Here is a 112,904-nt window from a genome sequence, read left to right on the forward strand (position 1 = left end):
TAGGATTGAAAATAATAATGTCGTTTAAACTTTTTAACTGTCATATGTTTTATTATAGATAAGGAACGTCGCTTTAATGACATATTTTGATTGTTATTGTGATGTTACGAAGAGTGATTTTTGGTCACAAAAAACTTTTTGGTTACAAAAATCACTGATGTCCTCCACGTTCAGAAAAAACTATTAAATACAAGTTTTTTTTTAAGACGTTTTGTCTTAAATTGAAAACAAGCGAAATACTGAGTCGTAAAATCAATTATTAACTTAACACAAATTGTTTATTAGTTGCGTAATTTCTATATTCAATTAAAATAAACTGAACCATTCACGAAGAACTAATAAGTCATATATTTACCTACGTAGTCTATTTTCTAAATCCGCTCCAGTGGGGTCGGTTAACTTGAACCCCGGCTGCTGCGGGATTATTGGGAGAAAGCCCGGCTTTCCTATATGGGATCGACTCGCCATTGTCGATAGAGATCGCATATGGCGCGAAAAATATTAAATATTCAGTGGAAACCGAATGGATTCGCAGCATAACGACTTTCCGATGCTTCTTACATTGTTTTTGTTTGGCTGTATACGGCAATGCTGACACCTGATGTCTTGTGAGATTAAATAAGGTATTTTCTATTTAAAAAAAGAACATCTGTTCGGAAACCCCGCAAAAAGTTTAATTGCAAAGAAACAATTGTCATATGTAATTTTATAAGTTTTTCTTTGTTTTATCTCTGGTCATAATAAACTGTCAGCTACGAGATGTGCATCTTGTTTTTTTTGTTGTAAAATGTTCCTCATCAAAACCCAAAATATAAACAAAAAACCGTCCGCTACAACATCAACAACAATAAACGATACTTCTGAAATTTAAATTAAGATTTTTAAAATTTTTAAAAGAATATGGCCGGTTCTCTTTAGAGTTTGTTCAGTTATTGACATGTTGACTGCAACACGAAGGCATATTGACCTATGCATACATTTTATGGAGTACCTTGAGATAAATATTACAGTTTTATTTCAGTAAGCGCGAGCTAATTGGTTTTTCATTGTTCGTTTTCAGAGAACATATTAAATAAATAAAAGTGGCAGTACTGATCGTCAATGAGTCGACTACTTTTCTACGACTTCAAGGCGGTAAATTGACATTATTTAGTAGTTGGTTAACTAGAGGCAGCGAAATAAATTTGTTTTTAGGTGCAGATGATCGCTTAATATTTTTATTTATTTATTGCTAGATGTATGGACGAGCTCACAGCCCACCTGGTGTTAAGTGGTTACTGGAGCCCATAGACATCTACGACGTAAATGCGCCACCCACCTTGAGATATAAGCTCTAAGGTCTCAAGTATAGTTACAACGGCTGCCCCACCCTTCAAACCGAAACGCATTACTGCTTCACGGCAGAAATAGGCAGGGTGGTGGTACCTACCCGCGCGGACTCAGAAGAGGTCCTACCACCAGTAAAAATACGTATATGCTGCGCCATGTTGATCTTGAACCAGTGCCAGTGGCTGTTGTCTCTCGAACCTGGACCGTAATCTTAGACACGCCCTATATATGCTTACATGTTTAGCACGTTCGATAATTAACCTTGTTCTATAACGGTAGACAGCGGCTTGGCTCTGCCCTGGCATTGCTGAAGTCCATGGGCGACGGTTACCATTCACCATCAGGTGGGTCGTATGCTCGTCTGCCTACAAGGGTATTAAAAAAACAAGTTACGCCTCCTCTTAATCTTTCTCTAATTGTAGTAATTTTGATCTCTGTGGTACAATAAAGGGCGTCGCTCATTCTCATCTGCAGGCGCTCTGATACTAATTACTCCATGTTTTCGGATTCAGAATCCTAGATCGGTTTCCTAGATGCGGCAGAGATGCGAATGTTGAGATGGATGTGAGAATGGACAAGATAAAGAATGAGTATATCAGAGGAAGTGTGAAAGTGGCCCCGGTAAGCAACAAATTAAGGAGCGGTCGGTTAGCGTGGTATGGGCATGTGATGCATAGAGAGAAGATGTATGTGACTAGGAGATGTATGGAAATAGTAGTGCAAGGTAGAAGGGGAAGAGGTCGACCGAAGAAGACATGGATGGAGTGTGTGAATGACGATATGAGAGAGAGAGGAGTGAGTGTTGAGATGACGACTGATATAGAGAATGGAAGAGAAAAATTATCTGTGCCGACCACACCTAGTGGGATAAGGTGGAGAAAAAGAAGAAGAAGAAGAATCCTAGATCGGTTTCCATCCAATTTATCATATTTACACATTTATGACCGTAATACTGGTCAACTTTTAGCTCGTCAAGGATGTAAATGTTCGTCCGGAAGGTCGACCAAGTGACCCGCAACATTACTAGGAAACTTGGCAATTATTTTTCAGCTTAGTCGCGTTGACGATCCAATTAATCTATTAGTACCACAACGTGACGTATTGCGTGTCCTATTTATGGTATAAGGTGGAAATATTAATTGCATTTTGAGAATGGCTACCCTTTAAATCAGTAATGCACAGATGTGACATAAAACTGCTTTGAATAAAAATCATTTGAGGAACTGTTAGGGTTTGCTCAAAATCTCCCTACATATTTGAGGAAACTTATACCGATATTGAAAACCATCTTTACGTTTCACACAAAGCCGTTTATTAAAGACCACACACTCATCCCGCATATCATCCGCGGAGTTCAATAGCGCTTTTTTTTTATTTAAAATAAGTCCTTAAAAAACTCTGCCACCCTAGAAGCCAAATGGCCCAGAATTTGTTTAAATTGTCACGTACAGACACCGCGTGGTTACACAATCCCCGACCGGCGGTACTCAAAGTTTTAAAGAGATAAAATTTTAGTATGACATTTTTTGTTGGTTGCTAAACAAAAAAAAGTAATAATTAATTGAGCAATTATTTGTACTTGATTTTAATTAATCTTTGGTATGCAAAGAAGTATAGTTCAAGATTAATATCTAAATTATAATCTAAGGGGATGGGTGAGCCATCTCACGGCTCCGATGATGTTAAGTGTTAATAGTAATCTATAAACACCATGACCTGAATGTTATCACCCCCCTTGAAATGTGACTTTAAGCCTCATTTATGTATTAGTTATAATATTTTTTTCTCCTATATAATAGCTACCAGCTGGTAGCCAGGGCTATTCCAGATTCACGTGGACTGACAGGTAAGCTTACGGGCTCAACTGAGAGAATTTGCTAACACTAGCCCTAGCAAGAGCAGTGCTTCGTAAAATCTACCACCGCATCGGAATCGCGACCCCCTGAGAAGATCGTTTTAATATCGGTCCCATCCTACGAACCGAACCGATAGCATGACGGTTTCGAGGCCAAACCTACATTTAAGAACCGCTGACCTAGACACATGCTGTAAGGGTTAAAAATGCATCGTAGTCACACAAAAAAAACTTCACCATACAGATATCGGATTTTAAATTTTAAAATGTGCTTTGTATTGAACGGGGTTCGGAAATCGATTGGTAGCGTAGCGACAAAGGGTTAACCATTAATAATAATAAAATGAATGCGCTGAGCTGTTGCACAGTAAAATGTTTTAGCTAAGAATAATGCTGTCGCTATGTGAATTAGCTATTTTTTAGCGCGGATTAGCTACGCGAATCAGCTGTTTTCAAACGTGAATTATTTGAATTACCTCTTTTATTGAATTCAATTAACGTTCTAAATTATTTATATAAATTTTAAAACTTGAGCAGTTTTGCGATTCGCATAGCTATTATTAAAATTGAGAATAAAACCAATATTTGTTTGATTTTAATTCATTGCGCTACGTATTTGTTTACGAATTCCCAAAAATTCGAATTGGTAATCCAAATTGTTCAACAACCACCAATCCAAAAAAAAAAAAACAATTAATTTTCATTTAATATTTTGCACGGTTGGAGCACTGCGATTTTTGTGGACAATAATTTTACAATTAAAATATTTATGTTCATCATGCATTTAAAGCTTTAGTGTGCAGAATGAAAACATGTTATAAATAGATAAAATAAGATTTAAAATAGCTATCAGGGATCCTCCAACATAGAAACAGTTAGGAGCGGAACTCCAAGGCAGAAACAGCTACCAGTTACCAGTGAATCAGCTACCAGTGAACTAGTTACCAGTTACTAGTAAAACAGTTACCGGTGAACCCTCCCTACAGTAGCCGAAATCCATCGAAACAGCCGTCTTCTACCGGCGCAAAAACAGACTACAGAAGTTTTACCCGACTCGGAAACAGACATACAGACCGGGTCGTATTATACATTTAGTGTAAATTTTGTGCAAATAATAGTTTAAGTACAACATGCCCAACCGCGTACCTAAATGCACTCCATACCGCCCACTGTGAGATAATTTTAGCACTGCGGGTAGTTGATGAACTCCAGCCGTGTTAAAAGAAAATGAAAGCCCGAACAAATCGTTAATTTGTGGTCAAAATAACTAGTGCTTCTTAATAAGAAAATGATAATTGTAATTCCCATTTTGTCTAGCACATTCATAAAGAAAGATTCCAAACTATAAACCTATATTTTATCTTATACATTTTTCGTGATCCTTACACATCACGCAAGAAATCCGAGTCACTGCTCTGGCGACAACCCTGCATTCGATCCTTTCAATACTTTCCTTTCTATTCCACGTTACTATTTTACGTCGCAAATACATTGCGGCATTGCAAAAAACAATCTCTCAACACAGAATACTAAAGCATCAATGTATGCAGTACCATATGATAGAGTAATCGTGGTTTCTATTCGTGAGGATTAGGGTCGCAAGTTCCTATTGTATCGAGGATTCTGAGACCATTAATCAGTCTGTGCCAGAATCATCAATATAACATTATAGAGGATACGTCCGAGTATTGGATTCGATATTCTATATATCGATTATTATGTATCGATAATTCGGTTAGACGATCGCTTATTGTAGTAAGGCTGTTTATCATACGAAAAAAGTGTTATGTCACTGTATTGATGATATGCGTACTAGTTCATTGAAGGCTAACAATGAGTATATTAGAAATATTGAAATGAACTTGATATTATTTCTCTTGGCACTTTGGCTTACTGCCTGTCTCACATCGAAAATATTTAGAGAAAATAACTTTCATCATTAAACAATAATATATGGAATTAACATAATAGGCAATGCTGCAAAATTAATACACCGTGTTTTATTTATTTCAGATAAATTATATCTCGGAAGCAGAAACTGTGGAAGATTGACATAGATTTTAACGAACAGTTCATTTTCCACATGGTATCATCAGATTATCTGAGTTGTCATGACCCGTCCGGTGCGCACAATCTTTGCGGTGTAACGTCCTATGGGAAATCACGTGGGAGGCTGATACTAGCGGCAGTCAACGGGTTACAAATATTTAGACTTTACGCTTTTTTTTCTGTAGTTGGTTGTACAATCTCAATTGGTATTAATGCTTACACACAATCGGTGGCGAATGGCGACAAATAGCACACAACGTGAATGCATAGAGGATGGAAATCGAACCAGGAGTTGGAGTCCGAAAAGATAGAATAGAAACATAGAATAAAGTATCAAAACGCTTAGGTGCGATACTGCGCGACCCCCTTCACTGTACTACTGACCGACATTGCTACAATTAGAGAAGGAATAAGATGAGGAGTATACCAGTTATGTTGTCTGTCTAACGCACACTCTTCAAGCTATAGCTTGTCTACAGATAGAACTTGTGGGTGTTCATGTACCCGGAGGCTGACTTATTATTATTTATTATTATTATTTTTATTTAAAATCTTATGAATTACACAATATTTAAAGATACAATTAAAAAAAAACACTTTTTTTTTTATTGCTTAGATGGGTGGACGAGCTCACAGCCCACCTGGTGTTAAGTGCTTACTGGAGCCCATAGACATCTACAACGTAGACGCGCCACCCACCTTGAGATACAAGTTCTAAAGTCTCAGTATAGTTACAACGGCTGCCCCACCCTTCAAACCGAAACGCATTACTGCTTCACGGCAGAAATAGGCAGGGCGGTGGTGCCTATCCGCGCGGACTCACAATATATAAAAATAGATTGCCGCTGATGGCGGTGTCTACGACATAAGCGACCAGTAGGACTCTCACTCTGGAGGTTTCTTATATTATTAATAATAATTATTAAACCACGAGAGGTCACCAAGGACAATATCTATTGTATAATTAGAAAGCATCCATGTAAAAGACATTCTACAGCCTAATCATCATCATCCGTCCACGGGCGTCCACCCAGAGCACTCAAAGGTCCACCTCGTGGGATAGTCACCCATCTTGCGTCTTATATATTTCATAATAATGTCATTTTGAAATTAATAGAGATTTTATAGAATAGAAACTTCGAGTTCTCATCATATTTATTGAGTTTTACATAATTTTGATTAGTAATTTACCAATGTGCTAATTAGATAATCGCTAAATTTTCGGTGACCAATTCAAAGGCCTTTAAACTTGACCTATTGACTTCTAAAATTTTATTGTTTGAATCATAACTAAAAGTTAGCATATTTTTAAGAATTATATGATGTTGCAATAAAATTTGTAGGCAGCGGCTTGGCTCTGCCCCTGGCATTGCTGAAGTCCTTGGGCGACGGTAACCACTCACCATCCGGTGGGCCGTATGCTCGTCTGCCTAAAAGGGCAATAAAAAAAAAACACACACACACACACATAATACTTTCTGTTAAATTTGTGTTCCGTTAAAAAACAGTTATGGTTGCGCAAGCAGATGTCGCATCAGGTGCTAAGCCACCTTGTTAACCTAATCCGATCCCGTAGTTTTTCCCACACGTATCGCAAAAGGGTTAAAAGGCCCATTGTAAGGAGATATCTAATTTCCTTGAAAGCAAAATTGGCGTAACATTGCCTTGCGTACTTTTTTATTTTATTTTTTTCCATACCGCTAACCCTATACCGTTCGTATTGTTGTTTTTTTTTCTTTCATTTCGAAGCGCAAAGAAAAGGCGGTTAGTTTATATCCGGTCTCTTTTGACATTTGAAGGGTCGATATGTTCTCAATGAGAATTAATTATTTGAAGTGGGATTTTGTACTTGAGTTCTGACGTGAATAGTGGGCGGTGGATAGTTTTAATCGAATGGAACTATGCAGTGATTTATTTTTTTAAGTTTACTGTATTTTTTTTTGGGGTTTTAATCTTAATGAATATAACAAGCAAGAAAATTGAGTTAGAAATTTGCAAAAACTTACTCGTTTCCCAATTTTGTATGCAACGACTCCGAAAAATGTTAGCAAGCCTCTATTCATCTCGACGCGACTTTGTTTGATATTAAACTATCGTAACATAAAAACTGATCATAAAACATTTTCGCTATTAAAATTAATAATTTCAATTTCTAAGGATAATAATCATTAATTTTTACACTTCATCGGTCGACGTGGGATCGGATGACGTTACAAAAGCCGTATTAAAAAAAAATTATGAAAAGAAATAATTTCACGCGAATCAAGAAGCATCTGCCGTCTTCTGTCATTTGTCTTACATTGATTACCCTTTTGATTTTCGGGGCTCTATCGACCCGCGGCGGATGTGAAAGGGTTCGTCTTTGTCTGGATACAGTTATTACGGCGTCCCACCAGGTGGATAGGGTTAAGTTAAGACGTTCTCACGAGATAGCGGAATGCAACTTTTGCGCGAGGGTTAATGCGACTCTTTTGTAATGAAGTACTGTTAGGTGAATCGTTATTGAAGTATTACGATGTCATGATTTAGGGAGGATGTTTTAGGAACGATATACTTTAATCTACATTACGGCTTCTGTAATTATTACAAGTTGGTGATCTAGTCCCTATACGTCAACTTATAGTACCTATACGTCAACTTATAGTACATATACGTCAACTTATAGTACCTATACCTCAAAGTACCTATACGTCAACTTGTCTAGTAACCTGTATTTCTTATTTGTTTTCATTACAACTGTTGGCAGACGGTAAGTGGTCGCCATTAGCCAAGTCGCTGTCTACCATATTCCACAGAAATTCGACTTCCATTATCAACAACTGGATGGTTAGATGGCGTAGAGCACGACCTCGGAGTTATCGGTGTCAGGAACTGGAAGGAGAAAGCTCTGAACAGAACAGTCTGGAGAGACATCAGTATGTCCATCAGTAGGCCTTAGCCTGGCCACTGGGCCAGTATGGGCTGTAAGGCCTCAGATGATGATGATTATCAACAACTATCTTCGTGTAATGAAACTTAAGCGTACAGGATTGTACTTAATGAATATTACTAAATTGATGGGACATATTTTAACGAGTATGTTGGCTGCGATGTAGTCATGTCTTTCGGCTTAAATAACGGCACAGCCGCACTGTTATTCATGTTTTAATGTGTATTATAATAATAAATTTATTTATTTCTCTCTTACAGGATTAAAGCACAAAACAATTCATCGGTATTTAGTGGCTTGGCTCTGCCCCTGGCATTGCTGAAGTCCATGGGCGACGGTAACCACTCACCCTCATGTAGACGGTACGCTGAGCTGCCTACTAGCGCAATAGAAAAAAACAATTCTTCGATAAAATTTACAAAAAAAAATATGTGTTCGTTTTAGAATAAACCTCTGAAAGAGCATTTATTGTATAGTGACAATACGGTTTCATGTTTAAAAGTGAGTGGATATATTAAATTAAACGTAAGTACATAATTGTTTTCAATTTCACATACAAAAACACAAATATTGAAGAACTTTTTTGACGCGGATTCCCGAGCAATTTGAACATAGAATTGGAGTTCGCTTTTTTTTCTGTATCGTTCGATATTACTGGCCAATAATAACAAACAAACGAGTATCATAAATCGAACTGTACATTCGATATTCAAAAGATATCCATAAAACGGTGTCTGTGTTCAGGTCATGCGGGGCTTTTATTCCGGTAGACGGAGCGAGGAAAAGTCGCGTCGGGCGTGCGTGAACAAATAAATGTAGAACGGACCAGTACGGTTTTAATGTTCGTGCCATAACTTAATAGTCTCTGAGAGACTTTTGTTATCAGAATGGATGTTCGAAACAACATGAAAACTTTAAAATCTTTAAATAATTTGGAGCTCAATCAGCATTATCTGATTTGTAGTAAAATTATTTTAGATAATATTATGTAAATAAATTATATTATGATCATAAAACATCTTAATAATTAAAAAAGTATTTGATTTTTAATATCGAAACAAATTAATATTGAACATTAATTTTTTACACATGTAACATAGCATTGTCATTACATTACTATTTTGAGTGCAAAGTGTCTGGTCTGGTTAGTACTTGATCTGTGACGTAGTTCGGTATATTCGAGGACGAACAAACATGAGCATATTTTTTCTTTCACTACGTTATAACAATTTATGATAACTTATTTGTGAAGGTTCAGCAAACTGGATTGTACAAATAATATTGATACACCGATCGTTTCGTAAATTGTTTACTAAACAGTTATTGTAGGCATGTTCACGTATAACTAAACTTACACGTGTACGTATACACATTGTAGTCAACGTTCTAATTTACACATGCATTTTTGTCAACTGTTTTTTTTTCGCTTCCCTTTCCATAGGCGGGTAGCCTACGAGGATATTTCAACTACGCCCGGATCGGTATGTCAGCTCACGGGCTCAGCTTCAGAGAATTGGCTAACAGTAGTCCTAGCAAGAGCAGTACTTCGAAGAATCTACCACCGGATCGGAATCGCGACCCACTGAGAAGATCCGGCCAGAAACTCAGTGGGCTATTTTAACTGTATTACTTATTTTCTATTATGGAAATGAAGAGACACAATGAAAGGACACGTATATACGTGTGTAATATGATTATTATTTTTGAAAAGTCGAAATTTAGATTTCTATCACATGCGCGTAATTTTATGAAAACAGTTTGAATTTAGTAGATTATTTCAGTAAGGTTACGATTAATAGCTCGATGAAATAATTTTTGATTAGGATCTTAGATCTTTTTTTTATGATTGAAGGATTACTAGTGGCCCTGAGGCCTTTCCAGTTTCACCAGGACAGGTGGGCGAGCAAAGGCTCAGCCAGGAGGGGTGGGATTTGCTAACAGCTGCCCGAGCGCCTCCGAAGGAGACCTAACAACTCAAGAGCAACTGCTTCACGAATGAATCTACTACCGGATTGGAATCGCGACCCGCTGAGAAGGTCCGGCGAGAAACTCAGCGGGCTGATGCATGGGTTAGGTTGCACGTTGACCTTTTTGTCGAGTTCGACGAGTACGGTTACCGGGGTCCCTAAGCCTGCTCCTATTGTTAGAGCTGATGGCATCTATCTTGGATCTCTAGGCTGATCACCTCTTTGAATTAGAATGCACGCTTTGCGGCAACAACGGACAGGATGGTGGTAGCTACGAACGCAAGCTAAGCTCCACCTGTAAATAATTTCCAGATTGGTCGCGCGGTCTGGTAGTGAAAATACTTCATGTGCGTAGTATGTGGATTGCTGCTTTTTTCGTTAAGTCAGACGAAAGTAATGCGATAGTTATGGCAAGTTGTTTGCAAACCGACAAATGCTATTTACTGTGCCGAATTCGTCGGCCACTGGCGGTGTCACGTTGCGATCGTTAACCAAATATACCTAAATGCTTGTTTGCAGAGCGAGATTTCTGGCGATGACGTCACGACAGTAGAATTCGCTCGAAGTATACGCTCGATAGAAATAGGTCGTAGGTTTATATATCATTTCGTTTATTGATTGTTAATGCCCTGATTACTAGTGAGGGGCTGAGCTAATTTTAAGTGAGTCGGTTGTAATTTGAACTCACCTTTGACCCAAAGAAAAGTAAGCAATGAGTCTTGCCCTATTTTTTTGCTTAATTTTTTGTATAAAGAATACAAAAAATAAATAAATTAATTTTACAATCCGCTTAGAGAAAAATAAAATAATATTACGTCGCAGCGTTAGAATTGAAGTGGCTTAATCCAAAATTCTTGTTTTTTTGTTGGGGAATGCTAAAAATGTAATCGAAGAACGTGTAGTTTTAAGGTATCCGCTTGATATAAAAGAGACGGAAAGAGTAAGTTTGTCCTTTTCTAGACTAAGCTTCTAGACTTTTCTAGGCTTATTTTTTTTTAAATATAGTATAAAACAATAGATGTTATGATAAATCAAAATTATAATTTGCGTAATTACTGGTGGTAGGACCTCTTGTGAGTCCGCGCGGGTATGTACCACCACCGTGCCTATTTCTGCCGTGTAGCAGTAATACGTTTCGGTTTGAAGGGTAGGGCAGCCGTTGTAACTATACTTGAGACTTTATAACTTATATCTCAAGGTGGGTGGCGCATTTACCTTGTAGATGTCTATGGGCTCCAGTAACCAGTAATTTTTTAGTTAAGCCACTTTAATTCTAAAGGTCCGACGTATAAACTATACTTTTGTAGGTATGCCCTTTAAATTAGTCGATTCTAAGAACGACTTCATAAAATATCTTTACTTTTAATATTTGCAGGATTTACATGTGAAACGTCCAGATAGTTTGAGTTTCCCTTAGCTTCGCAATGTATACGAATAGGAAGCCATATTTCTCGCCGATATCCACCCTAGTTTCCGAAAAGAAGAGTAGATAATCTAACTTTTTCATACGCCCCTGGTCTAGTCGTAGTCCAATTTAAGTTGACCTTTCGTAGTTGCGAACTAAAACAAATTTCGGAAACATGTGTATATGATTTGGGGTCGACATTGAATTGGCTGGTTGGACGGGGGCGTAGAGCTGGGAAACGACTGCAAATCATTACTGACAGTTGACCAAAACGGGGTGTGCGCCCCCTAAAATATGTATGAGGCTAGGAAAGGCCTGTTATGGTGTCCGAATGTTGATAAGCCAAGTATTGGGGCGAGAGATTGGATGCCAATAATAGGGGAGCCCGATTGGAATAAGGATTTGTCGCACGATTTTATGCCAGACGTAGGTAATCTTCTCGTAAATTTTCATTATCATAAATTTACTAGGGTCAGAAATGTATTTCTGATTTTATAACGTTAAGCATAAGGACTAATGAAAACTGCATAGTTGTATACCTACTAGAGGCCATGAAAACAATTGAGTTTTTTTTTTAACTTTAATTGCAGTAGGTACTATAGAGAAATCTTAATAGAAATCTTTGTAGCGTTGTGACCCGCCGATAATTTAAAGTTCTAGGTGCATCAATTCAAAGTTAGGATTTTTCTTACGTTGTGATCCTATCTGAAACAGAGAAATGAACAATACAGTAAACTTTAGATAGAGTCAGTCAGAAGATGTGACTGACTAGTGATTTGACTATTGCCGGAGTAAAATCAATTCAATCAGTCACAGACACTTGTGTTCGCCCAGCGGTGGTCAAAATACGACGATTAATCGTTCACCGCAAGATTTCTAGACTCATTTATGTACTCGTATTAAATTTACTCAAATGTTTTGTGATTGATAGATTCCCTTGTAAAATGTAGAAAAATAACTGCTTCTAAATTTTATCTATTTATAAAATTCAATATCGTTAACCGGCGGCCAAATTTCAAATCGTCGTGGCCTAAAGGTTAAGAGGCCCGGTGCACTCAGATCGAGCGAAGCCACTATGCCGATGTTCAAATCCCGCAGATAGAACCATTTTTTGTAATGAAATCCATATACTCGACGCATCTTCACTAATTACTTTTACGAATAATTAATTATGGTTTTAATTACATTAACATCGCTGTCGTTATGTTTGGTTTATGATAATAATGTAATAGTATTTTTTACTACACAATTAACTGATTGTTTTTTAACGAAATACAATAAGTCAATATACTAAATGGCTGCTGGTAATCAAAACAATGTTATTGTCGTAATGCCCACCATCAGAATACCAGACGTGCTAAGGGCTCAGATTATACTAATGTCGTGGTATAAAAATGAAACCCGCAATAAAAAATAATTTGCGTAATTACTGTCGATAGGGTATCTTGTGAGTAAGTGTCACTACCCTGCCTCTTTCGGGCGCGAAAGTCGTATTCAAGTTCTGTTCCTGTGAGGTCCTTTAATCACTTATCATCAGGTAGCTTGCTCGCCGGTCCGAGCAATATTTTTTTATTGAGACTTCGATTTCTGTGCCTTAATGTAGGTGGTGGCCTTAAATTTTTCTATGGGCTATAGTAATCCATTTATCAGTTATACTTATGTATATATACACATTATATACTCACTTATCGACTAGAATTTATCTCATTTTATACAGTTGATGTTAGTAGTACACGCAACGTGGGAAATCCTGGAGAATCCGGACACTAAATCAAAACAAACATCTATCTCCAGAGTCGTCATTGTTGCCACAATAAAGTGTCGTAATCCCCTTAAATCCGAGAAATGGGATTTAAAAAAAAAAAAAATGGGACCCAAAAAAAATACGCTCATTGACTCCTGCAGAAATGTACAATAGGGTAACAAAAAATGGATTCGAACGACAGTAGCTGTGTAAACTGCCAAAAACACTAAATACACTTCAGAATTTTGAAGCATAATGTCGTATCTACTATTTACAAATTACGCATTTGTAACGTTCATTCTTTTTTTGTTTCTTGAAGTTTCGATCTGTATAATATATTAATAGATAGTTTGTAATAGTGTTTCATCATGTTAATATCTAGATATATTACATTGTTACACACTTCTTGGATCCTTCTTGGATTACAACTTCATGGATAACCGAACTTACGCCTCTGATATCTAGATTATAAATTTGAGTAATATTTTCAATTTCATTTTAGAAACACTCATGATGAAGTTTTAACGTTAAAGCAGTCACGCTATGACTACATTCATTTTGATACACAAATCTAATATGTAGGTAAATATAATATCAAAAAGGCTCAATTTTGGAAACAACTGAGTCGACTATTATCAAAGCCGGCAATCTGACTTTTGGATAATTATTGGTAAATCAGAAAAACAAATTATTGACTTTGTATTCCATTGGCAGTCACAAAACTCTTCGGGACGACATCTTACATAAATAACAGTAGTTAACCTTTATTTAATGCAGGTTTTGAACCGTATTCTTTGAAGGAGACGATTATATTCAAATCAATCTGTATTGACATATTAATAACATTTTTTTGTCCAAATGCACAGATTGCCACCTTTGATAATAGACGACTCAACTTACTGCGAGATAATATAGATCGAATATATAGTCCCTATACGCGTTCTGTAAACAAACAACATAATTACGAGAATTAAACAAACAAAGCACATTCGAAGTCAACAGCACAAATAACAACCGAACAAATGACCTCAAATTCCGTATCCATACGAACATAATTAGTGTTGTTCAAAATGAAATATCGCGTTGACTCTTTTACCCCAAAAACATGTCGAATTAACCCCATTTCCGCCGATGGGGCATTTTTTGCCGTCAATTGCCGGAATCGAAATTGTTTTCCCAATCACAAAGGAGCAATGCGGAATTTCGAGAGTTCTCATGACCCTAAAATTTCGCTATTTGGCTAATATTTATTGCCAAATCAATTAAACGGATAAACAAACTTTCAAAAAAAAAAACGTTAGATACTATTATTTGTTTCAATTATTTTTTGTTTACGCTACATCTCTATGACATGTGTTTTATTTATAACATGTGACTCAACAGACTTTTCATATCTTAATAGATATCTATATAATCGTATATATGTAAATAGGATTTAACAATTTGCGAGATACGCAACTTAAGGATAACTTTATTCCACTATTATATGTACGGATATCAGAATTTTGTTGGAAATGAATAGCATGCTTAAAATACCCGTTATATGCAAAGACCCCATTATAAAACCGACAATAGAGTCCAACCCTTGCATAGATCACGTTTATTGTATTATTAATTTGAATGTTGCGATTTTTGCGTACCTGAGTATATTACAATAGGCCGTGAAGCATTTGCGCGGTTTTGCATAGAGTTCTAATACCCTATTTTATTAAAACGAAGCAGATGCGCCAGATTAAATCAAACGTTAAATTTTGTTTCATAGATATACGCGGTTGAAAAGGTAAAACGGCTATTGCTGACATATCATATCATAGTAGAAGCTTAATCAAATTTATCGAAGAGATTATTTTTGTTCTTAAAAAAAATACATTCTGCATACAACGATATTTATAACTAGCTTTTGCCCGCGACTCCGTCCGCGTGGAATAGTTACTTTGGCATAACGCTAAATTTTACCACCCACTTCATTTACGTAGAAAATGAAAATATTTTTGAATTATAGAATGTTAAGGAGCTATTTAAGCCCCTATTTTGAAACATTATTTATTGGTGCTCCACTTGTATTGGTCTCACCGTGATGTTATATAGCCTTCCTCAATAAATGGGCTACTAACACAGAAAGAATTTTTCAAATCGGATTAGTAGTTCCTGAGATTAGCGCGTTCAAACAAACAAACAAACTCTTCAGCTTTATATACTAAAGTATAGATATAGATTTGTTATCACTTCAGTTCATACTGTTTGTAAATAGATTTTTGTATGTGATTTCGAAAAATCGATCATTTGACGAATATTTTGCGATGGTAAGTTAATTTTTAGAGGTCCGATTGTTAAGCTAACCCTTACCATTTAATGTCGTAATTTAATATTCATTCGTGACTCCTTGATACTGATATAAGCGTAGATAGCTCAAGGGCCACTCCGTTTATCTTTGATCGATCCAAATAATAAATTAAATTAGGTGAATAATTTGAGTACACTCGCGAGGGGCACACGTCAAGTAAATAATCATTAGCCGAATCTAATCTAAGATCGTTGCACGCGGGCCGAGAGCTCTTCACATACGATCGAAATCTTACCGAATAAAATTAGTTCCAATTGTGAATTCTAATTGCAGTATTATTTTGAACAGCTTAGCAAAAACAAAAAAAACTACTTAAGCGTAAGATAGTAAGTCTATGTTTATATTAAATTCCCTGATTCTCAAAGTTTGCTATAAAAATAAATTGCATTTTTTTTTTTCAAACATAGAACGTATTACTACTAGTGTTTGTGATTTCAAAACTGATTTATGACAAGAGACAAAGTTCAATAGCGACGAGATATACATTCATTTTTTTTTTTTTCTTAATATTTGTGTTTAGAACGCGTGTTGTTATTTGCGCCGAAATATTCGCAAGGGTCGTACAGACAACGGTACCGCCGTAAAAGGGTTGGTTATTACTATTACTAGAAAAATAAGTTAGTGTTATTGTTCGGTAATGAATTATTGGGTCGGAACGTTTCAGGTACATTAAATAACATGTGAAGGGTTAGGTCGATATTGTGCAAAATGTCAGTCGAGAATTTCACACGTGAAAGTGCAGTCAGGTAGACGCGATACAGTGACATTTTATATTTTAAAACAATTTTGCAGTTCTTCGATATAGTGTTTGTATTGAAGTGTTAGTATAGTATGCATAATAAAATGTGGAATAACACTTTCGTGGTAGTCCCAAAGAACAATTATTCAATGTGAGTAATTTTCGTTAATTCGAATTTAGACGTAGCATGGTTATTGTTGCGTTTTAAATGTTTCTTTTTATTGCTTGTATGAATGGACGTGCTCACAGCCCAACTGGTGTTAAGTGGTTACCGGAGCCCAGAGACATCTACAACGTAAAGGCCGCCACCCACCATCTCAGTATAGTTACAACGGCAGTATAGTTATAAACCGAAACGCATTACTGCTTCACGCCAGAAATTAACAGGGCGGTGGTACCTACCAGTGCGGACTCACAAGAGGTCCTACTACCAGTAAAAGGCGTACAAAACAGTCGCAAAATAATTATTTAGCGAATCATAGATTAGTTTTGTTTGGATAGAATAGTCTCGTTACTAAATATAAGGAAAATAACTCTGAGGTAACATTAAATTTAGGTAGTTATTTAAATTCGCGTAACAGAACGGACCACGCGTGAAACCTCAATGTAACCCAAGACCCGTGTCTCAGGGCATCTTTTATGCGCCCCTAACCCTCTAATAATAATTACACCTTTTGTCAGTTAACCCCTTAACGCGCCGGTAATTCTTAAGCCAGCTAGCTACCTGACCTCGCTGGGCTCACTTAACTTCCTGTTTCATTTAATTCCGAGACTCCAGACTGCGTGTGCGCAGTGTTCGAACGCTTTTAGATTCTCAATTTCGTGCTCAAGTTCTGTGTATGTGTTCTGTGATATTTAATAAAGGTATGTTTGATTTGTTTCAAAACGTGTTCAGAAGTGTTAGTGCGGGACTTATACTTACATTGCGTGCGTGTTAATAAGCCAAATTAATTTTCTTCTTTAACTCAACTGTGGTACGAGAGAAACGCCAAATAACAAACAAGAGCACATTTCGCACGTCAGCAGTTACGACGAAACAATAAAAAAGAACCGGACCAGTCTACGAATGTCCTCTGTATCCCGGTATCCATGCAAAGGATGATACGCTATTTCCAACATATTCCAATATATTATTTTTTATTGCCCTCCCCCTGTCCAGGGGGGGAGTGGGGCGTCGCGTCATGCGTGATATTTGATATAAAGTCGGAACTCAAGTTCGTTATGCGATATTCTTTTTTCAAAGGACAATGGCTCGGAGACGTTACATATTTTTCACGAGATATTTTTGTCGAGTTGCTCGAACGGGTCCAATTATTCTCGACATGAGAATGTTTGCGATGTTGGTTTGTTAGTGGAGTTATTCGAGTTGCCGGCATAAGTTCTTTTATTTATTTCACAAAAATAAAACGTGCGCTTTCGGTAATAATGACGATTAAATCTTTCACATTTTAGCGTTCTTTTGTAAGCAAGCAGTTTTTGTAGACGAAAATAAATTTCTTCATAGAATTTAGTTTTTACAGAATAAGCCGACTATAGCAATTTAGATTTATTTCGGTTTTATTGAATCTAATAAAAGTATTCAGTTCTAACTTTACAATATAGAATGTTAAATTAAATTCGTAATTTACTAATCACTAGTTTCTTTTTCTCAGTCGTGTCACTCTTGACAGAGTGGTCGTGATCGTCATGTAGTGTTGGAAGGGTATTTGTGTGCAAATAAGCGGTGTTTTGAATTTGTTTATTAAAACTAATGCAAATAAAAACGTTTTTGAAATTATTTTTGAAATTTGGAACGTAACTGAAGCTAGTCAGGGATCGGCCATTTTTGTGCCAATAAAACATGCCCAATTCTATTCGTAGGGTGAGAGGGTGGCGGTCAGTTCTATTCGCCGGGTCCGCCCTTAACTAAAAATACCTAAATAAAACTATAGTATTATATAGCAAGCTAAGCTGTGCCTTTTTCTTTTTGAACTAAGAAAGCTTTCGATTATGAAATAGTTTTTAATAGACGTTAATTATATACTTAACAAAGATTGAGTCCTGACGTATTTTTGTGACATGCTGTAACTCTTTTTAGAAATAAATACACTATCAAATTAAATATGTTCATAACGCAGTGCCGGTGACGGTGCTATGTAAATATTGCGTATATAAGACGTACCGATTTGCCGAAAAGACTATATATCAAATGTTAATAGTAACGTGTATGAAAAAATAGCTTTCTTGTATAATCAAAAAGGTCGTTCCATTTAGAGTATATATATATATATATATATATATATATATATATATATATATATATTAAATGGCGCAAACAAAATTGGCACACCAATAATACAAACAAACAAACGAATATTAGGAGCTTGTAATTTAAAAAGTGATATGATTCACGACGAGTAATTGACTTTCATGATACTTCTTGTGAGTCCGCGCGGGTGGGTACCACCGCCCTGCCTATTTCGGCCGTGAAGCAGTAATGCGTTTCGGTTTGAAGGGTGGGGCAGCCGTCGTAACTATACTGAGACCCTTAGAACTTATATCTCAAGGTGGGTGGCGCATTTACGTTGTAGATGTCTATGGGTAACCACTTAACACCAGGTGGGCTGTGAACTCGTCCACGCAACTAAGCAATAAAAAAAAATCATTAATTAAATTATTTCGTATAATTGTATTTTCATATCGTGATCAATGTAGAGAAATTATTTAATTTTTTGTTCGTCAAAGTATGTTGTACGGGGTTACCAATTTACAAATAAGTTTCTTATTCTTCTATAATATAAATAAATTACGGACTGAAGAATCGAATACACATTATCAAAAAATGTCTAATTGTTAACAAGCTTTTATGGCAGTTTTTAAAGATTCTAGTTTCAAAATTAAATTTAATGGATCTAAAACTGTTTATAGGCATATAACAGTTTTGTTATTCTGAATAATCATAAATTTAATTGAATCTATTTTTTTAAGGTTTATCGCGTATTCGTTATCTTTTTTTATAAAATGAATACTTTTCGTTTTTCGGGGTTCACGGAACTGAGGTGATGTCGAGAGCACTTTAATATTGTGATAACTGAAATTAATATAATTGATCTTTTGCTCGGCTTTTAAATGTCACATAAGTTTCAATGAAAATAACATTAAATATAATGTGTATATGTACGATAAATCTAAAATAAAATAGTAGCTAACATAAAGCAGCAGTTTCATGGAAATTTTCGAATGATGTCAAATTATTATAACTAGAGGTCCCGCAGTAGTCGAAATTCGACTATAATTAATTGGCATTGTAAGTTTGTACACTATTATGATTGTATTTTATACTTCTGTAATCACAAATTTCGCCAAGACTACACTATAAAAAATATTAACAAAGACAAACAATATTTAATCTATTCTCAATTTGACAACAGACAAGAAGTCAAGAACAAAAGTTTGACAATAAATAGTATGCATGCGTGTGTGCGTCAAATACACGGTATGTAGTGTGTGTAATATTTTCTTTATTGATTTAATGTATCTTTTATGCATTATTTTAAAAGAATATTAGCATTGTGCACTTCTTCTCTATATTCTCTATAAGTGTGGAAAATTTCATACTTCTTCGTCCGCGCAATTTTCGTAAAAAGAGATACAAAGTTTTTGCTTCACGTATTAATATATAGATGTAAACACTATTTCTAAAACTCGCGAATACAGAAGAAGATTCTATATAAATATTTATCTATGTTTTTATTCAAAATGTTTGGTCATCAAAAACATATTTCTTTACGAAACTAAAAGCTTAATTAAACATTGTCCATTACCATGAAATCAAGTCCAGTGTAGTAACAGTTCAGTAGGAACATATTTAGTTCGAAAATCTGTTTAAATGTGGAAATAACGAAGGGTCGAAAAGTGCCGGTCAGTTTTTCTGGTCCCGCCCCAACGAGGGTCATTGTACTGATTGCAACGTTGGACAAAAGCACCCCAGCGGCATTCGCAGGGTTGGGGTCGAATAAGTAATTTTCTTTTGTGCGTTTCAGCAAATGGCGATGTGTTTTATTAACTTGATTATAAGTAAACGAATGATTGGTTGTCAGTAACGATGGTCTGGCATTATTGAGGAATTATTTCGATTATATTAATTTAAGGTTGATAACCTTTTACGGTGATTGGAATTTGACAATCTTAAAATTATTTTTAACATATTTGATTGGTTTTAAAATATTCTGTAACGCACACATATAAAACGACCTATGATGAAATGTTTCGCTCCTCGATTCATTAATGTACAAATTTATCATAAACTAGAGGTCCCACAGTAGTCGAAATTCGACAATAATTAATTGGAATTGTAAGTTTGTACACTATTATGATTGTATTTTATACTTCTATAATCACAAATTTCGCCAAGACTACACAAAATAATAACAAAGGCAAACAATATTAAATCTATTCTCAATTTGACAACAGACGTCAAGAACAAAAGTTTGACAATAAATAGTATGCATGCGTGTGTGCGTCAAATACATGGTATGTAGTGTGTGTAATGTTTTCTTTATTGATTTAATGTATCTTTTATGCATTATTTTAAATAAATATTACCATTGTGCACTTTTTCTCTACATTCTCTATAAGTATGGAAAATTTCATACTCCTCCGTCCGCGCAATTTTCGTAAAAAGGGATACAAAGTTTTTGCTTCACGTATAAATATCATAAAAAATTGCATCTGATCTGAATTTGCGAATTGTTACTCTGATAAAGAAACATATTTGGTTTTCATTTATTTGAATATATTTGTTAATTTTTCATTGTGATTACCTAATAAATCTTTTGTTTATAGTTTTTCTTATAACGCATATTAAGTATTCATGATTACTGCTGTTTCATTTCAAAGTTCACATTTCCTGTGTTTTAAATCACAATACGCAAATTTCCTAATTAAACAAAAAAAAAACAAATACCGATACAAACACGCAAAATCGCACACGCATGTATAAAATAAGTAATGTTATTCGTGAGTTCGGGGGGACAGCTACAAATGTCGCGGTCAGTACCCCCTTCCTGTGGCGACCCACCCCCTACGACGTAGCCGCTTCTTCTCTCCCGTCTACGAGACTGCTACGGCTTGTAACTTTATTGGCTTTAAAAGCTGTGGTTGGCTCTTTTTGTAATTAATCCTCTGGGACATTACAGACAATCCCAAGGCCTCATAGAGTTTTGAAAGTATTTGAAGTGGAACACTTGAATGCAAAGAAATTGCATAAAGATGTGTTTTACCAAATTATTGTACTAACCCGGCAGACTTCGTAGTGCCTCAATCGATAAATAAAAGACACATCAAGGGGACACATCAAAGGAAAAACAAAATTGTTTGTTTTTATATAATTCCGAGCTTTTTTTATATTTTCTCACCTTTTAAACTTTCTCTGGACTTCCACGAATAATTCAAGACCAAAATTAGCAAAATCGCTCCAGCCGTTCTCGAGTTTTAGCGAGACTAACGAACAGCAATTCATTTTTATATAACTTAACCTTAGCCTACAATAATTTCGTAACAATATCTGTTAACAATATAGTACGTATGATTATCTACATAAATTAGTATCAAAAGATTAATAAAACTACTCACATAAAATAGTGTTGAAATATTCCTATTCCGAACAATGGATTCCTAAGTTCGAACAGTGAATAAATGAAAAGCACACATTTTCAGTATCTATCAATACTTTTATTGCTTAAGTAGCTGTGTGCTTATAGGTATAATTACCATTTCTATTTGACCTGTCCTAGATAATAAAATTAAAGAGAGAACGGTTCAAGAAAAATTGGAACTAGCTTTATGATACCGTAAGCTTGTTTGTTCAGATAGCATTAGTTTCATGAAAGACTTTTGGCTAAGACTTTTATTAGAAATTTGCTAATGCATTTTGTTATTATATAATTTGTTTTACATTTACATGTCAAACAATTGTGCTGCACGATTGTTAACTAAAGACCACCGTATTCGTCAGCTAGTATTGTGGATGTCTATGGACTCCAGTAAACACTCAACACCAGGTCGTCGTGGCCTAAAGGATAAGACGTCCGATTCATTCGTGTTGAGCGATGCACCGGTGTTCGAATCCCGCAGGCGGGTACCAATTTTTCTAATTAAAGTACGTGTACTCAACAAATGTTCACGATTGACTTCCACGTTGAAGGAATAACAGTGTTATAAAAATCAAACCCGCAAATATATAATTTGTGTAATTATATTATATAATTACTGGTGGTAGGACCTCTTGTGACTCCGCGCAGGTAGGTACCACCGTCCTGCCTGTTTCTGCCGTGAAGCAGTAATGCGTTTCGGTTTGAAGGGTAGGGCAGCTATTGTAACTATACTGAGATCTTAGAACTTATATCCCCAGGTGGGTGGCGCATTTACGTTGTAGATGTCTATGGGTTCCAGTAACTACTTAACACCAGATGGGCCGTGAGATCGTCCACCCATCTAAGCCTAAAAATAAAAATCTCATACACACACTATATCTCATAACAAAGATCATGCTTACACGAAGTACGATCCACTACTGACATTAATTTGGCTGAAGGCTCTTCTTCTATCTAATCTCAAAAAGCCCAATTTCATTTTATATGGAATCTTCAATACTATCTAGAGTTTACATATTAAGGTAGGTACTTAAAAATATACATTTAAATTCCGACCAAAATATACTAGATACTTCTGAAATTAATTGCAATACAACGTCAAGTCTGCAACCGATTCAATAAGCGACCGAACTTATCCTGTCGTAAGCTTCGCTGGCGGTCACCATCGCAACGATAGCCTAGCAACGCGGCATTAGAACTATATCCTTATAAGTATAAAGCATGATTTCCCTTGACAAAAGTACGGTTACAAATAGCTGGCCGGACATAGATGTAGCGTTCGTTGGAGTGGACATGAAAAAGAAAGTGTCTGTTAAATTAAAATCAGATAAGTACTATCTAATAAAAAAGTAATTGAGAACTAAGATAGATGTAAGATAGTAGGCAGCGGCTTGGCTCTGCTCCTGGCATTGCTGAAGTCCATGGGCGACGGTAACCACTCATCATCAGGTGGGCCGTACGCTCGTCTGCCTACAAAGGCAATAAATTAAAAAAAAAGATGACACTTATTAAGAATTTTAACATGCAGACGCTCATTCCTAAAATAAACACGTCTATTAGTAGAAAAAACACGAGCATTGTGCGCTAATTGGTCATTTAGACAATTTAGGTAATTTATTTGGGATAAAAAGCTTACATTAAATAGCTGTGTCATGTGAAAAGTATTAATAAAAAAGAAAACTAAATTCAATGACTTTATTTAGGAGTTTGGTTATCTGTTGTACGAAAATAGATCATAACGTCTTGATAAAACAGTAGGTTCATATTGTTGCAATTTCTTTTTCAATTAAAATAAGAGATTCCATTACAATTCTAAATAATTCGTACACGCATGTGAAATTTTAAGCACATCCATAAAACAGTTAAATAACCCTACTATAAATCTATGAAAGTATCCAGTTTAGTGGGGCTTAGAGATGATTAGATTTATCATTAATAATTTATAATTGATATTCTTATTTCCAGACACGCTTGATTGTTGCGCAAGATAATTTTGCTAATTGAATACAAAAATTGAGCCTGAAAAACCACAGTAATATAAAATTAAGCATCGGTAAACTGTATTATAGAAAGTACCCCAATAAATTGTAATGAAATTTGTAATCAATTGAAAATTGTAATCAATTCGTTTTCCCCGTGCCCTATCTAGTTATTTAACATCCGAGCAACCAAAGGTAGTGGGACAGTTAATATATTTGAAGTAAGGTAGAAAAAGGGTTTCTTGTGCTACCTTTGTGCGGGGATGCCCTTTAGTGGGATCTAATAAAACCTTGTTACGGGCAAAGGGATACCAATCCCAATATTGAAAGTGTTCTTTACATGATATGGAATTTAAGGGACTTCTCTCTGATATTAAATCCGGAAAAATCTTTTTACTTTCATAAAGCAATGTGATGTTATATTGTAAGGGATCGTGTTTTATTTAGAAGCTTGCAATATGAATTACATATTATTGATATAACATATGTTTGGTTCTAATTAGATTTAAGTAGCTCATAATGCATGCCCAAACAATCAGAAAATAGTAGACAGTCTTACCGTTGAAGCAACCTTTTCCTGATCTCTTCACAAACCAGAATTTCCACTCTTAGTAGTTTACTATGTTTCATTTTGGGACTATGTATTAAAACATACACGACCAAGATCATTAAATCTCTTTTGGTTAATGAAGAGTTAATTTAGCTGTTGAATATTTAGAAAACATAATATTTTGATGTTTTAAAAACAATTATTAAGTCAATACACTCTTGTAAATTAACAATTTACGTAATATTGTATAAAAAATACGTATGCTATTTCAGCACTCTTGTTTATTGTTACGTACCATTATCTTAACATCTAGTTTCTAATAATCTCGATATTCTATTCTAGACAGTAGAGATCAAATTAATGCTAACTAGGTCATACAACGACTAATGTTCTGGAAACGAAAAACAAATAATACATATTACGAAACATATAACTCGCACATACAAGAAGTTCCGAAAATTTTTACACACACAAGCGCAAACACATAAAAATACAAAAGTATAAACACATGTCGCATTAAGGGACAGTATGACGCATGCGCCGCCCCGTGGCCGAGACTACCTGACCGCGGCTGGACACTGATCAATATTAAAGTCCGAGGGAGGATGCCGGGGGACGTCTGTTTGTCTGTGCTATTTGTATGGAGCTGATAAAAGTAAATCTTTCAAAAAATCATATTTAATCAACTTGCAGGCAGGTAACGGTAGGTAACGGTGCTTTTAGGTACCTGAAGCATAGGTCAGTGTCCTCGCCGAACTAGTCGCTAACGACGAAAGGCTCGACGAGTAAATTAACCCATATACACAGCCCAGTGAGTTTCTCGCCGGGTCTTCTCAGTGGGTCGCGTTTCCAATCCAATTGTAGATTCTGCAAAGCACTGCTCTTGCTAGAGCCAGTGTTAGCAACACCTTCGATTTGAGCCCCTAGAGCTCATCTACACGCTAGGGTAACGCTGATATAGCCTCTCAAGGCTATCAGCATAGGTAGAATAAAAAAGTAACGGTAACGGTGGCATCGGCTTGGCTCTGCTTTTGGCACTGCTGATGTCCATGGCTGCGGTAACCACTCACCATGGTGGGCCGTATGTTTACAAGGGCAATAAAAAAACTTGCGTTACTCTTAGTTGCGCGTTACTTATACAAAGTGTTCACTTTTATTTGAAATGTATAGAATATAGTATTACCCATTTTTATTTGAAATGTTCCGTAATTATAACGTAATACCATAATACGTTTGAATATTCACCATTACCGAGTTTTGAAATTAAGAATGGTTCAATAAGCACAGACTATTAAAAAGCTTTAACAAAATGTAAATTAATTGTTTTACACACTTCTTTGCTCAATGAGCTTCCTATTTACTGTCGATTATTTTTAATTAACTTAAGCGCTTCATTAGGTAATCCTACTACATTGTTTAACTGTAATTGCTTACAAAGCACTTTAAATATTATTTAGCTATTCTAATGTTATAATTTTAATGTTTTGTACAAACCTCACAAAAATAACTAGTCAGGTCATAAGTATTGTCACACAGTAAAAACTTTTCTTTTAGAATGCTGGCCACAAAAAAGTTTATTGAATTCGAATTGTTCATGAAAATAAAAATGTATACTTTTAGAATTTTACTCATTTTTTAATATGGAGTGGACGCTTAAAGAAGACCGTGTTGCAGTTATTGCGTTGCATCGTTGCGGTTACGCGCCAATTCAAATTTTTAACATACTGAAAAATTTGAATATAACCAAAAGATTCGTTTATCGTACCATCAAACGATACAATGAAGACTCTAGTGTAGATGACAGGTCAAGAAGTGGTCGCCCTCGGTCTGTTAGGACTCCAGCAGTGATAAAAGCTGTGAAGGCGCGAATTCAAAGAAATCCCAAACGTAAGCAGAAACTGTTGGCCCTTCAGATGGGGTTAAGCAGAACCACGGTGAAAAGGGTGTTAAATGAAGACTTAGGGCTTCGGGCATATCGAAGAAAAACAGGACATCGTTTGAATGCTCGTCTAATGGACCTGAGACTGAAAAGATGCCGCGCTTTGTTGAAGCGGTACGCGGGAAAAAAATATCGGGGAATTATTTTTTCGGATGAAAAAATTTTTACCGTAGAAGAGAGCTACAACAAACAAAATGATAAGGTGTACGCACACAGTAGTGAAGAAGCGAGCAACCGTATTCCGCGTGTCCAACGAGGTCATTTTCCATCCTCGCTCATGGTAAGGTTGGGAGTTTCTTATTGGGGCTTAACAGAGGTACATTTTTGTGAGAAAGGTGTAAAAACGATTGCAGTTGTGTATCAAAATACAGTCCTGACGAATCTTGTGGAACCTGTTTCTCGTACCATGTTCAATAACAGGCACTGGGTATTCCAACAAGATTCGCCGCCAGCTCATAGAGCGAAGAGCACACAAGACTGGCTGGCGGCGCGTGAAATCGACTTCATCCGGCACGAAGACTGGCCCTCCTCCAGTCCAGATTTGAATCCGTTAGATTACAAGATATGGCAACACTTGGAGGAAAAGGTGTGCTCAAAGCCTCATCCCAATTTGGAGTCACTCAAAACATCCTTGATTAAGGCAGCCGCCCATATTGACATGGACCTCGTTCGTGCTGCGATAGACGACTGGCCGCGCAGATTGCAGGCCTGTATTCAAAATCACGGAGGTCATTTTGAATAAACTTTAGTGTCATAAGAATCTATGTTTTGTTAAGTTCATTTTGGTATATGAATAAACTTGTTTCAATTATTTTACATTAAACATGTGACAGAATTTATGACCTGACTAGGTATATTTCATTAAATTTGCTTGTATCAACTCACAGTCCGTCCATCTTAATTCACCTTTCTGCGGACAGTACGGGGGAGGGTCCAAGAGAAATGACGACCCTTAACTAAAACACACACATACGCACACGATGAACTCACTCACACACACACACACGACTCCTTTAACTCTACACAAAATTCATGTAAGAGTATCGTGTAATACAAGGCTGTCTGTGTCTGTGTGGCCAGTTTCCGCGCGCCTGGGTTTTGTTAATTTAATTAGAGGTACAAAAAGATTAAAGCTTCTGAGGACGCAGGCATTAGGAAACTGCTTTTGTTGAGGTTACACTTTGTAATGTGAAGCGTAATGGAGTCGCAGAGTTGGGCACCTTTGCCTCATCAGATGAATAATTCTAGTGTTATTTCTTTATCAAGCATATCGAATGTTTATTTGAAATAGATTACATATGTGATTACTGAAACTTTATTGAAACATTCGTTTTTTTTATTTTTTATTGCAATGATGTGTGGACTAGCTGACAGCTGACCTGGTGTTAAGTGGTTACTGGAGCCCATAGACATCTACAACGTAAATGCGCCACCCACCTTGAGATATAAGTTGTAAGGTCTCAGTATAGTTACAGTTACAACGGCTGCCCCACCCTTTAAACCGAAACGCATTACTGCTTCAAGGCACAAATAGGTAGGGTGGTGGTACCTACCCGTGCGGACTCACAAGAGGTCCTACCACCAGTTATTTAGCATAGGTGTTAAGCGTCGTTGAATTTGGTGATGGACATCAAATGAGTTGTTACTGTTAGTTAATGTTCATTACAAATATGCGTGTCCAATAATAATTTTGTTTGACAAAACAGAACTCAATGTCTGTGCTCTTTATGAATGTAAAAAAAAATATCTTCAACGTTCCATTATAGGTTTATCGTCTTATCGTAAAAGCCCAAACATCAGTATCGCAGATTTCTCGTACGTATTACTTTAAAAACTCGACGCGCATAACCAATGTTTGCGCTGAAAACAGCGGGCCATTCGTTGTATCGCGATTCCTTCGAATATAAAAAGTAAGTCGATAGCTTACCAGAGAAATTTATACTTTTGGATATTCGAAATATGTTCTCTCGTCCACCACAATCAGATCCGTCGCCGCGTTCGCGTTCCTCGCAGAAGCGTTGGACGACGATTTTTCGTATGTCATGTAAGGGATCTGAGTAGCTTGGTGCTGGGGATACGGGATATTTCGTATAAATTCAGCCCACGGGTGAATATAACCGTGGTAGTCTCTGGGTTGTTTTCACATAATAGAGCTATTTTCTTTTGTTTTTGTTGCGTTGCTCGCGTCTCGTTATAGGTGCGTAGACAATGAAAACAAAAGGCGGTGTCTTATTTCAGTGTTTTTACCCGCGGGTTTGGATAGTATACGTTATGTTATTATGTGCGCTGTTTGCAAAATTCCGAAGAAAAAACCCGCGGCACGAGGATCAAGTAACTTTGAATGTAGGAGTCCGTTGAAATATCGGTTGCGACTTCGAGTGTATGGCACACCGTAGAATCTATATATCTATACTAATATTATAAAGAGGAAAGATTTGTTTATTTGTTTGTATTGAATAGGCTCCGAAACTACTGAACCGATTTGAAAAATTCTTTCACTGTTTGGAAGCTACACTACTCTCGAGTGACATAGGCTATAATCTCTTTTGAAAAACATTAGGGATCCTTACTAAAACTTCAATAATAATTTTACCTAAAATATTATTTACATCGCGTGCCCTGCGAAAACTATTGATGATAGAAAAAATTAATTTACTACGACTTTGTAGAACACATTATTATTTACAAAAAGTGTCACCACAGCATATGTCTAACTATTATATTTATGCAGGAATAAGTGTCATTTTATTTAAAAAATAAAACAACTTCAAATATCGTTGAAATTATTGTTAAAGACCCGAGCGGAGCCGGAGCGGGCCGCTAGTCTTTAAATAAACTGATACAAATATATACCACATACAGATACCAAATACAGATTAAGTATTAAAGTTGGTAATATATATATTTTTTATTGTATAGATAGGTGGACGAGCTCACAGTCCACCTGGTGTTTAGTGGTTACCGGAGCCCATAGACATCTACAACGTAAATACCGCCACTCACCTTGAGATATGAGTTCTAAGGTCTCAGTATAGTTACAACGGTTGCCCCGTCCTTCAAACTGAAACGCATTACTGCTTCAGGAAGAAATAGGCAGGGTGGTGGTAGCTACCCGTGCGGACTCACAAGAGGTCCTACCACCAGTAATAATAATACAGATACTAATAAGGCAGATTTCTCTCAGTTATTTTAATCTAATCAAATTTCTAAATTTTAATGGTCAATAAATATATCTTTCCTTTCAAGGTCCATGACGAAAAACTACAATGATTAAAAATTATATTAGAAAAAGTTTTTTTTTAAGTTTATCATTTCGTAATTAGTGTGTACCATCAGTGATTAGCTACAGCCATGACGTGTGATATGAAACGTGTAGTGTATATATTTATATGGGGCTTCGTGATTATTTAAAATTAGCCAGGACGTTGACCCCTCAGCACAATGTATCAATTTCATAACTACCATTGCTTTCGAAAACAAATATTGGTCAAAATCCAGATACAATTTCGTATGTTAATCTATACTAATATTGTAAAGCTGAAGAGTTTGTTTGTTTGTTTGTTTGTTTGAACGCACTAATCTCAGGAACTACTGGTCCGATTTGAAAAATTATTTCTGTGTTAGATAGCCCATTTATTGAGGAAGGCTATATAACATCACGGTAAGACCAATACAAGTGGAGCACCAATACAGAATATTTCAAAATAGGGGCTTAAATAGCTCCTTAACATTCTATAATTCAAAAATATTTTCACTTTCTACGTAAATGAAGTGGGAGGTAAAATTTAGCGTTATGCCAAAGTAACCATTCCACGCGGACGGAGTTGCGGGCAAAAGCTAGTAAAGTATAAAAGCAGATATGAAATTAAACAATTTCTTTGCACACACACACACACACACACGCATTGAAAATTAAAACCATTAGTCACAGTCACACACAGTATTAAGTTGGTAAGAACATTCTTGCGAGTCCAGCCAGCCAGTGCAATGATCTGAACTGTACGCTGGAGTCGACTGGAATTTAGTTCCATTCAGTTACCGTTTCCTCTCCTAGCCTTTGGCAGCTGTTTTCTTTGTACTGTGTCCACGATTTCTAATATTCTTTGGATTTTCAATGTTTTCGACTTACGAAACTTAAAATTATTTTTTTCCTGCAGTCCATGGTCAGATTATCTCTCGGTCTGTGTAATATTACAAAATTATTGAAAAACAAAACTATATGTGGTTTGAATTTTTTTTTATATCTGTTCATTAACTAGGATGTATAGTAACATAAAATCATTACAGTAAATAAACAAAAGCGTTGATATGTAATTAAATTCAAATAAACTAGATTCAAATATTCATTTAATAAGTCAATGATTTTCATTTTCTTATCTGTTGCTAATCGGTTTATCTGTTATTTGTTTGTTTTTAAATTTAGTGTTATCTAAATAGTACTTTTTTCTTACAAAAATTAAAAAGGAAATGGTTTTTATAACATAATTTTCTCCTCAGTCAACCGGTCAAAATTTTTGTCTATGGCCATTGTGGTTAGTAGTAGCCATTGACGAGTTTTAAGTGTTTATCAATGATTTTGGGAATACTAACTTTTTCCTAAAGGTCAATAGTACAACAAAAGAGAAAATGTAATACAGACATTTCTAAATTTTGTGGCATCAGTCATTATGGTCGATCGACCACTTTCGACCACTTCGTGGATAATTTACCACTTATGGCGTGTGTCCGGCCTTATTTATACTTATTGTACACACAAAGAAAATACAATAAAAAACAGATTTAAAGAAAGTCTAAATACTATGTACAAAGCCGAGCTTAACTCATTCATGAGTTTTCTTCCAGCAAACCAATAGCAGAGTGAAATACGATGTATAAGAGGGGAATAGTGTACAATATAAAATTTTTAAACTAAGCTTAAAAAAAAAAAAAAAAAAAAAAAAAAAAAAAAAAAAAAAAAAAAAAAAAAAAAAAAAAAAAAAAAAAAAAAAAAAAAAAAAAAAAAAAAAAAAATGCCTTGCCTTATGTTTTTTGTCGGAAAATATAACGGTAGATACATGGTCGGTCTTAAGCGCAAGTGCAGCTCTCATACCAAAGAGCTCAAGTTCGAGATTTATTTACGTCTGTGTTATTAATGTTGTGCCGTTGTGGATTATGTGCTCACTATCGCTCATGCTTAATATTTTATATACAACTAGCTGACCAGGCAAACGTTGTTTTGCCATATATAAGATTTTCTAACTTATTATGTGTAAGGATGTGGTAAATGAGTGAAAGTGACATGTAACTATGAGGGAATATAAAAATAACAAAACCTCATTCAACCACATAATACCTCATTATAACAAAAAAAAATTTGCCAAAAAATAAAAAATAAATGTTAGGGGTGGACAACCCTTATCACTTAAGGGTATGAAAAATAGACAGTAGCCGATTTTCAGACTTACTGAACATGCATATAAAACATAAAAATCGGTCAAACCGTTCTAGAGGATTATGGTAACTAACATTGTGACACGAGAATTTTATATATAAGATGTATTGATAATTGTCGATAAGCAACTCAAGTAAACTAAATATCCAAATATTTCATATTTGATGGTCACAATTAGAATCGGTAACTTGCTAAAATACAGTGCAACTTGTTACCGGTCGGTTTCGGTACGAATTCGTAACGTTGTGTGCTCTTCGTTCTTACTAACTGTTAAATGGTATATTAGCATATAAAGGCGTCTACTTCAATGAATTGCGCGTTTAAAAAAAATGCGTTAGAAATTTTACACGAACGATTGTTTCAAGCTACGATACACAATTCACGACATTATCGTATGCGACCGTACGATTCGATTTTCATGTATACGATTTTTAACGTGAGACGTTTTTGCAAAAGTACAAAGTAGGTAGGCTACAAAAGTAAAGTCTATTTTGAATAACTTGGGTTATTTTTCTCATGCGATATCCTGGCTGAAAATTATTTTACCTTATACTATAGGAAACGGAGACTAATATATGCATCTAAATCTGTATAAAAAATGAATTGTTGTTCGTTAGTCTCGCTAAAACTCGAGATCGGCTGGACCGATTTGGCTAATTTTGGTCTTGAATTATTCGTGGAAGTCCAGAGAAGGTCTAAAAGGTGATAAAATATGAAAATGCTCGGAAATGATGTGTCCCCCGTCTGCCGGATACCTTTTGTTTGTTTTAAGTTAGATTAGATTAGTTAAGATTGAGGCACTACAAAGTCTGCCGGATCAGCTAGTATGTTATAAAATACGTATGGATATAGAGATTTTAATCAAAATACAAAAGACATGTTATTTCCACAGCATTTGCAGTGTCGTATTGTGCGTTATGTTCTTTCGTAAAATGGCTAAACGGTACATCTATATAAATACGATAGTATAATAATTCTGACGTTTTTTTAAACAAAAATAAATCTGTCAGTCTTTTCCACCTCATAATCTCTAATTTATACATAAGTTTGTTTTGTTGACGGCTTAAAAATAAATAAATGATTTGATATGCAATCGTTACTAGGAGGAAATATTTTTGTGGCTTACGGTTATTATATGCTAAATTTCGAATAAATACATGTACGATTCCCGAAATTCTCAGGTGATAATAAAAATTACACTCTTCAATGTATGTAAAAGTGAATCTATAGTGTTTTGTGTAGATAGGTGAATGATCTTTCGGACTATCTAGTGCTAAATAGTAGCATGAGCCCATAGACAACAGCACGTGAGACGCCACCTTCGCCACTTCAGTTTTATCGTATAGTGGTTTTGTGACGTCATTTCGAATATGCTTAATCACAATATGTAGTCCAGGTCAGAGTCCCTTGAATACATTTTAATTCGTCACGAGAAAAGCTTAACGTGGCAGAAAAATCTCATTGAAAACTATCCTGTATCGCTATTATTATATGTACCTAAATGTACATCACATTTATAGATATACGGTCGAAGGTAACCCAAAAGAGTGGAAATCATGAATGGCTAATATTTTCGGCAAAAAGTCGAAAATACCCTTCGGTTGTTCACTGACCCTTTTCACGTTCGCTAGTATCAGACACGTCCAAGCGTGTAACAGCGGTCCGAACGAGGTACAAATGTATCGTTTTGTATTAAAAAAGGGCATTTTCCATGGAAAATTTTCGTGAAAAATATTTCGTAAAAATGTTTTGTACTCATTTCGGTTTAGATATGAATATTTCAGTTCTGATTCGAGGACATGGCTATTGCTATTTTTGAATGCTTACTTTACGAATTATTACCGATGCTATTACCCAATGATGCCTCTCTTTCGGTAGTATCAACGGTAATGATGATATTACCAACAGATAAATAATCATCAGTATAATGCATATCATCGGAAATATCTTTGGTATTGCTTTATAGAGATTTTCCAGCAGCCAAATTTTAAAATAGTTTGGAATTTCAATTCTCGAAAGCTCACTTTTCGATCGAAAGCTTAGAATGACAGAATCATCATCAGCATTACCGTTGTTATTATCGAATGAAAAATATCATTCGGTAATAATTCGTAAAGAGAACTTTCGAGAATTGAATTTCAAAACTGTTCTAAAATTGGCGCGATCGAAAATCTCTATCAAGCTGTGATACAAATTAAACAAACCCATAATTAATGCATAGAACATTTTGTTTAAAAATCGAATACATGCGTCTAGATTATTCAGAGATATAATCAGACGGATTTCGATTAATCTTTTCACTAATAAAAAAAAAACACTTACCTATGCAATCCAAAATCTTGCACGCGTTCACGCAAAAAATGCAACAACGAAAAATAGCAAAGGGGTGTTGGGTGGGCCCTTGCCTCCACCCACCCACTATTCTTTCCCCCACGTATCTCCGCACTCGCCAACGCTAATCTCCACATTTAACAAACGTAATTTGTACGAAGCACTCACGTCGCGATTTGCGCATTAAAACTAGACCGCTAAAGCTCAAAATCGAACAGTAAAACCTTGGGATGTGTACGAAAGGATTTTTCCAAAATATCAGACGGGCTAGGGAGTGAGGTGGGCACCTAAAAACGTGGAAACACTGATGAATGTCCCCCATTAAATGTTATTTATTTAGAATGTGGCCGAAAATGGGACTCAGCCGTTTAAGTTTACCTAAAGTTTACTTAGGACCGAGTGTATTGGGTTAAACTGGAGACGTTGACTCCGAAGATAAATCGCAGACAGTTACAGGGGTCCAGTTTTTTGGGTTTCGCCTTATGACGGTATTTGTCATGCCGATGTGGAGATGACTTTTGGTTTTGTTAGAGAACGGTTGAAGCTTACTTTATTGTGATAAGAGGAATATCTATAAAGATATAATGAAATAGACCCATTAAATTTTACTTCATATTGTTTCTAATAAATATGTGATCTGAGTTTTTTTATATTACCGTAGCATATTGGCTACCGGAACGTATGGACATCATAACGTGAATTCCGCCATTCATATTGAGACGTGAGGTCGAAACTTCAACTTTATTATAATTACTATTCTGTCCTTAAAAAATCAGTACAAATGATTGCTTCACTGCAGAAATGGATAGGATGGTGGTACCATCACGTGCGAATTTACAATAGCCCCTACCACTAGTTTTCGATTTTGAAAAATAATAACTGAAATGGCATAAATTGCAAATTCTATTTGAAAAACTTCGATTGGCACGACAAACGATGGCAAAATCACTCAACTTGGTGTAAAAATGGATAAAAGAAAAAAGGGAAACCTCTGCAGACCGTAACAGATGAATTTTTTGCGACAGCAATAAGCTGGACATAAAAACTTGTTGTTTAATCAGTACCTACAAAGATAAAGTTGTAACTTCTTGTATCTATTACTACTAGTATTCGTTGAACGACCGAAATTCGACCATAATCACTGATACCTCAAGATTTAGACTAAATTTATCTGATGCATTTTCTCTTTTGTTTTGTTTATTTACTGATAGGAAACACCACTGAGCGTTATGACATGTCTTTCTTTAAACGAGGTTTTCGGATACTCAGTGTCTGTTCCATTGGCATTGCCCAAGTTCATAAGCGACGGTAGCCACTGACCACCAGTGTCTATCAAATGTCTGCAAAAACAAAAATGGAAAAAAAAAATTACCAATATTATATTACCTACCAATTTTTCTTATATCAAAAAATACGATTGAATAGCAGATCAGACAGTGGTAATTCAACAATTTTCTTTGGTTGTCAAGAAATAAAATTAAAAACTAAAAAAAACAATGAACCATATTCATAGCACATGTCAACGGCAATTAAAAAAAGAAAAGCGAAGACATTAAGCACAAAAGTAAATCGGTTGCCAAAAAGAGAAAATATAAACTACTTTTTTTTTATTGCTTAGTTGGGTGGACGAGCTCACAGCCCACCTGGTGTTAAGTGGTTACTGGAGCCCATAGACATCTACAGCGTAAATGCGCCACCCACCTTGAGAAACGCATTACTGCTTCACGGTAAAAAAAGGCAGGGCGGTGGTACCTACCCGTGCGGACTCACAAGATGTCCTACCACCAGTAAAAAAAGTAGTCTATGCACAGATGCATTTATATTTTTGTTACTGCATTAATATGAACATTAATTTAAATAAAGCAATTCGTGGATTCAAACTATCACTTAAATGAATAAAGTAAAGTGTGTTTGAGACAGAAGAAATGGTTCCGTCACTATCTCAGTCACAGTTCCACTGAAACTCTAAACCACATTAATCTTTCCGACTGTTCTGTTTTAGAGTACCTACTATAAATACTCGATTGTAATTCTGAATTTGAAAAAAAAAATTTGTATTCGAAACAATTCGAACTTAATATAAAGTACCTATATGGCTCATTTATAGGTAACATTACGCTAGAGCATTGCAATTGTTACAATGTATTATAAGTTTGTTGATTTCTTGGCATTTCTTTCATGCCACAACGAAGCAGTCATCTTTTTGAAGGGATTATTTATGGGCCTTTTATTTAGAATTACATATTGAACCTTAATCTACCTGATAGTATGATAATACAGTACATATTATTTTTGGAACTGATGGAATTACTTATGGTTTTGTTCACTTTAAAAGTAGCCTGGGAGTTAATCTACATGAAATTCAACCTATTAAATATTATAAGACAATACAGCTTTACCTATAGAATATTAAGGCGTGGATAACACATTAATCGTTAATTACCACGAAAGGTTTAAGTATTCGAAATGTTGGAAATATTCAAATGATAAAGTTAATACACTAAACGCGAGTTTATGTCGTAAAATCAATTTCGTTTCCAAACGATTCTTCTCCAGCTGATGGTTGTCTGGAAGAGATCGCTGTTAGCGATAAGAAAGCCAATTGTACGTTTTTTTTTGTATTTAATGTATCGCATTGTTTTTTTTTTTGGTATACATTAAAGAATACTCTCCTCTCTCTCTCTCTCTCTCTCTCCCTCCCTCTCTTTCTCTCCCTCTCTCTCTCTTTAATTAGCACAGTATACAATATGTACCCATTAGAGATAATATGTACATATTATATTCTAGTGCAATTTTATTCTGCTTTCATTGTTTCGTGCGTTCGAGAACAGCGAGTAGGGGCTGGATGCGAGAAGCGAGTGGCACGTAGTGATCTGTCTCTCGATGCGTCAATAGCTGACTAATGGACGCAAGCCGCCGAATTTACGAATTTTACGTTATTTTTAAATTTACCGAATTTCAGATTGAATGTTATAAATTTAAACTTAAAACTAAAAAATTGATTTAAAAACCCTTTTTAGTATTTACTCATCAAAACTGCAACGGGTTAGAAAGATTTTGAAAGTTTAAAGTGAATTAAAATTAACAAAGCACTTAAATGGAATAGCGTTTTGGTGTAGTCATAATTTAAATAGTTTGTATTCACGTAGTGGCAAATGTGTTGATCTGCATTATCGATTTTTTTGGTTACATAGGTGGACGAGATCACGGCCCATTGGTGTTAAGTGGTTACCGAACATCTTCAACGTAAATGCGGCCACCTGCCAAGAGACACGAGTTCAAAGGTTTGTTTTTACAGTACAACGGCTGCCTCTCCCTACAAACCGAAATGCATTACTATTTCACGGCAGAAATAGGCAGGGGGTGGTACCTACCCGTGCGGACTCACAAGACGTCGTACCACCAAACCGCTTAGTACCAGATAGATCGTAAGCTAGGCGATTACTTAACAAATGACATTAACAATTAACAAATTCGCGTACCTCTGATGTACCTATGTGCATTGAGCAATATAAAGAATGATGGTGGAGCTTAAACAAAAACGTTATTGCCAGGCAACAAATAATAGCAATATCAATAAAATTACCTCTGTAACTGTACAACAAGTTCATATTTATTTTCACCCTGCGTCAGATAAATTCAAGAAGACTTTTAGCACTTTGTGTGATTTCACTTTTATTTCGCGTATACACAATGATTTTTCGAAACACACGCTATTTTTCTGTTACGTTCATTCTTTTGTGTCGGTAATTTTGTTGACGTTTTGAGACTGTTGTATAATCGACTAGAGTGTACTTTTCCGAGGTTTATAAAGACTATACTTATATAGGGACACAGCTTAGTAGCGTATGCAGTTTGTACATCCGACACGTCAGACACTTGTGACAATATACTGAGTAAAATTGGAACTAGCTTGTTTTATTTATAAAGGGCAGTTAACACCCTTTACTTCGTATAAGAAACCGTACAGTGCCAACCCCGACGATCACGGCTACGTACGACTGACTATATCAAGCGATGTACAAACCGCATACGCTACTAAGCTGAGTCCCTACAAAGACTATTGCGCCATTTTGAGAAGGCGGCACGACATGAGAACCCTCTCACCTTAGCCGCTGGAAACTAAATACCTGACCCAGTAGACCGAATGGTAAACCGTCGACGTCGCCCAAAGCACGTCATTACGGATCCTCCTGATCCATTAACGGTGCTTTTAGGCACCACAAGCACCGGTCACCGTCCTCGTCGAGCCCGTCGCTTGCGAACTAACCCATAGACACAGCCCACTGAGTTTCTCGCCGGATCTTCTCAGTGGGTCGCGTTTCCGATCCGGTGGTAGATTCTGCGAAGCACTGCTCTTACTAGGGTCAGTGTTAGCAACTCTCCGGTTTGAGCCCCGTGAGCTCACCTACAAACGTTAGGGTGAAGCTGTAAGAGCCTCTCAAGACTATCAGCATAGGAAGGAAAAAAAAAAAACTAGCGTGAAAATTATACCGATATTAATAGCGGATATTAATTTATGAACTTTCAAGGGAAACAAGAGCATTTATACATATTTTGATATCTATAGATTACAGTCAGTTAAAAATGTTTGTATTGAGGAACAAGAGTTGCATGTTGACCTTCGCATATGGATATAAGTAATGCTAGACCACAGCCAAGCTTTTGACCACTTTTGACTACCCCGAAGGCTTTTATTATGCCCGCTTTAAGAATAATATGTCACAGAGCTTAGAAAACACCTTCGAGTGAAGTTAATACAAAAAGCAGTTAGCACTAGTCTAGGGTTATTTCTGCGAATGTTTTAAAGAATCATATTGCAGTTTCAGTCTCTGAAATCTAAAATTAACTATATATTTGTAATATTGAGATGTGGTTGCTATAAGGCCCGTGGGCACCAACAGAAACTAAAAAAAAAGCAAAAATAATAAATATTATGTCGTGTTCACGTCTAACATATAGTATTTTTAATACATCTACCTATCAACTCGCATTATGGACGAGCGAACAAGTACTGATTGCAAGAAGAGTATGGTATTAAATTAAAATATTAAGAAAGAAAATTATTTAATCATTTTTATTATTAAATCCTAATATCAATGACTCGACTCGAGTTATGGCCTCTGTAAGCTCTCCTGATGTAAAATAGAAATAATCAGTGGATATATTACTAAGCACATGGTATACATTAGCGTTAAAATATTTGCACTAATACTTTTATTTATGCATAAACTTTAATTTCAAATTGGTTGTTATCAAATTTACAATGTATTATATTATATAATATTATAGTATAACATGAGTATCATCCTGTATTATTCAAATATAATGTATTGTGTCAATGTGGCAAAATAATTATTATACCAATAAAACTTTTTTGCCGAGTGCTTGCAGTACAAATTAACTTTTTATTTATTACGTAGGTGGGTGGACGAGTTCACAGTCCACCTGGTCTTAAGTGGTTACTGGAGTCCATAGACATCTACAACGTAAATGCGCCACCCACTTTGGGACATAAGTTCTAAGGTCTCAAGTATAGTTACAACGGCTGTTCCACCCTTCAAACCGAAACGCATTACTGCTTCACGGCAGAAATAAGCAGGGTGGTGGTACCTACCCGCGCGGACTCACAAGCGGTCCTACCACCAGTTGAACTGTACTCAAATTACAGAAAATTTTAGTTTGTTTGTAAATTTTTTGATAAGTGAGTTCGTTAATAGCAAGCTACGATAAGACAATTTACGAGGACTGGAAATTAAACTAAACGATCTGACAAATTACGTCACTAAATATTTTTCCGTTGCGTTCGTTCAAACCGTACACAGTTCAGCCGTCCCCAGCAAATGTTGTGGTGAATTTCATATTTTTGTAAGTATCTACTTCGTCTGTTTATTCTCCATGTGTTTCGGTTCACATGAAAATTTTCTTGATTTTTTATGCTTTCATAGGCTTTATGTGCGCGCCTCGTCTGAGAGCTCTACGCTTACACATAAAATATAATATTATGCCACTTTGAGCTGAGTCATTTAGTTGCTTTTATTGGTACTTAGTTCCGAGCACATTGGGCTTGTTACGTTTCGTTTTTGTAGGATTCTCCGTTTTATTCGAAATTCGGTACAAAGATACCGCTTGCTGTATTTCTACGTAATACTTTGAATATCAAAAAAAATATTTTTTTTAATGCTTGGATGGGTGGACGATCTCACAGTCCACCTGGTGTTAAGTGGCTACTGGGGCCCATAGACATCTACAACGTAAATACGCCACCAACCTAGAGATATAAGTTCTAAGAGACCAGTATAGTTACAACGGGTGCCCTACCCTTCAAACCGAAACGCATTACTGCTTCACGGCAGAAATAAGCAGGGCGGTGGTGCGGACTCACAAGAGTACACCTACCACTAGTAATTATAATTTGCATAATTACTAAATAGCTAGTTTAATTTTGATTTTAATTAATGATACTGTAACATATATCTTGTGCTTTATGATATGATTATGTCTTGTGATAATGGTTTTTACGGTTGACAGCCGAATGACGAAGACTAAGTATGCCGAAGTTGTGTTTTCAATTAAGACTATATTATGCTTACTTTTCTTTAGTCAAATTGATTTAACATTTTCTAAATTTGTCATTTTCATTAAACTAGCAGTGGTAGTGCTAAACTAAGGCTTAGAATAAATAAATAAATTACCGGGTATCAAGATGTCCAATAATTTATTTTGAAAAATGACCTCACACTGTCGGGGCTTCGCTATTACTCTGAATGTCATTTCAACCCCATTTTATACAAAAACCTTGAACTGAAGACAGCGGATTGCTGCGTTCGTTTTCTAAACAACCTTAAAATGATCAACTAAATCGACAGTATAATTTAAACTTTAAACACCAAGTTTTATGTCTCATTTTTGTTTTGTATTGCTCTAGAGAATACTTTCATGGAAACTTTGAAATGTTCTAAATGGTTCATACCTAATTTAGGAATTGAACTCTGACGACACTGCAGTAGGGTTCAATATTACATTGCTGCGTTGATCTGTAAAATGTCAGATGAAGCGATTTTTTGTTCCTCTTCAAACAATAGTAATAGCAAATTAAGCACGAACAACTTTGAGCCTAACTGCTTCAGCACTAAGTTTATATTCGTGAGTTTTGAAATTTGTCTTTCGTTTGGTACTCTTCGGGGTAAAGTCACCAGTTGTCGTCCATAACAAAACACATAAATTAAGTGCTCAATAATAAATGGAAATGTCCCATGCAGAGGACAGGGCATTAGGGTGGGCGGTGGGATTACGAGGTATTTGGCCTGCTTGCAGTCTCTATGGGCACAGAGATCTAGAGCTTAACTCACCGCGTTTGGTACTTTAAAATATGTACTCAATTCTATTTAATAGATAAAAAAAGATTTTAAAGTAATTAATTATTTATATTTCATTACAAATAAAAACTATGAAATTTGAAATATAGCAAAAGCCGATAATAACAACAGTTTCGTATCCATTACCGATTTAAATATTTATCTTTCAATATCTCTTTCATCCCATTATTTATAAACCACTAACCTATTGTACGTTAACAGGCCAAAACAGGTCTTATAATGCGCGACCACACGTCACAAAATAAACTCGAATTTAGGGAGAGGAATCTCAAAAAAACCGCACTGTGTCCCCTGTCAAGCCGCGACCACCAAGTGGTCAAATATACGGCCCGTGTCAAACTTCCTTTGTCGCTTAAGTACCTGTTCGGGATGTACAAAAGGCAAATATTTATCTGATTTGAAAAGCCAACATCCGAGGTCCATCAATTTATACGCTATAAGTTTGATTTTATCGACCGGTGTTGCGCGTGGATGGGGCTGCTCCCCTACTTAGTTACCGGACCGGACCGGACAGGGCACGCGCCGATTTGGGGAGAAACCGGTCGGCCATTGGTCAGTCGGGGAGAATTTCCGTTGAATGCTCATTGGTCGTTCGAAATTCGCCAGGTGCCAATTTAAAAGCTGATGTCGTATGCAGCGCTACGGGTTCTTGAATTTATGCAATTTTAACAAGACATCAAAAAATTAAAAATTGAATTATTTATCCCATATGAAAAGAAACTCCACATTATTTGTAAGTGTGGAAAATTTCATTCTCCTCAGTCCACGCGATTTTCGTAAAAAGGGGTACAAAGTTTTTTCTACACGAATTAATATATAGATTACATTTAAACATTTAATTAGGTTTCCCATTTACCTTTTTATCATCATCGTCTCCATTTCCAGCCTATGCTGGAAAAGCTTATGTCTAGCAGTGAACATAGACCTTTCCAATTACTTGCCACTAAGCACGATCCTCGGCTTCTCTCATCCAGCTCTTCCCAGTCACCCTGCATAGTTCGTCACTCCACCTTTTTATATAGGTATATTATTTAAAATTGATTGTGTTACAACTACTGGTCTAGAATATGGTTCGTTTGAATTATTATTTTTAGAGGTATACTTAGGGGGTATACTTGAGGATGTGATGGATGACTTACTATATTCAAAAGAGGGCTCTGTCATTAAATCAACCTCTTTAAAAAAATCATTGGTATTCATTGGTAGAAATTGGTACCTTTTTTCTAGATTAACTGTACTTGTAAACTCAACGCAACTGTATCTCTATAGTTCGAACGCAAAAAAAAAAACAAGAAATTTAGCAAGGGTCGAAAGCAAGCGACCGTGTGTCAAATGTGAATAAATCCGTTTGAAATTTAATATGTTGCGAGCTGCGTTCACTAAAATATGCATGCGTGCAACAGAATCGAATCGAGTTGGAACGATTCGAATCGTTACTGAGAATCATTCGATACGATATTGAATATTTGGGATTCTTCATACGCAGTTTTTTATTATTATTCGCCAACATCAAAAGGTTAGCAATGTTAATCGATCGATTTAGTTACATTAAAATTACGAATATCTCGCTCATCAGAAAGAACGCCTCTTTGTTTCGAATCAGAATCTATTCAATATAATTTGTGTGTAGAATAATAAAATTCGTCAAAACTTTTTTGGCTTAGAACGTGATTACGGTACACCTAGTATGAGGTTAAGGACGTATTTCGTTTGATAAAAATTGATACCTATCTGTGAGGTTTGAATTCAGTCGCATCACTTGATATTAGCACACTAGGCGTATTAATGAACCTACCGCGACGACTATTACAAGTCCCTATTAAAATTTAACGAGTGGCTAAACTTACACATGAAAGGTAAAGCGGTTTATTGGTTTCTGTCACTACAGACTATGGTATAATATGTGGTAAGATGCATAGAGTTAGCTATAGAAATCTGCGTTGGTACACTTGTGCCGTCTGCATAATATCCCTTGTCATGTAAGATCAGTTCATCACAATTTTATTGGGAAGGTTGTCTATGAGCTAAACTTGTTGATGAGGTAAGTCCGTATAGACACTGATCTCGAAATTCCGGTTCACTAAGGACATTTATATAATCGAATTAGAAATTCCCAAAATGTTATTGCAAATGCAGCTATTTAGATTAATTCAAAACCGATATATTATAAAATATCATAAACGCACTTTATTAGTAAGCCGAAATAAAAAAATTATATACTCTTGCCATTCTAGTCAGGATATTAGGCTAAGGTAAGCCGTTGTAACTATACTTGAGACCTTAGAACCTATATCTCAAGATGGGTGAAGCAGTTTACGTCGTAGATGTCTATGGGCTCCAGTAACCACTTAACACCAGGTGGACTGTGAGCTCGTACACCCATCTAAGCAATAAAAAAAAGGTAATAATATTATTGTATAGTCATCGGTTCTTGATAGGTGAACAAATTTTCAAGGTAATCGGACGTCTTGACTTATTATTATAATTTTTTTCCCTACCTATGCTGATAGCCTTGAGAGGCTATTTCAGCTTCGCCCTAACGTTTGTAGGTGAGCTCGCGGGGCTCAACCGGAGAGTTGCTAACACTGACCCTAGCAAGAGCAGTGTTTCGCAGAATCTACCACCGGATCGGAAACGCGACCCACTGAGAAGATCCGGCGAGAAACTCGTCTTGACTTAGTGAAACTTATGTTGAAACGTTCCGTTATATAAATACATAAGCTAATAAAAACGTGTCAAAATAATAAGCTTACAGGGACCTGTTAATTAAATTTTAAGTCGAACGATTACTAAATAAACACGCAAGGGTTTTGTTGCCTGTTCACCTATTGTCGCTCCGAGAATATCGTTAGATAGAAATGTGCCTTTTGAATATATATTAAAGTAGGTCCAGGAGACAAATGCGGGGTAGTACGTGCGAATTACCCGGAGTTTTATCCCGCGTTCGAACCCCGGCCGTCCCCAGGGTAACCGCCGTCCGAAAACTTTGCCTTTGACCCTTGCCAAGGAGAGCTTCAGAGAGCTGATGATACTGACTCTGGAAGTTTACATTTTTAAATGAATTTATTTTACGGACTCCTCCTACGGAAGAGCGTTCATAAAATCAATCTCAGTTTTAATCATAAAGTCGTCGTGGCCTAAAGGATAAGACGTCCGGTGCATTCGTGTTGACGCGATGCACCGGTGTTCGAATCCGAGGCGGATACCAATTTTTCTAATGAAATACGTACTCAACAAATGTTCACATAAAAAGTTCAAATAAAAAGGGCAGCCAAAACCAAAATTATATTAAAACTGAGACTTTTTATTTTATTTTTTATTACGTAGATGGTTGGACGAGCTCACAGCCCACCTGGTGTTAAGTGGTTACTGGAGCCCATAGACATCTACAACGTAAATGCGTCACCCACCTTGAGATATAAGTTCTAAGGTCTCAAGTATAGTTACAACGGCTGCCCCACCCTTCAAACCGAAACGCATTACTGCTTCACGGCAGAAATAGGTAGGGTGGCGGTACCCACCCGCGCGGATTCTCAAGAGGTCCTACCACCAGTAATTACACAAATTATAATTTTGCGGGTTTCATTTTTATTACACGATGCTATTCCTTCACCGTGAAAGTCAATGATGAATATTTGTTGAGTACGTATTTCATTAGAAAAATTGGTACCCACCTGAGATTCGAACACCGGTGCATCGCTCAACACGAATGCACCGGACGTCTTATCCTTTAGGCCACGACGATTTCAGAACTTTCCTAGACTTACACCAAGCCTCAGCAAATCAAATAAATAAAAATATTCAACATAAATAAAAGTACATAAGTACTTGTTGAACGTCAAAAAGAACTAGCGCCAATTCACAAAAACTAGCCTCCGTCCTGAACTGGCAAGAAACTCAGCGGGCATGACCTTTTTTTTAAATATTCATTTTTACAAGGATTATTATAACGTAACAATTATTGCAATATTTAATTTGCAATATTGCCTCGCCAGAATGATAATTAAAAAGAAACGAAGTATGTAGCCTCTCTATAAAATCTTCAATACTCACAGTCACTAGTGAGGCCAGTTCTCCTGTTTTCTTATCTACTTACTGCGAAACATTCCTTCGCTGAACGAGACCCCGGAGACAGAGGCCCGCCTTTACGTCCTGTCAATGACTAGTAAAATTTAGAACCAGCCAGCCATTGATATAAATGTTTTTTGTTTTCCCAAAACGACCCTTCGAATTGTAATTTAGTGTATCTGCACGGTATGTTATTCGGAGTGTTATGTGTGTGTTCGGTGTTTTACTAAAATTAAGTGTTTTCGGGGGTCCGGGAGTACATTAGATATTTTACAATCTACAAGACGATGTACATGCGAAAATCGATCTTAAAAAATGAAAGTATTAAAGTCGTGAATAAATGAACTACGATTTATTATTGCTTTCGAAGGCAGTAAATATGACCCGCTTGATGGAGTGGTCAGCGTCTTTTATTTATTTATTATAATATGTCAACAATACTAGAAGCACAACGAAGCTGCTCTCTCCCGACATAATGGACAAGAATACGGCATTAACTGAAATATAAATATGAAAAAAAAAACACACACACATCAGTCTCAATAATGAACTCAAAAATGAACCTTAATTGTTATCTATACTAATATTATAAAACTACAGTGGTTTTTACGGATGCTCCGTTATAACTACTGAACCATGCATCCGATTGACTTGAAACCTGGTATCCATTTAGAAAATACATGTGTTTAATGGATAGACTAATATTTATATAACGAAGCGTGTTGCGGAATATAATATGCACTTTTAATAATTGAATAAAATTAAGACACGAGTTTTATATGAGTGTTGGACTCCTTAATAATAATGTCAATAAATAATAATGTTAATTTTAAATGCCCAGCGTACCGGGCGAGTACGGCTAGTACAATATAAAGAATGAGTAGTTATAGCAAATTAATAGCAAAGTTTTGATTCGTATAAGGCCTAATGCGAGTTTTAAGTGTAGCGAAGTTAAACGTACAACGTGTTCAAATATTTATATTGGTTTAGGTTAACCCTTGCGCGGCTCGGGCGGTCCATCAGACCCGGTGGCCTCGCGGGACCGGACAGGTACGCTCAGACTTAAGAAAACTTAGAGTCGTACTTCTATTGTGACGATGAAGAAATGTTTAGAAGAGAAATGCATATCCTGTCAGTGGAATTAAAGGTTCTAAGAATAAAGCCGTCATTATGCAAATGTAATTATGTGCACATTTTGCTTAATCATTAGTGGCAAGGCTGTATACTATTATTTTATTTAAAGATAAAACTATACTAACACTGGAACATAAACTAATACTATTGAGATTTTATAGTGCCAAAATTTAAATTGTGATCTCTGTGAGGTTTACTAACTATTATACAACAAGTGGACCATAATCTCATTAGAACATCTAGATCAGAAAAGTCAATTCATTGTTATATTATTACTATTGTGGGTACAATATTTAAAAAAAAATAATTATTGCTTGTTTCAGATATTTTGGAAAAAAGAAGAACCAATTTTCGAATGAAAAATGGTTGGATTACCTTAAGTTATTGATTAGCTGGAGCAAGTTATAATAATGGTGATTAGCTAAAATTCCCTAATCCACTATTTGGATTACCAAATCGGTCACCGTGGATAGTGCTTGTCTCTGAGGCCAAGACTCAGTTGAACTAAGGTATTTACCAATATCAAAATATGTTGCTACCTATTAAGTAAAATAAAGTCCTAAATACAACGTACTAGTGGTAGGACCTGTTGAGTCTGCACGGGTAGATACCACCGCCCTGCCTATTTCTGCTGTGAAGCAGTAATGCATTTCGGTTTGATTGAAGAGGCAGCAGTTGTAAGGCTGAGCAGGCTGAGACATTAGAACTTATATCTCAAGGTGGGTGGCGCATTCACGTTGTAGATGTCTATGGGCTCCAGTAACTACTTAACACCAGGTGGGCTGGGTATTCGTCCACCCATTTAAGCAATAAAAATAAATATATAAGCTTATTTGATTGCGTACTCTACTTTTTGCAACAAGGCGTTCAATTTTTAATGACATAGTTCTAGATAACGACAAGTTTGTATCCCTGGTCATTGTTGATTGAATCGATAGAATTATTGATAACATTATTTTACAATTTCCCACTATAATTCAATGCGGTTTAAAAGAAAGACTCATGTAGTAAATTTTGTTAACGATTCGATCACTATTACAAAACTTCTGTGTAGAATTCTTAGCTCTACAGGACTCTGTATAGTCCAAGGCGAGGGTCATCCAGGAGCCCGCAATAAAATATTCGTGGCGGAACATTACGAAGGCAAAAATGTTGTTTTTTAGACCCTCTTCAATAATGTATCCACTTGGATACGTTAAGTGCTTCTTACCTGGATGCGCAAGTAGCTAGCTTCAAATAGTTTTACGTAAATAGTAATATATTTTTTATGTTAGAAATAAAAAACACCTATAAATTTTGCAATGTTAATATATTTTATGTTGTAATTTAAGTAAATTTCTATTGTATTTATATCTGTTTTTAGTCTTATTAATAAATTTCTTTATAAATGCTATGGTTAGAACCATGGAAATTATAAGAACATATTCTCTCACGGTAAGTTTGGATTGGATTTACTGGTGGTAGGACCTCTTGTGAGTTCGCACCCGCCTATTTATGCCGTGAAGCAGTAATGCGTTTCCGTTCGAAAGGCGGGGCAGTCGTTGTAACTACACTGAGGCCTTAGAACTTATATCTCAATGTAGTTGGTGCATTTACGTTGTAGATGTCTATGGGCTCCAGTAACCACTTAACATCAAGTGGGCTGTGAGATCGTCCATCTAAGCAATAAAAAAAATGTTGCCATGTTTCAAAGAATTTTTTAAATATTACTTTACGATTATTTACTCGAGATTGTCCTGGGAATGTCCGGCAATTGGCAATGCTTTAACCTTAGTAAACTTTCATCAAACATTCACTATCAATAAAGTACGAGCCGATGGGCAAAGGGCGTCAGTGATCGATGGAACTTCTAATTTATACTCAAAGCCCTAAGGCCGTATCGATTACACTCGCTAACTTCGACAGGCTCCAAGTACCAGAGCGCGCTGCTTTTTGCAAAATTTATCCAGTTGTCTCTAGAGGGTTAAAACGTATTGACGCCTAAATGATTAGTTTTGTGCGTATTAAAAAAGTGTTTTTGATAGGTCTTATTACGTTGGACACTTATATGTATTAAATAATGGGTCTTGTGATTTTGAACTTTATTTATAGTTTGGATCGATCGGACCAAAACCTATGATTGCGTCACGGCAGTTAAAATCAATCTTGAATTACCCTTACCCTTACCCCGTTACCATACACAACGCTTGCGACGTTGTGTATAAGGTTTTACCCCCACCGTCATTGGACTAGACTAAACTAAACACCAATATGTTACGATACGTGGTTTTTTTTTTATTGCCTAGATGTGTGGACGAGCTCACAGCCCACCTGATGTTAAGTGGTTACTGAAACCCATAGACATCTACAACGTAAATGCGCCACACACCTTGAGATATAAGTTCTAAGATCTCAGTATACTTACAACGGCTGCCCCACCCTTCAAATCGAAACGCATTACTGCTCCATGGCAGAAATAGGCGGGGCGATGGTACCTACCCGTGCGGACTCACAAGAGGTCCTACCACCAGTAATTACGCAATTTATAATTTTGCGGGTTTGATTTTTATTACACGATGTTATTCCTTCACCGTGGAAGTCAATCGTGAACAATTGTTAAGTACGTATTTCATTAGAAAAATTGTTACCCGCCCGCGGGATTCGAACACCGGTGCATCGCTATATATGAATGCACCGGACGTCTTATCCTTTAGGCCACGACGACGACAAAGCACTGCTGGTCGTTAATAATTATGAAATTATAACTATCGTTCTGTTTTTGTGCATAGGCGAAGTTATAGGATGCAAAAATAATATCGCATCTATTCCATCAGTTATCTATATCTATACTACTATATAAATCTATAGTGGTTTTTACGGATGTTCCGTTATAACTACTGAACCATGCATCCGATTAACTTGAAACTTGGTATCCATGTAGAAAATACATGTACTTAATATATAGGCTAATATTTATATGAGTGTTGGGCTCTCTACACCAGTTGCGGGAGCGTTAATGATGAGAATATTTGTGGGAGTGAGAAATAATAATGTTAATTTTAAATATAGTATATAAATAGAAGGACTGGAGCTTTTGTACAATTGTAACTTCGACCTTATATCTTACCGTTCAAAATATTATGTATACGGACTCAGATAACACCACTTGAGGTATGAGATAATAGAGCAGTGACGTATTATAAATTCCGCTGCACCTAAAGAATTGGACATCACCATTGAAGTCTGTAATTTGACGTATTAAATGGATACTAATTGTGTTAAAACAGGCTTAACAGGAAATAAATGTACCACCATAATTGGACTTTATTTCGACCGAATTGAATTCAAGTTCGCGTAAACTATGACGCGTAACCAATCTTGCAAAGTTAAATCAATAAAAGTGCGGTTCCTGTTAGAATCCTAACTCGGCAGGTAAATACAGACTCGAACTAATAGAATCTCTGGAGACTCTCAAAGGCTCTATCAAAATGATAGGTAATTCGGTTATCGAACCACATCTGGATGAATACCGTCCTTTCCTGTACTATTGGTAACAGAAGCAGTCACTTTTTTATTTAGGATGATTCATTCGTATTTCAGCTACTGGAAAATAGAAGGATCATTACCATTATTAAAATATCGGTAGAGCATATTGTAAGCCGTTACATATTGTATATTGTAAGCAATAAAATATTACGCAATAAATAAAAAATATATAAAAAACAGTAGTAATTAATGCTGTGATGGTTATTTAAATCAGTACAACAGAGCTTGGAGCAGGGAGAGATGATAGGACATCGTAAGACGCATCAAAAATGCCCTCTCCAATGCTACGCAAGGACTTGATTACTCTGTCAAGAGTAAGAAGTGGCGATGAAAAAAGTCAATGTAACAAAAATAAACTATCTTCTTGTGACTGTACTTGTCTTACGAAAGACCACGTAACCCCTAGGTCTCTAATTAATCGCGAATCACTCGTATCTCTAGAGTTCCGCCTCCCGAGGATGACCCACCGGTAATCTTGTTTTACTTGATCCGAAAACGGTTCATAGAAAAGATATGCGTGCCTCTACTAAATATGTAACAAATATTAAACTATATAATATGTATTTGATAGGAAATGCCTTCTGTACCTTCTAAATATACATTTTACTACGAACGTTTGATAGGCGAAGTCCAACTTCGCTTCTTAAGAATACCTTTTTCTTCAATAAAATCTAAATACTTACTAAAGAAAACAGGTTAAATCGACGAACGATACGCTAGGCCTTCGAAATAACTTCCAGACCTCGAGGTAGTATTAATTCTTTTTGTATGCAAACAAACTTGAAGAAATAATTTATATAGTAAATTTGACGGTAGTAAGAACAATATCTAAAGGCAATAATAATAAGACCTTTATCATCCGCGCTCTAGAATACTGTAAAATATCCAAAACGTCCGAAACATATATATACATTAATAAATGCGAGATTAAACCGATAAAGTAATATAGATTAAATAATACATAATATAATGTACCTACGAACCGCGAAAACTTAAGAAAAATGTATGTTTTTTTTTGTCGTGTGTAATAAAAATTTGTTGAGCAAAACATTTCTACTTACGTGCGTACGTACATACGCGAATTAGCAATACTGTCACCGTGCGGATATATTTTACGAATGTTCCTGATACTGTATTGACAGTGGTACATTTCAGAAGTCGTCGTGGCCTAAAGGATAAGACGTCCGGTGCATTCGTATCTTGCGATGCACCGGTGTTCGAAACCCGCAGGCGGGTACCAATTTTTCTAATGAAATACGTACTTAACAAATTTTAATGTTCACGATTGACTTCCACGGTGAAGGAATAACATCGTGTAATAAAAATCAAACCCGCAAAATTATAATTTGCGTAACCACTGGTGGTAGGACCTCTTGTGTGTCCGCACGGATAGGTACCACCACCCCGCCTATTTCTGCCGTGAAGCAGTAATGCGTTTCGGTTTGAAGGGTGGGGTAGCCGTTGTAACTATACTGAGACCTTAGAACTTATATCTCAAGGTGGGTGGCGCATTTACATTGTAGATGTCTATGGGCTCCAGTAACTACTTAACACCAGGTGGTCTGTGAGCTCGTTCACCTATCTAAGCAATAAAAAACAGAAAACGTGTTTTTGATTATTTAATTACGGCAGACAAAAAAAATATATCTAAAATGTTCACAACGAAACTATTTGATTTTTGAAGCACTAGTATTTTGAATAGCTCGACAATCATAAGACTCAAGCTCTGCAAAGATAAATTCATTGTATCGATTTCCCGTAGCAAAATAGATAACGTTCAGATCTATTATTCACGATTCTGGTTAAGACTCTTAATACCTTGTTTACTATTCATGGGAATAGCCTTCGTTTAACATAAAGGTAGGTATATTAATATGGCTCACACTTGGCTTAGCAAGGGTCATCCCACGGGCCAGTGGAGAACCCCGGAAGATTACAAACATAAAATATGAATCTAATCAGGATCAGTATCTATCCGCCCGTTCAAATTTCGAATAGGCTATGACGAAATGTATGTTTTTTTTATTAGTGTGTACTGGCTGGTGAGACAGCTCACGTACTCATAAACGTCTGTTAGTGCTCATTGATTATGATACAGATTGTGTGATCGAAGTTTCAATTTTATTAAATAACTAGCTGTACCCATCCGCTTCGCTGGGCATTTAAAATTTAAATTAATTTTTCTAACCCCCACAAAGATTCTCATCACTAAGGCCGCCGCAACTTCCAACGTGTTGGGAGTCCAAGATTCATATAAATATTAGCTTATCCATTAAGTACATATATTTTCTACATGGATACCAAGTTTCAAGTCAATCTAACCTTCTAAAACCTTTTTACTTAGGCGAATTAAATTCACGATATCTTTAATCTTAAATTATGACTTAGAATTTTAGTCTTTTATTTAATGGGTACGAATGAAACGACGCTTTCAAATTTCTTATTTGTATCCGTACCTCGCAGATGCGCCCTGCCGATTTCTATTTACGAAACACAGGTCTGTAACAGGGTTACTACGTTACAATACCCGTCTTAAACAAATATAAGAACATTGTGGCCGGTGACCTTTGTCCCTTTCTCGGATGTGTGCGTAAGGGACTGCAATAAGTACACACTAACACTATCACAACGGCTATATTTGCAAATGGGGCTCGGTAGAGTTAACACGAAATAGATCTACGTTATTATTTTCTTGCTAGTAACGATAAATGTCGAGAAAAAGTCATGTGTTTCGGTTTTCAAGAAGGGGACATTCTAGGAACTACGGTAATCACTTTAAGACCTGTTGAACTATGTAACTCATATTGATCAGTAATAAGAAAAGCAATTATTTAATAAACTTTAAATGATTTAATTTTAATACAAAAGTTAAGATTAAAGTAATCGATCGATCTTGACATCTTGCGGGTTCTAGAATCGAATTATAGCAATTTTACAATACAATACAAAAACACATTATTGAACTTTCACCAAAATAATAATAATGTATAGAGAAATTAATATAAAAAACTAGCTGACCCGGCAGACTTCGTAGTGCCTCAATCAATTTTGTATAAAATAAACTTAAAAAAAAAACAAAAGGAATCCGTCCGACATGTGTCCCCACATCAAAGAAAAAACAAAACTGTTTGTTTTTATATAATTCCGAGCATTTTCATATTTTTTGAACCTTCTCTGGACTTCCACGAATAATTCAAGACCAAAATTAGCCAAATCGGTCCAGCCGTTCTCGAGTTTTAGCGAGACTAACGAACAGCAATTCATTTTTATATATACCTAGTCAGGTCATAAATTCTGTCACATGTTTAATGTAAAATAATTGAAACAAGTTTATTCATTATGTAATCATTCATATATCAAAATTAACTTAACAAAACATAGATTCTTATGACACTAAAGTTTATTCAAAATGACCTCCGTGATTTTGAATACAGGCCTTCAATCTGCGCGGCCAGTCGTCTATCGCAGCACGAACGAGGTCCATGTCAATATCGGCGGCTGCCTTAATCAAGGATGTCTTGAGTGACTCCAAATTGGGATGAGGCTTTGAGCACGCCTTTTTCTCCAAGCGTTGCCATATCTTGTAATCTAACGGATTCAAGTCTGGACTGGAGGCGGGCCAGTCTTCGTGCCGGATGAAGTCGATTTCACGCGCCGCCAGCCAGTCTTGTGTGCTCTTCGCTCTATGAGCTGAATACTCAGTGCCTGTTATTGAACATGGTATGAGAAACAGGTTCCACAAGGTTCGTCAGGACTGTATTTTGATACACAACTGCATTCGTTTTTACACCTTTCTCACAAAAATGTACCTCTGTTAAGCCCCAATAAGAAACTCCCAACCATACCATGAGCGAGGATGGAAAATGACCTCGTTGGACACGTGGAATACGGTTGCTCGCTTCTTCACTACTGTGTGCGTATACCTTATCATTTTGTTTGTTGTAGCTCTCTTCTACGGTAAAAATTTTTTCATCCGAAAAAATTATTTCCCGATATTTTTTTCCCGCGTACCGCTTCAACAAAGCGCGGCATCTCTTCAGTCTCAGGTCCATTAGACGAGCATTCAAACGATATCCTGTTTTTCTTCGATATGCCCGAAGCCCTAAGTCTTCATTTAACACGCTTTTCACTGTGGTTCTGCTTACCCCATCTGAAGGGCCAACAGTTTCTGCTTACATTTGGGATTTCTTTGAATTCGCGCCTTCACAGCTTTTATCACTGCTGGAGTCCTAACAGATCGAGGGCGACCACTTCTTGACCTGTCATCTACACTAGAGTCTTCATTGTATCGTTAGATGGTACGATAAACGAATCTTTTGGTTATATTCAAATTTTTCAGTATGTTAAAAATTTGAATTGGCGCGTAACCGCAACGATGCAACGCAATAATTGCAACACGGTCTTCTTTAAGCGTCCACTCCATATTTAAAAATGAGTAAAATTCTAAAAGTATACATTTTTATTTTCATGAACAATTCGAAATTCGAATTCAATAAACTTTTTTGTGGCCAGCATTCTAAAAGAAAAGTTTTTACTGTGTGACAATACTTATGACCAGACTATGTATAGATAGATAGATAATAGATAATGACAATTTAAACATTTTACAATCGTTTTTTTGGGTTTTCTTGAGGGCATTTTGTGCTTACCGAGTTTTATATGTAATTGTAGTTCACGTCCTTACGGATCCATCAGATCCAATAACTCTTGCATTAGACGCCGTCAGCTCTAACACTAGGAGCAGACTTAGGAACCCCGGTAACTGTACTTGTCGAACTCGGTAAAGGGTTCGACGTCCAACCTAACCTAAGCATCAGCCCGCTGAGTTTCTCGCCGAACCTTCTTAACGGGTCGCGATTCCGATTTGGTAGTAATCGCGAAGCAGCTGCCTTTGACTTGTTAGGTCTCCTTTGTAGGTGCTCGGGTAAATCCCTCCCCTCCTGGTTGAGCCTTTACTTGCCCACCTTTCCTGGTGAAGCTGGTGAGGCCTCCGGGCCACCAGTAATGCCTCGTTCATAAAAAATGGTTGTAGTTGTATATGTGCTGTGAGTTATAATAATATATTCTAGTTATTCTACCTTAGCGATCGAGCTATTGACTATAGAGTTTAAATCAAAACCATCGAATATTATTAATTAAACTTCACTATAGATTTTCGTGCAAAGAAAATATCCTAAGAACTTTATAAGACACCACATAAAGGCGACCAAAAAAAAAATTGTTAAAAAAATTTTTGGGAAACTAGTTATTTTGGTTACAGTTCTATGGAATACTTTTGCTATACTAAGCTTCGAATAAATTAAATTAAATCCGCGAATTTTATAAATTTGACAAACATTTTTGAAGTCGTCGTGGCCTAAGGGATAAGACGTCCGGTGCATTCGTGTTGAGAGATGCATCAGTGTTCGAATCCCAGGTGGGTACCAATTTTTCTAATGAAATACGTACTCAACAAATGTTCACGATTGACTTCCACGATGAAGGAATAACATCGTGTAATAAAAATCAAACCCGCAAAATTATGATTTGCGTAATTACTGGTGGTAGGACATCTTGTGAGTCCGCGCGGGTAGATACCACCGCCCTGCCTATTTCTGCCGTGAAGCAGTAATGCGTTTCGGTTTGAAGGGTGGGGCAGCCGTTGTAACTATACTAGAGACCTTAGAACTTATATCTTAAGGTGGGTGGTGCATTTACGTTGTAGATGTCTATGGGCTCCAGTAATCACATAACACCAGGTGGGCTCGTCCACCCATCTAAGCAAACAAACAAACAAAAACCCTGGTGGGGGCCTATTCGAAGTCGTCATGTGTAAGTATCGTCATTCTGTCCATTCGTGTTACAAAGCAGTCACGCTTTTCGTGTTTAAACCTGTCATATTACTATAGGTCATTCAGTTTGTAAAAAAATCAGAAAAAATATATATTGAAAAACCATGTCACTTCTGTTTTCTTCTAAATCCTGTAGGCTAGAAGTCCGTTAAGCCGAGGCTACCTTCCGATACAATAACAGGCGTACCCTCACTGGGACGGGTCGGACCCGACTCGCTTATAAATTGCACTGTCCAATCGTTTGTTTGTACGCAATATTGTATTTCGAATTTCGTTTGTCTGTCCCTTATTATGCCGGATTTTGAATTTATTGACTTCTTGTTACGGGTTGTCCTTCGAAAGAGTTCTATTGATTTACCAATAAGGCAATTTTTGACCCGGAAATTTTCTTTTATACGATACCTGTTATTAATGTCGGAATGTCGAGATTTTCAACAAAAATTGTACAATCAAATACTATTTAATCTAAGATCCAAAACATAAATTTAAATTTGTAGTTATAAATAGACCCTTCATTTCATTTAAATAGACATCGGTTCGTGTTTTAATAGTATTTGGCTTGTCATAAGGTGGAAGTTACACATAATATTTATATGGTTTCAAATTCGGAACAATATTATTACACTAACAAATCAATCATTTGTTCTAGAATTATCTATTGGTTTTTCATGGTTAGGTTTTTTTAATTTGCATATATGTTTGTTGCAATTCTTTGTCTATCGTTTGCTAAGCACTGGTGGTATTGTGGCGTGACGTGGTGGTATCATCCTAGCAGTCTTTCCACAAAGCAATTAAGCATTCTATATCAGTGCAATCTGAACTCATCTACCTAGCTTCAATAAAAAAAAAATTGTTTAAAAAAAATATATATATAACAGCATTGGCTTTTCAATTCGCAATATAAACTCCGATGAAGCCTGCATTTGTATTATTAACGGTAGCCGCTTCCAATGTATCCACGACGGAGGACCTTTTTCATTTCCTGACAGAACATGCTGTTTTTATTAAAAGAAAAAACGTAACGGGCACTGACAGATTTTATTATGCTGAACGTTTGGATTATGCTGTGTCGTCTAGAGTTAGAAACTTTGCGAACAAAATTCTCCGTTTTTTATTTATTTGTTGTTTATTGCCCTTGTATGCAGACGCGTATACGGCCAACCTGATGGTGAGTCGTTACCGTCGCCCATGGACGTGAGCAATTACAGGGACGGAACCAAGCCACTGCCTACCATTGAGTACTCTCCATAAGCCTCGTTGGAAGAAGGACATGACAAGTTATTCCATACATGTGTTTTTAATAGCATCCAAAGAGCCTTGCATTCGATATACAGGACGCAAAGAATCGCAATTGAAAATAACTTTATTATTTTAACCGAAATATTACATATACTTTGGTATTTAGTGGGCCAGCGATGTAACACAAAGTACCCACGTCCCCTACGACCTTAGATCTCGTGCGTCAAATAGCGCGCTATGCAGAAAACAATAGTTTTGAAAAGTTGTTTGTTGGTTGGAAGTACTTTTAATACCTTACAAATATGTTCGCAAAGACAACACGGAAAATAAACTATAGTCTAAAATTAAAAATATTTCCACTTTTTATATGTTCATATAAGCTTCGTGTAAGTTGACTTTTAATAACAATACATTGCGTGCTGGACAGATGCAGCTAATCTTGAAATATTGGTTCGTGCTTGAAGTCATTTCCAAATATTTTGTATTAATCGTGTAAGCAGGGACTCAAGAGAAAACAGAATGATCTTTTTTTGAACAGTACCTATTATTTTTCTGTTTAATTATCAACCAGATCTCACCTAGATGAAGCCGTGATATAGAAATATCGTATACTTTATATAATTGAATATGCAATTTCGAAAAGGGCACATGTCGCATATTTTGTCAAATACGTTTTTTCATATACATGTAGTTTTGAGGCTTACCTACACCCATTTTATAATAATTCCAGTAATTTTCAATTGCTAATTAACACTAAAATATATCTCAAAAGTTAATATTTTAAATTTTACGCTGCTTTAGAAAATACTCAGTTTTTTTTTTCATTTCCTGAACATTTTACATTTTTAGAGATGTGCCCTTTTTGAAATTGCATATTCAATTACAGTGATTGCTTTTCTATACACTTCGAACGCATATTTACAATACTAGATCAATAACGTCCGTCTGGTGTAGTGGTAAGTGACATGGTCACTATACAAGGGGGTCGCGGGCTCGAATCCCGCCAAGGGAAGATATTTGTATGATAAATATAAATGTCTTTTCCAGGGTTATGGATGTATATTAAATATATGTATGTGTATAATAACAATCTTACATTTATTTCCGTTATCTGGTACCTGTAACACAAGTTCTTTACGAACTTATAACGGGACCAGTTAACGTGGCGTGATTTTTAGTAAATATTTATATTTAATTATTATTATTTAATCTATTCACAATTTTATTTCGTAATTTAAAACGACGCTAACTAACATAATTAACCCGTTTCGATTTAATAGGATAAGACGTTTGTTTCGTCCTGAACATTTTGATAACAAAACAACTAAGCAAATAAGTTAACTAATTTAATCCCACCGAAAAGCTTTGCGATATCTGTGCCTAATGTATGCACAGCGGATATACCCTTCGTGCCTCGTTTGCACATGTAAAAAGCTAGGCACAGTTGGAAAACATCGTATTGGTTTAAGTAGTCGTCGCCTTAAGCATAAGACGGTCAGGGTTTTCGTGTCTGTATCAGTATTTGAATCCTGCACACAGGTACCAATTTTTCTGATGATACGTACTTTGCTCATGCTCCCGAACGAAAAGACTTTCACGGTGAGCTTCGCGTAATAAAAACTCATGTCCGCAAAATGATAATTTGCGTAATGACTAGGTTACACAGCCTTGCCTATCTCTGCTGTCAACAAGTAATGCCTTCCATTTTAAAGGGCAGAGCAGTCGTTGTACTACAGAACTGAGATTTAGAATTCATGTCTCAAGGTGGGTGGCGGCATTATCGTCGTTGAAGCCTATGGGACATTGATAACTTAACACCAGGTAGTTTATTTACCCGTCTAAGCTATAAAAAAAACGAAATAAATAAGTTTATAGTGGGGCATCCAGTAGGGAATACTCTACGTCTGCACAGATAGGTACCATGTTCCACTGCATGTATGAGTTCGGATTCTGTACTAAGCCAGATACCCCGCAGGTCGATCTAAGCAATAAAAATAAAATCAGGAAAACATGCCTTTTAGTTTTAGTTGTGACATTACAAAAAAATATGATAGAACTTATGTTTCAATGACACAGTATAATAGTTCAATTATATCATACTAGGTATATCTTCGTCGACCATGTTAATTTTATTTTTAAACATTGCCTAGGTAACCAATTAGGTCACTACCCACTTAATCACGTAGATAAGGTAGTACCTAAATATAAAATGCTTATTTCTGTAATGTACCTGGTATCTATATTTTCAGGATTAAATTTCACTGTAATACTAAGAAATGATTTGCTTGTTCTAGACAATTCGTCTTTTTTATAAACATTGAACGATGTTGTGCTTTCTAATGTTTTCTTGTCTTATTTATAGACAACTTTAATTCAAAGAAATTAAATATGTCCTATTCCATAACTGTATTTCTTGCTAATAAAAATGTACCTATGTAAAAATACCTTTGATCGTTTTGTTTTTCAAGTACCTATTTGGACTAATTTTAAAAATAAAAATCCGGAAATCCATTTTAATTTTAATCATTACCATATTTTGAATTCGGAGAATTTTATAAAATTATTATTATGAGTCGTTATATCATTATTTTGAGACGTTGTAAACCGTTTTACTTTTATGTAATTTGAACCAGTCAAGTTTCTGTTCGCATGTAAACGCAGCACCGCCGGCCGACCCTTTGCGGGCAGTTCTCCCTAACTGTGGGCAGTACACCCTCCAAGCAACCTTGGATGACAAAAAACATTATAACTGCGATACATTAACGTGGAAATCTGAACCTTGCGCCGCAGAGTTAGGGTGTACGTTTTAATGGGGCAGCGCTAGTGGGCAGTGGTACCCAAACAAAGGGGGGACGGTCGCAAATCGACCCGTGGCTACTGTAGAGCGATTGTGTAGTTTTGATATTTTCTAAATTCATTTTGTATTTTTAATTCGTTTTGAATATACGAATTTAGTTGATTACTTGTTATTTAAACGAGTTGTAATTGATTAAAATGTAATTTCTCGTCATTTCCTCATGCTTCGAAATCGTTTTTTATTTCATAATATATTAAAAAAAAATACGTCCGCTTTTAGGAATTTTTTGACAATAAAGTACCGGAGCTATTTCTACAAAAAATTTGATCTATTTGAAAATTTCGTTTACACACAGTCATAGGCGACGCCGCTGTATAATATACTCAGTTTTCCTTGACGGGTCTCGCTAAATTACACTAACGCGAAATTCGGAATTGCTTTGTATTTTACCCTCTTTTTTTTTCGGGACATGACAGCGCCAGTGTTTACACACGTAGACCTGCAAGTTGAAGGAATGCCCCCGCGTGTGTACATGTTAACTTTGCTTTGCTAGTGGTGCAAAGGTGGGAATCTGGCTGTTTTCGTCGTCTTACGTAAGCGAGGGGCCAAAGTTTGAATACCACAGTTCCATTCGTCAATCCGAAATTACGTTCCGATGAGATATTTTAATTGTTCAATGACTCATGGCAGTTTAGTATTTTCTTTGGGTTTCACGGCTCGTAGTCATAACTAAAATTATTTTTACGATTTAATCACGCGTGATTTTTTTTTGGCTTATTATATTATTTTTTCAAGGTTTCAAATACTTTATACAGTTTTCTTGTTACGGACGGCTAAAGTATAATTCGTCGACACTAGAACAGGTGGACGGACATTGTCAAAGAGGTCACAAACACCAGCGTCTCGGGCGCCATTAAGCAGGCCGAATGCAGGCAACATTGGAGGAAGCTTGTACAAAAACTAGACCAAGGTGGTCACGACCCTCAGTAATGAGGAAGCGACGACGAGAGAGAGAATATTGTGCTAACGTTTTACGTTTTGCAGAAAACGAACTCTTATAGCAACTTAAATAGAAATGATTAGTTAATGACAAAGAGACTAGAGGAGTCCTCATACCAAATCTTGTGAAATTGATTCAGACTTTTTTTATTGCATTTTTAGGCAGAATAGCATACGGCCCACCTGATGGTAAGTGGTTACGGTTGCCCATAGACTTCAGCAATGCCAGCGGCAGAGCCAAACCGCTGCCTACGGAAAACTAACAATGTGAATTAAAAGCACGTCTCAAATAAGTACCGTTTGCAAAATTTAACATTATAATATCGCTTTGTCTTATTCGGAATGTATCTTGTGACTTGGAGCGGCGTTGGGGCCTCCGGGGCGTCCGTGACAGCGTGACGCGGGTCCGGCCCGGTCCGAAATAGATATTTCGCCGGCTGTCGTCGTTATTTGTGGCATTTCTAAACGAATTATGTACATGACTGTAGCTTTTGGCTCCGTTTTTGCGAAATTGCGGTCCGCTTCGTTCCACGAGTCGCCTTATCTATTCGGCCGGTTCCAGAAAATGTCTGTCGGGTTTGATGATTTTTGTAATTTTTCTATCATGTAAGGTAAAAAGTTTTTTTTGAAGTGAAACTTCTTTATCGGCGTTGGAAAAAAATTTACCGTCACATTTTTCGGTTACGCGTCACATTTTTCCGTTACGCGCCATCTTTTTTGTATTCATGTCTATGATAATAAAATCCTTTTGTTTAAACTTTATCTAATTTAACTTTTTTGTATTCATGTCTATGATAATAAAATCCTTTTGTTTAAACTTTATCTAATTTAACTTTATTTAACCAATTTCTAGAAAGTTGCATGTAGATCATTTTTCGAAAAATAAGGCCATAAAGAAGTTTCACTTCTTACGTGTGTACACTAGTACACGCACACATTTTTTTTATTAGAGCGATACTCCTATAAGGTTAAGTCGGCTAAGGTAAAAGGTCTGTGAGAACAAAAATGTGTGTGTGTTTTTTTTTATGTTGGTTTTTTTTATATCTCAATATCGATCTTAGTCAATTTATTGAAGTAATTGATTATCTTTTTTTTCGATAGTACTAAATGATTTTGTCTCGTTTTGTATTCATATTTTCCCTACCTATTTGCTGGTAGCCTAAGGGGCTATTCCAACTACTCCCGGACGGGTAAGTCAACTCACGGGCTCAACCTCAGAGAATTTGCTAACACTAGCTCTAGCAAGAGCAATATTTCACAGAATCTGTATTCATGCTAAATTTTAGTAGGTCTTAGAAGAAAAAGCTAATATACTAAGATTTACTTTTCCAATTGTCTTCTATCAAATATTCATGATAATTTTATGTTGTTAAGTAAGATAAAAGGGTAAAGGAAAAGGACAAAATCGCCTTATAGGAAAATATAGTTTCCAATCAGAATTCAATTAAGCGCCATCTATTGTGGAGTAGCAAAAAGCTAAAGCGAAAACAGAATAGCTTATAGAGGGAGCTAGTTTATCTTGTGAAACGGTGATGTGAGAACTTGTATTTATGATATTAAGTTTTATAATGTTTTAAAAACAGGTATTTAATGCATTGGCTAGTTAATCTAAATAATCAACAAAAATTAAGATTCTTATTCCACTATATTTTGATACGTATACAAAATCCTTTAATTATAATATCTAAAAGGTACCTACTTTATTTACAAAGCAAATGAGTAAGCTTTGAGTCAAAATTTTATTACAAAATATAGGTATAATTATGCACGTGGGCAATCTTTAATAGCATAAAAAAATATTCTTATTAGGATACTGGTACAGTACAAATGTACTCTTGAAAGGACAAATTATTCGTTCGCACTTATGTCTCAAACTTTCTTTGTTATTTAATATTATGCAGCGTTCTGGTTCTATGTAACAATGAAGACTTGGAGACAATGGAGATGTCCATGGGCGCCAGCAAACATTTAACACGAGATGAGCTCTAAGCTTGTCATTAAATGAAAAGTGTTATTAAATCCATTATAATTTAACAACGAAGTGACCAAAATCATTTTATACCGTTTCAAAAATTTTAGTTGTTTAATTTTAAGGTGAGGTTTCATAAAAAACTCACTTCTTGAATTGGTTATAAGTATGTTGTCAAAACAATTAGTTAAACTTATGAGCTTTCTTCCAGTAGTAAAATACTTACATTTTTTCATATTAAATTTCTAGTTAATTTTGATCTTAGACATAGGGGATACGAGTCAAAATTGTGACTACTACGATTTTGCCGTTTCTGCCGCTTAGTATTAGCGTCATTGAGAAATTACACGCGTCATTACGGATCCTCCCAATCCATTAACGGTGCTATTAGATACCACAAGCACCGGTCATCGTCCTTCGTCGCAAGCGACGGGTCCGACGAGCGAATTAACCCATAGACACAGCCTACTTAGTTTCACGCTGGATCTTCTCAGTGGGTCGCGGTTCTGATCCGGTGGTAGATTCTGTGAAGCACTAGTCTTGCTAGGGCCAGTGTTAGCAACACTCCAGTTTGAGCCCCGTGAGCTCACCTATATGTTAGGGCGAAGCTGAAATAGCCTCCCAAGGCTATTAGCATAGGTAGGGAAAACAAAAAGGGATGTTCGTCGTGTCTCTAGACACACAATGCACACGCAAATATGCGTAGACGAAAAGTACACAAATCTGTATTATTAAAACTACACTCACTTCTTAAAGAAAATAAATATTTATTTACAAAGTTCTCAGTGAAAGTTGTCGGGTCGCGCCAACTGAAAAATGCAACGAAGTTCCGTCGAGAGGGAGAGTGAGCTATGTCTTTATAGTTTCACGGCTCACTGTCAGCCCGCGTTTTGAGGTGTATCAAATTGATGAGTTTCGCCAACGTTTATAAATTTTGCATGATTTATTTGATTTAACCGAATATATACGGCGCTATTGGTGATTCTACCATGATGTGTGTTTTATCGAAGTTATTAATGTGAAAGACCTATGGCCGCATGTAAAACTAAGTGGTGGTGTGTCCACGCGTCGCCGCGATTTATTATAATATATATAATACAAATATACAGCTATATGTAGTAATGTGTTCGGCGCAGCGATGCGTCGTAATGTGCAAGCGATTTATTATTAGACTGGTGGTAGGACCTCTTGAGTCCGCACGGGTAGGTACCACCGCCCTGCCTATTTCTGCCGTGAAGCAGTAATGCGTTTCGGTTTGAAGGGCGGGGCAGCCGTTGTAACTATACTTGAGATCTTAGAACTGATATCTCAAGATGGGTGGCGCATTTACGTTGTGGATGTCTATGGGCTCCAGTAACCACTTAACACCAGGTGAGCTGTGAGCTCGTCGAAAAAAAATCAATATGCCACATCAACTTCCTGTTTTAAAATATCCTTTATGCGTTTACCTGTACCAAATAATATCAAATATATCACATTATTTTCATTTGTTATTTTTTTGTTATTAAATTACAAAATTGCGTAGACCAATAAACGTAGCCGCCCGGTGTATCATGGTTATCGGAGTCCATGGACCACACAACCTAAATATCTTTACTCATTTTGAGCTATTTGCTCGAACTGGTGGTAGGACCTTATATCTCAAGGTGGGTGGCGCATTTACGTTGTGGATGTCTATGGGCTCCAGTAACCACTTAACACCAGGTGGGCTGTGAGCTCGTCCACCCATCTAAGCAATAAAAAAAAAACTCTCGATTGTATTGTATTGCGTTGGTACAGACCAGAATGCATGACAGCTTGCTGCCGAAGCAGGCAGGATTGTGGTAGCTACCCGTGTGGGTTTACAAGTCGCCCTACAACTTGTAAATAAAGATAATAAAATTAAACAAAAACCTAACTACGACTTTCTCTCTTCCAACCTTTTAATTTCCTGTCGTAAAGAGCTTAGTTAAAAGAGGCGTAGTGCATTTGATATTTGGATTAGGTTTTCTGCAGCAAATTCTGTACTGTAGACGTTGGGTTGAAAGAAAAGGTTTGGATAATAATTGTTTCTGTGTATTTATATTATATCCTTTATGGGTGGCCTTTTTGAGTCAGTGTGGATAATTACCACCACCCTGCATATTCTGCCGCGAAGCAGTAATGCACTCCGGGCTTGGGGAGGGAAGGTCGTTGTACTATACAAATGCGACTTAGACCTCTACATCTCAAAGCGGGTGGGGCCATTCAAGTAGTGTGGATGGGCTCTGGTAACTACTTAACATCTACGGAGACATGAGTTCGGTTAGTTTTATGAGCCCGGAGGCGTTTTCCAGTTCCAATTCCAGTTTTACCAGGACAGGTGGGCGAGCAAAGGCTCGGCCAGGAGAGACGGGACTTGCTAACAGTTGCCCGATCGCCTCCAAAGGAGACCTAACAACTTAAGAGCAGCTGCTTCGCGAATCTATCTACTACCGAACTTCAAACCGAAACGCATTACTGCTTCACGGCAGAAACAGGCAGGGTGGTGGTACTTACCCGCGCGGACTCACAAGAGGTCCTACCACCAGTAAAAACGGAAAACATCATAGCTTCTTTTTCATTGATGCACTTTATAATTATTAACGATAATATATTACTGTTCTATTTTCATTGCAGCATTTTTAGGCAATAAAGCCAAATCAGTCGACGTAGTTTCCCTGGCATTACTAATTAGGGACGAGCATAACAACTTTTCCCAGCCAAGATGGGTAAATAAACTTACCTCTTTTTATTGGTCGGATAAAAATCGCCGGACCACAGCCAACGCGTTGAGGACTGTTTTAAAATCTGCTTTCGCTGAAAAAGGCGCGTCGGCATCAGCTGAGGCGAAACAGACAGAGGCAAGGTGATACGTTTGACGTGTTGCCCATCTCTCGATTTACCTTACCTCCGGATATCAGAAGCAGTGTGCTTAGTGCGAGTTTCTTAACGTTCTCGATAGCGTAAAAGTTTTTCACTGCCGAAATGTGTATCTTTAAAAACGCCGCTTTAATCGATTAGAAACCGTTTCCTGATGGCTCCGTGCAATCTCCACATGCTTTCAATTTCGCAATCAATCAATCGATCAGTCAGGAAGCGAGTCGGCCTCCGGATATGGGCCGCTCGGTGTCGCCGCCTATTTTAACTCGCCGACAACCGCTGTCTGCACTAGGAAATTACTAAATCTCTGCTTAGCCGCAGCCCGGAGGGGTTCTACGGAAACTTAAATATTGAGTTATAGAGCTATTGGTTCGTTTTTTTCTTCTCTTTTAAATTAAAAAAATAAACCCCAAGACCGGATTTTAACACGTTAAATGTCATATGGAAAATCGAGTATTTTATGAGGATCACCCGTGAGACTTTTAAAATATCTAAACTAGATGGTCATCCTCCTCATCAGTCGATCCCTTATTGTTGAGCATAGTGATGCGCCCGCCTGTGAACTTTTTTTTGTTTTTTTTTATTGCTTAGATGAATGGGCGAGCTCACAGCCCACCTGGTGTTAAGTGGTTACTGGAGCCCATAGACATCTACAACGTAAATGCGCCACCCACCTTGAGATATAAGTTCTAAGGTCTTACAACGGCTGTCCCACCCTTCAAATTGAAGCCACTTATGTCGGTCAGTGGCACAGTGAAGTGCGTGGCTAATTCTTATCTTTCGGGCAAATTATCGCATTTTATAAATTTTTTTAATGAAAATCTCGAAATTCAGATAAAAATTACCGATTCCCTGATTTTGGCTTGACCCGAATGGTGTATACTTGTTAAATACGCTTTAGAAGCATAGAGACGGACACTATTCGTCGGTTTGCGGAGGAGTACGCTTCCAATTTACTACTACAATAGAACGAATACCCCATTAGTTCTGTGTTGTCGACTGTAAGTTTCCTTTAGTTCGCTGTGAGCTTAACCGCCTTTCTTTCGTGTTATTTCTTTTTGAGTGTCACTTTTGTTATTGAATTCGGGGTATGCCCACTGAAATACACGCGTTCTTAGCAATTTTGACGTGCGTCTGATAGTATGACTAAATTCACGCTGTAGTAACAAAACATTTTGATTACAAGCGAATAATCTTGATTTAATTATTATTGAATTTTTTTTTATGGCTTACACGGTGAAGGAATAATATCGTGTAATCAAAATCATAGATGGTAGGGTGCCTTGTAAGCCCGCACGAGGAGATAATATGATCCTGCTTATGTCTGCTGTGAGGCAGGAATGCTTTTCGGTTTGAAGGATGGGATAGCCGTTGTACTGTAAAAAAAAACGGAAACCTTAGAACTCATATGCCAAGGTAGGTGGTGATATTTATTGTACATGTCTATGGGCTCCGTTAACCAATTAACATCAGGTGGGCCGTGAGGTCGTCCATCCAAGTAAGCAATAAATAAAAAAAAATCGTAAAAACGGTACATAGAACTAGCAACGATGATCGGTTTTGATTTGGTACGCCTTTATGTTTGTGTGTCGACTTTATGGGGCCTGACTTGAAAAATACTCTTTCTTACATATCGTTTTCATGGAACACCCGATTTAATAAAAGTCATTTGCACATTCGTTGTGGCTGTGACGCCATTGTGATGTCCATTCATTAGAGTATTTCTATCTCGTTCACACATCGCCACCCCCATCCAACCCCGGTCATTAAAAGGGATGGAACATACAACATGTCGGATAATTACGCTACTTTAAATAAAAATGATATTTCAGTAAAAAATATATTTAAATGTACTACATAAAACATTATTTTTAATGACGTTCCTTTCTTATTAGACTTACAATACATATTTCTAGTTAGAATAAATGAGTCGACTATTATCAAAGCCGGCAATGTGACTTTTGGACAATTATTGGTAAATCAGAAAAACGAATTATTGACTTTGTATTCCATTGGCAGTCACAAAACTCTTCTGAACGACATCTTAGATAAATAACAGGTTAAGTATTAACCTTTATTTAATGCAGGTTTTGAACCGTATTCTTTGAAGGAGACGATTATATTCAAATCAATCTGTATTGACATATCAATAACATTTTTTTGTCCAAATGCACAGATTGCCACCTTTGATAAAAGACGACTCAAATAGAATCTACGTATCGTATATAGCCATAGTCGACTCAATACCATTTTCTTTTCTGTTCATCAACTGTTTTTTTGTTAGTAGTTATTGACATGATTTAAAATAAAAAAAGCAGGTTTTCTTAATATCTCAATCAGAAAACAAAAGAGGAAACGTAATATTAAAAATGAATTTAAGTGTTGCTATCTATGTCAGTAATTATTAATATCAATGTCAAAAAATAGGTGGAATATGTATTTCATAAATAATGATCAATAGATAAAACTTGGAGGAAAGCACTATGGAGCAAAATCACATGTGGTCGCGTTCCTCATCAGTGAGGGAACGATGATGAAGAAGAAGATAAACATGTATTTATGGAGCAAGCAGAGTTTACACTAACTGCTCTTAATGGTAATAGATGAAATTTTTTCATCACACATCATCACACCTCGATGATTAGTGGTGACCGATTCTAGATCAGTATCTAGTCAGTATTGCCTGGAGAATAGCCATGCTATAGCCTACAGCTGAGGATTCTAATCAACGTTAATCTTCCACAATAAATCTGACATAGCTTAATGTTGGTTACACAGAAACATCCAGCGATAGTTTTTCGACAAGACTAGGCTCAACTGACTCTCCACACAGAATAAAATGTAAAACAAAAATATAAATATACTAGCGGCCCGCTCCGGCTCCGCTTGGGTCTTAAACAAACATTTCAACGATATTTGACGTTGTTTTATTTATTTTCAATAAAAATAACTACAAAAGTTAGACATATGCTGTCGGGACACTTTTTGTAAATAATAATGTGTTCTAGAAGGTTGTAATACATGATTTTATTCTATTATCAATAGTTTTCGCAGGGCACGCGATGTAAAGAATATTTTAGGTAATTTTTGACACCTTGGGTTACATTATTGGAGTTTTAGTAAGGATCCCAAATTTTTTTTAAAAAGATAGCCTATGTCACTCGGAAATAGTGTAGCTTCCAAACAGTAAAATAATTTTTCAAATCGGTTCAGTAGTTTCGGAGCCTATTCAATACAAACAAACAAACAAATCTTTCCCCTTTATAATATTATTAAGATTAAGATTAAGAGGAGTATAGATAGAATAAAATTAACAATAGAATCTTGAAGAGTTATTTTGGTATAGAAGCTCAACGGTATGTTACAAAAGGCACTACATACAAATATGCGGTATATTTTAATAATTTAGAATAAGCATTACGATTATTAATAAAAAAAAGTTTCAGAAATTTTCAAAATTTTATTTTAAGTATTTCTACTTTTATAAATTAGGGACACACACGACTTTATATCATCATTGTGCGTTATGGCTATGCCTATAACAACTTCCTATATATATTCGTTATAGTTCACATTAGCTTTAAGTTATCTATACTATAATATTATAAAGAGGAAAGATTTGTTTGTTTGTTTGTATTGAATAGGCTCCGAAACTACTGAACTGATTTAAAAAAATCTTTCATTGTTTGGAAGCTACACTATTCCCGAGTGACATAGGCTATAATCTTTTTTGAAAAAAATAAGGGGTCTTTACTAAAACTTCAATAATGTAACCCAAGTTGTAAAAAAAATACCTTAATATTCTTTACATCGCGTGCTTTTATTTAAAAAAATATAACAACGTCAAATATCGTTAAAATTTTTGTTAAAGACCCAAGCGGAGCCGGAGCGGGCCGCTAGTTTAAAAATAAACAGTCATATGGTTCGCACGCAGTTTCATTGCAATATATTTACAAGCAATACTCAACCTTATCACCGCGAACATCATCCCGCCAGTTTTTCTCCCTAAGCAGGTTTGGTTTCCAGCTAAAAAATTTCCTCTTCCACTTGAATATAATTTTTTTTATCAATTCAAGTAGATTTTAATCTTATATCCCAAAGACGCTGGCGGTCACGTTGAGATGTCTATATGTGTTTCTATCTAAGATTCTTAAAATTCTTTGCCGCTGGTCGGAAATTTGTTGTCGTAGTTAATTTACTTCAGATTTTGCATCCATATAACATTCATTAACAATAACATTTCATACAGAATACAAAAATTAAATAAAAACAATAACTACAATTTCGGAATAAATTAAATCGGCCTGATGTTCTACGAACAGTTGTGTATATGAACACATAGAAGCACATACATTAATAAAGTACAGATTAATTAAATAAAAAGCATAAATTTCAGATTTTGCATCCATGTTATATTCATTAACAATAACATTTCATATAGATTACAAAAATTTAAAAAAATGTCTGGTGTCGTGGGACAACGTATAGGAACGAAGTTCCTTATTAAAAAAATATTAATTTTAAGTTCTATTCGAGGTATAAAGAAAATAATTATTAGGCTATACATTTTTTTGATTCTTTTATTAAATCTTGATAAAAATCTTATGTTTTACCGGTTAGGGTACCCCACCGCATCCCATAATTAACTTCATTCCAATAAAAAAACTACATACAATTTCAGAATAAAATATATCGACCTGACACACGTTCTACGGACAGTTGTGTATATGAACACATAGAAGCACATACATTAATAAAGTACAGATTAATTAAACAAAAAGCATCGCCCCGCTCTCCCTGTTCAGATTGCGGGCGGGCCGTCCGCACAATGATTAACGACTGTCGCATTCCGGCGTTGTATCAAATGATTAATACGCGAGCATGCCGCCTGCGTGTGAGGGTTTACGCATCAAATCATCACGTTATATACGCGCGGACCCGGTTGCGATCAGAGATAAATTAGGTAAACTGCAAAAATGCTTGTACGAGAGAGGCAATAGCAGAGCATAGTAATCGTTCGGTGTTGCCGCGATGTTAGTAGCGTTTCGAATTTGTTATTTAGCTTTTTTTATATTTACTCCATTATGTACCTAAGAAGGACGAAACATCCCGTATTTAAAAAAAAAGCGAAATGCAGTTAATCTATTTTTTTATTTTTTATTGCTTAGATGGGTGGACGATCTCTCAGCCCACCTGTTGTAAAGTGGTTACTGGAGCCCATAGACATATACAACGTAAATGTGCCACCCACCTTGAGATATAAGTTGTGAGGTCTCAAGTATAGTTACAACGACTGCCCCACCCTTCCAACCGAAACGCATTACTGCTTCACGGCAGAAATAGGCAGGGTGGTGATACCCACCCGCGCGGACTCACAAGAGGTTCTACCACCAGTAAAATAACACGGTATATAACACGATATTTTACAACACGGTTCCACTCTAAAACGAAAAGAAAAATTCCCCGCAATCCTCTTATAACACGGTAATTCTATAACACGATAGCGAGATTTTTGTTAAAAATTATTTAGAAAATTTCATTATGCACTATGAACATACAAATACACTGGAAAAACCGAAATTTTACTGCTTATTTTTTATGTATATTTTAGGTAAAAAAATACATGAAGGCCAAATAGTTGAGGTGTTGCATTCAGAAATATTACTGTCTTTTTTGTATTGGCTTCTAAAAAGCATATAACAAAGGTTTTGTACAAACGGGAAATTGTAGGAACGTATTTACCGTTTTATAGGAAAGCTACCTAAACGTCAAAACTTTCTTCATCAAGCCACCAGATTTGAATTGGCAAAGAATATAATTAAAAATATTTTTACGGCTTAATGCCGCGCTTTTTTTTTTATTGCTTCGACGGTAGGACGAGCTCACAGCCCACCTGGTGTTAAGTGGTTACTGAAGCCCATAGACATCTACAACGTAAATGCGCCACACACCTTGAGATATAATTTCTAAAGTTTTTTTTTTTTTTTTTTTATAACAACTAAGAGGCAAACGAGCAAGACGGGTCGAAGAGATTTAAACGATCTGTTTTTTTTAAACAATAATTGTAAACAGACATGCTTTAACAAAACCCGACTTCAAATAGAAAAAAAAAGATGTTCCAAAACAAATTGATAATATACACTAAAAACAATAAGCATCGAAATCGGTTGGCGTGATATTTAGTTATTCATCTATATGTATTTGTCGCGCACGTACTTAATGCAAATTTTAGACTTATATGGTTTTTTATGGATACCATTATCAGAACTGGACTAAACTGGAAAATGGGACCACGCGGGAAGCGTCAGCTTTCTAATAAAAAAAGAATAATCAAAATCGATTCACTCAGTCAAAAGTTATGAGGTAAAAAACACAAAAATAAACATACAGTCGAATAGAAAACCTCATTCTTTTTTGAAGTCGGTTAAAAAACGACTCTGTATTGAACCAATTAATTTTTCGTGAAGCATTTTAATGCATTAAAAAAAAAACCTATTCAAAAAAATATATGATGAAATTGACTATTTTAAATGGAAAATGTAATCATAATAACACAAGAAATTACTTGTACTAAGAAAACTATTACGAACGAAACTAAAATTCCTGAGCACGATTGCATTTCTAATTTAAATACCTTTCTAGGTTCTACGCCGGCTCTACGTCGAGGTGCCTCGTCGGCCAGAGGGAGTTCGTGTTCTCCCCATTCTCCTCGAGTATTTCGGCGGCTTACATTCCGCATGGTCATTCTCGAAGTCATAATTTTCAGACGGCACACGACTCGGTATGTGGAGGTAATGGTTTTCTTGAGCTCTCCTGCTTGAAAGGAATTTTGTATGGGCACATAATCTGTTAGATTTTATTCGGGAAAGCTACGTTTTAATTGAGACTTTACGTGTTGTGCAAACTTAAGCTTGCCCTCTATTTAAGCCTGAAAGGTAGTATATATATAGCTATTTGTGTAAAAGTCACTAGTTATAAATTATAATTAATGAGAATGATATTATATATACCGTCTTCTCGCATTAAAACTGTATAATCTCAAAACTTACTAATTCTACAGGAGAGTGTTTTAAAGGTTTAACATGTAATACCTTTAATTATTAATCAGCTTTGCAACATTTACTTTTTATTTTTTACCAGTTACATTATCTGTCTTTTAAAGTAAGATAAAATTATGTATTAATTTTTTTAATAGTAGTCAAAACATAGGCAAACTAAAAAAAAAACTAAAACTACGTTCTTTTGACAGTATTTATGGGAAAAACACTGGTGATACCAAATGTTTACGCATGAGTTATTTCGAATATTTTAGGAAATTGTACACTTTTAATGCGAAAAGGCGATATGTATTATAGACATTATAAATGACAATTCTACGCGTTGTAATGGCGCTTACAACAGCACCGAAATGTTATATGAATCTATTAAGTAATAGTCCTTAGTAATATTAGTTATTACGTATTTTTTAATGAAATTCATCAACAAACAGATATATCGACATTCACCCTAGCACGATGCGTTTTGAATCTTCAGTGAATGAACCAAATTTAGTTTTGGGATTAAGTTACGAATTTATATATTACAATAATATGTAACAACTTCATCGTATTTCCTTATGATTTCGTTATCCTTAGAACGAGCCCCTGTCCATGCCCACAAAAACTATATACCTAATACTTAAAACATCGGACAAAATATAAGCCCACCGAGTTTCTCGTCGGATCTTCTCAGAGGGTCGCGTTTCCGATCCGGTGATATATTCTGCGAAGCACTGCTCTTTCTAGAAGCCAGTGCTAGCCACACCTCCTAGTTTGATCCCCGAGAGCTCACATACACGTTAGGGTTACGCTGACATAGCCTCTCAAGACTATTAGCGTAGGTAGAAAACAAAGAAAACAAAAACAAAAAATAATGACAATGAAACCCGAGAATAAACATTACAAAAAGCTTTAATTAAGAAACTATATCGTTGAAAAAATTAAACAATTTAAATTCAATTTTGAAATTCTCAGTGTTACAAGAAAATGAAAATTCCCTCAAGCGGACTGACCATTATCTTATTAGACAAAGGGTGGAAAAGGGGTGGGCTTCGGAAACCGTTCAACTCGAGCACCCTCTCACTAATAGTGCGCTGCTAGAATTTTGATGCTTACTTTCGCTTGGTCATTGTTTATTTACGTAAATCATTCCAACAACAAAGTAAACAACAATACATGCTTTGTTGTAAATATTATATATGCAATTTTTTTTATTGCTTAGATGGGTGGACGAGCTCACAGCCCACCTGTTGTTAAGTGGTTACTGGAGCCCATAGACAACTTAAATGCGCCACCCACCTTGAGATATAAGTTCTAAGGTCTCAGTCTAGTTACAACGGCTGCCCCACCTTTCAAACCTTCTTCATCCTTCAAACATCTTATACCCACCCAACAACGCAGGGAAATAAAACTGTACCTACCGTTTAGAAAAAATAGTCACAGTCTTAAGTATAACCGGATTAAGAAATTCACATAGTTTATCTATTTTTAAGAATTTTCTTATATTTCTAAATTAATTAATAACAAATAAAAAAACGAAACAAGATCAACTAAGCTGTGATACTGAATATAGATGAAGTAGCGGTAAGCGCGCGCTTCGTTCTTAAGTAGTTCCTAGTTGGCAGTCATTAACGCTATAGGTAATACGTCTTGTTACAAAAACATTCCTTGATTTATTTCTTAAATCTTTTTGGAACGAAGTTCCTTATGGGACGATGCGGAGGGGTACCCTAACCGGGAAAAAACGTCCGTAACGTAAGATTTTTATTAGTAATGCACACAGTGTACGACTTAACTTTGTAATAACGTACAAAAATAACATATTTTTTTATCATTTATTGACCATGATCTCAGAGCGTTCGTTTGCGCAATACACTAGCTCTTATGCAAACAACCGTGCATGAAGTGTACCAAAATAAGTTCACACGTTACTGAATGACCGTGAGTTGTTGCGAAACCTCCAGTTTTATTTTCCTTATACCTCGAATAGAACTTAAAATTAATATTTTTATAATACGTTCCTATCCGGTGTCCCACGACCCCACACATCTTTTTTTTTCAAGCATCGCGGCTTGTGCAATGACCTTGTCGCTGAGGTAGATGGATGGGCGAACTCAATGTTTCAACAAGGAGTGGAGATTGCTAACAACTGCCTAAGCATCCCCAGAGGTCTAGCAGATCAAAGGCATTTGCTTTGCGAGTGCATTTACCATTGGATCGGAATTGCTTGGATGATGACAGAAACTCAACGGACTGAAGTTATACTATAAGGTTAAGATTAAGGTGAGGTTAAGTCTACGAACTGACTGAAATGTATTTCTTATTTTAAAAACCTTTTTTTTTATTTGTGTCAACACAACCTGCTTTGTTTTTAGTATTCACGCTAGGCAAATCTAGATTTAAAAAAGTATATATTTGAATTAAAAATTATATATGATAACACAATATTGTTGTGCATGTACACATTATACACACGCGCATATCACACAGGAAACGGAAGCTACATGCGGCCAGACTAATTACATTAAAATCACCGGCAGAACACCGTACTAAATCACCGCACCTATTATTTAATACCAGGTCTCATCTATACCGCGGACGAGGTACAAATATAACAGATACACAGAGATTTCGCCACTACATCACATTCTCTGTGTCCCTACACATGCATGGAAATGTAGTATTTAACGTCGAGCTTTTAAGTTCCAATTTTGTGTAGTGAGAATGAATGAATATTTTAAATTAAATTTCTAGCATACATCTTATAAATACACGGAATAAAACAACCGGTTGTGATCTTTAACCCTGAAGGATTAAAAGCCAGACTTGTGCGCAAAGCTTGTGAGTTATGACGTTTCGTATTGGACTAACGAAAGGTCCTTACAATCCTTTCTGTTAAACTAGTCTGCTTGAATAATTGCCGCGTGGACCTGAAGGGTTAGATCGTATTCATGCGGATCCCCAGCATTGTGGTTAGGGTCTGCGAATACATAGATATGTCTGGACTGGACTATGTATATCGTGTAGTTTGTTTATGTGTATTTGAATAGGTCACATTATTATTTTTAATATTTATTTATATACTGGCTAAAAAATGAGATTGATTGATCAGGAGAATCGGAAAAATGACCTTGTGAAAAGACTCAGTAGAAAGACAGCCGTATTATTACACTGTGGTCAACACTGGCTCCCCAATAAGCCCGTTTATAGAATACTAGCGACCCGCCCTCGCTTCGCTTCGGAAACAGTAATTTATTATTGATTTCTCCACTATCTAGTGGATGTTATTATACACATAAACCTTCCTCTTCAGTCACTCTATCTACTAAAGAAAACCGCATCAAAATCCGTTGCGTAGTTTTAAAGATTTAAGCATACATAGGGATATAGGGACAGAGAAAGCGACTTTGTTTTATACAATGTAGGGATACTATTCTACTGACCGATTTGTATTAGTTTTTACTTGAATTCTATAACAATACAACAAAATAAGCTATCAAACTGTTTAAAATTACTAAGGGAACCTTTGAAGCGAACATAAACGGGGACGGCAATTATCTTCCTCTGACGACTTACTAACAAACTGTGTGTTGGTTTTATGAGAGTTTCTTCAGTATCAGAACAATATTGACTTTTCGGTTCGCGTTATGAGTTTAGTTATTTAGTGCCGACGTTAAAAAGTTTCGACTATTGATAATTTTGTTTGAGCATTATTTTTATTTCAGTTCGTTTGAATATATTATTATTATTATATTATGATTATTATTTTTTACTTAGGTGCGTGGACGAGCTCACGGCTCACCTAATGTTTAGTGGTTAATGGAGCCCATATATATCTACAAAGTAAATGCCGTTACATACCTTGAGATATAAGTTCTAACGTCTCAGTTTTTCAGTACAACGCCTGCTTCATCCTTCAAACCGCAACGCATAACTGCTTCACGGCAGAAATATAAGCAGGGTGGTGGTACCTGCCCGTGCGGACTCACAAGACGTCCTATCGCCAGTAAAAACATTGTGGAATCATATAAGCGAATACTCGAAAAGGCTTTGGACTAAACATGTCAGGCTACACAAAGAAAATTTGATTTGTCTTGGTTTTCACAGCGATTTTAATCGGATGCGAATAGGACGCATTGGAATTTATTTGGATTGCAAGTCCGCTTTCTACAAAGCTGAAAAACGATATCAAACGTGAAGGTGCGATTTCACTCTTTTTTTTTATTGCTTAGGTTGGGTGGACGAGCTCACAGCCCACTTGGTGTTAAGTGGTTACTGGAGCCCATAGACATCTACAACGTAAATGCGCCACCCACCTTGAGATATAAGTTGTAAGGTCTCAGTATAGTTACAACGGCTGCCCCACCCTTCAAACCGAAACGCATTACTGCTTCACGGCTGAAATAGGCAGGGCGGTGGTACCTACCCGCGCGGACTCACAACAGGTCCTACCAACAGTAATAACGCAAATTATAATTTTGCGGGTTTCACTTTTATTACACGATGTTATTCCTTCATCGTGGAAGTCAATCGTGAACATTTATTGAGTACGTATTTCATTAGAAAAATTGGTATCCGCCTGCGGGATTCGAACACCGGTGCATCGCTTCAACACGAATGCACCGGACGTCTTATCTTTTAGGCCACGACGACTTCAAAACTCGCCTTTAATTTGTAATTCAGAGCATAAATCACGTTGTGCTCGATCGATGTTGGTAGATGTATAAGTTTCATTCGTACTTTGCATCAGAAATTAATCAAAACACATTGTTTTATTTAGTATTGCAAATATATAAGACGTGGCTCGGGTCCATGTCAATTACTACGAAAAAACATCCTACTATGAATTAAGGCTATGAACTATAGTATGAACTATAATTTGCGAAAGTTATCTAATTATTTTCAGCCCTTTTGGGGTGATTCTGTAACAATTACACAAAGGATAGTTCAAGAAATACTTTAATGCTAATCTTCATTACTGTTTAAAATGTTAATATAACGGTTTTATTCTTAAATACTCGAATGAAACGTCCTCTAAATTACCGTAATTCGAAACAAATAACAAAACTGGAATCACGTTCGAGACAACACCAGTGTAGGGAAGTTTGAGCAATAATTGTAACGAATGTTGGTAAGTTCGCTCCGGCCAAGACGCGACGCCGCAGGCGATGTGATTCTCACGTACTGGATATTTAGGTATAGCTTCCGAAAATGAAGAAAAGACGCGGTGGCGCTGGTAGTTCCTGAAACAATACAATTAATTGTGATTGGAATAATACAAGTTGGTAGCGTAGGTACTACGCAATGTAACTCAAAAGATATCATGTAACGAAGAAAATAAATCCAAGAAAAGAAGTCCACGTATCGTTTGAGACGGAAGCGTTTCCTGCGCTTTAGATTACGGGTTTATATACCAAGATATAGACATAGACGTTATACACGTTGTAATGTCTAAGCGATTCGGTAAACAGTTAATAACGGATCTTCCATGAGATTGTTCATCCGCCTAAGATTTTTTTTTTTCTTTTTTTAGTTTAGTCGGATACTGCTTAGCAGACCTAGACATTATTTCTATATTGACGTGCTTCTGTACCATCTGTAACTAGCGCGTCTTATGTATAACTATGTCATCCGTCCGTATTGTAATGGCAATAGGACACCCACGTCTTTTTTTGTACATGGACTAAACTTGAGAATCTTTTTATTCGTCGATTCTTCGAGACGTGTATCAAGCCTAATATCATTGCAGCTTTGCGATTCGCTGGTCCTTCATACCCGATCCTGTAGACCGAACGGTAAACAATCGACGTCGCCCAAAACACGTCATTACGGATCCTCCCGATCCACTAACTTAGGTACCACAAGCACCGGTCACCATCTTCGTCGAGCCCGTCGCTTGCGACGAAGGGCTCGACGAGCGAATTAACCCATAGACACAGCCCACTGATTTCTCGCCGGATCTTCTCAATGAGCTCACCTACTAGCTAAGGTTACGCTGAAATAGGCTGTCAAGGCTATCATCTTAGGTAGGAAAAAAAAAGCTGGTCCGCTCACACCCTGTATTTGTTTTTTAAAGGTTTCTTTGACTTGATTGTATAAAATGTTAACATTTGATTTCATGAAGAGCACGTCGCAAATTGATACATAAGGTATAAAAAGTACACAGTTTTGAAGAATTTCGTTTTTTTTTTTATTTTAACTAAGCAGTCACGACCATCGGAGAACGTGATGCAGCTTACGAAATCAAGATTATAGACGGAGTTTGATACTCTGCTTGTTAAGATATCATATTATTATATTTTTATTACATATTATTATGAAATCATAAAGAAAAACTTCAAAGAGCTATGTTGCTTTTGTCAAGAACGAACTAACAGACATTTTTGAAAATAAGATCACTATTAAATAAACATAATATTAAATGCTATTTTTATGGTTTTATTTCGCGTATTTATTGTCAACACTTTCTGTATGCGATCATCAATGTCAGACGAAGCAACTTTTAGCGGAAAAAAAGTAATGTTCCGAATAGGAGACGTCCTAATTAAACTAATAATGATTTACGTTGTAATAATTAACGTAGTTTGACTGTTTTTTTGGTACGTTTGTTTGGTTGGTTGGTAGTAACTGTCTTAGATACGGTCTTATTTATATGCTTTGCTTTGCTTTGTCGCTATTTGATCACGATTGATGAGAAGGTTAAGAACGTTTACGTCAATAAAAAAAAACAAAACACAGACATAAAACCCTAACTCGCGCTATCAACAACTTCAAGAATTATTTATACTATTTACTGTAACGGTAAGCGTTACACCAACCGGTAGCCACAGTGGTGAATATGAGATCTTTTAAAAAAAACTTATAAAAAAAAGGCGAGCTTAACTCATTCATGAGTTTTCTTCCAGCAAACCATTAGCATAGAGAAATACGATGTATAAGGGGGAAAGTGTACAATATAAATAAAATGAAAAATAGATATAAATAAACATATATAAAACAATAACTTACCTAAATACAATTAAAATGACAGGATTTTTTTCTTCATTTGACCCTTAAAAACTTCTAGAGAGGAACTAGCATGAATAGGTTATTATTTAGGTTAGGTAGGAATTATTAATTCTCTTTTACATTTAAATATTCATCAAGTAAATTTTTGAACGTTTTTCATAATATATGGTTTTGCGCGCCGAACATTCTATACTTTAATCTCAATTATTTTTTAAATAAAAACCGGTTCAATTGAAAATACTGTGTCGACCTGTTCGAATAACTCCAAAGCATGGGGATGCTGTAAATAAAGGGTTCATCTCGAATAGGGATGATCTTGTCAAAGGGTCATTATGAGATGGGAAAGGTGTTGTCGGAAGGTCAAAGGTCATATTTTGTTGAGATATCACGATCGAAAGGTCTTGACCACTTGACCTTTGTAATGGTGATGATACCTATAAATACGGATGCTGAACCCGGGGGCATGTTTTTTATATAATCAAGGAAGGGAGATATTTTATAAATTATTCACCTAACGATTCAAATATATTTGGCGATAATTTTTTAATACAATTAGTGTTCGTATTAACACTCTTCGTGTACTTACATACAATCTTTTTTTTGCATGAGTCCGTAAAAATATTGGCTTCAAAATGAATTTACCACATTAACGGTCGCCACAATAATATTGTATTCATGCATTACTTTGGAGAGGAAATAAAAATGGACCTCTTTGTGCAGTAATATAGGCTTACCGACTACAACCATAGAAGAGGTCCAGGTTGAGCCCTGGCGTTTTAATTAGCGTAATTAAGAAAAAGTTGAGCTACATTTGGAATGAAGAAGAAATAGGGGCTAGATTTATTTCTTGCCTATGTCCCGTACTGTGTGTAGTAATATGTCCTGTTTATCATGCTGCATTGGGATTAGGAGTTTTCCGCTAGTCTGCCTGAAGTCAACCCTCCTTTAGTTATATCTTTAGCGGTAAATCCATCGTAATGTGCCATAGAGAAGGATTTTTCTGTTTCTTCTTTTGGTGTTTCTCTTACTTCATTAATTTTTGTACTATGATTTATATTCGATTGATATAAACATTTACATATACATTTACTTACTGAATAAAAAATATCGGATCAGAAACTGAGGAGAGAAAGTGCCTGAACTGTTTTCTCCGTCTATTTATAAGTTGATATAAAATTTACTTTATTTTTAATAGTTGACTTACTACGAAATTTAAAAAGAAATTCATCGAAATCACGAAAGATATGAGGTACATGCTAGCTAATTGTCATTGTAAATCGTAGTTAAAGAACATTCTCGATGCCGGGAACACAGTCCAGCGGCTATACAAACAAACACAGAAACATGTTCATGACACAATACGAACAAATTACATTGTGCAGTGGTGTTTATGCATTTATGTGAATGTCTAAGGAAGTTGCTAATTGCATGAGCTGACTTAATTCGACGCTGGCAAGAGCCGCCGGGAGCACACTCCTCATGTAATAGCGTGTAGTATTCACGTAGACTAAAATAGACTTTTATTTCAACTAAAGGTTTTGTTTTCAAACCTCGAAGAGAAAGTGTTTAGTACGAATTAGTTATTTGTGATATTTAGCCTAAAGCTTTAGCGAGTCGAATGCTTAACAGTATAGACGATTTTTTTCTATCTATGCTGATAGCCTTGAGAGGCTCAAACCAGAAGTGTTGCTAACACTGGCCCTAGAAAGAGCAGTGCTTCGCAGAATCTACTACAGGATCGGAAACGCGACCCAATAAGAAGATCCGGCGAGAAACTCAGTGGGCTGTGTCTATGGGTTAATTTACTCGTCGAGCCCTTCGTCGGAATCGACGGGTTTGGCGAGGACGGTGACCGGTGCTTGAGGTACCTAAAAGCACCGTTAATGGATCGGGAAGATCCGTAATGATATGCTTAGGGCGTATTGATGGGTGGGCGATAACTCGCCTCGTCTGGAGGGTAAATGGTTACCGGTTTCCGAAGATGATACCTAAAAGTGAATTGGTGGAATGTACTTTGTGACGTTTGGTCAAAGTTACTTTTGAATAATTCTGATCCGGTCTTAAAAACCGACCTGGGATCCACCAGATTCAATTTCGTTTTGCCGTATTCTAAATATGAAAATCCAACGTATCTCTCAACCCGTATCTTTGAGGTTACTAATTGCTGAAAGGAGACCGCTTCTTCCTACCAGGTTATAAGTGCCGGATAAAAAATGTCTGGAAATTTTTCACGGGGTAATGGCCTAGCGTTTGACAGACAGGGGCGTATTGCAGTTTTTCTGCATTATACGAGTATCCATATTAGTTAGTACATGCGCCAAATTAACAAAGATAGTTTTCAATATAATTTTTTGTATTTTTTTTTTCTTTCTATTGTACTTTTACCCTACCCGTTTCTTTATTTAGTTTTTTCGTCTTCTCTCTTTCATATTTTTTTTTATTGCCTAGATGCGTGGACGAGCTCACAGCCCACCTGGTGTTAAGTAGGAACCCATAGACATCTACAACGTAAATGCGCCACACACCTTGAGATATAAGTTCTAAGGTCTCAGTATAGTTACAACGGCTGCCCCACCCTTCAAACCGAAACGCATTACTGCTTCACGGCAGAAATAGGCGGGGCGGTGGTACCTACCCGTGCGGACTCACAAGAGGTCCTACCACCTGTAATTACGCAAATTATAATTTTGCGGGTTTGATTTTTATTACACGATGTTATTCCTTCACCGTGGAAGTCAATAGTGAACAATTGCTAAGTACGTATTTCATTAGAAAAATTGGCTACCCGCCTGCGGGATTCGAACACTGTTGCATCGCTATATACGTATCCACCGGACGTCTTATCCTTTAGGCCACGACGACTTCAAGAGTCGTAAATTATAAGTAATTTTATAGTTTAATCTTGGATGTTTTTTATTTATTTTGAGACGTATAACAAATTACTTTACTGTTTTCGTGGTTTTTAAACATTAACAGCCAAATATTATTTGCCATTTCCATGCCGTGTTTGACAATCGAGCCATAAACTTAATTAAAATTATTTTTACAATTTTCTTCAATAAAACATATGAGAATAAACTGCAAAAGTAGTTTTAAATTTATATAATATTCTTTTTTAACTGATTTCATAGGAATGTCCTGTATTATAGTTCATTTTAAAATGAGAATTTTAATCAACACTAGTACGCTAAGCCTGTAGACAAAACTCTTTTGGTAACAGGGTAGCTAAATATCAATCATAATGGCGTAATTATTTCACAAAATTTATCGCAACTACATTATTCTTATAGATACAATATCTAAGCTGCATTTATTAACTATAATTTAAAAAAAAACAATTTAATATTTATTGTACATAGTCAATGTAGATTCGTGATTTACAAGAACGAAGGCAAAATTGGGACGCACACACGAAAACACTAACGACCGCAAACCAAACTGAAGACTTGTCCAACTTTCTAACTCCGACAATTCATTCCTAACTTCGGCCCTGCGCATTGGCCGAAAACCCTTTCTCCTTTCCCGGGCGACACCCCCTCCCCACCGAATTAATTGCAATCAAAAGGAAGGACAGGAGAGGCCACCCCAAACTTCGTGTGCCATGTTGAAAATTTGTCCGACGCTTGCGTATGTGTGTCCGCTTTATGCATGTGTGTTTTGCACATGCATATTCCGAGTGTTTTGTCGGTGAGAGATGAGAGAATATAAAACATAAGTTGGTTTGGATCTGCTGATTTAACTATCCTCATGTTTTTACATTGATATACGAATATATATTTTAGATGTTCCTAAATTTTAATAGTATTTTCTTAACGCAAAAGATACCAAGTGTTGATGTGTCCAATGAAGCAATAAACTTGAGATTTTGAAGTCATGTCTTGATGTGGATGACGGCATTACCTAACTATGGATTTCAGTAAGCACCTAAGAGCAATGGTGATGAGCGCAATATATATTTGTATTAATTATCCTTTTATTAAAAGGACCTACATTTTGAAGATGCCGATGCTTCTTCTTTGTCGTTCCATGACTAATAAGGATCGTGACCATAATCGATTCCTTCTTGAACCCGTGTCCACTCTATACCGAATGTAGGTCTCTTCAAAAACACTCCTAGACGATTTGTCTCCAATTAATTCTGTCCCACACCAGTTGTCGTAGAGTTGATTGTTGTAGAGTTTCTCCTGTTGTCTCTCTACAATTTTTACACCATCGTGTTGAAATTTGGCCTCTGTAGTCCTTCTCCAGCATCTGGCCCATTTAATGCATTATAATGCATCTGTTCCAGCTTAACGCAATTAGTTTCTTAACTTAGACTTTGTAAAAGACTCTTAACAGCAAAAAATATGAATACCATACCGACTTTTAGAACATTTCTCTTTTACTTTTCAATACTAATTAAAAAGATGAAAAGCTTTAGGAGATTCAATAATGCACTACCGCGTTAGCCGATTATACCGAAACTGGTAAACGCGGAAATATTACAGTAAATTACCATACCAATGTGGGGACCATGTATGTCTAATACAACATTCTTCGTTTGAATCGAAATTCAAAAGTTCGGATATCTACATACCTAAACACACAGGAGCGTTTCATATCAAAATCTGACCCCAAGAAACCATTAAGCAAATATCAAGAAACTGTACCTCACACCACACCTCTCATATACGATTCTACGAAACTACATTAATATTTCAGCGACGGGGCACAAGTTGGGGTCCTTTCTAAACAGCCCTTGGTCTTCCAAAGTTATTCCAACTTTGTTCCGAACTCCGCTCTAGGGTAGCAAAGATTACTTTATATGGGGGCCCTTATCTCAGTCTAGTTTGCTTTTTGATAATGTATTGTGCTTTAAGAGTGTGTTACGAATGTTAAGAATTGTTAATCTTTATTGTTTTAGCGTCGATAATATTAAAGTGTTTTGAGACTTATTAAATATGATTTATAAAGACTTATAATCAACATCTTCCGTTCTATTTGAGCACTTAATTCTTTAGACTAGTTATAATACCAAAAACGTTACTATCATTAAGCACATAATTTGGAATATTTTTCATCAGTTACTTCAAAGAGAATCTTTCATATTAATTAACTGTTATGTGTGTAATGATTGAACTAAACGTTCATGTGTTACGAATTGTAAACTCTGATCTATTTTTAAATTCGGATGATCATTATTCCTCTTCAAATTTAACCAATCGACTTCTGACAGGTCATGTACAGTCAAGTACATAAGCCAAAACTGTTTTCTAAAGTGACAATAATGAAACGTATTGTTAATTTGAATACACTGATGTTATCTTTCTACTCGCTGAACGTGGTACGCTATACTGCACCCATTGCTCGGTAGCTTTGCATTAGGGTAAACATAATTAAAGGAATACTCAGGATAATTTGACTACCTACTACGTAGTTTATATTTACAGTGTATATTTTGTACTAAAGTAGCGCTGTATAAGCATAGTTTTGTTTGTTAATTTGCATTAAAGTTATCGTTAAATAATTTCATTATAGAAATTCGTAGTCAAAGTATGTCTCAAGAATAACGAGGCAAATTGGATACGTAGAACATTTTTATTCCTCTAAATAAATAGACAAGTTTACGGCCCACACTTAGTCAGCTGCTTACCAAGCGATTGATATGTTAATATAATCTGACTTGCATTGTATAACTGCTCTCTTTTCATTCAAAACAGAACGATTATTTGCTTCGCTGCATAACGTGTATAGTGAACTAGACTAGGTTCACGATACGCCTTGTTACCAGGTTTATAAAGGTCTTGTAACAACATTAGAATTATGACTTCTTTATCTCTAATACCACACACGTCGTAGTTGAAGAAAACATCTCCAATGTCCGTAAATTTTTAACAACACCATATTTCACGTTATAAAATAATTTAAAAGTCGTAAAAAGTGTTGACATCGCACATACAGTGCAGTTAATGTCCACGCGGATTCACCGAATTTATGGCTACACCAACACTTACGTGAACATGGCTGAGTCGAGGAGCCAACGAGATTTTGACCAATTTATAGCGTGCCAAGTGGAAAGATAAGCTAATACGGCTTAGCGAGGGGCGTGCTGTATTGGAAAACTAATTTTGCATAAGCCCTTGTGTGAGCGAATGTACTGGCCCGTTAATAATGACAGGTGATAATAAGTAACTTTAATAGAACGACACAAAGCTGCTATTTTTTATATATTATGTAGAAATACATATTTTGAGGTTCTTTTTTAATACGCTTTTATTAGCTTCAGATGTATGTATGTTAGTATGTAACGGAATCTTTGAACATGATTTTGATCCCCTTCAAAACGTCGGATTAACTTGAAATTTGGCATACTTATTAAGAACCGACAATTCAATATTTTATATAATATAAAATACAAAACATATAATATAATATAAATACAATATAATATAAAATGAAATAGAAAAAAATAAAATTCAACTAAAACATAGAAAATAAATTTTAATAAATTTGAATTAAATATAGCGCAAGAAAAAATGATTTTATTGTAAAAAAGCGTGGGGTGAATTCAGGATATGTATTATCAAAATAACCCTTCTACTCATATCTGTTCATAAAATATTTATAACTACTGATACCATGCACCCCACGCTTTTTTTACAATAAAATCATTTTTTCCTTACACTATTTTTAATTCAAATTTATTATAATTTATTTTCTATTTTTAAGTTGCATTTTCCATAAAAGCGTATTTTTTTGTTTTTTATAGTATCATTTTTTCTTTAACTGTCTTACTTTGATTTACCAAGCGAAATATACTAGATTATTGTTCAGAGTAACTATTTTCAAAACATCATTATTAACGCCGATTCCGATTTCTAGCAGAGTCGTAAAAACTTACTTTAGTGACACTTAAAGAAGGATTTGAATGCTTTTTAAGATTTTGTTGACTGTAGGCTTGACGCAAACTAAAACAAACATTGTCAAATTTAAACGGGAACCCGTCTACGTACCTACCTTATTTATATAACGCATTCTAATGACTGTAAGGCACGCGCGTGGACCTCGAAGGGTGACCAGCCAGGGACGAAAATTTCCTAAAGGGGTTACCCTTAAACTGGGAGCGATAATTAATGCCTTTTAAAGGACCGTTTTCGACGAAAGAAAATTTTAATTTACAGCTTTATTAACATAGTATTAAGGTTGCATGTTAGTTGTTGTTTTTAGTTACGTTCGGTCCAATTTTATAGTGTCGGGTGTGGGTGCAAATAAGTATGTATCTACATAAGTATAAAGTTTGGAGTTGTTGATGAATGACACTCGGAGGGCCCATTGCCCTTCGGATGTTTTAAGTGGGTTGGGATAAGAAATGTGGGATATTCCGGTGAAATATTTCGCTTTGTGAGCCTGTTTCAGTATTGTTTACTTAATTATTGTGGAAAGTTTGTATCGTTGGATGGTCGGCTTGAGGATAATCTGCGTTTTGATTTATCACATGTTAATTAGAGCTGTGCTTTGTTTAATTAAACGTTGATTAAAGTTGTAATCAACGAAAATACCGTATCCGCGGTTAAAAAAAAAAGTAATTCAGACACAATAAAATATATTTCTGCTAACACTAAATTGACACCAGAGCGTAAATGCTAATCAATAGTTATAGCCTACGGTTTTTGTAAGATTATCCTTTATAAGCATGAAACCAAATTATGTTGCGTTTGTACAATAATACCTATAGTTAAATGTAATTAGCAGATAACTTTATAGGTAGTAAATAAAGAATTATATTAAAATAAAATTTAATTAAAATTACATTTAGTTTTGGAATATGGATTTAATTAGTAGCTTATTAACTAAATAATCGAACTATGAATATAATAAATAAAGAGCAAGAAACTTTTAGTAAGAACATTTTTTTTTATTGATTTTGAGGGGGAGAATGTATTGTCATTAATGCACAGCAGAATACAATTCGCATTAAAAATCAGTTTACAGGCAGATATATTTGTACAACAGACGGTCTTATTTAAATGTATTGAAATTCTGATAAAAATATAGCAGGTATGATGCGGTGTGGTATGAGCAATATATTGCTTTATATATTATATTATCTTTTATTTTTTATTATATATTATATTATTAAAAATTGATCTATTTGTTTTATCAAGTAAAACACGTTCTTCTAGAACATAAGCTCATGTTTCGATGACTTGCATCACGCCATATGCTACGCAAACGAATTATTCACGGTTATTATCCAGCTTCGAACCCTTCATACATTAATTTTATCACAACGTACGGCTTAAATGAAATTTGAACCTGATAAATTAACCAATTAAAATTGTTTTTCGTTAAAAAAAAATGTGAGCCGAAAAGAGAGGAAAGAGACGTGCTGGACGAAGAAAGAAGTCATGGCTCCGGAATATCCGGGACTGGACCGGTATTGCCTCCGTCGAACAGCTGTTCCGGCTGGCTGCTGATAAAAATGAATATAGAAAGCTAACGGCCAACCTTCAGGATTGAAGAGGCACTGGAAGAAGAGAAGAAGAAGAAGAGCCAAAAAGAGACTGAAAACATTTATTGTGTCTGTCAAGCAATCGAACTCGATCTAAATAAGGTTAAAAAATGATAAATAAAGAACTATAGATAACATAAATTTAGACAATGATCTTGCTTCTTAGACAAGGTAGGTACTTAAAATATTACATTCAAATTGCGTAAGGTAATTTCTACTATTTTAGTGGATTTTTTTATGGTGATACATCGTACTGTAAGCCTATATAGGTACCAAAACAATATTGATTGCGTAAAAGTACGATCTTATCCCTGAAAGCGATCACTACCATGCAATAATTTAGACAATGATCTTGCTTCTTAGACTAGGTACTTAAAATATTACATTCAAATTGCTTAAGGTAATTTCTACTATTTTAATGGATTTTTTTATGGTGATACGGCGGTAAGCATATATAGGTACCAAAACAATATTGATTGCGTAAAAGTACGATCTTATCCCTGAAAGCGATCACTACCATGCAATAATTTAGACAATGATCTTGCTTCTTAGACTAGGTACTTAAAATATTACATTCAAATTGCTTAAGGTAATTTCTACTATTTTAATGGATTTTTTTATGGTGATACGGCGGTAAGCATATATAGGTACCAAAACAATATTGATTGCGTAAAAGTACGATCTTATCCCTGAAAGCGATCACTACCATGCATTAACTTAGACAATGATCTTGCTACGTAGACTAAAATATTACATTCAAATTGCACACGGTTTTTATGATGATACGGCGACTGGGTACCAAAACAATGTATATTTCTGCCGCGATGCGTTCATACCTTCCGAGTTGATGGGTTGGAACAGCCGTTACACTATGCAGTTGAGACTAATCCTGGTCATCGATCTCATTGAAGCCATCGCTTGCGACGAAGGGCTCGGCGAGTGGATTAACCCACAGACACAGCCCACTGAGTTTCTCGCCGGATCTTCTCAGTGGTCTTGCTAGGCTTAGTGATAGCAACGTTGTCAGGTTTGAGCCCCGTGAGCTCGCTACGCTGATATAGCCATGCTTTGCAGAATCTACCTACGGATCGGAATCGCAACCCACTGAGAATATCCAGCAAGAAACTTAGACGGTTAAAAGAGTAAGAAACCTATTAACTATATAGGCTAGTTTCAGCTGAAGATCAATAAAGTCATAAAAGTCATAACGATGATCGCATTATGGGGATACAGCTCTTGGTAGCTAGTGGGATGGTAAAAACATCGCAAATGAGATTTCTGCTAGATTTCCAGATAAATGTGATTGTTTATACTAAGTTCAGGGTACCGTTCGGTATGAACTTAAAGTACACAAACCCTAAGTACACAATAATCAATCTAAGAGTTTGAATTTGAAACAACGTTATTTTTAAGTTATATTTTTAAATTTAATATTTAATCACTATTGTGTTCTTTTTTTAAATGTCAATTATTTTTTTTTTTTTTTTTTTTTTTTTATGATTGAAAGTTTACTGGTGGCCCGAAGGCCTTTCCAGTTTCACCAGGACAGGTGGGCGAGCAAAGGCTCAGCCAAGAGGGGTGGGATTTGCTAACAACTGCCCGAGCGCCTCCGAAGGAGACCTAACAACTCAAGAGCAATTGTTTCGCGAATGAATCTACTACCGGATCGGAATCGCGACCCGCTGAGAAGATCCGGCGAGAAACTCAGCGGGCTGATGCATGGGTTAGGTTGCACGTCGACCTCTTTGTCGAGTTCGACGAGTACGGTTACCGGGGTCCCTAAGCCTGCCCCTAGTATTAGAGCTGAAGGCATCTAATGCAAAGGTTATTGGATCTGATGGATCCGTAAGGACGTGTCTAGGGCGTCGACGGTGACTGGCTCCTGCATGATCAGGATTCGGGGAGTAGTCAGCGGCGGCAACGATAAGGCGATTATCATGACGCATAGCCTTATCGAAGTATCGTTCCGACGCTGACTTCATGTATTTCCGAATTGATTCGAGGCCCAGGTCGTCGTGTAGGTCAACGTTCCTCACGAACCACGGAGCCCCGACAGCTAACCTGCAAAAGCGGGATTGTAGGGATTGGAGGGTGTCTATGTGTGTGCGGGCCGCGTGAGCGAACACCATACTCGCGTAAGTCATGACGGGCCTTATGCAAGTTTTGTAAAGTGTCACCTTGTTCCGAAGGGACATTTTACTCCGCTTACAGATCATGGGGTAGAGTCTACCGAGAATAAACGCGGCACGGTCACGGACTGATTTTATATGCGGGCGGAATGTCATCGATGCATCCAGGGTAACGCCCAGGTACTTGACCTTCCTGGCCCAGGGTATGGGTTGTCTAAAGAGAGTAATCGGGGGTGTGAGATTCCTCCTCCTAATCCGGGAGGAAATCCGTGTGGAGCTTCCCCTCTGAAATAGCACCGCAGTACTTTTCGCTGGGTTGATGTCTATGCGCCATTTTCGGAACCACTGTCCTAGGGCTAGGGCTGCGCTCTGAAGCTTCTTCGCGATTAGGGACTTATTTCTACTAGAATAGTAAACAGTCGTGTCGTCGGCGAATAAAGCTAAATGGGTCGGCGGCGACCGGGGAATATCGTTGACGAATAAGCTAAATAGGAGGGGTGAGAGGACAGAGCCTTGCGGGACTCCAGCTGTGAGAGGTCGTGGGGAGGAGCGGGTTCCCTCGACTCGATATCGAAAAGAGCGGTTCGACAAGAAGTCCCGTATGATGAGCACGAGACTATCTGGCACGCCCATGTTGAATAGTTTGAAAATCAAACCATTGTGCCAGACTTTGTCGAACGCTTTTGCGACGTCGAAGAAGAGAGCTCCCGTGTATAACGGTTTTGGTCGATTAAGCCCCACAAGAATGTGCTCCGTGAGGCGGTGCACCTGTTGAACGCATGAGTGATTTGTACGGAATCCGAATTGTTCATCGATAAGAATGCCCTTGGATGAGACGAAGTCTCTGAGGCGTTTGTAGAGCAGACGCTCATACAGTTTGCCTAGAGACATGAGGAGGCTAATCGGGCGGTAGCTCGTCGGATGATTTTTTGGTTTACCGGGTTTATGTATGCCGATAACGTCCGCTTCTTTCCACACCGCGGGAAAGATACAGTTCGCCATAGCGGCATTGAAAATAGATGCCAACATCACGATGAGTTGGACGGGTAGAAGTTTAATAACGCGGTTGGATATACCGTCGGAACCGGGAGCCTTGCGAGGACGTAGGTCTTTGATCAAGTCTTTAACTTCCATCGGGGTGACGGGTGGTAACGCATCAGAGGGTGGCAAGGAGGCTCTGCGTTCTACCTCACTGTCTACTAATTCTACATGAACAGGGTCCACGGATTGAGTGCTGGGCGTGCACTGGGTTTGCAATGTATCGGCCAGCAGCTCTGCTTTTTCGTCATCATCGAACGCCGCGAGTCGGCCTGAGGGGCCTACGAGGGGGGGCATAGTTACTACCGTATCCGATTTGAGAGTACGAGCTAAGCGGTAGTAAGACCTTTGAGAGGGCGCGAGTCCTTCTAAGAAATCAGACCATCTGGCATCTCGGACTTCGGTGATGCGAGACTTTACGTCGCGTTGTAGGGCACGCATTCGAATACGATTTTCCGCGGTAGGATACCTATCGTACGCACGGATCGAGGCGTTCTTAGCTCTAAGGAGTTCCCTAATATCGTCGGGCAATTTGAAGCGGTGAAGGAAGTCCTCCGCTACAACTTGCTTCGATGACCTATCTAATGTCGAGGTGATGTGTGACGTTACGATGTCTATGGCTTCAGCGGTATCCTGAGGAGACGGGATAGAGTCCGGACTAAACGGAAGCAATGGTGGATCAGATTCAGCCAGGCTGATGCCCAGCGTGTGCCAATCCACCACAGTCCTCGTGACGGGAACGGAATCGGGAGCGCGACCGAGCTTCATAACGACGGGACGGTGGTCTGAATCTAACTCTGAAACTACTTCGATCGAGTGTAAGCGCAGAGTTACGTTTTTTAATAACGCTATGTCGAGTATATCCGGGCGATGCGCGATATTTAGCGGGTAGTGAGTCGGGGTTAGCGGAGCGACGATATCGAAGGCGAGATCATCGACTAACGCGTCAAGCCGCCTGCCATTCGGGGTTGTGGTGTGTGAGTTCCACCTGATGTGTTTACAATTTAGGTCGCCCGCCAGAATGACAGAGCTCCCCATACCGAGCAGCGCCTCGATATCACTGCTTAGAACGATCTTATCCGGTGGAAGATAAACGGACGCGATAACGATCGGCGCGTGTCCCGTCAGTGAGATTCGGCACACTGATGCTTCGATATTAGCGAGCGCGGGAGGATCGAGCGGGACGCAATGCAGGGCTCTTCTATAGTAAATGACGGTACCACCACCACGGGCAGAGAGCCTGTCGTTCCTGACCATGTTATAGTTCGCGATTTTAGGGTCACGGCGCGCGGGCTTAAGTAGGGTCTCCTGCACTAAAAAGATATCAATTTGGTGGTCACGCAAAAAGTCAGAAACCTGATCACGTTGATTTGCGAGACCGTAAGCGTTAAAAAATCCTATCGTTACGGATAGGGGCTTTATTCTACTTATATACGCCATTGATTACCGGCGGAGTGAGGGGAGGACGTACGTATTTAATGACGCGTATACGTCGGCGTATTCCTGCACAACGGCGATAAAGTGTTGTGCAGTGGAGGCAGCGCGAATGGCGTCGCCCAAAGCGTTAACGCGCTCAAAGTTGATCGACTGAAAGAAGTCGATCGCTAAAGCGAGATTGTCGGACGCGGTCGGAGGGCAAGTCGCGGGAGAGGGACGAGTCGCGGGGGCGGGACGAATCGCGGAGGAGGGAGTTGTAGCCGTGTTCGTGTACGGCAGCGGTTTTGCCCAGGCCGAGACACTGGGCACCGCCGCCGGAACGAACGCTGGCTTAGCCTGCGACGCAGAGGGTGTCGAGGCTTTGATGTCTGGGCCGGAAGCTCGGAGGCGGTTTTGGCGGGCGACGCGGCGATTTATTTTAGGGGCTCGGGGGCAACCACGGTAATTCGCGGGGTGACCCTGTGTTCGACACAGGACGCAGCTAGGCGGTTCCGTCGCGGTTTTTTGGTCGCGAGCGCAGAGGGCCGTGGCGTGATCGCCCAAACACTTAACACATCGGGGGCGCGCGTGACAGTTACGGGAAGAGTGCCCGTACAATTGACAGTTATGGCACTGGCTAGGAGTGCCTTTTTTATGGGGGGCTTCGACAGCGATACCAGAGAGCCTACAGACGGTCTGTGTGTTAAAGATTTTCTTACCCTCGGGGGTAGGCTGGAGAGCGACTAGAACCATATTATATGGCTCCCTACCGCGACCGGTGTGCATGCGGTGTACGGAGTTAACCGGTAGGCCTTGTTCGAGAAGGTCGGCCTTGACTAGCTCGGCATCCAACTCTTTAGGGATGCCACGTATGACGACACGGAGTTCGCGCTCCTCCTGGAGCGTATACGTGTGGAAACTTATACGCTCCTTACGGAGGTAAGAAGAGAGGGCCCTATGGTCGTCGGGTGTTCGAACCTTAATTTGAATGCCGTTCGCGAGGTTACGGGCATTCGTGAAGTTGATATTTTTGGCCTTAAGGGCCAGGGAAACTCGATCCCAAGCTGCCTTCTCTTGGAGGATTACCGGGGGAGGGGTCTGGGTTTTATGTCAATTATGCGTAATTGTTCTATTCGATTATAAATTATTATATTATTTGACGGTGTAGACTTTTTTTTTTAAATTTTGTCTATTGTTTTTATTATCTCGCGTAGATGCGGCATGCTCGGCACAAAAACTGATAACTTTATTTTATGACATTATGAATCCCTTAGTTGACTCATTTTTGAGCTGAAATTTTTATGGTTATTTCATAAAGTTGTTTCCTAGGCAGAGTAGCATCAATTAGTGAATATGATAGAATAGTTTTAATCCGATGTAACTGTATATTGAAGAAAAGCTATATACATACATGTATATGTATACTAGGTGAATGTATGTCCGTGCGAATTAATGTACATATATAATATATATGCTAAAATATGTACATAGGTACCTATATGTACTTATGGACATATTTTAGCACTGACTCCAAGAGTCAAACCAAAACGTGGGTGAAAAACTAGTATTGATATGAGTATACAAATTTATGAATATATGTACCTGTTATTTCATTATAATGACTAACGTGCTATTAATGAAATGATTATTTGACAATGATATCAATTTCAAAGATTTTAATGAGTAATTGATATATAGTTATAATATTATTATAGGCGTGTATCGTGTTCATCAACGGTTGTGATTATAATATCTTGATCAATTATTTTCTTCCACCGGGAAGATCTTTCGCCGAGCGGGTGATATTGCTCGGTAGACCGACGGTCTAAGTTTTGTTGTTTAGAATTTGTATATATGCAAGCATACACGAGATTCAGTCATCTGTCAAATATCTTGATGTGTTCAATGATGGCTACTGCCACAGTTTGATTTTCATTACACAATGTTATTCGAGGCAATTGAGAACATTCGTCGAGTAAAAAAAAAAATGATATCTCCCTGCTGGATTCGAACATTGGCACAGTTGCATCGCTTGATACGAGTGCACCGGACGTCTTATCCTTTAGGCCATGACGACTTCGGCGATTATATCACAACAGAGAGAACCGATAGTACCAGCCCACGCAGTGTACCGTCACCCAATAGTCAGGAGATCGTAGAAAAATTAAACAGTCCACCGTAAATTTAAGTTTTTGAAGTGAGGCGCTTTGGGAGTAAAATTTTACTCGCGACAGATTCGTTACAGCAGAGAGAAAAGATACAATTTAGGAAGAGCGAGAGTGAGAAAATAGACAGAGCGTCTCGCGAACCACTCGACCGTGGTAAGATGGAAAGGAAAAAGCGAGCTACGTTGTTTCGCTCATACACAGCATTCTCTGATACAAGAGAAATTTGATTCAAGGATGAAAAATTAAGAAAACCACAATACTACATACACACCACAAAAGAAGTTTCACTTCTTTCACGCGCACCAGGTGGCACGCGCGCAATTTTTTCTTTCAAGTTCGTATCCTGGAATTGGATACGAATATATAAGACTTAAATACTGGTACGCAATCTTCTTTTTCTCCACCTTATCCCACTAGGTGGGGTCGGCACAGCTAATTTTTCTGTTCCATTCTCTTCTATCAGCCGTCATCTCAACACTCACTCCTCTCTCTCTCATATCGTCATTCACACACTCCATCTATGTCTTCTTTGGTCGACCTCTTCCCCCTCTACCTTGCACTACCATTTTCATACATCTCCTAGTCACATGCATCTTCTCTCTACGCATCACATATACATACCACGCCTTGCCTATTTCTGCCGTGAAGCAGTAATGCGTTTCGGTTTGAAGGGTGGGGCAGTCGTTCTAACTATACTTGAGACCCTTAGAGCTTAGATCTCAAGGTGGGTGGCGCATTTACGTTGTGGATGTCTATGGGCTCCAGTAACCACTGAACACCAGGTGGGCTGTGAGCTCGTCCACCCATCTAAGCAATAAAAAAAAGCCACGCTAACCGCCCGCTCTTTAATTTGTTGATTACGCGGGGCTACTTTCAGACTTCCTCTGAATACTCTGAAATACTGGTACGCAATAACAACATAATTTATCACGGCCGTGTTTATGCCTCGGTCATTAAACGCACGAAGCGATGCCGACGACGGCACACGCCTTTCACGTCTTTATGAAACTATGAAAACGTAATGACCATACGTCACATCGTAAAATACCTCCCAAAACAATGGGCGCTTAAGACAGAAATTAATATATCATTATGTCAGACCCATGTACCAGCCCTAGGAATGTTACGTCCTGCTCGCACGCAAGCATTCTGCGAACGGCCGTCTCGCTCGTGGGCGGAAAACATTGGTATGAATACGCGAATCTCTCCGTGATTGGGATTTGTTAATCTCAGCGAAACTGCTAAAGTTAAAATCCTAATGTGCTACAATGCCTTCGGGTAGTGTTTGTTTGTTTGTTTGAGAATAAGTACGAACTTTATAGTTGTGAATTATGGTTTAATTTCGCAACGTGCGTGCCCAATCAAGTATTTAACTGCGTGATATAAACCTTCTGATGTCTTATTCAGACTCATAGAATTCGTAAGAATATTCTAATTATTCTGGATTCAGCTAGTTTTTTTTTTACTTAAACGAGCAACTGTGGTCACAGCCAATCTGGTATTAAGTGGTTACCGGAGTCCATAGCCATCAAAAACGTGAAAGCCGCCACCTAACTTGAGACAAGAGTTCGAAGTCTCAGTTCTATAGTACAACGGCTGCCCCGTCCTTCATATTGGAATGTGTTTCTGCTTGCGGACCTTTTTGTACGAGCATCATTCCATTGTATTGGAGTTTTGGTCATCGTTTTCAATGTATCGTCGTAAATAAAAAATTAAATTTGATTTTTATACTTCTCTTTGTACTTAATATGAACTGTACGAACAATTATTATTTGTTTAACTGCACACGTTTGCATGCTATGCAAATTATATTAAGAATTTAGTTTTATTTCAGTGCCAATTTCAAATTCAGTTTTTACACGGCTCTCGAACCGTATTCGATTTTACATACGGTACGTTCCATTACGTTATAAAGAAACGAAAAATCAAAAGCTACCAATCCGCTAATGCCCGCGTACAAAAAACGGCGTCTATAAAAATGAGGGCAATGATGCCGTGCGTTGTAGTCCCTCTGAGCGCGCTTTTGAACCGCGGCTTTGCTTACCCTAGTGCATCTAGGGTTGCTCCTTATTTCTGAAATACGTCCTAAAAATATCAACAAAAATAATAGCACCATCTTATTTTCGGTACTAGGTCAGTGCGGCTCACAACCTCGAAGGAATTTACAGTTTACTTAATGATTTTTACACGCTTTATATTAGCTTCACTTGTATGTATGTTTGTATGTTTGTAACTGACTTCTTTAGACGCGATTTTGACCCACTTTAAACGGCCAGATTTCATTCAAACTTTTTAGATTTATCGAGAACCGATGACAATACACTAATTTGATAAGTTTATTCCATTATTCAATTTGCAAAATAAGATTTTTGCCAATTTATATAATTTTTATCTATAGTCGATAAGGCAGGAATTGATGTTAAAGTATTTAATAGTTTTAAAATACGCTTTTATAGAATATTTAACTAAAAAATGAAAAATAAATAACAGTTTAAAAAAAAAACACGCTTTATATAATATAAAACTCAACTAAAAAATAGAAAGTAAATTTTAATAAATTTAAATTGAAAATAGTGTAAAATATGTTTTATTTAAAAAAAAGCGTGGGGTGCTTTTTAATAATTCTTCTACTCATATCTGTCAGAAAAATATTTATAATTAATAATACCAAGCACCCCACGCTTTTTTTACAATAAAATATACTTTCCACTATTTTCAATTTAAATTATTAAAATTTATTTTCTGTTTTTTAGTCGAATTTTATATAAAGCGTGTTTTTTATATTATTACATTTTTTTTATTGCTTAAATGCACTAAAAAAGCATCTAAGCACTAAAAAAAAAACCGAAACGCATTACTGCTTCACGGCAGAAATAGGCAGGGTGGTGGTGTTACCTACCCGCGCGGACTCACAAGAGGTCCTACTACCAGTGATGATAACCACCAAAAATGATATGTGGTCATGTAGCCAATCTCAATACACGGGCAAACTACAGGCTATAAAAGTTCATTTTCTGACAAGTTTTACGACAGTCTGCTCTGGGCAATGGGTTGAATAATGGAATCCTTAGTACTGTTGCACTGTTGTTGTTTCTTCAACATAATCGCTAATAACTGCCTGGCTATCATAATTTCAACCTACTGGTGGTAGGACCTCTTGTGAGTCCGTGCGGGTAGGTACCACCACCCTGCCTATTTCTGCCGTGAAGCAGTAATGCGTTTCGGTTTGAAGGGTGGGGCAGCCGTTGTAACTATACTTGAAGCCTTAGAACTTATATCTCATGGTGGGTGGCGCATTTACGTTGTAGATGTCTATGGGCTCCAATAACCACTTAACACCAGATGGACTGTGAGCTCGACCACCCATATAAGCAATAAAAAAAAAAACATTTTGGTAACACAATCACCTAGTACCTAGCAGATTAGATTGGCTTTAAATCTACACGTACTTGCAAACATGTCAACGTGCAAACTACAAGTCAATCCAAGTCATACAAACTACAGCTTTTACCGTGATGTCAAATACCGTTTCTTAGTAAAATGTTCATTATGAGATTTAATCAATAACATAGGTACACTACAGTATTAAAATAGTGAATTATTCTGCCTGCAATGAGGACTTGTCAATTATGAGGACGGCTTTTTCACTATCATGTTATTTTTATTGATCATATATGTAGCTTTACATAAGTTCGTAGACACTACAATGTAAGTGTAACTTTAATTTTGATATTATTGTATATTAAACGAGTATGTATCACATATATAGAAATATACGGATTTAAAGCAGTTTTTTAACCGACTTCAAAAAAGGAGTAGATTCTCAATTCGATTGTATTATTTATTTTTGCACCTCAAAACTTTCGACTGGGTGAACCGATTTTGAATATTCTTTTTTTATTAGAAAAATTACAATAATTGTACATTATATGTATTACCGTAATATTAAGTTATAAAAGAATACGCAATTTAATTTTTAATGCATATTATTTTATATTGAAACATTTTTTTAGGGCGTTTTTTTATTACTTTTCTTATTTATTGTTGTTTATAAATATCTGACAGCCCTAAGCTCACTCGACATCACAGGCTAATTTACACCGGCCCACCACAAAGAAAAATGCGCTAATTAAAAACTGAGTCGTCACAAAGTGTCATAGCGAGCGGGGCCCGCAGACGAACGCACCGCGACGTGCGGTTTTGTTCTTTTGATAACAGATTAAAGTTCAACACGTGTGCTCTATAGTAATTTGTAAGTTTTGAAAACTATGAGGTTGCCTTTAAAACCATACATTCGATTTTTTTTTGTATAAAGAAAAAATATTTTTAGGTACACTTAGTTATATTAAACTAGGATAAAAATAATAATACGTCCAATTTAAAAAAAAAAATTACGGGTGCAATTCACACGTGGAAAAAGTGAAACCTTCCAAAAATAAAATACAGTTATCCTAAACGTCTTAAGTATATGTAAAATTTTGTCATTAGTAAATAATTGTAAGGTAGCGCCCTCTGTGAATTGATATTTTAATTTCACGTATAATCCTAAATTAAAAGGATTCTAAAGAAGTTTTCACTTCAAAAAATACTTTTTGGAACGAAGTTCCTTATGGAACGATGCGGAGGGATACCCTAACCGGGAAAAGCGTCCGTAACGTAAGATTTTTATTAGTAATGCACGCAGTGTACGACTTAACTTTGTAATAACGTACAAATTAGTAATGCACACAGTGTACGACTTAACTTTGTAATAACGTACAAAAAAAAAAATACATGTGTGCAATTCACACGTGGTAGAAGTGAAACCTTCCAAAATTAAAATACAATTATCCTAAACGTCTTAAGTATATGTAAAATTTTGTCATTATTAAATAATTGTAAGGTAGCGCCCTGTGAATTGATATTTTAATTTCACGTATAGTCCTAAATTAAAATTCACTACAAGAGCTTTCACACACACGTTAGTATTAAAAAATCTCACAGATGGCGCTGTATTAAATAGTATGTATATTTCTGTCTCATTCTTTGCTGGCTTCATCCTACACATTTTTGTATTTGTGTCTCTTACCTGTCGTTTTTTCCGTTGCATCCGGTTTGAAATCACAATGATTTTAAAGAAGTTTTCACTTCAATAACATAATTTTTTATCATTCATTGACCACGATCTCAGAGCGTTCGTTTGCGCAATACACTAACTCTTATGCAAACAACCATGAATGAAGTGTACCACAATAAGTTCGCACGTTACCGAATGACCGTGGGCTGTTGCGAAACCTCCAGTTTTATTTTCTTCATACCTCGAATATAACTTTAAATTAATGTTTTTATAATAAGGAACTTCGTTCCTATCCGGTGTCCCACGACACCACCCATCTTTTTTATTATAAATAAATGAGTATAAGATAGTCTACGATATGATGGTTAAATTATAGATAAAATTTAGAATAAAATAAAATAAATCTTGAAACTGATGTTGTAATATATAACAGCCAAGCAATGCTCTTTTTAGGATAGACGCTAACAAAGTCTCCCAGTGAGCCCCGTGAGCTCGCTACACGTTCGGTGAACGTTCGGTTACTGGCGGTAGGACCTCTTGTGAGTAGGCGCGGGTAGGTACTATCACCCTGCCTATTTCTGCCGTGATGCAGTAATGCGTTTCGGTTTGAAGGGTAGGGCAACCGTTGTAGCTATACTGAGGTCTTAGAATTTATATCTCAAGGTGGGTGGCGCATTTACATTATAGATGTCTATGGGCTCCAGTAACAATAAAAAAAAGCTAGTATAATACCTCGCGGTAACTTTTTTTTTTTTTTTTTTTTTTCCACAGGAGAAAATCGCCGGATCCCCACCCGCACAGCAGGTGGGGTATGTGGGAGTCGAACCTCACTAAAAACTCCTGCCGCTCACAGCCGGCGCCCTACCCCGGACCGGGTGGGAACCCAGTCGGAGCTATTGAGACGGCGGGACAGGGTTTACGCAGTGCACATTACATCCATCCCGCCGTCCCCCAGACGCCGGACCGGCGGCCGCCAGCAACACGACCGCCGGTTCCCTCGGTCGACGGGCCAAGAGCCCGATTGATAGCGCCGCGCTACACCTTCCCCCGGAGCGGTCGGGGGAACGCGACCTACCACGCCGCCCCACGCCTAGGTTGCTCCCCGCACAAAGCGGGTGGAGCTCGAAGCCCTTAGGGGGCCGGGTGACGGACGGGACCCCGGTCCCGACCCCCTGCTCGGCGGCGGCGGGTTTCTGCGTAGTGAGGAGAGCTTTGCCTCACTCGCCCCGCCGCCTCCTTCTGCGAGATGGTGCACTCGCAGAAGTCGAGCATAGCCTTCCAAGACCTCGCGGTAACTAGCAGTGGATAGGTTAAAAAAAAGCAAGAATATACTAATGAATAGTAATCGTTGAGAAATACCCGACCTGTTTGCTATTAACGACTCAACTGTTCATACCTCGGCTTCTGTTCGTATACTATAAAAAGTGTGAATTACGGGAATATTATAATATAAAATATTATTAGGAGAACGTCGAATTCAGTCAAATAATGCACGCAAGAGCTAAGTAGGACCGTCTTCAAAGTTCGGGTTTGCACAGTAAGAGACAGAGAGAGAGAGAGAGAGAGCAGCTCCGCAACTACTGAGCACACATTACATCAGCCTAAAAAGCACGGATACATACAAACCCGGTCACCGTCCTCGTCGAACCCGTCGCTTGCGACGAAGGGCTCGACGAGCGAATTAACCCATAGACACAGCCCACTGAGTTTCTCGCCGGATTTTCTCAGTGGGTCGCGTTTCCGATCCGGTGGTAGATTCTGCGAAGCACTGCTCTTGCTAGGGTCAGTGTTAGCAACTCTCCGGTTTGAGCCCCGTGAGCTCACCTAGAAACGTTAGGGCGAAGCTGAAATAGCCTCTCAAGGCTATCAGCATAGGTAGAAAAAAAAATGTAACAAAGTGTAGTAAAGCTTTGAATTTATGTACGAACGAGACAATATATTTTTTATGATCATGTCCAATCCAACTTATAAAATATAGCATAGCAGAAGACCTACATCTGAGTAGTTGTCTAAAAACGCGCGAATCGACGAAGTGAATGTCTCCGGTTGGATTTCTCGGCACCGAATTTCAATAATTGCAAGGAAGTAAAGATTTAATGGCGTTTTCCTTTCATTGGCATATACATACAAACGTACCCATTACTAAGCATTTAATACATCACATTAAAACAGTTTTTTTGTTACATGGAAATCGATCTAAACTCGCTCGATGTAAAATATGGGCGAACCCGACATAAAACGTATAAAGAGTATCATAATAAGGACTCGTGCAATAGATGATGTCGTTGCTAGTTTTCATACTGAGAACACCATCTCTCGAGGAAATGATGCAGGAAAGACTTTAATGAGCTGAACTGTAGTGCATTGAATGCGACATAAGGCTATATACACAACCACGCACGAAAACGTATATCGGCAATTTATTTTTAAGATTTAAAATTAAATAGTCAATTTGATAGCCCTCCTGTTCTTTAGTGGTGACTGAACATAATTTGAGTGTCAGGGTTGGTCATGATTGATTTATAATGTTTAGTTTATATAAGTTATAATAAGTTAGAGGTACCAGAAATTGAGCTGATTATATGACGACGTAGGTTGTGAAAAATGGTTTGTAAAAGATATAAAAATTATGTTTGTACTTCTTTGTATCTGTTTATATTTCTTTATAAAGTATTGCTTATATGTTATTCTGATGTGTAAGCTACATTATTGTAGAGTTTCATCAAAATCAAAATCAAAATTCAGTAGTTTTTGCGTGAAACAGTAACAAACATACATCCATACATTCTTACAAACTTTCACATTTATTATATTAGTAGGGTGTTTTATTTTCGTGATCTATGTATCTATTCGCGTAATACTGATACTATTCAAGTTTCATACAATTAATACTGGAATTTCAGGGAATATTTATGGCATAGCATTGTCAACGCACATCAGGAGTCGGAGTGTCAACAGTGAGGACCATATTCCATCATTAGTGTTGATAAGAGATACTATGTTATAATATGTTATTGTCATGTTATAATATATCAACTGGTAGATAATGTCTTAAGCATTAGAATAGAATACAAAGATGGCTACCAACAAACACACATTTTTTTTTTATTGCTTAAATGGGTGGACGAGCTCACAGCCCACCTGGTGTTAAGTGGTTACTGGAGCCCATAGACATCAACAACGTAAGTGCGCCACCCACCTCGAGATATAAGTTCTAAAGTCTCAGTATAGTTACAACGGCTACCCCACCCTTCGAACCGAAACGCATTACTGCTTCACGGCGGAAATAGGCGGGGTGGTGGTACCTGCCCGGGCGGACTCCCAAGAGGTCCTACCGCCAGACTAGATACAGTGTACCAACCTGTACGAAGTTAAAAATAAAATAAAAATAATTATCTAAACATTCTAAACACTAATGACGTAGATTTTCGTTATTGTTCTAAAAGTAAAATTTTCATTACAAGATTCGACGATGAAGCAATATTGTTGGGTAAAAAAAAGTTTGTAAATTCGCGTTACAAGTTTTTGCCAAGAAACAGTCGTGCATTGAAGAATGAGACAAAACTGAATCTTCGACCTCAGGTCCAAAGGTGACTAATACTCCAGTGACCGAATAATTATATGTGGGATCGCGGTGTATTAATGAAATTAGCGATTTCTTTAAATTTTATTCAATCGTCAGCTCACAAAAATTTACGTATTTTCTTATTTCGTCTTAATAAGTCTGTCTTTCATCTGTCAGGTTGTTGTGGCCAATGGTTAAACCTAATTATTCCTACATATATATTATAATATATTTTAGTTTATCATCGAACACTAAGCTTTATATTGCCTCACAAAAGATTTTCTTACAGTATCTCCATCAAAGGAAAATAATGCGCTCTGACTTAGAAATGTATTAGTATGGGGCTTGTTAGGATTGTTTCGAAATTGACGTAATAATATGTAACAAACTTGCCATAGATGCATGAACAAAATTAGGATTACACAAATTTGTTACAATTAAAATTAACTTCTGTTCCTTCCTTCGTTGTAAAACAATACTTCAAAAATATTCAATTTCTATATATGAGACGAGATGAAGAGCTTATTCAGTAAATAACCAAGTTTCAATTAAAATAATCACAAACGTAAAGATTCTCAAATATTTTCACATAAAGGGAATATGTTCCATTGCACCAAATTCTCCATTTACAACATACGTGATGTTAAATACTAAAGCGATTTTATGTTTTTTGCAGATCGATGTATCGAAGCGAACGTGAACATCAAGAATTAAAAGCCTTTTAATAACAGACCGCTTGGGAGGACGGTTTCAACCGAAACGAAGCTAAGAAAAATAATACTTCAGTTTTATATATATATTTCAGAACTAGCTGGCCCGGCAGACTTCGTAGTGCCTCAATCGATAAATAAAAGACCTAAACTTTTGTATAAAATAAATTTAAAACAAACAAAAGGAATCCGTCTGACGAGGGACACATCAATTAGGAAAAACAAAATTGTTATTTTTATTTAATTCTGAGTATTTTCATATTTATCTACCTTTTAAACCTTCTCTGAACTTCTACAAATAATTCAAGACCAAAATAAGCCAAATCGGTCCAGCCGTTGTCGAGTTTTAGCGAGACTAACGAACAGCAATTCATTTTTATGTATATGGATTATTTAGTTTGATCGTGTCGCAGAACAATAATTATGTATCGTATTGTTTCGCTTATTTCAATTTTTATTTTTAATGTTTCGAAGTTATTTGCAAAATATATTTTTTTATACATGCATATCTATGTCTTCAGTTCTTGTCTTCAAGGTTTTGAATTGTTGAGTAATTTCTCTATTTGCTATTCTTGCATTCCCAATATTAATGAGAGTTGCTTTTGATTACATTTAGTATTAGTACAGCTACACTATATTTATTTGTAAAATCAACTATTATTTCAGATCCGTACATACACTGAAGCTGCGTGAAGATATAAATGTAGAATAAAATAGACATAATTCCTATTTACCATGAAACAATTCTCTTAAATCTACTTTGAATAGAGGCCTCTTTTTGTCGCAAAGCAACTTTAGTGAGTAGCGGATTTTTTGTGTCCTGGCATTGCTAATGTTGAGCTATAGTGACTACTTACCATTGGATGGGCCTACAAAATAAAACAAAAACACATTTATAATAATACATTTACTACGAAACATGCTGTTTTTGCAGATACTTTACTGGTGGTCGTGTTGTGACCCTTGTGTACCACTACTCTGCCTATTTCTGCTGTGAAGCTGTAATGCATTTCGGCATGAGGGGCGGGGTAGCCGTTGTACTGTTAAAACTGAGACCTTAAAACTCTTGTCTCAGGTTGGGTGGCAAGATTTACGTTTTAGGTGTCTATGGGCTCCGGTGGCCACTTAACTAACATCAGTTGGGCCGCAAGCTTGTGCAACGATCTAACAAAAAAAAATGAGATTTTTTTTTAACATAACTTTTTTTTAGATTTGTTTTTTTTTCTGTTTAGACATTCTATGTAAGCAGATGTTATGTTATGAATGCGGATGTTTTATGAATGTTACATAAAACCGCGCCATTCTAAGTGCCGCCCGTTTCTTAAAAACCATACATATACGTGGTTTTATCGGAAACGTTCGTCGCCAGAGGGATACGACCAACATTTTTACTTTCCGCTTAATGATCACTTCAATAAAAATGCTTCTTATTATTTCTATCAGACGTACTGCCAATCTGGTGAACCGTGAAAGCTTATGGATTTTCTTTTTCCATCTTTATTGTCTTCTAAAAGTTATAAGCAATGTGGGGTAGATTTAAAAATGTCATTTGTGAAAAAATATAGAACCTGGTCATTACAAGGAAGAGTTCCATGGTTGTAATGAATGTTTACAATTCAAAGGTATTCATCGCTCAAAAAGCATTTTGTAATACGAATAATAATTATGTTGTAATGAACAATTTTTACATATTCGACATTACAAATTTACAGCTTTAAGAGTGCATATCTCACACAAATCTTAAAATGTTGTTAAGTAAATTACCAACCTTTTAAAGAGCTCTGGATGGATACATGCGTTTCGGTTTGAAGGGTGAGGCATGTAACTATACTGAGACCTTAGAAGTCATAGCTCAAGGTGGGTGGCGGCATTTACGTTGTAGACGTCTACCTCTCCCGACTCTCACTTAGCACCAGGTGGGCTGTGAGCTTGTCCACCCATCTATGTAATAAATAAATGGAAGTATGTATTTTTGTTTTTATCTCTCATCTACCTAGATAGTGCTATTGGAGATTTTCTCCCTAAACTCCCACATAATTCGTTTTAAAAAACTATAAATCTTTTTTTTATTGCTTAGGTGGGTGGATGAGCTCACAGCCCACCTGATGTTAAGTAGTTACTGGAGCCCATAGACATCTACAACGTAAATGCGCCAACCACCTTGAGATATAAGTTCTAAAGTCTCAGTATAGCTACAACGGCTGCCCCATCTTTCAAACCGAAACGCATTACTGCTTCACGGCAGAAATAGGCGGAAATCTACCTTCTAGATATCTTTTAACTAATGATAACTTTTTAAGATTCAAGGTTTTTTTACTTGCATTTTAATTTGGTAAGCCCTAATTGAATTTGAATAACAAAAGTGATAAAAACAGAGAATATAAATATCGATATTATTACAGATAGCAGCCTGGATTGCGCCACGACCGGTGCGATAGAAACACTTTAATTAGAGCTACACAAGCAACCCAGAGTGGCCGGGAATTGCCACTTTTTGCCAATTGTCGCCTCTTTGTATCCACTTTCCCCCCTTTTCCCGATATAGTGTCACGTGCGGCGTCGATATGCCAATTAAGTCATTGTACCGATGCAATTAAACTTGCAGTTTTATTTTGATTTGTTTTTATTTTTTACTTCATCATCGCCTGTACAATATGTTTTGAATGCTCCAAACAACACGTTGTAAAGGTGATAAATATTGCGTTTATTTGTATTTTGGGTAGGTAGATCTGGGTATTATTTTTGTGCTAGTATTGGACATAAAACAAATTGGATCCCAAGCAACATTTCGATCAAAATCAGACCGAATGGTAAACAGTCGATATTGTCTAAAACACGTCACTTCGGATCTTCCCGATCCACTAACGGTGCTTTTAGGTACCTCAAGCACCGATCATCGTTCTCGTAGAACCCGTCTATTGCGACGAAAGGCTCGGCGAGTAAGTTAACCCACAGACACAGCCCACTGAGTTTCTCGCTGGATCTTCTCAGTGGGTCGCGTTTCCGATCCGGTAGTAAATTCTGCGAAGCACTGCTCTTGCAAAGGTTAGTATTAGCAACGTCGTCAGGTTTGAGCCCCTTGAGCTCACCTACTAGTTAAGGTTACGCTGAAGTGGTATCTCAAGACCATCAGCTTAGGTAGGAAAAAAAAAGAGCAGAGTGTAATAAGGTGTCAATTAATTTTTAATTACTTTGGTAAAGAATGTTTTGGAGAAAAAAAAAAGATTAAAAGTACAACCGTGGAATTATTTATTTTATGTACCACGTTCGCTATCCTACACTAATGCAATATGCAATAAAATCAGATAGAGTATCCGAATTCCTCTGACCATTGGACCACTGTGTAGTAACTGTCTTGGCAACATCTAATTCGTTATAGTGTGTACCAGGTGCTAACCAAAGTGCGTTGAAGCCTACAAATCGGACAAAGAGCTTTCTAAGAGGCTCGAAATCGAATACGGCGTAATCTAGACGATCGCACAGTTTAGTCCTTTAGTTACTGATCGGCCCTTTGAGACCATTTAGTTTGTAATTAAAGCGCTCGAGTTGATTAATTGACGTATAAGTTTGATAAGAAAATTTCCTTTTTATTTGTGCAAATTCAGTTTTGTGAATTCATGTGAGTCCGCGCGGGTAGGTGCAACCGCCCTGCCTATTTCTGCCTAAGCAGTAATGCGTTTCGGTTTGAAGGGTGGAGCAGCCGTTGTAACTATATTTGAGACCTTAGAACTTATATCTCAAGGTGGGTGGCGCATTTACGTTGTAGATAGATGTCTATGGACTCCAGTAACCACTTAACACCAGGTAGGCTGTGAGCTCGTCTACTCATCTAAGCTATAAAAAAAAAGACTTCCACTAATGCAAGATCTTGGAAACATTTTGTAGATTTATTGTTAAGTTGTAACACGCAAAACGCAACCACAACACGGTACAGTTACCTGGTAATGTTTATGAATAGGCAACGAATATTTTTCACATTAATTCCCGAGAAATAAAAAAAAAAAACATCATCAAAAACCCGTAAATACATCAAAACGTAACCCCTAAAGCGAACAGCGTCATTGAAACATCAACGAAAATTATTTTTATCACGATAATTTGTCAACATTAACCCTACCCGAATGGTGGTGGTCTAACGCGCCTCCTGTTGACAAAACTTTATTACCGAATATTAGACAATATTGGCTCAAATCAGCTTTTTTTCCGTAACAAAATGCAGTTGGCCGAATAGCCATTGAATAGAAATGATCTAGTTCTGTGACCCCAAAATTGGGTTTGCGCAACAATGGAAACACGAATATCCTGTTTTTGTGGATTTGGTACGTGCCCGGTGCGATGAAGTATTTTATTTTAAATAATGTTCAATCATTGTATTTTATTACATACTAGGATAATATACTAGGGTGGTACACTAGAGTAATATTGTAATCGAAATATAGAAGAATTTGTAATCAATCTTTATTACTTGGATCCTTTAGTTCACGTTGTTTCTACATTGATTATGTATTCGAAATAACATTTATGTTATCGAAAATCGCAATACACCTACTAGATTTGCTTTGATTTACGTAGCCTAAAACGTTATACATTATTGCTTATAATGTTTCAGAGTTAAGATATCTATGTAAGTTTCACCATTGCATCCTATGCTAAACAGTCGACGTCACCCTAAGCACGTCAATTCGGTTTTTTTTATTTATTGCTTAGATGGGTGGACGAGCTCACAGCCCACCTGGTGTTAAGTGGTTACTGGAGCCCATAGACATCTACAACGTAAATGCGCCACCCACCTTGAGATATAAGTTCTAAGGTCTCAAGTATAGTTACAACGGCTGCCCCACCCTTCAAACCGAAACGCATTACTGCTTCACGGCAGAAATAGGCAGGGTGGTGGTACCCATCCGCGCGGACTCACAAGAGGTCCTACCAATCCACACGATTCTTCCTCCCGATCCACTAACGGTGCTTTAAGGTACCTCAAGCACCGGTCATAGTTCTCGTAGAACTCGTCGCTTACGAGGAAGGGCTCAACGAGCAAATTAAATCACAGATTCAGCCCACTGAGTTCCTCGCCGGGTCTTCTCAGTGAGTCGCGTTTCTGATCCGGTGGTAGAAGCACTGCCCTTGCTTGTGTTAGTGTTAGCACCGTCGTCACGTTTGAGCCTCGTGAGCTCACCTACTTGTTAGGTTACGCTGGCATAGCCTCTAAAGGCTACCAGCTTAGGTAGGACAAAAAAACACTACATCGCGAAAATGTGATCAGGGCACAGCGATTACAAATGAAAGAAATAAAAGTAGCAAAATAAGAACGGGGTGATCAAATAATTTTTTTTCTGACCTTATAAATGACACTTTGCCAGGCTCTTTCAGTAACTGCTGAATGCATCGATTACAACAACTATTCAATGACGGACAGATTTTGAGCTCTAGTCTGGTAACGATACTTTCAAGAGCTCTAAATGCGGTTTCAAAATTTTTTTTCACGGCTTCATCTCTCCAAGTCATTATTGTGAAAATCGGTCAAAATGAGTTTAAATTAATTTCAAAACTAACCAGGTAATTAAGTGCTTCAATAAATAAATAAATAAAAAAAACGATTCATTATGAAAAAAATATGGTATGATTTTGGCAATTACAACTAATAACGCTTAAATATTACAAAACTAAGAAACGATCTAAAATATCTGAGAAAAACTGTCCACATATGAAAAAAAATGCGAATGTAAAATGATAAAACAATGGCCGGTATTCACTCACTGCAATGCAGAGTCAGTCCGTCTAGCTTTCTCGTGAACAATGGGTCACCATTGTTACACCGTCCATTTTAAATGAACAAAATGGCGCCGCGTTCCAAATTCAAAAGCGAAACTGCCGGATTTGAAACAATGCCTCTAATCCTCGTAAAGGGTTAAATGCATGCTATTGGTCAACCGTACCCCCTTGTAAAACTTTTGTTCATATTTGTGTTGGTGTGAGTGTCGCGAAGTTTGCCTATGTAGTAGTGAGAGCTTCGTTCGGATGCTGAGCCGAGCTCTTAGGTGTGTTTTAAACGAATTGATTTGGTGTTTAAAATTTAAACGTTTATACAATTTCTGGACAGTTTAGAAGTGAAATAAGTCTTAAATCACAACTCTTTTTTTTTTTGAGGGATTTTATGACCTGGTAACTAATACCTTGAAGTCATGTCTTATTTTAATTTATATTCTTATTTTTATGAAAAATGATAATATGGAGTGAAATGAAATGAAATGATGAGAGATGGTATGGGATGAAATATAATCTCAGTAAAATGGTGGTCATTTACTGAAATTTTTTCAGTGGGCTTTTTGGAGAATCCCGAGAAGTTACGTCCAGCGACTTTGTTTCATTTTCCCACATTTGTGCACTTACACAGATATTGAACAGTCAATAAATCACCGTTATTACACATTTAAGCCTGAAGAAACACTAAATAGACAAAATAAAACAAATCACACAACATCACTCCTTGCGTTCCCGCCAAAAAGTCTCTTAACACAACGTAGGAGGCGCTATGTTGTCGAATTCCTGAGAACTACCCACATTCAAGAAGAAAGAGAAAAGTACTTATAAGTTTATAGAATGACCAGAATATCATCAGAGCTGCATCTACGACTGTCAAATACACAAGATACGTTCCCATAAGTATATAGGCTGAGGACAATTCATCGAACGCGTCAACCATGACGGGGAGTCGCAATCAAAACTTCCCAACCCTGGTAACATTGTCCTAACGCCTACACGCCCCACTTTTCTCAAAGACCATTATTTGGATGTCTTCAAACCGTGAGAAGGGTCTAGCGTTGTGTTGCCATTTGAAAAAAAATTAAAGCATAAACTAAAGGGTAAATAGGTAGACAGCCTCGTATGGTTGGTCGAAACAGTGCTCATCTAAACGTGGTCAATTCGAAGAGACCACAATTGCGCGGTGGGAATTCATCTGTATTGCTTAAAGACAACTGAGCTTGTTAAGTGTAACTTTTTTTAATATAACTAATTTTGGAACCATTACTTAATTGTTATTGCAACCATAATAATATGGCAATTGTTAAATCTAAATTAAAAAATGAACTTTTAATCTCTATTTGGTATTGGTCGTAATTTTACAAATGAACTTGCGTATTTAGGAATCGTACGTGAGTTTCCAATAATTTTCGGGTAGCTTCTTCACCAGCATGAAGGTCGTCTAAATTTAATGCATTTTTATGGTTACTTTATAATAAATATGTTGTCTACTGTTGTCTACCCTACCTCTATCTTCTCTACTCTACCCTCTACCATACGAAGAAAACGATTAAGAATCAGCTTCATCAATAACTGGAGGATGCCAAATAATTTAATTAAGAAATAGACATAGAAAATAAAGCATTATTTCGTTATCATTTAAAATAACATAACAAGCCACATGTTTGCTACTAAACTCATATCTTTCGATATCAGATTGTTTGATGTGTATATACATATTTTTTTATAGCTGGAGATAGAAGTTCACGCTCACCAGAACGCAAATATCTCAACTATTAGACCGCAGATACAAATTTTTGGTATGAGACTATAATCTGAATAAAAATAATTGTACATTATTTGTTATGTTATCATTACAAGCCGGTTACAATTTATAATCCACAAGGGCGGATCCAGCTTTGTCGCCAGGAGGGGGTCACATAGTCAAATTTAGATGCGTTCGTTCCCAAACGTTTGCCATTATACAAAGTTATTATATTATATTAAATTAATTAAATATTGAAGGTATGTAGTTACATAAAATCTGTATGGTGACACAATATATAAATAAAGTCATTATATTCAATTAGTGGTCCATCTAAGTCCTGGAACCAGCTCAGGGGGTGGTCATGACCCCCATGACCCCTCCCCCCTGGATCCGCCATTGTAATCCATTACACTACAAGCCCACAGGATTATAACATCGTCTTGCCTATTCTTATGGTAAACCTGTCATATATTCTGATTTTAAGAGTGAGATAGCCAATAGCGATTAGCGACATTTTCACCACCGGTAGCTAATATTTCGTCGTGATATTTCAGGCTGTAGTAACTGCCAATCGCCAGATGGACTGTAAACTTGTCGACCAGCTAAAATAAGAATAAAACTAAAATTCCGAAATTCCCTAAAATTCGGGAAATTTCCTCAAAGCACTCGCCCTGGCATCTCCAATCGCAAATGTCCCCCATCTTAAACCGGGGCGCGTGTGCCCGCCTGAT

The 112,904-nt window shown here is 36.9% G+C and overlaps 1 long non-coding RNA gene across 5 annotated transcripts; it reads left to right on the forward strand.

Moving 5' to 3' along the window:
* The first annotated feature begins 17,118 nt into the window (after positions 1–17,118).
* On the forward strand, positions 17,119–107,277 carry LOC110385589 (uncharacterized). Of its 5 annotated transcripts, XR_002430841.3 has the most exons (7): positions 17,136–17,225; positions 46,662–46,721; positions 47,129–47,314; positions 72,688–72,836; positions 75,146–75,365; positions 104,630–105,460; positions 107,066–107,277. It is a non-coding gene; the product is annotated as an uncharacterized LOC110385589 (long non-coding RNA). The 5 variants fall into 5 exon arrangements; XR_002430842.3 differs by lacking the exon at positions 46,662–46,721 and having other exon boundaries at positions 17,129–17,225; XR_005245746.2 differs by lacking the exon at positions 46,662–46,721 and having other exon boundaries at positions 17,129–17,225; positions 72,688–72,826.
* Positions 107,278–112,904: the final 5,627 nt, after the last annotated feature.

Source organism: Bombyx mori, chromosome 18 (genome assembly GCF_030269925.1).
Source record: "Bombyx mori chromosome 18, ASM3026992v2".
NCBI lineage: Eukaryota > Metazoa > Arthropoda > Insecta > Lepidoptera > Bombycidae > Bombyx > Bombyx mori.